Raw genomic sequence first — 144,179 nt, forward strand, 5'->3', positions numbered from 1 at the left:
TCAAGCATTACAGGACAGTGTAATCAATATATACAATATGTTAACACTCACCACACCCCTCCGTCCCTGCATCACAGATTGGTAACGCGCCGCCCGTTACAGCGTCCGCGTACGCTTCCGGGTAGTTACCCGCCCACTTCCGGGTTCATGTGACTCACCAACCAATCGGCGCTCAGGAGCGACGGACCTATCCAGAGCTTAGGAGAGGATGCCAATCTGGCACTGCGCTCGGTCTACGTCACGACGAGCGCCTCTAGCTACATTAGTAACTCCAATCCTGATGCAGAGACTTAATAGAGGTGTGTTCCTGCGAGAAAAGAAGAAAACAAAGATCAAGAATTAAAAGGCTACCTGCACAAACAGATTAAAAACATTTAAAAACATAAAGAAGCATGCTGAATATAAAGCTTTGGAACTCTAATTAATATGCATCTAAAATGCAATGTAATTCATTACGTTCATTAAGTCCTTGCGCATAACATGCATCAGTTAATGAGATTATTTGTTTTCTTCTTTTCTCGCAGGAACACACCTCTATTAAGTCTCTGCATCAGGATTGGAGTTACTAATGTAGCTAGAGACGCTCGTCGCGTGACCTAGACCGAGCGCAGCGCCGGATTGGCTTCCTATCCTAAGCTCTGGATAGGTCCGTCGCTCCTGAGTGCCGATTGGTTGGTGAGTCACATGATCCCAGAAGTGGGCGGGTAACTACCCGGAAGCGGACGCTGTAACGGGCGGTGCGTTATCAATCTGTTATGCAGGGACGGAGGGGTGTGGTGAGTGTTAACATATTGTATATATTGATTACACTGTCCTGTAATGCTTGATACCTTCTTGTGCCTTTGAGAAAGCGGCAGTTGCCGCGAAACGGTACCTTCACCCTCACCTAACTGGTATACCTGTAATGCCTATGTGAATGCAATAAAACTAAATAGCAAGAGCTGGTGCTCCATTTTTTGTTTTTCTACTACTCCGTGGATGATTTTACATAAACGATGTTTAAGTACTGTTTGTTAATTTTTTTTAATGATTTAACCATATCAGGATCCAAAAACATGTCTTTATGTTTTATACTACTATAAAGATTCTAAACGATATTTTGTAACTATTTTTATTATAAAATTGATAAATCTTTAAAAAGTCATTTAGTAAAGATTAAAACCTACTTCGCATATTTCCAAAAATCAAATCATTAAAAATATAAGTACGTTCGTAACAACTGTAGTAAAACATTAGTTAGTATTACTAACATTTTACTACAACTAAACCTAACCCTGCTCTCGCACAGAACCCTGTCTCTACCTATCCCTAACCCTTAGACCCCCTGGTGGTGCCTATCCTAAGACCCCCCCCTCGGTGTGCTTAACCCTAAGACCCCCCTGGTGGTGCCTAACCCTAAATCTCCCCTGGTGGTGCCTAACCCTAAGACCCTTCTGGTGGTGACTAACACTAAGACCCCCCTGCTGGTGCCTAACCATAAATCTCCCCTGGTGGTGCCTAACCCTAAGACCGCCCTAGTGGTTCCTAACCCTAAATCCCCCCTGGTGGTGCCTAACCCTAAATCCCCACTTAGTGATCACTTTATTGTGTGTATAATAATGTTTTAGAAATAGTGACTGTAAAAAATATATTACAATGTACTTACTGATCGCTTTATTATGTGGATAATAATGTTTTACAAAGAGTAAGTGATAACATTTTAAATAATGTTTTAGTTAAATACGATAGATATGTTTAGTATGTTTGTAAACATTATTCGTCAGATTTAGCTATTGCTCGGTTTATCAGATGGATAATAGTGTTTTATAAGTATTAAGTGTGAAAAACGATAAATTATGATTTTATTGTTGCGCAGATTATTTGGTGGATAATAATGTTTTACAGAGTGTTCATTAAAAAAAGTATATTATGCTTTATTTGTTGTCGGCTTTATATGTTGAAAATAATGATTTATGAAAATGTATTATTTAAAAATTACGTTACGATTTAGCTAAAAACTATAAATGAGTATTATTTTATGTGTAAATGTTACTGGTCGCCGGCAAAGTTGGGTAACCTAAATTATCACAGATGAAGTTTAAAAACGTAAATTATCACAGGCGCCCTTTTTTTCCTGTTTGGCACCCATCAAACGATATTTAATATGGGAGTCAATGACGGCGCCATTTTTGTCCACCTGCTTCATGCGCCCAAATTTCCTGTCAACCCCAGGGATAGTGGCCCTCGTTATAGTGCTGTAAATATAGTTCTCCATATTATATTGCTTTTTATATAGCTCTCACCTTTAGAGAGCCTCCATTTTAGTGCTTCTTGTTACAGTGCCCCACATTGTAGTCTTCTTCTGGCAACACTATAATCCTGGGCCAGACCCCTCCCACTGCCTCTTAATTGTTCATTGTTATGGTGATCATGTTAAGGTACATAAACATGCCAGATGAAACTTGGCCGAGACAGCCAATAATGGTGACCTCTGCTAGGAATCAAGCATGTGCAGCCTCCATTGTCCAGTGGTGGGGCCACATTGGGACCAGGAGGGGCATGTTTCTCCCCCCACAATCACTGTGCCCACCCTTGTGCCCTACCTGGTGAATGCAGAGTCGAGAGTGGAGCTTACAGGAGAAGATACTCACCACTTGGGGATGGAAACTTTTTCAGCTGCAGCAACAGCACCCCCTGTCTATGACTCATACAGTGGCATCTCTCATTACCTGATGCCACTGTATGAGTAGAAGACAGGGGACATGGTGGGACACTGCTGAAGAAAGGTTCCGTCGCCGAGTGGTGAACATCTTCTCCTGTACACTTCACTCACAACTTGGTGGTAGAGGGGTTAACTAATTCTGGGGACATATATGGATTATGGAATACCTATATTTGCGGGGGGAGGGCTACCTAATACTGGGGCAAATCAGTCTACCAATACCTGGTGGGGGGCTACCTAATACTGGGGCATATCTGGATAACTATACGGGGGAATGGGGGGGGATTCTTATCTACTTACTACTGGGGGCATATCTGCTACCTATACTGTGGGGAACCTAATACTGGCGATATATCTCCTACCAAAAGGGGGGGAGGGGGTACCAAATACTAGGGGCACATCTGGATACCTATATTGGGGGAAGGAAACATCTGCTACCTGTACTGAGGTGTTGCCTAATGTCGGGGGCACATCTACTACCTATACTGCGGGAGGGGGCACATCTGCTACCTGTAGTGAGAAAGCATATCTGCTACCCATACGGATGGAAGGAGGCATCCTAATACTGGGGTACCTCTGGATAACTAATATTTGGAAACTCCTCTGGATAACTAATGCTAGGGGTGAACATCCAGCTAATACTTGGGAGCTACCTCTGATTAACTAATGCTTGGGGGTATTACTAGCTACCTAGTAAAACTTTTGGCTACTTAATACTGGTTACCTCTGGTTACATAATACTGCAGGGAACCTCTGGCTACCTAATACTATTAAGGGCTTATGTGATTACCTAATATAATTTGGGTTACACATCTGGCTACCTAATACTATCTAGGGTATCACCCCGCTACCTGATACTACTATGTAGTGAGGGAGTCATACATGGTTTCCTAAAGAGGCCCATACACTGGTCGATTTCAGCCATCAATCGATTCTATCAAATTCCTTGATAATTCCTCTGTCCAACTGCCAAAAAATTGTGTAGCGAGCGGGGAAGATGGCCAGCATTGTTGTGTAAATCCCTTTTAGAGAATATCTTTATAAAGAATAAAAGCCTTGCTGAGAATCCCCTATGAAGAGATGGACTAGTCCAAAACCTGTCGTTTCTGTTAGATTTCTACTACCTACTGTAAAGGTGGCCATACACTCGTTAGATTAGCACCAGATAGATCATCAGATAGATTTTTGATCTATCCGATGTGTTTAGGAACATTTTTTACTAGGAACAGATTTCCAATAGATTTCAGTTTGAAATTTATTGAAAATCGATCTGATGGCATTTTTTTGCCATCAGATTTCCATTAGGGCCAATGCAAAATGATAAGCAACGCCCAGCAATGTCGCCCAAGAGATCGGGTCCGATCCCCATCAGACGACATTGATTCAGCATGTGTATGTATGGGTTGTAACAAACGTTATATTGATGTTAAACAGATTAGACAGCCAACCCAAGATGTGAGACTGGGACCACAATGGGCATGATTTACAAAGCTTTCTTACCTGTTTTCCTCCGTTTTCACCTTATCTATGTTACTTCTTTAAGCTCCTAAAGAGGAAATATTTAATATAATTAACCTTCCTGGCCGTATGATTATTTCCAGATTTTAGGGTCTTTTCAGCACAATTCAGACCTTAAAATCAGGAAAAGAAAATCATGCCACCAAAATGCCTGCAGCAACCCCAGCACATGCTCATGTCCCTGGAGTCCAGCACTACATTTTTCCCCTCTGTCCTGCGGGTGGCACTGTTACCCTGTAGTGAGATCACAGACGGCGATCTCACCAGAGTGATTCAGAGCCTCCAAGGACAGGAAAGAGAATGGCTGATTGGTCCATTTTCACGCTGCATATATTTGCATAAAAAATGACATATTGTGGAATAAACTCAGAAACATTTGCATCTCATTGATCATCCCTAGTCCCTACATACAGCATAGTCAATGCTGTAGGAGGGGGCCTTAGCCTGGTATAGTCCATGGACAGTGCTTTTTTATACATGCTTGGGAAAAGGTGCTCAGCATTAATCATTCTGCATCAGCTTGTGGACAATTCATAATCCTGCTACTGCTTTTAGAAATGAATTCCTGTAAAATATCTACTGAAGGCCAGCCTTTTACCTCATGCAGTATTGTCTCACTTGTTTAAGGTTAAAGGACCACTATCACGAAACATTTCATTTCTACCACCCTCACAGTAGTTACAGCAAGCACATATAAGATCCCCTATGTCATTTATTTCAGTTTGTAGTATAGTGCTTTAAACAGTCACATGTCACTGTATTCTACATACATCAGAGCCAGCACTTGCGCTGACAGACTTCTGTAACTAAAATCCCTTCATAGGTGTAGCATTGTCAGGTGATCTGTTATTTACAACATATGGTATAGCCCTTTTTCCCCTTGTCCCCCAACTGCATATCTCCGTGAAAACTCAGGCGCCTAACCGCTATTCCTCCGGCGCTGATAGAAGAGGTCCTTGCACTCTCCCTGTGCCCTGCAGGCATTCGGGGAGGCAGCTTTCTGCTGCGCAATGACAAGCTGGAGCCGCTCTCCTTGTCCATTGAATCGCCGTTGCTCTCAAGGCCAGATTTGTACTTAGGCCTGCTGTCAACAACCCCCCCCCCCCCCCCCCCAACCACCACCACCAAAAAATATTCTGTCCATGCCCTATATGCGCTGCTTCTTTGTCCTATGTCCTTCTTTATCCTCTGTGCGACGGGCTGCAGTCAGAGCCACAATCAGGTGGCAGGGCAGTGCAGTGGAAAGAAGCTTATCCAAAACATAGAACAGGTAAGTAGCAAACATCCTGTCATGACCCACTTTGGATGTTCTGTTGCAATTAGAGTGGACCTGAACTCAGAGCTTCCTCTCTGCTCTAAAAGATATGTAACAACATAACTTTTAAAGAACAACATTTCTTTGTTACAGTTGATACAAATCCTGCAATAAATCTGCAGTGTGTCTACTTCCTGCTTTCATGGAAGCAGACATATTGTTAACATCCTGTGCTTTCAAATGAGCTTAGATGTTGCGGCAGTCAGGTGACACAGTGTAGAGATCAAATTACAACTTGTGATTAGACACAGATGAGGGGGAATTAGACAGGCTCTCTAAATACATACAGGATACATTTCTCTATGTTTTCCTTCTGTCCTGTGCAAGAATTCAGCTCCACTTTAAGCATCTAAATGACATTTACTTATATTTGCTGAAAAATCTATGTATCTCTTTTGAATGCTGATGGTGGTGTGCTCTAACATATTGATAGTATACAGGAACAAAGTCTGAAGAAGGCTTATTAGCAGAAAGCTTACTCTTTTTCTTTTAAGCCAATAAATGGTATCATCCTGATTCAAAACTCTCTGCTTTCGCTGATGGCTTAGATGATACAATGCTCTACTGCTACAGGAAAGTAGAAGGATGCCAAACCATACAGACTAGCATAGAGGTAGTAACAGCTCAGGTGACAGTTTAGCAAAGAAAGGGAAGCAACAACATTTTTATTCCTGTGGTTCTCATAGATGGTAAGAGCTAAAGTACAGAAAATGAGTCAGGAAAGAGTTAAAGAGAGTCTGAAGCGAGAATAAAACTCGCTTCAGCTCTTATATTCAGCAGGGGCATGTGGCACGTGTGCCCCTGCTAAAACACCGCTATCCCGCGGCTGAATGGGGGTCCCTTACCTCCCAAATCCCCTCCGTTCTTTGCGGGGATCTCTTCCTGGTGAGGCAGGGCTAATGGCCGCAGCCCTGCCTTACACGTGTCTGTCAGTGCGTATCTCCGCCTCTCGCCCACCCCTCTCAGTCTACCTTCACTGAGAGGGTTGGGGGAGAGGCGGCGATCAGCACTGATAGACGCGCTGAGAGGCTGGGCTGCGGCCGTTAGCCCTGCCTCGAGCAGCAGCAAAATCTACGACCAAGTTGGTCGTAGATTTTGCAAGGGGGGATTTGGGGGGTAAGGGACCCCCATTCAGCCGCGGGATAGCGGCGTTTTAGCAGGGGCACACATGCCCCTGCTGAATATAAGCTCTGAAGCAAGTTTTATTCATAGTCTCTTTAACTGAAGCAGAGAACTGCTAGCTAGGAAAAAAAAGAGGAAGTCATAAATTAGGGTTAAATAAGAAAGTAATTAACAACTGCTGGGGTCAGTGTCACAGCTGTAAAAGAGGTGAAGAAACTAGCAGAGCTCACTGATGTTTGTGAATGCCTGCATTAAAACTCAGCAGAACTTAGTTCTATCTGCTTTTTAATGTAAACCCCTGGTATTTCTCACATTGACTTGTATGTACATCATACAGAGGAATGGATCATCAGATGACAGCAGATGCTAATTGTCATAACACATCAGGAAGTGAGAGAGTGAGAAGCAGGGATTGATGAACTCTGGAATTCATTTATTAGTGCAGAGCAGGGCGCTGGCTGGCTGCACTGCGGGACCAGAAGAGATTATTTACTTTGACAGATGACCTCTTCTCTCTCCAAGTCCTGCCACCCTTCTTATCTTATCTGATTTTATCACCTTAGGCCATGGCCTTTGTGGCCTTCCCAGAAATCTGGCCCTGGCTGCTCTGCCTGCTTGCAATGACGTGCAAGCGCAGAGCCAGCGCAAGTGCTGGCTCAGACATAAATAGAATACACTGACATCTGAATGTTTAAAGCACTATACTACAAATTGAAATTAATGACATAGGGGAGCTTCGTTATGCTTGGTGTAACTATTGTGGGGGTGGTAAAAAATGTTTTGCGATAGTGGTCCTTTAAAGTGTGAAAGCATTGCTTTAAATGACTAGGATTGTTGTTAGGCTGTGTTTTTAGAATGATGCTGATCTTGTGTTGCTGGATTTTTGTGTGTATTGACAATTCAGTAAAGGACGCTATGGGCTCTTTCACATTAGGCAAGGAACCCGATTCCATGCACACGTTATGACCTACGGCGTGATGTCGGGAAGTTGCGCTGCAACGCTGATCAGAAATGTTAGTTCTAATTCATCCGACGGGAAAACGCTTGTGGTGGACGGTTAAAAGCTCCCAGATGCGTTGCAACATAATGCTCTTGAACACTTTGTCTAATGTGAAAGGTAACATGAAAGTCAATAGACTTTCATGTTATCACGCTTACCGCATCCTAGGAGCGATCCGTCAAAACGCACGGATCAGCTCTTAGTGTGAAAGAGCCCTAAGGAATGGTGTGGATTATCTTCTCCTCTGTTTTTACAGTTTTGGGCCTGTGTCAGCTTAAGATGCTCCATTGCCTGTCTTTTTGCAGCTAGGGGAGCAATATACTCTCTGTTGAATGATACCATTGTATGGTATTTTAGGATCTAGGTCATCTAGTGTTAAAATGACATGATCGAGTGTAATCCTTGCCATGATTTTAATCATGAAAGTAATGCTATTAATTCTGGCCATGTGTATTTCTAGAACAGATAATGGCACCTTTTTTCTGCTGTGTAAGAAGATTATTTTTTTTTTTAATAGAATATTACTGAGATGTGTTTTGTATTCTGTCTATTTTAATTGCTTTTATTAAAGATCAAAAGAATATACTGATTATATATTTTTTTTAAATATATTCAAGCAGAATGTAATGTTTTATTATTTCACAGGAGATTTTAAATGTAAAAAGAAAATCCACGTATCACATATCAATCAATGGGCTCGATTCAGTAAACGGTGCTAACCCAGTTAGCACGCCTAAAGGCTTTGGGCGTGCTAACTAGGGTGCTAAGTAGTTAGCACATACAAACTACTTAGCACCGTAGTTAGCACATGCAAACTTAGAACCGTAGTTAGCACATGCAAACTACTTAGCGCCGTAATTAGCACATGCAAACTACTACTTAGCACCGTGCTAACTAGGGTGCTAAGCTCCATGATTAAATACCCCTAGTCTTGCTAATTATGATCTTGTAAAAGATAGAATATTTGGAAATTTTAATTCAATCTGAGCTCTATATTTTATGTGACGATCATTATATTATTGTTAACAATACCTCTCATCTTCCACAGTGATAATTGATGCTGAAGCTACTGTTGGAAAAGTTAGGAGGCGTACTGCTACACTGCATATTCTGTCATATGTTCCTTTTCTTTGTTGAATAAACACTGATTTTTTTAAAAAAACTAGGGTACTAAGTAGTTTACATGTGCTAATTACGGTGCTAAGTAGTTTACATGTGCTAACTACGGTGCTAAGTAGTTTGCATGTGTTAGCACATGCAAAGTGGCTTTTCACTGGCCTGCTAACACGTAGCACCCTTTTCTGAATCAAGCCCAATGTATGAAAAGATTGGTATTCATTACTAATGACAGCATAATGACAATGAGCCTAGTTTTTTTAAATTGTCAGCATAAGCATAAGGGCTCAAATCCACTAGCAGCCTTTTCTAAGCGCTAGTGATTTGAAAAAACTCTTGCTAATGCAATGCTGTGGAGGATTTTTATAAAATCACATCGCTCAGGTGGGATCACACCCATAGCATTACTTTGCACGCGCTTTTCAAATCACAAAGCACTCAGAAAAGCGCTCCTAGTGGGTTCCAGGGCTAAAACGGTCTGTTCCAGTGCGGACAATATACTGATTGGTAGCTGAAGCAACATACTGCAGCCATTCAAATTTCAAAGGATTTCATTAAAGAGGCCTTTTGAAGCTCAAATCTAGGCACAGATCTGCTGCATATACTATCTAGTTGTCTAGCATGCAGTATCTGGTATTCACTCATTCACTTTTTTTCTTTTTTACATGTAACAATGGAGAAATATTCTAGTTTAATAATCTAGTCTTGTAACCTAACGCTTCTCATCTGACATATTTTAGAAAAATCCCACTCACTGTATCCATGTAAGGTAGGTGGGCCTAATGTGCACCTATCGCTCTGCTTGCTGCTGCTTCAACTATTTAGTGGTTTGACCATAAAAAAAAAATACAATAAGGGTATTTCTAGTTAAAAAAAAACAACAAGGGTCTGTGGATGATTATTTATTGGGACCCACTCAACTTGATCACTTGAATAGGAACTGGATAAAGGGGAAAGAGGCCCCGAGAAGATAAAATGTGTTAAAAACAAATAAAATAAAATAAAGCAAGGTACCTCAATCAAGAATTTTATTGCACTGGCAACACGTTTCATGGATGCATACCCACCTCCTCAGGCCAAATAAGAGTGTCTAATAGTGCTTGTAGCACTATTTGTGGCTTATTTGTGGCTACAAGCACTATTAGATACTGCTATTTAACCTGAGGAGGTGGGTATGCACCCACGAAATGCGTTGCCAGTGCAATACAATTTTATTAATACGTGAATTTGTCTTCAATGAGGTAAGCCACCTCACTTTTTCATTTTATTTGTTTTTAACACATTTTATCTTCTCTGGGCGCCCTTTTCCCCTTTATCCTGTGCCTTCACCCTCCTTTGGAGGGGGATCACCCCTCTTTGACCAATTTAGGTATATCTGCATATTTTATATACTTCTGGTACTGTGACATACTGCACGATTTGGGCTCCTGTTGTCTCTCTGTTTTCTTTTTGCAGTGTGCAGTTTTTATTATCCCTACTTGTTGTCCACTTGAATAGTAAGATTAGGGGTTGGAGTTGTAGTGTAGGGACTTATGTGCTTTCCCTGGAGGGGGAGGATTGGTTTTAGGTTAGTAGTATTGGGTTTCCAAATAATGAACAATTAATTAATAGAGATTATAGGTTTAATAAAAAACATATAATCTTCTTTATAGAATATAACCCTTTAGGATTGTATGGATTATTATAGATGTTAGTAAATATGTTCTGATTTATATAGTATGCATACATGATTTATCATACAATTGTAAGAAATAGTTCTTTTATTCTGTGTAATACTAGAAATTCAGAATCAAAGAAATTCAGATAGGTTCTTTACTTTTAGCTTAGTATACTGGTACTAGATTGCTGATTATTCATTCAGAATGTTTATATGTGAGGATCCGCGTGGCTGCCTGCGCAGACAGGCAGCCTTTTGACCCCTGTTCAGGTCTGCATTCTGCAGGTCTCTGGAAGAGAGACCTTTTGTCAGTTGTGCAGCTTGCTGCTGAGGAATTTGCATACGTTTTTCATGCAGATTGCCTAGCCACATCCTTTGTGGGCTTGCTCTATAAAGAGCTATGTTTCCCACAGTAAGTGGCTGGTCATAAGAGTTAGTCCTGTGGAACACTCGCCTCGAGTGTCAGCCTTGCTATTTGTTTGAAGATTAGCCTAGAGTAATTCCTGGGACTGCACTAGGCAGGTTTCCCTAGTGCAGTTAGGATTGCATATCTGTTTTGTTGGTCTGTTGCGATTGTACTGTCCCAGCGGTGGTCGACAGGAAATCATTCTGTGTGTCTGGGTGCTAACCGGAACAGTGGTTGTTACTGGTAGCCCCTTCTGGAACTGGTAGTTTTCCTGGATCGCACCAGCCTCTTGCGCTAGTGCTGTGGATCCTTCTGGTCTGCTACTCTGTACTTGGATCGCACTAGCATCTTGCGCTAGCGCTGTGGATCCTTCTGATCTGTCTTCCTGGATCGCACTAGCCACTTGCGCTAGTGCTGTGGATCCTTCTGGTCTGCTACTCTGTACTTGGATCGCACTAGCATCTTGCGCTAGCGCTGTGGATCCTTCTGTTCTGTCTTCCTGGATCACACTAGCCACTTTCGCTAGTGCTTTGGATCCTATCTCTCACTTGTTCATGTTTTCGTGTGTTTGTCTTGTCTGCTACGAACGCTTGCTGGAGGCTCGGTGAGGTAACCGTTAAGCAAGCGCTCGCGTCCTCTGTTTCATGTTTGTCTGTCGGTGGTTAGTTAGGCGTGCTTGTCCCTGTTGTGCTTATCACACGGGGTCCGCGCATAAAACGCGTGCACTGTTGCGAATGAGTGCGGTGTTCGCGTTTAGTTAGCGTTTGTTATTTTCCTTATCTCCTCATTGTATGATTTGCAGTGCCTTTGCTACTCTCGTGCTCTGCCTTGCTGTAGCCTTGTGTCACCTCTGGCAATCGCCTCTCCCGCGATTGCGTTCCTACTTCATATCTGCTGTTGTGTATGCACCGTCGCGGGTTGGCGACTAGTTTGGTGCACACACATACAACCTGTCCCTTTGCTCACTCTCTTTCAGGGCTATCTTGCCCTGTGTTTCTTCCCTTCGTGCAATTCCTGTCTGGCGTGTGTGGCAGGGCAGAGGAGCTGTTCCTCTGCACTCCACAGCTCCCCCTGTCGACAGGAATTTCCCTCTACAGGTGCATTGCACCTTTTGCTGGGTTCCCGCAAATTATACGCTTGTAGAGGATTTCCGCAGTGTCAGCGCACGTCTTGTGCGCTGATCACAGAGAGAATTCCACAATCGTTACATTATATAACCTTGGGACCAATATTTGTCCAAATGTTTCTGTGGTCCCAAGTATCTTTGTTTGTGTAAAAGGTTAAGTTGAAGACAGCTTGAAATTTAGAATGTAAACAAATATATATTCCCTGTATGCATTCTGCCCTATTAGGAATGCTATTACATCTAGAATGTCTTAAAGAGACTCTGTAACCTCAAAAACATCCCCTGGGGGGTACTCACCTCGGGTGGGGGAAGCCTCCGGATCCTAATGAGGCTTCCCACGCCGTCCTCTGTCCCACGGGGGTCTCGCTGCAGCCCTCGGAACAGCCGGCAACAGACCCGACTGTAAAATCAATATTTACCTTTGCTAGCTCCAGCGGGGGCGCTGTGGCTGCTTTCCGCTCCGAACTACACGGAAATACCCGATCTCAGACGGGTCCGCTCTACTGCGCAGGCGCCGGAAACTTGCGCCTGCGCAGTAGAGCAGACCCGACGCCGATCGGGTATTTCCGTGTAGTTCGGAGCCGACAGCCGTTAGAGCTTCTGCGCAGGAGCCGGGAAGGTAAATAATGACGTCATCTTGTACGGAGGGCTGCAGCGAGACCCCCGTGGGACAGAGGACGGCGTGGGAAGCCTTATTAGGATCCGGAGGCTTCCCCCACCCGAGGTTAGTACCCCCCAGGGGATCTTTTGATGTTACAGATCCTCTTTAATGTAGAAATAGAATAGACAATTATTTCATATTCTTTTATATAGTTAAAGTGGATCCGAGATAAACTTTTACTCATTGCATAATTGTGTTCATTTCATATAGTTTATAGGGCATTCCTCAAGCCAAATACCTTTTTTGTTTTAATACTTTAATTCCCTATAAACTAAACAAGCCTCGCCCACAGCTTTTTACACGCCTTGGCACTGTAGCAAGGGCTTATGGGAGCTCAGTCTGGGCAGGAGGCGGAGGAGGTTACTAGCCATTGATTTCAGAAGCAGAGGGGAGGAGTGAGGAGGAGAGGGGACTGAATTTACACACAGGCAAGCTGATAGCATCTCCAGGCCTCAGCCTGTGACAATGTGACAAACAGAACATGGCTGCCCTCATTGTATCACAGGAATAAATAATCAAACTTTTGAAGCTGTTTGCAGCTAGATATGCTGTGTAAACTATCTAAACTTTAGATTAGATATATAGACAAGTTACTTGTTGTTGTTAGTTTTTCATCTTCGGATCCGCTTTAAATAGATAATATATGAAATATTCTAAATACCACATATAGAAGGGGAGTCTAAAGCTTTCTACAGAACATAGCTACATGTTTATAAAATTGAATGATTACCCACATTGTTGACCAGCCACAAGGTGACCCAGTTGAATTTGCTAGAAGTTACTAGTTTTGGCCAGTTATGTGTATTTGAAGCCTACTCTGTGTTTTAAGAGATTATACTGCATTGCCTACTCTGAAGGAAATGTCAACATAATGTTTAACACTGGATTAGCAGGTCAATAAAATATTGGATTATTTTTGAATAATATATATTTAATACAATAGCGCCATCTTCTGGAAGATATCACAATATGATATGTAACGCAATAATGCCATCTACAGGTAGTGGAGGACATTGCACATCTCAAAGAAAATTAGTTAATATTACATTGATTTTTAAGGGACCTTAACTTGAAAGAATATACCCATCAACTCCGGTTGGGTAGAGGATAATCCCTGGGGCTGAGTTTTAGATACAGAAGAGGGATAAATTAAGAGTAAACTGGACACTCTGGACACTCTCTCACAATATCAACGACATGACTCCCAGACTCTCACACACATTTTCATACTTAAAAGCCTCTTGCTAAGTGCTCTGCCATACCAGACGTCTTAAGACTCCAGAGGGAGGATCGGGGGTGACACCATAGACCCGACAGGATCCCGTATTCCATACGTTTGGTAAATGTGAATCTCAATTATATTAAAGCCAATTAACTAATATGCTTGGATATTCGTTGATTCCATAAATTGTGTATTCATACCCTAAAACACTAACCTTCCCGGCATTGCAAACAGGGAACACCTGTGTACTTTGGGTTCATTTTTCTATAGATTTATTATTAGTGTATATTATAATGTTCTAGCTATGACTTAATGAGGAAATAAAGTTGAATTAAGTAAATTTCTAAATATAGATCAGGTCAATTTCATATTCCTACTTTGTCTGCAAAACCGAAGTCTGCTTTTATATATTGGAGTTTTTAGACAAGCTAGATCGCTTCCATATTTTCTTTTGTCTTCAAGATTGATTGTGCATTATAATCAAGCCTTGCAGTAAGGTAAAATGTATGATATCTTGTGGTTACATTGCCTGTGTTTTATTGGTCTTAGTCATTAACATCTGTGGTCAGTTTTCCTCTGAAGTTGTATAGTCAGCTTAAACAGAGAAGTATCTTGTAGTTATTACATGATTCAGTAATTTGATTTGTTGTTGTTTTTGATAAATTTGTATATTTAATAAATTAATTATTTTAACAGTTGTCCTGATTTTTCACTCTTTGCACCAATGTATTGAGAAATCTCGCTATTGAATTCAGAGTTGGGAATATGCTATAGTAAGACTCCTCCTCTTTATTTTTTGTAGGAGGTCTTAGCTGTTGATTTTTATACTTTTGATTACAGTTTATGTTACCGTAATCATAATTAGCCCGAGAGTAGGTTGCATCCATAAACTGGACACTGGACATTTGATTAGGAAAATGTGAGGTTGCTCAGTTAGCTAATTGGTTGGAGGCACTTCTTTAGAGTCAGAAACTTTTGCCATTAGCCCCCTTTGCAGCTTATACCTGCTGCACATCCGAAATAAATTGTGAGCATTCTTAAACAATGGCAAATAATCCATAAACTGAGTGCTGCTGCCAGGGGCGGTCCGCCCATGACGCCACGTGAATGGCGTGCATCAGGCGGCAGAAACAGGACAGCGTCATCCTGCCCACCCCCTCCCTCCCCACAGCTGCCACTCATTTTTACCTTCTGAGTCAGCTGCCACCTCCTCTAGTAAAGTCCCTGATCCTCCCCCCGCTAATATACCTCAGATCAGTGGTGACCCGCAGCACCACAGTGATGAGGAAACAGGAGAGCGGCTCTCGTAGCAGCGCATATACAGGAAGTACTTACTTCCTGTATATGCACGGTTACCAGGGGAAGCACTCTTCTGTTTCTTCATCACTGTAGGTAACCACTGATCTAAAGTCTATAAATGAGGGGAGGACTGGGGACTGTCGTAGAGGAGGCCGCTGCCGACTCAGTCACAATCACAAAGTACAAGCGGCGGGGAGGAGGGAGGGGGGAAGCAGGCTGGCTAACTACTGGGGCACTTACCCGGATAACCTATACTGGGGCAACTATACTGGCTACCTATACTGGGGGCAACTATACTGGCTGTTTATACTGGGGACAACTATACTGGCTGCCCATACTGGGGGCAACTATACTGGCTGCCTATACTGTGGCAACAATACTGGCTAACGTATACTGGGGGCAACTATACTGGCTAACCTATACTGGAGGCAACTATACTGGCTCCCCATACTGCGGGCAACAATACTGGCTACCTATACTGGGGTCATTTATTCTGGCTAACCTACATTGGGGGCAACTATACCTGGCTAACCTATATTGAGGGTACCTATACCTAGTTTCCTATACAGGGGGCACCTATACATGGCTGCCTACCTAACTATACTTTGTTCTTTTTTTGGGGGGGGGGGGATCGCACTGCGGATATAGCGTGCGTTGCAAATTGTCAGGTGCTGTCCGATCATTCGAAATGGGGGGGGGGGGGGTTGCCTCAGCCGGAAAAAAGTCTACAAACCGCCCTGGTTGCTGCTGTTATTACAAGGGAAGAGAAACTGGAATCCTGAACATTCTGAACATACTGTGCCTTAAAGGGGTTCTCTGGTATGTTTAGAAAAGCTAAAACTGACACTTACCTGGGGCTTCTATCGGCCCCCTGCAGCTGTAATGTCCCGCGCCATCCTCCTCTGATGCTCCATTCCCCGCTGCCGGTAACCTGCTAATTATTCGTCTAACTGGACAAATAGAACTGTGGCTGCGCGGCCATAGCCGCGCGCATGCTCGCTCCCACGCGCATCATCACAAGCTTACTGCCTATGACAGCCGATGGTGCTGATTGGGGGATCAATATTTGACAAAAAAAACAATTAAATATTTATAATAAAATAAACAAACATCCTAGGAGCGTCCAGTGCCCACCATCAGAAACCTCTGTTGATGGGCAGAAAAGGGAGGGGGGGAGGGATCACTTGTGTGTTGAGTTGACGGCCTTGCAGCGAGGCCTTAAAGCTGCAGTGGCCTAATTAGGAAAAAAATAGCCTGGTCACTAGGGGGGTGTAAGCCCAGGGTCCTCAACAGGTTAAGACACTTCTTTGCATACATGAAAAACTGGTGCCGGGAAATTTGGATGCAGGGTAAAGCCAAAAAATGTCTCACCCTGCTCCTGCAAAAGTTCTGGTGGTGTTAATTACTATTGCCCCTCCAGGCTGCCATAGACACTGGGGAAATGCGTAATTTGGCTTCCAGCTATTGGTGGCGGCCAAATTACTGTGTTTTTACAATAATTTTGGCTCCGTCTTTTGACGGAACCCAAATTTTCTGTCTGAGCGCCATTATAGCTGTAATTAACATTACGGCCTAAGGCAACGCCTGTTGTGCCCAAATTTCCCAAGCCCTTTTTGCATGTCTCTAACAGAACTGTATGTGCATACATACATACATACAACATACATACATGCAACTCCTTGCATACACTTGAAGCACTTCTCCTCCAAGGAATCTTCTAAGGTAATTATCTCAACAGTGAAAATGTTGCCTGATTTTAATGTGCATGTAGATTTGGAAGTTGACCAACCTTCATAAATGCAGACTATGACATACAGTAATACCTCTAAGCTCTAATTTGGAAATGTAAAACATGCCTTGGATCCTGTTTGGAATTAGCCCCCCAAAAAATGCTTGTAGCATAAAAGGTATTGCTAGAAGAGTGCATTTTAAAATATTCCTGTCTACGTATTAACTGTAAATCTCAGGAAGCCAACTTGTTTCACTGCGTTTGGTTCAGGGCCGTTTTTAGCCTTTATGTCTCTCCATAGAAGAAATCCTGTGTCACCCCCCCCCCCCCCCAAAAAAACAACAACAACAAAAAACACGCACACACTAAAGAATATGAACCATGTGGTGTTTAAGGTGGATGCTTAATGCAGGGACTCCCCAAGATACAAACAACCCACTGATTCTGTCGCATTTCGTTGCACACCCCCTTCCTGCTCTCCCCAAGCTTAGTGTGTAAATGCAGAGTATATTGCAGCAGACTCTGTGCTCTCACCTCTTCAGTTGAGTTCAGTGCTGTGCTTCCACCTGTCCGCTCGGCCTAGTGCCCAGCATCTCCTACTACATGTAGCATGATTACACGCAACATGAGATGAGTGAGGTGCCAGCACTAGAGGAAGCAGGAGACAGACAGGAAGGTTACACAGGCACAGCGTTGGAGGTAAGGAACACAGCTTCTGCTATACTCTGCATTTACACACTGGACTTGGGGGATTTCAGGAGGGGAACACGGACAGATAGTGGCACAAGGGGATATATGGAGGCACAGGGGGACAGAGGGAGGCCCAAAGGGGGACAGAAGGAGCCTAGGCACAGTGACACAGAGGAATGCACAGGGTGGCAGAGGTAGCATGAGGGGACAGAAGGAAGCACAAGGAGACAGAAAGAGGCATGGGGACAGAGGGATGCACAGGGGGACAGGAGGAGGCCTGAGGGCTAGAAGGCGTCATACAGGGGGACAGAAGAAGGCTGAGACTGAGTCTGAAAAGGAACAATGGAGGCTGGCAAACTGTTTTGCCTTTTGCCTGGCTTTTCACACTAGTGCAGTGGACAAATCCCCGCCAGCCTAATACGTTATGTTTTATACCACACATATGCTCTCAGGGAGTGTGCATTAAAGATGAGCTGGAAGATGGCAACAGCCAGGACTGGTACGGGACAAGTATGCCTGTAATGATGGGAAAGAGAATTGCACAAAATGGTAAAGTATGGCAATAATGGCATATTACAAGTACTTATTCCACCAGGAAAAGCCTCTGAATGCATTTTAGGGCTTTTTGTAATGCAGAGTGGGATGAACTAGGTATAGTATTCAGCCTTTGTTCACGTTTGAGGCAAAGTATGCATTTGGTGGGTCTTTGGTCATATAGATCAGTTTAAGCTGCCACCTAGCGCATGCTATGATAAAATAATGTAGCCTCAAAGTAACAGCCTCCTCAGCCCTACTACAAGCTAACAGCTAGGTGGTATGTGATACCATTAGCAAAAACAATCTCTTGGCTTGTTTTAAACAAATCTCTTAGCTTATTTATTTCATCCTCCTAGTTACTCCTGTTTTATTGCCCGATGAAGCAGAAAATTGTGGAGTTTTATGATTAAATAACTTTTACTGAATACAGAGTATTTATGCGGAGCAGTGAAAAATGGCGCCCAGCGCCGATAGATAAAAGCGGCGCCCCATTCACTTACATTATCAAACTATATTTATCGTTTTAAATGTTAAAAAATGGCGCTGACCTTGTGAACGATATTTATTGTTTTAAGCCCTGCTTTGCTGCCGTTTGGAAAATGTCTGCCCGCCGACTTTAACGTTTAATAGCAAAGCCCCCTTAAAAGCTAGAAACACCAAGTTTGCAGGTTATGTTAAGAAGAAAATTGGTAACAAAAGGAAACAATTTTTTTTTAAAAAGACCTTATAGTTTTTGAGGAAATTGATTTTAAAGTTCTCTTATGTGGGAAAATTAAACGCCCGCCGACTTTAGCGGTTAATAGCAAAGCCCCATTAAATTCCAGAAACACCAAATTTGCAGGGAATGTTAAGAAGACCTTATACTTTTTGAGAAAATCGATTTTAAAGTTTCAAAGGAAAAAAGATACATTTAAATCCATAAATGACACTTAGGGAAACAATTCCCGCTGAGTGTATATGTATAGTGCGGCTGCGCAATCCGCATAGCCGCGAGTGTGGCTGCACAGCTCTGGGGCCAACCCCCCGATCTGGCTATGCGGACTGCGCAGCCACGGCCAGCTCATGTGGCCATGTTTGTAGAGGCAGGAGAGCCCGACCCGGACTGGGAGCCGGCCCGGGGGGCTATTGAGCGGCGGGGTCCCGGCGGAACGGCACGGAGGGCGCGGATGGCGTCCTCCGTGCCTTAAAATATGATGCAGGTATTTTACATTTTTTAAAATTTGGCCTTGGAAGTCCTTTACCGCCGCTGCCCCCAGTCACTGGGCATGCGCGCGCACCCGCTGCGCGCCTCCCGCTGGCTAACTGCCCAGCCACCCACCTCGCTCCTTGGTCTCTCCAGCAGCCCGTTACTGTGCACATGCGCTGTAAAACAATACCAGGGACACAGGGAAGCTGCAAAACTGTTGGCCGCAGCGACACTTGGACTTTATTGTATAGGATATATATATATATATATAAATATATATATGTATATATGTATAAATATATATACAGTGTATATATATATATATATATATATATATATATATATATATATATATTTCCTGCAGTATTCATGGCAGCATACGAATGGGTAGTCCCGCCCCCAACATACAGGTCTGTTAGCTATAAATTAAAGACTCTCCCCTTCCTCCTCGCTTTTTTATTTCCTGTCCACACTACAGGTCTGTCCCTTTCATGGGAATAATTTTTGCTTTTTTGCCCTTATCTAGCTGCCTTCTTGCAGCAGTCCAGGCAGGTTCAGCCTCTCCTGCTCTGAAGCCCCCCAGAATACCTAATGTAGCGTGCTTGTGGGGGACCCCTGTGCTGGGGGGGTTAGTGTGAGCTCTGTCTCCACATGCAATTATTTGCTTCCAAACATTTGTTTTACCTGGGCTCTGATGGCTGTGCAAGCAGGGAGATGTTTCTCTCTGCACTACGACTTGTAGTGTTGTCTGGATCATGAACAATTCGGATCTTTGATCCGAATCTATTTTGTGAGTCGAATCATCCGAATCATCAAAATGATTGATTCGGATCGAAAAAGGGGCGGGGCCAGGAGCGACACGCCCCCTCTCAGCGGGCAGCGGGGTCCTGGAAGCAGAGCTGAGATGGATCGCTCTGTTGGATGGGAGCCAGCCTTGCAGGGAGACAGGTAGATGGGAGAGAGGGGACATGGGTGCCACTGCCAGATATGTGTAGAGCACACATACTGGCTGTAATGTGCTGCTGATTATAGGCTGTCTGTTCCGTAGTTGTGCACAGTGAACACATTGGAAGCTTTTGGCTCAGCTCAGCTCAGTAACTTTGCAGGCACTGTGATTGCAGCGCAATATGATCCTCCTGCACTCGCTCTAAACAGCTGCACTTATCTTCTGGGAATGCTTTGGGGAATGCTTTCTTTCACTGTGCGACGTTTGCTTCCAAAGTACACAGATGAGCATATAGGTGAAATACATGTAAAGCATATGATTGCAGCATGTGGGTATTGTGTGCAAGCAAACATGTCTGTTATCTGCTCGTCCCTCCTCTGTCCACTCCCTGCCCTCTGTCCATCTTCTTCCCTTCTCTGTGTGTCCACCCCCCTCCCCTTCTCCTGTCCACAGCAGGGAAAGACTTGTCCTGCTATTCATTTCACCCCCGAATGCTTCGGTAGTAAAATGATCCGAGATTCGGATCAAAGATCCGGATCTTTTCAATGATCCGATTCGAATCATCCGGATCATTGAAAAGATCCGAACTTCCTATCTCTAATAACTTGCAGTTTCAGCTTTCTGCCTGAGTTCTACAGGCAGGAAGTGATGCAGGGCTGCCCTCCAGGAAGTGCAACATGATGGAGATTTTCTCTTCCAAGCTGGATTCTAGTTGGGAGGATGTTCTGCTGCTCTGTCGCTTGCTCTCTGCTGCTACTGGAAACAGGTAAAATGACATGCATAATGCTTTGTGGATGTTTAGCTTGTTTTTATGCCTGCTTCCTTTCAGGCATGTTTCTATCATTATTTTGCAATGCTGCTGTCTGTGGAAACTTGCTTATATTGGCTGGAAGGTCAGTTTGTTTTGCAAATGTTGGTTTTGCCTGGAGGTGATTTACTTTTGCCTGCACACATTTATGCTCCATGGTTTCTCTGCAGCTGTTAGTTGCTGAGACATGGAGTCAAGAGCCCTAGAATATAGCCAGCATTTATCGGATGGATAAGGGCATGATTATGTCACACATGTTTAAGTATTTGTTTTTTTTTAAAAGAGTGCATCAATATAGCAAAAGTAATTGCTTTGCTTTGTCTCTGCAGCTCCTCTACTTCTAGAGAGAGCAAAGACCAATCCTAGAATAATGCAGATGATTCATGCTCTTGGTCCAAATCAACCAGCAAGACTAAACATATTAACCCCCCTGACAAAAATACCTGCTGGGCTTGTGGAGACTATGCATTACCTGACAAACTTGTGTGCGCAAATTGCTTATATTCATTACCTATTTATGAAGCGGAGGAATTGCCTGACATTCAGACTATTGTTAAACAAGCTGTTCAGGAATTCCTGAAGGGCCCTTTTCGATTAGCGGCGATTACGATGCTGAATCACAAAATTGCAAACCACTAGTGATTTTTAAATCGCTAGGGTTTGCCTAATAACATAGGAATCGCGGTAGGTAATTTCCACTACCGCAATTCGTTTTTACTTAAACGCAATTGCGCTGCAGAGCGATTTTTGCCGCAATTTTGCTATGCAGTGCATTGCATACCAAAATCGCAATCTCCGGGTAAAGTTTGAAAAGATGAGTGGTCAAGACTGGATAGAAAGCCACAACTTGCAAGTAGATTCTCTAAATTGTACCCTTTGGAAGGAGAACTTCCTGCAAAATTGGAGTCACCACCTACAGTGGATGCATCTATAGTCACATTGGCCAGACATGCAATGCTTCCACTAGAGGATTCTGTATCTTTTAAGGATGCATTAGAAAGAAATATGGATATTGACTTAAAGAGAGCTTAGTCCACTATGGGTTCAGCTTACAAACCTGGCGTTGTGCTAACGTCCGTAGCTAAGGCTCTAGAGTCATGGACAGATAATATTGAGACTAGTCTAAGGGAAGAATACAATAAAGATATTCTCATTGCTGCACTAGAAAAGTTCAGATTGGCAACAGATTTCATAGGTGAACCCGTTATCGATGTGGCGTGGTGAAGCCGTTATCGATGTGGCGTATGTTACACACTGTTACAGGTAAAAGGGGCTATGTGGTTGAGACATTGGTCAGCTGACAATAACTCCAAGGTTACATGGTGCAAGATTCCATTTGATGGGAAACACTTGGCAGGGTGGAAAATCTAGGTTGATCTGTTGAGATTGCTCATCGTTTTGCATTGTCCCTAATGGAAACCTAATGGCAAAAAAAAAAAAAATGCCATCAGATCGATTTTCAATAGATTTCAAACTGAAATCTATTTGAATTCTAATCCTAGTAAAAAATGTTCCTAAACACATCAAATAGATAAGAAATCTATCTGATGGTCGATCTGCTGCTAATCTAACGAGTGTAGGGCCACCTTTATTCGGAGAAGTCATGGATACAGCTATTTCCAGGGTCACTGGTGGTAAAAGTGGTCTGATACCTCAGGAGAGAAGGGGGAAAAGACAACAGGGAACATCAGATAGAAGGTCATTTTCGTTACAGAGGCAGATCAGCAATCAAACGCAAAAGTCTTTCTGAGGACTCGCCAGCCCACACCCCTGCTGTGGGAGCCCGTTTACAGTTGTTCCTGGAGGTGTGGGTGAGGTATATAACAGACAGAAGGGTCTTAGACATGATAAAATGGGGTCACACATGGAGATTCGTGTTCCAGTCTTCGGAAAACGTATTTGTGGCAACGAAGATCCCTCACGACAGAGAAAAGTTACAAATACTAACATCGTACGTACAGGACTTGTTAACCAAGAATGTCAGTGGAAAAATTCAGAGGCATTTACTCCCCGTTCTTCATCACAAAAAATCGGGAGACCTGAGACCAGTCCTGGGTCTGAGATGTCTGAACAAACATATAGAAAATCTCAGTTTCAAAATGGAATCGATGTATACGATGGCAAGGGTGATTCAACCCCAAGATTGGTTAATATCGGTGGACCTTTCCGACTCCTACCGCCACATTCCTATACACAAGCTCTTCAGTAAATAACTCAGATTCGCGATAGGACACAACCATTACGAATTCACAAGCTTACCCTTTGGAAATTCAACGGCCCCATGGACGTTTACAAAGGTTTTGGTAACTATTATCGCATACTTCAGACGTTTAGGATTAAAGGTACACCATTACTTGGATGACATACTACTGATTGCAGACAGTGTAGAAATGCTAAATTTACACAAACAGCAACTGAGCAGAATCTTGGAAGATTTTGGATGGATCGTGAACTGGGAAAAGAGTCAATTACAGCCAACACAGACGCTAGTCTACCTTGGAGCACAGTTTACTACAAAGGAAAATGCAATAATTTCCAGAGTGCTTCACTGCCTTGGAGAACAATATTGGATGGCCAAGGAATATCTAAGGCTAATGGGAACTTTAGCCTCGAACATTCCTATGGTCAGGTGGGCAATGTGGCACTCGAGAATGTTTCAAGTGAGTTCCTGAAGCTATGGAAGAACACTTATTCTCAAGTGATGCAGATAACCACTCAAATGAGCGTTAGCCAGGTGGTTGAAGAAGAGAAAATCTAAGGATGTACCTTCTGCTAACAGTGTCGCAGTCAGCAATATTAGTATCGGATGCCAGCATGACAGGCTGGGGGGCTTGGATGTAAGACAACTATATGTAGGGCTGTTGGAAGTTTCAGGTCAGAAGCTTGACAGCAAAGGTCTTAGAACTGAGAGCGGCATTTCGGGGACTCACACATTTTTTTGAAGGAAATGAGGGGTTTACATGTCATTGTGAGAATGGACAATGCCTCGGCAGTTGCATATATCCAGAACCAGGGGGGAACAAGGAGTATGACCTTGCTGAGAGAGGTGACACTGATTATGCAATGAGCTCAACAAACAGTTTTTAATCTTTAAAAGCAGTTCACATCCCAGAGGTGGGCATAATGGCAAGCCCACAGAATCACAAGTGCCCCAGGTACTTCACGAGATGCAGGACACAGCATGCAGAGCAATGGGATGCTCTGACATGTCGCTGGAACTTTGCTCTGGGCTATGTTTACCCCCCGATACCGTTAATTATAAAGATTCTTTGCAGAATTCAAACAGAGAAAGTCAAGGTAATAGCAATAATACCGGACTGGCCACACAGACCATGATACCACTATTAAACCAATTAAAAATCGAACCTCCTTCACCACTGGCCCAAATTCGGGACAAGTACATCCAGACCCGGGCAGGCTGAGATTGAAACTGTGGATATTGAACGGAGCAAGTTAATTGGCTTAGGTTACTCACAGGCAGTACAAGATACTTTACTTCAGGCCAGGAAACAGACTACAAATGTTACCTATAATAGAGTCTGGAACAAATTTAAACAGTTCATGTCAGAAAAGGGGCTTATCGAATTGGAACCTGGAGCCACTGATATTCTTGAGTTCTTACAAGGAGGCCTGGATCTTAATCTAGGCCTGAATACACTAAAGGTACATATATCGGCAATTTCTGCACTGACTGATATAAGATGGGCCGCACAACCACTAATCATACAATTCTTTAGAGCAGTTAATAAGATAAGACCTCCAAAGAGGAATATTTTTACACAATGGGAACTACCCCTGGTGCTTAAAGCTTTAACAAAAAACAAAAAGAAAAACATTCAAAACTATACATGAATGTATTTTGCTGGATCTCACATACAAAGGGTTAATTTTTGTAGCTGTAGCATTGGCCAGAGGAGTATCCAAAATACAGGCTCTAGGATATAAAAGTCCTTATCTTATACTGTTTAATGATAGTGGTCCTGAGACCGGTTCAACACTTCATTCCAAAGGTGCGAACAAGTTTTCACTTTAATCAGGAGTGGATGCTTCCTTCATTTACCTTGATGAAAGAACAGAATCCTCACACTCTTGATATTCCAACTCTTTTGAGGTTCTATATTTGTAGAACAGAGGAGATAAGGAAATCTGACAGAATTTTCATATGTCCTTCTGGATTAAGGAAAGTGGAAGCTGTCTTTGCGTGGACGATTGCATTGTGGTTCGGAAAGACGATTACCTTAGCATACAAGGCAGAGGGTCAGGAACCACCAAGAGAAATAACCGCGCACTCTACCAGAGCCATTTCATCATCGTGGGCGGCCTTTGCCAAAGTATCCCCAGATGTAATTTGTAAGGCGGCCAATTGGTCTACTGTAAATACGTTCATTCAACATTACAAAGTGGATCCGGCGATCCGAACAACAAGAGACTTTGGAACTGCTTTATTAAGTTCGGTATTGAATTCATAGTTATTGAGTGTAATGTCATATTTTTGTTAATTAAGAGGCAAACTAAGAGTATCTTTAAGTGTCCGAGTGGATACTCAAGCTTTTTTTCTTTGGTCTTTGAGAATTTTCTCTGTGTCAGATAAAGACAAACTTTCTGGTTTTGCACTGCAAATTTGCTCTCCCACCCTTATTATTGGTTATGCTAGTTAACCACTTCACCACTGAGGGGTTTTACCCCCTGAGCACCAGAGCAATTTTCACCTTTAGCGCTCCTTCCATTCATTCGTCTATAACTTTATCATTACTTATCGCAATGAAATGAACTATATCTTGTTTTTTCCGCCACCAATTAGGCTTTCTTTAGGTGGGACATTATGACACACACAAGCAATAGAACACAGCAATACATGCATGCAGCTACATTTAAGAATTTAGCATTCAGTATGGAGGCAGTGTTGGTGGGTTTTCTGGATGTGAGAGGTCCAGAGCCTGGGTGTGAGAGGTCCAGGCCCACCTGCACTCCCCTCCAGGTATCGCGCATTGGCCTTGGGGCCCCGGCCAGTGAGAGAGGTCCGGGGCCCCTGGCCATCGTGCGAACCAATCGTGTGTTTTTAAACGTTTTTTTTCAGCTCTAGGACATGGCAGACAGGTGAGCGGTTAGGGAGGGACCCCTGTGGGAGGAATGCCTGCACGGGGCGGTCCTGCTAGCGACGCAATCTTGCGATTTGCGTCCAACTGAAGCCTCCCACCTGAATGCTAATGGCTGCTAGATGTGGTATGGCAGGTAAAGGGTGTATGACAGTGCATCCTGATTGGCTGACGAGCACCTGCTGACGACTTAAATGTAGCTGCATGCATGTATTGCTGTGTTCTATTGCTTGTGTGTGTCGAATTTAGCATTCAGTATGGAGGCAGTGTTGGTGGGTTTTCTGGATGTGAGAGGTCCAGAGCCTGGGTGTGAGAGGTCCAGGCCCACCTGCACTCCCCTCCAGGTATCGCGCATTGGCCTTGGGGCCCCGGCCAGTGAGAGAGGTCCGGGGCCCCTGGCCATCGTGCGAACCAATCGTGTGTTTTTAAACGTTTTTTTTCAGCTCTAGGACATGGCAGACAGGTGAGCGGTTAGGGAGGGACCCCTGTGGGAGGAATGCCTGCACGGGGCGGTCCTGCTAGCGACGCAATCTTGCGATTTGCGTCCAACTGAAGCCTCCCACCTGAATGCTAATGGCTGCTAGATGTGGTATGGCAGGTAAAGGGTGTATGACAGTGCATCCTGATTGGCTGACGAGCACCTGCTGACGACTTAAATGTAGCTGCATGCATGTATTGCTGTGTTCTATTGCTTGTGTGTGTCGAATTTAGCATTCAGTATGGAGGCAGTGTTGGTGGGTTTTCTGGATGTGAGAGGTCCAGAGCCTGGGTGTGAGAGGTCCAGGCCCACCTGCACTCCCCTCCAGGTATCGCGCATTGGCCTTGGGGCCCCGGCCAGTGAGAGAGGTCCGGGGCCCCTGGCCATCGTGCGAACCAATCGTGTGTTTTTAAACGTTTTTTTTCAGCTCTAGGACATGGCAGACAGGTGAGCGGTTAGGGAGGGACCCCTGTGGGAGGAATGCCTGCACGGGGCGGTCCTGCTAGCGACGCAATCTTGCGATTTGCGTCCAACTGAAGCCTCCCACCTGAATGCTAATGGCTGCTAGATGTGGTATGGCAGGTAAAGGGTGTATGACAGTGCATCCTGATTGGCTGACGAGCACCTGCTGACGACTTAAATGTAGCTGCATGCATGTATTGCTGTGTTCTATTGCTTGTGTGTGTCGAATTTAGCATTCAGTATGGAGGCAGTGTTGGTGGGTTTTCTGGATGTGAGAGGTCCAGAGCCTGGGTGTGAGAGGTCCAGGCCCACCTGCACTCCCCTCCAGGTATCGCGCATTGGCCTTGGGGCCCCGGCCAGTGAGAGAGGTCCGGGGCCCCTGGCCATCGTGCGAACCAATCGGGTGGGACATTATGCCAAGAATTATTTTATTCTAAATGTGTTTTAATGGGAAAATAGGAAAAATGTGGGAAAAAAATTAATTATTTTTCAGTTTTCGGCCATTATAGTTTTTAAATAATGCATGCTACTGTAATTAAAACCCATGAAATGTATTTGCCCTTTTGTCCCGGTTATAAAACCGTCTAAATTATGTCCCTATCACAATGTTTGGCGCCAATATTTTATTTGGAAATAAAGGTGCATTTTTTTCAGTTTTGTGTCCATCCCTAATTACAAGCCCATAGTTTATAAAGTAACAGTGTTATACCCTCTTGACATAAATATTTAAAAAGTTCAGTCCCTAAGGTAACTATTTATGTTTATTTTTTAATTGTAAATTTTTTTAAAAAAATTTTAATTACAAAAAAAAAAAAAAAAATGGGGAGTGTGGGAGGTAATGAGTTAATTTTTAGTGTAAAACTAATTTATTTCGCAGGAAGTAGTAGGAGGCTGTGAGTGTTTTTTTTTTTCACAATGATCGCGCTGCCCATCGGAGAGCAGCGGATCATTGCGGGGCTTAGATCAACGAACGGGAATGGATTTTCCCGTTCATTGATCTGCGGGCGGCGGCATGTTTACTAGCGGCGGGCGGCGTGTTTACGAGCGGGAGCGCGGACAGCGGCGGGAACGCGGAAAGTACGGATTTCTCCGTCCCTGGGGGTTAAAGGATGGAAAAAGGGACGGAGAAATTCGTACGGGCGGGGGTAAAGTGGTTAAATCCCATTCGTATGCTGCCATGAATACTGCAGGAAAACGGAAAATTGTATACTTACCTACCGGTAATTTTCCTTTCCTGCTGTAGTCATGGCAGCATAGGGATTTCCCACCGCTAGAGTGCAAATTCTGAAGAGTGTTGGAAATGTAAAATTTGGAGAACATGCTTATGACTTAAATTGGAGGTTGCATACTGGAGTTTGTATATTGTGTATGTTACAGTTATTGGATTCATTAGGATACTTATACTTCGCTTGACTAGAAACAAAAAGCGAGGAGGAAGGGGAGAGTCTTTAATTTATAGCTAACAGACCTTTATGTTGGGGGCGGGACTACCCATTCGTATGCTGCCATGACTACAGCAGGAAAGGAAAATTACCGGTAGGTAAGTATACAATTTTCCGTTATACAGTATATATATATATATAGACATAATTGAACACAAAATGCAGTTTTAAATTATGGTTTTTATTATTTAGTGAGAAAAAAATCTCCAAATCTACATGGCCCTGTGTGAAAAAGTGATTGCCCCCTTTGTTAAAAAAAATAACTTAACTGTGGTTTATCACACCTGAGTTCAATTTCTGTAGTCACCCCCAGGCCTGATTACTGCCACACCTGTTTCAATCAAGAAATCACTTAAATAGGAGCTATCTGACACAGAGAAGTAGACCAAAAGCACCTCAAAAGCTAGACATCATACCAAGATCCAAAGAAATTCAGAAACAAATGAGAACAAAAGTACTGTAATTGAGATCTATCAGTCTGGTAAAGGTTATAAAGCCATTTCTAAAGCTTTGGGACTCCAGCGAACCACAGTGAGAGCCATTATCTACAAATGACAAAAACATGGAACAGTGATGAACCTTCCCAGGAGTGGCCGGCCGACCAAAATTACCCCAAGAGCGCAGAGAAAACTCATCCAAGAGGCCACAAAAGACCACAGGACAACATCTAAAGATCTGCAGGCCTCACTTGCCTCAATGAAGGTCAGTGTTCACGACTCCACCATAAGAAAGAGACTGGGCAAAAATGGCCTGCACGGCAGATATCCAAGGCGCAAACCACTTTTAAGCAAAAAGAACATTAAGGCTCGTCTCAATTTTGCTAAAAAACATCTCAATGATTGCCAAGGCTTTTGGGAAAATACCTTGTGGACCGACGAGACAAAAGTTGAACTTTTTGGAAGGTGCGTGTCCCGTTACATCTGGCGTAGAAGTAACACAGCATTTCAGCAAAAGAACATCATACCAACAGTAAAATATGGTGGGGGTAGTGTGATGGTCTGGGGTTGTTTTGCTGCTTCAGGACCTGGAAGGCTTGCTGTGATAGATGGAACCATGAATTCTACTGTCTACCAAAAAATCCTGAAGGAGAATGTCCGGCCATCTGTTCGTCAACTCAAGCTGAAGTGATCTTGGGTGCTGCAGCAGGACAATGACCCAAAACACACCAGCAAATCCACCTCTGAATGGCTGAAGAAAAAAAAAATGAAAACTTTGGAGTGGCCTAGTCAAAGTCCTGACCTGAATCCTATTGAGATGTTGTGGCATGACCTTAAAAAATTGGTTCATGCTAGAAAACCCTCAAATAAAGCTGAATTATAACAATTCTGCAAAGATAAGTGGGCCAAAATTCCTCCAGAGTGCTGTAAAAGACTCGTTGCAAGTTATCACAAACGCTTGATTGCAGTTATTGCTGCTAAGGGTAGCCCAACCAGTTATTAGGTTCAGGGGGGCAATTTCTTTTTCACACAGGGCCATGTAGGTTTTCAGTTTTTTTTTTTCCTCACTAAATAATAAAAACCATCATTTAAAACTGCATTTTGTGTTCAATTATGTTATCTTTGACTAATAGTTACTGGTTTTTGATGAGCAGAAACATTTAAGTGTGACAAACATGCAAAAGAATAAGAAATCAGGAAGGGGGCAAATAGTTTTTCACACCACTGTAGATATATATATATATATAGATATAGAGAGATAGAGAGCTATCTATATATATATATATATATATATATATATATATATATATATATATATATATATATATATATATATATATATATATATATATATATATATATATATATATATATATATATATAGATATAGAGAGATAGAGAGCTATATATATATATATATATATATATATATATATATATATATATATATATATGTATGTATGTATGTATGTATGTATGTATATATGTATGTAATTATATACACACTGCATATACCTTTTCTCTCCCATGACACAACCAAAATATTAGTACATGCTCTTATTATATCTCGATTGGACTATTGCAATATATTGCTTGGTGGACTTCCAACTAACCGACTAACACCGCTCAGTTCTGTACTGAACTCTGCTGCTCCTGCTGCTCGACTCATTCATCTCTCCTCTCGCTCTTCCTCTGCTGACCCTCTCTGTCAAGCTCTTCACTGGCTACCAATTAATGAGAGGATTCAGTTCAAACTCTTAACCCTAACCTACAAAGCTCTCCACAATCTCTCTCCCCTGTACATCTCCTCACTAGTCTCCAGATACCAACCCAACCGCAATCTCAGATCTGCACACGAGCTTCTTCTATCCTCTTCTACAATTACCTCCTCACATTCACGTGTACAAGACTTCTCACGTGCCTCACCCCTCCTCCTCTGGAATGCCCTTCCACAACACATCCACCACTCTCCCACCTTTGAAATCTTTAAACGCTCCCTCAAAACCCACCTTTTCCGACAAGCATATTCTCTAGCTTAGGCCATGCACCCACTAAATAACCTAATTACGCACTGCCTGTACATATACTGTATACTTCCCCACCTCTTGTTTCCACCCCATTCCTTTAGATTGTAAGCTCGCAAGGGCAGGGCTCTCACCTTTTTGTGTCATGGACTGATATTAATTTAATTGCTTGCACACTGTTAGACATTTATACATTTTAGTCATCATGTTAAATCAAATTGTAATCAGCAGTGCTGTATCTTGTATCAGTGCTCATATTTGATGTATATCATTTTCTGTATCCTTATGTATCCCTTGTTTGTTTTTTTACATTGTACAGCGCCACGGAATATGTTGGCACTTTATAAATTAATTATATATATATATATATATATATATATATATATATATATATATATATATATATATATATATATATATATATATATATATATATATATACACACTCAACGGGAATTGTTTCCCTAAGTGTAATTTGTGGATTTAAATGTATCTTTTTTCCTTCGGAACTTTAAAATCGATTTTCTTAAAAAGTATAATGTCTTTTTTTTTAAAAAATTTCCCTCTTGTTCCCACTGTTCTTCTTAACATTGCCTGCAAATTTGGTGTTTCTGGCATTTAAGGGGGCATTGCTATTAACCACTAAAGTCGGCGGGCGTTTAATTTTCCCACGGTAAAAAAGAGAACTTTAAAATCGATTTTCTCAAAAACTATAAGGTATTTTTGAAAAAAAAAATGTCCCTCTTGTTCCCACTGTTCTTCTTAACATTGCCTGCAAACTTGGTGTTTGTAGCTTTTAAGGGGGCTTTGCTATTAAATGTTAAACTCGGCGGGCAGAAATTTTCCAAATGGCAGCAAAGCAGGGCTTAAAACAAAAAAGAACGTTCAGGCAGAACAAAAAAAAAAAGCAGGTTTTAAAATGATAAATTATGTTTAAAATGTCTGCGCCGTTAAAACAATAAATATTGTTTTAAACAAATATCGGGCAGAAGGGGGCACCATTATTTAACCAGCGCTATTTTTCACTGGACGCGTATTTATGTCGTTTTGGGGAGATAAGTCCACCACTACCTCCCTTTTTAAACAGTTTTTTAAAATTAGTTTTTAACCTTTTCTGGCTCCTCTGTTTAATATCCTCACACAGTTAGATGGTAAAGTTAGTGTAACACCTCATCAACAAAAAAACACCCCCAACTTGATTCACCCTTAGCAGGCTTTGTCAAGGGTACAATATACACAGTGCATACGTGTCAGAACATAACAAAAAACCACAAAAATAATAACTGTCAGCAAGTATATCCCAAGTAAAACCAAAGCTGGGAGTGTAACCCAATTTTGGTAGTAGGAGGGTGGGCCCGACTCATCAAAGTATAATCCCATTTCTTTTTACTCATCAGGCTGATGTAATCAATCCTCATGGCTTTACTGAGCCTCCTAACTCTGTATTCAGTATTTAAAAGCATGATAGGCTCAGCAAAACACAGGAAAAGCACTCTGTGCTGTATAACCAGGCATTTCCTGTTCTTCTTGGAAGGATGGCATATTACCTTACAAAAGAAGTACTATGCTATGGTAAAAAATATTCATCATCGAACGTTGTACCACAATAATCCACCTGGAGTTGACAATAGTTGAAAATTCTTTGAAATTCACATGGGGACAGTGTAATAAGCATGCAGCTGTGCCAGTACACTCATGTGCAGTCTTCACATAACTAGCTTTATATCATGGCTTCTTTAGGGGCCGATGGGAGATTGGACATACAGGACCAGTATTAAGAGTATCTCACGGCCCCTCTCTTAATAATCTTAAAAGGAAAAACCTCTGAAATACAAACTAATACTACAGACCAAGCCATTAACATAAATGGCTAAAGCCAAAAACTGAACTCCAGAGCAGGGTTAGATCATACCACCACACCATGGAAACACGCAGCATTGTGGACCAACTGGTTATATGATTTTTTGCGCTCAGGAAGTGATGCAGACAGCAGCCATTCTGTCTCTTTTGATTCCTGTTCAGTAATTCCTTGCTCCATCACATTAAAGTGGTCTGAAAGTCAGCATTTCTACTTTGCTCTAAGAGCCCGTTTCCACTATTGCGGTGCGGAATCGCCGCATATCACCGCTGATGAAATCGCATGCGGATGCGATTCTGCATGCGGATTTTGCCGCGATTTCGCATGCGATTTCGCATAGGCAGGGTATATGCGATTTTAATTTTTCTGCCTGTGTCAATTTACATTACTTTCAAAGCGAAATCGCGGGAAAAAACGCATGCAAAAAACGCATGCGATTTTCCTATTAAATACATTGTCTGCGATTCGCCTGCGTTCCACACGCAGGCGAATTCTGCAGGGTCTACCGTGCAGAAAAATCCTGCACAGAAAAACGCAAATGAAAACTGACAAGTCCCATCCAGTTGTATTGCCTATGCGAATCCGCATGCGTTGTCTGCATGCGGATTCGCGCTCGTGGAAACGGGCCCTAAAAGATTCCTCACAGCTTTAAAGCTACTATCCCAGACATTTTTTTACATCACTGAAATAGTTAAACAAAGCACTTTGTCCTGCTATTCAGCTTCAAATCCACATTCAAACTAGAGATAACAGTATCTTTGTTTACATTCCATTGTTAATACATTTGTCTGTAAGAAGTAAAAAACACTTTCTGAGAAGCAAGCTGTCTCTGCTTCAGGCACACACAGAGCACAGAACAACTCAGTGGAAGATTTTAATATATAATAAAAAGCAGTTAGAATAAAATTAAATGACAGTTTTTAGGGCAAGAAGAACTACAACTGGAAACTTGTAATTTGTAGACAGATATTACTTGTGTACAAAAGCAAATATGATAACTGTATGAATAATACAAAGTAGAAAAACACATTTTTTATTGAATGTTATGTCAGAGGTTCAGACCACTTGAAGCACCACTTTCTCCGGGTTTTATTTATTTTAAAAATATTAACTGAATGGCAGTTTCTCAGTCCAACTGCCAAAATAGTGTGCAAGTGAGAATTGAAACCAGATTGGGCATCTTTCGTACAGATCCATTCCTTTGAGTATTTTTTAAAGGAAATACTGAGAATCCCCTTGGACTAGTCGAACACATATTATTATTATTATTATTTAGTATTTATATAGCGCCGACATCTTCCGCAGCGCTTTACAGAGTATATTATTGTCTTGTCACTTAACTGTCCCTCTGAGGGGCTCACAATGTAATCCCTACCATAGTCCTATGTCTATGTATGCATTGTGTAGTGTATATATCTTAGTCTAGGGCTAATTTAGGGGGAAGCCAATTGACTTATCTGTATGTTTTTGGGATGTGGGAGGAAACCGGAATACCCAGAGGAAGCCCACGCAGAGACGGGGAGAGCATACAAACTCCTTGCAGATCTTGACCTGGCTGGGATTTGAACCGGGGACCCAGCGTTGCACAAACTCCTTGCAGATTTTGACCTGGCTAGGATCTGAACCGGGGACCCAGTGTTGCACATATCAGAACTGTCAGGATTGTACTACCTATTGTAAGCGACAGCAACGTAGGAGAAAAGTAATGTATAGTGCATTTTACTCTGGGAGAAATGTATATGTGTATAGATGCATTTTAAATGTTGCAATTGTTTGCGATTATAATCCTTTAATAGAGTCCTCAATGATAAATGAAATGAGCAACCCTCATAACATGAAACCATAAAACCACTTTGTTAAATAGACTTAAATTGCATTCACATACTGTGTAAATTACCCAATTAGTAAATCCAGGTGTATAAGCCTGAGCAAGATCATCCACAAGGCAACCTAGGCAGGTGCCTGGGGCCCAGTATGTGTCAGGGGTCCAAACTGCCACTTCTTCTGACCCTTCTCCAATGTTAGATGACCATATGGAGGAGCCAAAGTTACTACTGTGGCTAGGGCCCATTACATCCTAATCCATATCTGGTGTAGGCATTATGATACTCTTGTCCAGCTTCTTGTCTGGTCCATGTAGCTCTTTGTGCACTGATCTCATGTTGCTTTTCTGGCTCCCCTTCCCTCCCTCAATAGTTAATTTAATAAGCCGTGCGAAGGGTTAATTTAATTGCTTTGGAATTAGAAATAATCAGCGTCCAACACGAGAGATTAAAATATATTTATTGTATAAGCAAATTTAATTTGACTACAATACTGCTTTTGTTCAAAAGTTTCCTTATGATGATTTTTAATGTATTTTACCTTCCAGTGTTGCTGTCTGCTTTTTCCTTCTCTCCGCGCAGAGTCGATTTATACACAGGACAATTCTAGGCAGTTACCTAGGGCCTTGAGAGAGTCTAGGTGCCTAATGGACATTATCCCCCCCCCAGAGGCAGGTGATCATCAGCAGTGGGAAAAAACTGCTATCTTGCCTGGTGCCCCATTTTGTTTTAACCCATTTCTCTTAGAAGACCTGTTGCTGTGCACAATTTTAGGCTGTGCCCGGTTGCTATGGCTTTAAAGGGACACTATTATTATTCTTTATTTATATAGCGCCAACATCTTCCATAGTGCTAACATAGTGCAAAACAGACAATAGTGAGAAGCATAGATATATGAGCAGTTCAACACTGTCAGGACATCTATTTTGACAGGACACTGTCAATCAGGACATCCAGCAACACAAGCACAAATACATAGAAATGTGGCGTAGTTTGAAACATCTTCAATAATGGTATATTTGATAAAATTGACAATAATGTTTATTTGATAAAATACAACACAAACAGGAAATATTAGCGATTGCAAAACAAATCAAAATATAAAAGTAAAAGAACCACCCAGGGAAATACATCATTATTACAAACAGATTTAAGGTGCCCATACACTCGTCAGATTGGCAGCAGATAGATAAGAAATGCATCTGATGATCTATCTGATGCGTTTTTAAAACATTTTTTACCAGGATAGAATTCCAATAGATTTCAGTTTGAAATCTATTGAAATTCGATCTGATGGCATTTTTTTGCCATCAGATTTCCATTAAGGCCAATGCAAACTGATAAGCAATCTCATCAGATCGACCTAAATTTTCCACCCTGCAAGTTCGATGGAAATCCATCGAAATCGATCGAAATCGGCCGTCGATCGGTCGATTGGCCAACCGATTTGCAATCGATTGATCGATCGATCGGGATCGATCGGTCGGCCAGAAAATCGGCTGAGTGTATGGGCTGCTTTATTATCACAAGTATTTTTAAATCCCGTAGTATTCCCCGTCAGGAAATCCTGTTGTGGATGGACTTTGGAAGAATACACAGGGGAAGATAAGTGCAGCAGTTTAGTCACATATAGAAGTGGCACCCTTCTTACTTAAGCAGCCCATACACTCAGCCGATTTTCTGGCCGACCGATCGATCGCGATCGATCGCAAATCGGTTGGCCAATCGACCGATCGACGGCCGATTTCGATCGATTTCGATCGATTTCCATCGAACTTGCAGGGTGGAAAATTTAGGTCGATCTGATGAGATTGCTTATCAGTTTGCATTGGCCTTAATGGAAATCTGATGGCAAAAAAATGCCATCAGATCGAATTTCAACAGATTTCAAACTGAAATCTATTGGAATTCTATCCTGGTAAAAAATGTTCTAAAAACGCATCAGATAGATCATCAGATGCATTTCTTATCTATCTTCTGCCAATCTGACGAGTGTATGGGCACCTTTAGTTATGCTCCTAAGGCATCATATCTGCTATAGGTCCTCACTAGAAAACTCAAAAGCTAGGCAGTGGATGCTCCATTTGTCACATCAAAGTGATAAATAATGCCCATGTGCCACTTGCTGACATGCACAGTATCCATCTTGTTGATATGCTAGACAGAGCTGTCTGCTGCCTGTCTTGTGAGTTGTCTGGTGGAGACCTTCAGCCGCAGGGGCAGTGTAGCTAACTAAGAAGGGTGCTTGCCAGCTTGAGAGTTCGACATAGTGGTTCAGTGTTATGCTGATAGGTACGGCTTGTTTTAACTGCATAACCTACAGAATTCATTAAAATATTGCTAAAATTTTAGTGGTAGGTTTATTTTAGCTATTAGAGACAGAATTCAAGAAAAGAACCCTCAAAAACTCAGTGTCCCAAAGCCAGAGCTTGATGTGCATTGTAATGAGTGAAATAAGAATTTAATCCCTATCAACCAGCAAGATTTCAGGCTCCCAGGTGTGTTCACTGTATGCAGGTAACGAACTGAGATTAATAGCACCCTCTGTAAGGTGTTGGAGATTTGAGTTGCCAAAAATAAGCCTCAAAACCTTACTGACTTGAAAAGGATACATCTGTGATTGCCAACAAGGATTTTGCCATCAAGTACTAAGTCATCTTTTGATAGGGGATCAAATTCTTCTTTTACTCATTACAATGTACATCAAGCTCTGATTTTGGGATATTTTAGGATTGTTTTTGTTCTTATTCTGTCTCTCACAGCTACAATAAACCTACAATTATAGACTGGTCATTTCCTGGTCAAAGGGCAAATAAGCAAAATCAGAATGGGATCAAATATTTATTTCCCTCCCTGTATGTTGTGACTGCTAGGCAAAAGAAAAAAACAAATTTGAGGACTAATAATAGGAAGAGAGGGAAGGAAATTTAGTACATAAAATAAGACCGTTAAAAATAATCAATTTATCATTTGGTTAACGTATGTGAGCATGAGAGTATGATGTTGATCAGGTGACTAGTTGTCTCAGGCTGGAGCCACTCTGTCTTTACGTGAAACAGAACTGCTTGTGTTGGTGGATGCTGTCTCTGATGAAGATACAGATTTCTCAGCCCATGGGTTTCTTCCACAGCACAGGAAAGGGATCACACATTCCTGGAACTACAAAGACATTAATAGTGCGTTAGGATGTTTTGACAGTTGTACAAATTAGCAGTCTTATAAACGAATGCACCAACCTCTCTTGGTAATATAACTCAAGGTTTCAACCTGACCTCTTGGTCCCTGCTAGGGATGCTCATTCAGATTTTGTGGAATTGAAATTACCGAATTTCCAATCAAAAAATCTGAATTTCCGATCGGAACTCGGAAAACGGAACTCGGAAATCGGATTTCTGTAGAAATACTGCATTACCACAACTCGGTAATTTTAGCCCAATCACAGAACTCAGGAGCATTGGACCAGTCGGAGAATGCAGAGTCAACTCGGAAGTATTTGGACTATCAGAGAATGCAAAAAATGACCAAAAAAAACACTACTCGGAAATCCGAACTCGGAAATCGGAAACCGATTGGAAATCAGTGAAATCTGTAATTGGCATAGGCGGAAATTCGGAATTTCTGCAGAATTGGAAATCAACATTTCCGACCATCCCTACTCCCTGCTGTCATTGGCTTGTGTAAACTGGCTATCTAGGTGCATCATACTTACTGAACAATGAATTAGAGATGTACACCATTATACAAGTATAAAGGTATACAGCTGTTAAATGGCACTGTGAGAACAAAAGAATACCTTAAAGAAAAGAAGTACATTCCTGTGAAACATTGGTAATGGTTTTGATGTATTTGATTGTAGATATGCCTTTTTATTATTTTCCCCAGTTGGCATGGCTGGATTTGAGGCAAGGCCACAAAGGCCATGGCCTAGGGCACCAGGAAGCAAGAGGCGGGTGGGTGGCGAGCTGGCACAATTAAACAGTTAAACTGCCAAATATGTAAACTGCAGTGATCACAGCCCCTTGTCCATAGCCATTCTGCTTCCACAGGGGCAAAGTGTGAAAAACAGGACTGGTGGAGCACAGGATGGGGGGAGCACAACACAGGATGGAGGGAGCACGGGACAAGGGGAGCACACAGGTTGGTGGAGCATAGTGTTGGGCGAACACCTGGATGTTCGCCGAACATGGCCGCGATGTTCGGGTGTTCACGCCGAACTCCGAACATAATGGAAGTCAATGGGGACCCGAACTTTCGTGCTTTGTAAAGCCTCCTTACATGCTACATACCCCAAATTTACAGGGTATGTGCACCTTGGGAGTGGGTACAAGAGGAAAAAAAATTAGCAAAAAGAGCTTATAGTTTTTGAGAAAATCGATTTTAAAGTTTCAAAGGGAAAACTGTCTTTAAAATGCGGGAAATGTCTGTTTTCTTTGCACAGGTAGCATGCATTTTGCCGCCATGCAGTCATAAATGTAATAAAGATAAGAGGTTCCATAAACAGGGACCGGCAACGCTAACCCAGCAGCAGCACACGTGATGGAACAGGAGGAGGCGCAGGAGGAGAAGGACACGCTTTGAGACACAACAACCCAGGCCTTGCATGAGGACAAGAAGCGTGCGGATAGCATGCTTTTTGCCGCCATGCAGTCATAAATGTAATAAAGATAAGAGGTTCCTTAAACGGACCGGCAACGCTAACCCAGCAGCAGCACACGTGATGGAACAGGAGGAGGCGCAGGAGGAGAAGGCCACGCTTTGAGACACAACAACCCAGGCCTTGCATGAGGACAAGAAGCGTGCAGATAGCATGCTTTTTGCCGCCATGCAGTCATAAATGTAATAAAGATAAGAGGTTCTATAAACAGGGACCGGCAACGCTAACCCATCACAGATGGTCATTGTTCATGTTACTTGGTTGGGGTCCAGGAGTGTTGCATAGTCGTTTCCAATCCAGGATTGATTCATTTTAATTTGAGTCAGACGGTCTGCATTTTCTGTGGAGAGGCAGATACGCCGATCTGTGACGATGCCTCCGGCAGCACTGAAACAGCGTTCCGACATAACGCTGGCTGCCGGGCAAGCCAGCACCTCTATTGCGTACATTGCCAGTTCGTGCCAGGTGTCTAGCTTCGACACCCAATAGTTGAAGGGTGCAGATGGATTGTTCAACACAGCTACGCCATCTGACATGTAGTCCTTGACCATCTTCTCCAGGCGATCGGTGTTGGAGGTGGATCTGCACGCTTGCTGTTCTGTGTGCTGCTGCATGGGTGTCAGAAAATTTTCCCACTCCAAGGACACTGCCGATACCATTCCCTTTTGGGCACTAGCTGCGGCTTGTGTTGTTTGCTGCCCTCCTGGTCGTCCTGGGTTTGCGGAAGTCAGTCTGTCGGCGTACAACTGGCTAGAGGAGGGGGAGGATGTCAATCTCCTCTCTAAAGTCTCCACAAGGGCCTGCTGGTATTCTTCCATTTTGACCTGTCTGACTCTTTCTTCAAGCAGTTTTGAAACATTGTGTTTGTACCGTGGATCCAGAAGGGTATAAACCCAGTAATTGGTGTTGTCCAGAATGCGCACAATGCGTGGGTCGCGTTCAATGCAGTCTAGCATGAATTGAGCCATGTGTGCCAGAGTCCTGCCAGAATCCTCATCATCCTCTTGTGAGCGTTGTGATAGTTGTTGTGATGCATCATAGTCGTCACCTTCTTCCTGGTCTGCTTCTGCTGACCATTCGCGCTGAATTGTGATAGTCCAACGTGCACCGCTCTGGCCCTCGTCAGTGGTGGCATGAAATTCCTGCTCCAACTCCAGCTGTTCCTCCTCCTCTTCTTCGTCATAGCTGCTGGGGCCAGCGTTTCCTGAGGCAGATGGCCTGATGTTGGTACCATCACGCTGATCGTTTTCTCCTTCAGATTCCCCCAGTTGCATCATGACAGCTGTTTGCTTGATTTTCAACATTGACTTCTTCAGTAAACACAGCAGTGGTATGGTAATGCTGACTGAAGAGTTGTCACTGCTCACAAGCAACGTGGATTGCTCAAAATTTTGGAGGACTTGGCAGAGGTCCAACATGTTGGCCCCATCGGATCCACAGAAGCTTGGCAGCTGTCCGGATGCGCCTCGGTACTGCGCCATCATGTACTGGACCACTGCACTCTTCTGCTCGCAAAAGCGGGCTAGCATGTGCAGCGTAGAATTCCAGCGCGTAGGGACATCACACAGCAAGCGATGGTGGGGGAGATTGAAGCGCTCCTGCATCTTGGCGAGTGCCCCCGAACAGTACTGGAATTTCTACAATGTTGGGCCACTCGTCGCACCTTGAACAGAAGATCGGCCACACCTGGGTATGTCCTCAGGAACCGCTGAACTACTAGGTTCATCACGTGCGCCAGGCAAGGGATGTGTGTCAGCTTAGCCAACCTTAAAGCGCGAATGAGATTACTCCCATTATCACACACAACCATGCCCGGTTTCAGGTCCAGCGGTGCCAGCCACAAATCCGTCTGTTCCTTTATTCCCCTCCAAATTTCCTCCCCTGTGTGCTGCTTATCCCCAAGGCAGATCAGCTTCAGCTTCCACGATCCTACTGCTGCTGGGTTAGCATTTCCGGATGAGGTACAGCTTTGAGATGCGTTGGAGGAGAAGGAGTCAGAGAGGTAGGTGCTGCTGTTGTTATCCAGTGGGAGGGATGGCGGTGCAGCTGTTTGCAGCGTGGGCAACACCCACGTCGTAGCAGGTGAGGAATCGCTGCCAGGCTCCACAAGGTTCACCCAGTGCGCGGTAAGGGAGATGTATCGACCCTGGCCGAACGCACTCGTCCAGGTGTCAGTGGTGAGGTGAACCTTGCAGGCAACGGCATTCTTCAAGCTTCGGGTTATTTTGCTGACCACGTGCTCATGCAACTCAGGCACTGCAGAGCGCGCAAAGTGGTAGCGGCTGGGAACCACGTAATGTGGGATGGCCACTGACATCATGCCCTTGAAGCTGTTTGTCTCCACCACTCGATATGGCAGCATTTCGCAGGCCAGAAGCTTGGCTATGCTGGCTGTTACTGCCACGGCCCGGGGGTCATTTGCTGGCAATTTCCTCTTGCACTCAAGCATCTCCGAGACAGACAACTGAACCGTAGGGCTGCACACTGAACGGCTGTTGGTTGTTGTGTTTGATGACTGGGAGACCTCAAGAGCACTACTCCGGAAAGTGACAGTGTCAGCGTCGTCTGATGTTTGTGAATGTTGTTGTGAACCACGCAATGGCTGGGCTACTGCTGCTGCTGAGGAGGGTCTGGTGGTGAGTCTGGTGACCCCAAGGGAGGCAGTGTTGCTGCTGGTACCCTGTCCTGGCGGCCACAGAGTGGGATGTTTGGATACCATGTGGCGGGTCATGCTGGTGGTGGAGAGGTTGTTAATATGTTTCCCCCTGCTCAGGCGGGTCTTGCACACCTTGCAAATCACCATGGTACCATCCTCACTGCAGTCTTCAAAGAAAGGCCAGACTTTGGAGCACCTGCCTTGCTGGCGATTTCTGTTTGCGCCTCTTTTTTGTCTCACTTGAACTTCCACGCTTGTGGTGCCTGAAATTTCACGCCGCCTACCTTCTGGCACAAGTCGAACTCATGCAGCAGTGGGTTCTTCAACAGACTCATCTGTGCTGCTGCTACGACGGCGATGTTCTCCTTCACATACAAAATCTGGGTCTCTGTCAACATTGTCCATACCCTCCTCCTCCTCTTCCATCTCCTCAAACTCGTCATATGTGATTGTGGGCCGCCGCCGTGGAGTAGAGCTCCCCACAACAACCTCTGCGCAGCACACTCCGTCATCTTCAAGATCTTCTCGGCCGACCTCCTGGAATTGAAACCCCTCCTGCCCAACTTGCTGTGGGATTTGGGTTTCCGAGTCCTCCTCGGACTCGCCTTGCATTTCAGTGCGCGGTGCATTTCCCACAGTCAATAGTTGTGAATCCGGGCACAAAATTTCTGGCAGTTCCATTGACCTTTGAAAGGTGGAAGTTTGTTGGGCTGGGAATAGCTCCTGCGAATACCCCATTGTGTCCTGAGGAAATTCTTCGGACTGGTTATTTGGCAGTTGTGTGCGTGGTGTTGCTGCCGGTTATGTCTGCTTTGTGCCCACTGGCTCCTTGTAACTGGCTGAGGACTCGGACCTCGTGCGTGATGTGCTGGTGCTGCTTAACCCACTGCTGGACGCTTGAGAGGTCATCCAATTAATTATCTGGTCCTGTTCTTTTGGATTTGTGAGGGTTGATTTCCTGGACAACATGGGCGGTATTGAGTGGGTTTTCTTCGGTGCTCCACTGTGGCCTGTACGTGAACCGTCAGGGGGAACACCTCTTCCCTTGCCCCTCCCTCTTTCACAGGATTTCTTCTTCATTTCACTTATCCGTAAAAGTACACGCTGACTGGCAGCAGTACAGTGGCAGTACAGAAATGCTATACAGTGGCGGGTGAGCGGTGTACTACTATTCCCAGCAGCGACACAGAGCACAATGCTATACAGTGGTGGGTGAGCGGTGTACTACTATTCCCAGCAGCGACACAGAGCACAATGCTATACAGTGGTGGGTGAGCGGTGTACTACTATTCCCAGCAGCGACACAGAGCACAATGCTATACAGTGGTGGGTGAGCGGTGTACTACTATTTCCAGCAGCGACACAGAGCACAATGCTATACAGTGGTGGGTGAGCGATGTACTACTGTTCCCAGCAGAGACACAGAGTGGCAGTAAACACAATGCTATATAGTGTGGCTGAGCGGTGTACTACTGTTCCCAGCAGCGACACAGAGCACAATGCTATACAGTGGTGGGTGAGCGGTGTACTACTGTTCCCAGCAGAGACACAGAGTGGCAGTAAACACAATGCTATACAGTGGTGGGTGAGCGATGTACTACTGTTCCCAGCAGCAACACAGAGTGGCAGTAAACACAATGCTATATAGTGTGGCTGAGCGGTGTACTACTATTCCCAGCAGCGACACAGAGCACAATGCTATACAGGGTGAGCGGTGTACTACTGTTCCCAGCAGCGACACAGAGTGGCAGTAAACACAATGCTATATAGTGTGGGTAAGCGGTGTACTACTATTCCCAGCAGCGACACAGAGCACAATGCTATACAGGGTGAGCGGAGTACTACTGTTCCCAGCAGACACACAGAGTGGCAGTAAACACAATGCTATATAGTGTGGCTGAGCGGTGTACTACTATTCCCAGCAGCGACACAATGACCGGGGGACCCTGGCTAGCCTGGCTGGAGAGAGAACTACCCTGCCTGCCTACCCAAAGCTAAACCCACAGACAAATGGCGGAGAAATGACGTGGATCGGGTATTTATTTACCCGAACCACGTGACCCGTTCGGCCAATCAGAGCGCGTTCGTGTCCGAACCACGTGACCCGTTCGGCCAATCACAGCGCTAGCCGAACGTTCGGGTAACGTTCGGCCATGCGCTCTTAGTTTGGCCATATGGCCGAACAGTTTGGCCGAACACCATCAGGTGTTTGGCCGAACACCATCAGGTGTTTGGCCGAACACCATCAGGTGTTCGGTCGAACTCGAACATCACCCGAACAGGGTGATGTTCTGCAGAACTCGAACAGTGGCGAACACTGTTCGCCCAACACTAGTGGGGCACAGGATGGGGCGAGGGGGAAGGGACTGGTGACAGTGGGCCTTGGGCAGTAAAATGTACAAATCCGGCCTGCCAGTTGGTAGCATATTAACTTGTATATTATGCTCTTCTGTCTGTTCATTGTAAAATCTTCTGCAGAACTGATCCTCCTTTTTCCTGTATGCTTATTTTTTGTTTATGTGTATTACACAGCTTACCTGTGACTTTTAAGTGACAGTCAGTCAAGCATTTCTTGGCACTAGTTCTGCTGAACATGCATGCTGCCTCTCTTCTGATTTAGGCCCCGTTCACATCACAAATGCGGATGGCCATGCGTGCGGAACGCGTGCGGACCGCAACGTGTACGAACGCATGCCATCCGCGTTTGTGTGCGTTGCGTGGCTGATCCCATCACTGAAAAGTGAATGGGACAGCCATGCGTTTTTACAAAAAAATGCATGCAGCATGCGTTCCCGGACCGCACAGGTCCGGAACGCATGCAGTGTGAACATCAGACATTGCACTCTATGCAATGTCTGATGTCGTGCGTGTCGGCCACCTGCACGCGTTTCCAAAACGCGGCTGGAAACGCATGCAGTGTGAACGGGGCCTAGATCTCTACAGTAGCTTTTACGGTGTACAAACATCTCTTGTATAAATTTCTTTTCAGCATTTAGTTATCTGGATATGCTTATTATTCTTTCCCGGAGAAAAATCCTATCCACAAACCTTGAGGCGCACACAGAAGCTGCCACATTAATTGTTGTGTTTGTTGTTCACTAAACTTTCTGATTTCTGAGCAAATCTATGAAGCTGGTCAAAGACATGAGACGGCCGTCAGTAGAAGCTGTGCTCTAACCTCCTGTCTGGAGTCCAGTGCTGTGCCTGTGCGACCATCCTGTCTGTTTTCTGTTTCCTCTAGTGCTGGCTCTCCTCATGTAGCATGTAATCATGCCACATGCGGTAGGACATGCTGGATACTAGGGCGAGTGGTGAGCAGACAGGCGGAAGCATAGCACTGGACTCCAGCTGAGAGGTGAGAGCACAGCTTCTGCTGCACTATACTCTGCATTTACACACAAAGAGCTGGTTTCCACTGCTACATGATGCGAATGCGGCTACCTAGCCGCATCACATCACTTCCGCCGCCGGCCGAATCACTTCCGCATCTCCCGATGCGGAAGCCAATGGAGGAGATGGGACGCGGCTGCAGGCAGATGCGGCCGTGCGAGAATCTGCAGCATGCACCGCTTCGCGCAACATGCATGCAGTGGAAACTGTTCCATTGCCGTGCATGTGTTTCAGGACACCTGCGGTGCAATGTGGCTATGTAGCCGCATCACACCGCTCCTAGTGGAAACGGGCCCTAAGCTGGGGAGTGCAGCAAGGGGTGTGCAACAAAAATACTACAGTATTGGCAGGTTGTTTGTATCTCAGGGACTCCCTGTACTATGCATCCACCCTACACGGCACATGGTTTATATTCTCTAGTGTGCGGTGTTGATCCTTTTTTTTTTTTGGGGGGGGGGGGGTGACACAGGACTTCTTGCCTGGAGTGACAAAAAGCCTAGAAATGCCCCTGAGGGCAAGGCGCAGAGTTGTGTAAAACCATGAAATCTGCTGTGGGCAGTCAGAGGATGGCGTGGGAAGCCTCATTAGGATCCGGAGGCTTCCCCCACCCGAGGTGAGTACCCCCCAGGGGATGTTTTTGAGGTTACAGAGTCTCTTTAACAGATGGATCTGTGGTTATGCAGTCATTGGTGTAAAGTGAGTAGAGCAGTGGGGAAAGCACACAGCCCTGGGGTGCATATACTGGGCACATATACCCCTGCATATACTGGGCACATATACCCCTGCATATACTGGGCACATATACCCCTGCCTACATATACTAGGCACATATACCCCTGCCTACATATACTGGGCACATGTACACCTGGCCACATATACTGGGCACATATACCCCTGGCTACATATACTGGGCACATATACCCCTGGCTAAATATACTGGGAACATATACCCCTGCCTACATATACTGGGCACATATACCCCTTACTATGTATACTGGGCATTTTTAGTGAAATGCTGTAAGATTACATGCATTTTGGGGGAAGGGGGGGGGGGGAACACTATGGCAGAGCTCAAACTTCCCTGGCAGACTTTTTACAGCACTACTAAAATCATGTATATTTGGCCCCACACATGACCACACCCACATTCTGGTGCGTGGCCACGCCCATTTTTCGGCGCGGCGCAGGGGATTTTGTCAGTAAAAACAATCTTTTGTCAGTAAATTTTTAGGTATTTGTCAGTAAAAAATAACGTGAAAGGTTGGCAACACTGTAACGCGCTGTTGCCGTGCATTGGCTGGCATGCTTCCAACTCACCACAAAGGGACCCCAATAAGAGTGAAGTCTTCATAGACTCAAGAACTATATTCTTGCACTTTCATTGGCCCAGTAGGCTGACTGTCACAGGCAGCCTACTGGGCCAATCAAAATTCAGGAATATAGTTCTTGAGTCTATATTGCTCGTTAAGTTTAACAAAACGCTTGTTAAACTATCAGAGCCGAGCATAATGTAGCTGCGCACGCTATGACTGCATAGCGTGCACTAGCAATTATTACCCCTTGCTGCTCTCATTAGGCTGCGCTGCTGTAGCAGTGCAGCTTAGTGACTCAACCCCTGTTTCTGTTGTTTTGGACAATATAATTGCAGCGCAAAGTTATTATATTTCAATGGAGCCTTTAACACTGGCAGTTTTGTGGTACAGTACATTGAGTTCTAATGGGACAATGCACTGTCTGCAGTGCATTACCTTGAGGCGTGTTGCAAACATAAACTCTGTGGGCTGTATGCTACACTGTATGTTTTGCATCACAGTGGCAGGCTGCAGTGTGACTTTACATCACCGTTGCATTGTGATCCTATACTTCAGTATGTGCAAAGCGACATATATAATCTGAAAGGAGCCTACAGGTTCTGTTATCTTTAGAGCTGTGAATTCATCGGTCTGTTTACCTAGTAATCTTCCTGAATCATTCACGCTGATCAGTAATCTTTCTGAATTATTTAGTGAATCAGACAGCTGAGATAGAGATTAACCACTTTACCCCCGCGCGTACGTATTTCTCCGCCCCTTTTTCCATCCTTTAACAACCAGGGACGGAGAAATACGTACTTTCCGCGTTCCCGACGCTGCCCGCGCTCCCGCTCGTAAACACGCCGCCCGCCGCTAGTAAACACGCCGCCGCCCGCTCGCCCAGAGATCAATGAACGGGAAAATCCATTCCCGTTCGTTGATCTAAGCCCCGCAATGATCCGCTGCTCTCCTATGGGCAGCGCGATCATTGTGAGAAAAAACTAACGTGTCCAGCCTCCTTATTCTTCCTCCAAGCTTCCGGAAGGAAGCTTGGAGGTCGCATTAAAACAAAAAGTTACTGTGGCCATCTTGTGGCCAAATAGTAAACTACACCCTACACATTTTTCACATACAAATAAATGACTTTTACACATAAAATTAACTCATTACCTCCCACACTCCCCATTTTTTTTTTTTGTAATTAAAAAAAAATTAAAAAATTTACAATTAAAAAAAATACATAAATAGTTACCTTAGGGACTGAACTTTTTAAATATTTATGTCAAGAGGGTATAACACTGTTACTTTATAAACTATGGGCTTGTAATTAGGGATGGACGCAAAAATGAAAAAAATGCACCTTTATTTCCAAATAAAATATTGGCGCCAAACATTGTGATAGGGACATAATTTAAATGGTTTTATAACCGGGACAAAAGGGCAAATACATTTCATGGGTTTTAATTACAGTAGCATGCATTATTTAAAAACTATAATGGCCGAAAACTGAAAAATAATTAATTTTTTTCCCCACATTTTTCCTATTTTCCCATTAAAACACATTTAGAAAAAAATAATTCTTGGCATAATGTCCCACCTAAAGAAATCCTAATTGGTGGCGGAAAAAACAAGATATAGTTCATTTCATTGCGATAAGTAATGATCAAGTTATAGGGTAATGAATGGAAGGAGCGCTGAAAGGTGAAAATTGCTCTGGTGCTCAGGGGGTAAAACCCCTCAGTGGTGAAGTGGTTAACACAAGTACAAGGGCTGCCACTGCCACTGCCACTCACTCAGGAGGGATCAGGATCTATCTGTACAGAGGTAGACACATCATTAGCTTACAGCTGTGTTGCTATGGAGGGGAGGGGAGGGAAGAAGCGTAATGCATGATGGAACAACTTCTGAGGGCAGGGTGAGTGGGGAGAACATTGCTTTCAGCAGTTGGGGTCGTTAAAGATCGGGCATCCTAAAACACTGGTTAGCCGCTGTACTCACACAAGATACTTGATAGATTATCACATGTCCTGAGACAGTCTTTTATAGATGATAACTTTTGAAGGACAAATATGTTGATTTTAAAAGGAATATATTACAAATATTAATACTATTCAGTGACAAATCCAATGAAAGATAAAAAAAAAAACCCCTTTAATCTGTATTCCTACATTCTTTAAGGTCTGGAGTCTTACCTGCCTGTTCATAAATATGTAGATAATTGGATTATAGACTGTGCTTGTTTTGGTCAGGTACATAGGTACAGTGGCTATGATTGGATCAATGTACATGCCAGGATTTGCCACCACCATCATTGCAAAGGCTGCATATGGAAGCCAGCAAATGAGAAATGCCATAATCATCACTAGGACCATGCGAGAGACTTGCTGTTCAGCTTTGCTGGTAGTTCCTCCTTCTGCCACTCCAAGTTTGGCCACCTAAGGATAAACAGAGTTTAAGCAAACACTGTTTTGATATTTTTTTAAATACTGGTAATAACTTTGTGCAACATATAAAATCTTTACCAATGTATACCATTTAGAGTATACTTGGAATTCTAACCTTGTTAGATTTATATCTACTGAGCACTCTCTTCTGTTGGTAAATGGGGTTGGGTGATTGGAGGTAATGGTAGTGGTGGCATGGAGCTTCCATACATACCTTTGCAGATAACTAGATTGGCTTCTTCTTCCTCTACCGCGGTGGCAACGTACTCCCGACATGTCTTCTTGGTTCCGATGATATGATATGAAGTGTGATAGGGATCCAGGAGACCATGTCAGCAATACAGCGCCACCCAGTGGTGGAAGAGGGGTGATGGAGGAATCTCCTCCATCTTTTCCATCACCCCTCTTCCACCACCGTGTGGTGCTGTAATGCTGACAAAGTCTCCTGGATCCCAATCATATCATATCATGTGATTGGGACTCAGAAGACCTCCCGGATGTTCAGAGCCACAGATGGAGGAAGAAGAAGAAGCCATCTGGAACAAGTAAAGATAACTGCTTAGTGCTTACTGCCATGTTCTCATTTTGGCTGCACTAGGTAGGCAGCCAAACAAGATATGCCGACAGAGGCTCCCAGTGCACAAGCAGCTTTCAAATGAAACATTTCATTTGAAGCTGCTAATGGGTTGAACTGTTAATTTTCTATAGTAAAATATCAGTAAATGTTCCCAATATTTTACTATAGCTGAGCCTAACCCTACTGTCACACAGAACCCTCCCCTGACACCTAATCCTAACTGCCCCCCAAAAACACCCTTCCTGATGCCTAAGGCCACTGTGAGGAAACGCGGAAAGGCAGCCGCCTCTGTACAGCGTGAGGCGGCTGTCTCCGGGAAGGGCATGGCGGAACGCGGAGTAACCGCTGCGTCTGACGCGGCGGTTAGCGCGCATGACCCTGCCGCCGATACTTTGTTCCAGTGCGGGGAGGCCGCCGCCAGTGCTGCTGGCGGGGCGACCAACCCCGCGCATGGGGCAGCAGGTGCAGGGCAAGACAGTGTTGGTGTGGCTGGGACCCATAGTCCCTCTAGGTTTAGAATGACGCGCGTGCGCACGGAGAGGCAGAGTTTATATGGCAGCCAGAAAAAGGTCAGCTGACCTGGTCGGTCAGCTGACAACTCTGCTCTTTCTCATTGGTCCAGCACTTAGGGAGGTGCTGGAAAGGATCTGTGTATATATACTGCTGGCTGTTCAGTGGCTGGTTGTCTGGCGTTGTGATCACTATGTGGTAGCACTCAGACCTGAGTCAGATCCTAAAGTGTGCCGGGACCAGCTGGAGCTGTAATCCTACACTTAGCTAGATTCTATTGATAGTCTAAAGTACTAGTTTGATTGTGATTATCTGTTATGACCTGTTTGCCTGTCTGACCATTCTCCTGAACTCTGATCCTGTACCTTGTCTTTCTGATACTCTGTTGCCGAACCCCGGCTCGTCCTTAGACTCTGCACCTGCCTTCTGATTTTGTACCTCGATATATCTGATACCCTGTTGCCGTACCCTGCCTGTACTTTCGACTCCGCTTCTGCCTTCTGAATCTGTACCTTATCTGTCTGTGTGTTTACGACCTGGCTTGTCCGACCTCGAGAACCGACCTTACTGTTAGAGGCGGTTCCCAGTCCTGATAGTGACACTCCCTCTTGAGTGTCACTCTCCTTCTGTCGTTCCTTCTCTCAGCCTGACTTTTCCCTCCGGGAGAGTCCTAAAGGAATTGTGCAGTACTCCTTACTGCTCTGAGGCCCAGTCCTCTCATTATTAATGTTTGCACCAAACGCTCTACTCAGGTGTCCAGAGGTTAGTTTGTATATCGGATTATCGGTGATTCTGCAGATCATCTATAATCTGGTATATATCTGTATTCCCAGTGATACTGCAGATCACCGGTAATCAGATCCTCTCTGTGCTACACCGATCGTTACAGCCTCATTTCCATCTGTGCGCTTCTGTCCGCTTTTCAGCAACATGTATCAATCTGTAACATTGATGTGCTGATAAAAAAGCAGACAGAAGCATACAGAAGCACACTAAGTGGAAACAAGCCCTAACCGACTCCCCAACACCCTTCTGACACCCTAACCGATGCAAAAAATGATAATCTGGTGCTGAATCGTGTGCTGCTGGGCACCCAAACTAACTCTGCTGCTGCAAAAAAAACCCAAACAAACAAAAAAAACCCTGCAAAAAACAATAATTATCGGATGCCTGCCTTCCCTTTTGGAGCTGGCTTGCTGATATTTTCAATGAGAGTCAGTGGCAGCACCCAATTTGTCCAGGAGCCACATAAGCCCAGTTTGTCTGACACCGGAAAACTAAAAAGCTAGGACTTAATACAGAATAGGCTAAAAAAGCATACTACGGGGGCACTGCAAAACATAGTAATGGGATGTGAAGAAGTGAAATGGGTCCTGCAAATCCTAAATGTGTGCTCAGTTCTGAAGATTCAATAGCCTATGCCTATGCTACATATGGTCACTGTGCATTAGTGTGGATAGAGTACAGGTGTGTGGGTGTGTTTGTGTGTATGTATATGTATGTATGTATATATAGGATATATACAGTATTTAGGTTGAAAAAGGCATGTGTTTTATCAAGTTTAACGAGAAGATAAGGTACACTAGCCTGCACCCTTACATATCCCTGTTGTTCCAGAGGATGGGGAAAAACCCTTATAAGGCATAGCCTAATTAGCCCCAAGTCGGAAAAAAAATCCTTTCAGTCTCCAGATGGCAATCAGATAAAATCCCTGGATCGACACCACCCAGAATTACCTCGTTATTATAGCCATGGATGCCACTCAATGCAAGGAAAGCATCCAGGTGGGTAAAGGTATCTCCTTTAAAAATATAGCTACAGAGGTGAAAACCCAGGCATAGGAACGTACCATTTCTAACTGATTTTTGAGCAATTTCTGTACCTATGTCCCCCTTGGCTACCTTGTCTCTCAGAGAGGTCGCTCTCCTGAAAGACAGTAAAGACCAATCATAAAATTCAGGAATTTTAGGTAGGCCCTGTTTTAATATAGGCCAATGTTTATTGATAATATGTCCTACTCTATCTGACAACACATTATAGGTCCTGACACATGCTATTCTGTCTCTAGCGTCCCATCTAAAACTTCTGTTGTGAAACCCAAGTTCCCTCTATTGCAAGTTTTCATTTTGAAACCTTCCTCAAGGCACAATGGTGGATATCATCTAGCCAACAATTTATATTTCATCTTCTCCAATCTAATTACCCTTAAAAATAGAATCACTAACAATCCTTTCATTTCTTTGAAACTGACTGAGTTTCTATCAGTCGGTGTGATATAAAGAGCTGTCTCAAGATGGTCTGAGCACTTAATAACCCAGGTATCCAAAAAAACTCACTCACTCTATTCAAGTCACATTCAATAGACAGTTTGATCTCTGGACACACCCCATGCAGCTCCTCCTCAAAGGCCTCAAGGCTCGAACAGGGACCAGCCCACAAACAAAAAATATTGACAATATGTCTACACCAAAGTAAGGCACGCCCACATACAAAGACACAAATTCCTCCTTGTACACAACCATAAATAAATTAGAATAGGATGGGGCCATGATTGAGCCCATCGCCGCCCCCCTTTGCTACATGTAAAATGTGTCACCGAACAAAAATAATTGCGGATGTGGATGTTGTCAGCTTGACTTTCATTGGCTGACCCCGCATTTCAGGTAGGCTGGAATACGGTGATAAAGATAGCTCCTCCAGTGTATTTTTTTACATGAGAGGCAGCAATTTGAGTGCTGTTTTGCCTTATGGGTACCTGGTACTGCTTCTGGTTTTGAGCCTTTAGGAATTCTACTGCAGGAGTTATCTTCCTCTCAGTCCCTCCACTCATTGTCTATTGGACAAAGGATGCACTTCAGAGTACGAAAGCCTCACAAACTCAATAGAAGGAACGCAGCCAAGGCTGGTTAGGAATATTTATTTTAAACTAACATGCTCTAATTATGTTGCAATTTTTTGCACTTTGAAAATATTGTGGATTTTGCCAGCAGTTTCTGCTGCCCGAACTGAAATGCAAAACACAATCACCAAAATGTTATTGGATTTTGTTGTGCAGAGAAGCCCTTAATGTTGGTGAATATCTTCCACCTCTATGTACAATTTAGAGGCTAAGCTATACAATTGTGTGCTTTCTGTATCCCTTCACTGTTCAGCTGTATATACTATATACTGTCTATTGTACAATGCCACAGAAGATGTTGAGCTATATAAATTATGAAGAATAATACTGATATAATACTTGCTCTACAGTAGAAGATTACCTGACGCAGTGTCCACATGAGATATCCATATGATGCTAGTATGATGATGAATGGAATTGCAAAGCAGAATGAGAAATAGCAGATGATGTAAGACATATTAAAAGGGTCAGCATTGTACCAGTCCGGAGCACAGGAGGTCTCAACCCCTTCCAGTTGATAACTTCCCCAACCGAAAAGAGGTGGAGTGTTCCATATTAGAGACCAGATCCAGGCAACAGCAATGCCAGCAAGAGCTTGTTTCGGACTAAAAGTCACAGTGCCCAAAGGTTTACATACCACAAACACACGGTCCACAGCAATCACGGCAATTGTGCAAAGTGCTGCAATCCCTGCAACAAAACACAGTTTTTATTAATCTGATATCTATTACTAATTCATATGTTAAGCTTCAGAAGATTTCTATTCCTTTACTTTCTAACAACATTGACAATGGGATCTGTGCCCCAGTGTTCTGGAAGATGACTGAATGGTTTCTGATGAGTGTCTTTATTGTAGTTCTTCTGTGATTCTACACTTTTGAGGGCTCCAGTTTGTCCAGTTAAATGCGCTTTCCTGAGTGAGTCATGGGGGATGAGGGTACCTCAAGACCAGATGACAACTCTATTAAAGCTAGAGGGGGGAGGGAGGGGGTTGTTATGACATGCTGTGTTCAGATGTTATGTATGAAGCACTTGTTCATTGGTAAAGCAATTTGTGACAATTGCACAATGTAATGAAAATAGTTGTAGATAACATCAGACTACTGGATTTCAGAGTTGTGCTATCAACAGCAGTACTGTTCCATTTGTTCAATTAGAGTTACACTTCAAGGGAAGTCTTAGTCTGCTTATAATGAACACTTTTGCTGACCATACACTATGCATTTTTTTTGCCCAATTAGGCATTTGATTAGGCAAAAACATCTAATTGGGCAAGATTGTTTTCTGTTTGCACCTCAATGGACCCACAAATGACATTATGTAATCAGGCATGGAGATTGTTGGTGATGTCGATCAGTGGTACAGTTGTATAGTGTATGGCCTGCTTTAGGTCTAGTACACATAGGCTGATATTGATTCAGTAAACGACTCATTCAGATGATCGGCTTGCCCAAGAATCTGAAGTGAATACTGCTCAGGGACAGGGTAAATTAACTATAGCTGGAATACTCAGTCCAGTCTTGTGTGTTTGTACTGCTGGAAGAGGGGGAGGGGCTTTAACATTTACCACTTAGTGTTGGCAGGGTCTATGTCAGAAAAGCAGGCAGCTTGGAACCATAGTGTAAAGCATGATACACACATCAATTTCATTTACCAGTTTTACTACTTCGATGTAGTATGAGGTCTAAGGGCCCTTTTCCACTAGAGCGATTGTGATTGCTGAATCGCAAAATCGCAAATCGCTAGTGATTTTTAAATCGCTAGGGTTGTTACCTTATCATAGAAATCACGAGAAGTATTTTCCACTACAGTGATTCGATTTGGAAATCGCTAATCGCAAATCGCAATCGCTTGCTGGAGCGATTTTTACAATGATAATGCAATGCAAATGAAAATCGCAAATCGCAATCGCATAACAGAATTAATGAAAAATCACAATCGCAATCGCTGGCGTTTGTGATTTGTGATTGCGATTGCTAGTGGAAAAGGGCCCTAACAGATTTTGAATGCTTTGAACAGATTGTGTATGTAAGCTCTCACTACAGGAAAGGCTAATTCTGAAAACATTACACATAATAGTACACCTTTACCCAAGGCCACCATCAGAAATTTTGGGGCCCCTCACGAATCACCAGGCCTGGGCGCACCCACTAGTTGCTGGGCCCACCCACTGGTTGCTGTGCACGCCCACTAGCCACCCCAACCCCGTGTCCGTGTGCAAAGTGCGCTGCGGCGAAAAATGTGCATGGCTCCAACACTGAAGAAAGCAGCATGCACAACGTGATGCGGCAAAAAGTGGGTCTGACCATGGCATGTTGTGGGTGGGGCCAAATCCTAGCAAAATACAGGTAGTCCCCAGTTAACAAATGAGATCGGGACTTGTAGGTCTGTTCTATCCTTAATCCGTTCTCTTTTGTCCCCCTCTTTTCTTCCTGTGCCTCTTTTGTCCAGCCCCAGTATAGGTAGCCAGGTATAGGTGGTGCCCCAGTAAAGAAAGTCCGCTGTAGTGGGCTCACTCATCTGCTCCCCACGTTCAAGCGCTGATGTCACTCTTCTCTCAGGGCTGGAATGCATGGGGCTAGTTAGTGAACCACAGGCTCACAGCCAGCACATGCGGCCCTTCCAGCGTTTTGGGGGGGCTCAGGGCCCCTAGAAGCCCTGGGCCCCTCACTGCAGTGTCAGTTGCCCCCCCCCCCCCACCTGATGGCTTGCCTGCCTTTACCATAGAAGATTTGGCCTCTCCCCCTTCACCACTTCAAGGGAAAAATTGGACTTTACCCCCAGAAAATCCATCCAGTGTTTCCATTCTAATGGCTTAGGATGGGACATCCATGTAATAGATTAACCACTTCACCTCCAAGGGTTTTCCCCTTAAAAAAACAGAGCAATTTTCACCTGTTAGCGCTCTCTCCATTCATTCACCTATAACTTTATTACTACTTATCACAACAAAACAATCTATATCTTGGTTTTTTCCGCCACCAATTAGGCTTTCTTTGGGGGGTACTTTTTGCTAAGAATTTTTTATTCTTAAAGTGTTTTTACAGGAAAAATAAGAAAAAAAATGGAAAAAATTCATTATTTCTCAGTTTTTGGCCATTATAGTCTTAAAATGATACATGCTACCGCAATTAAAACCCACACATTTTATTTGCCCATTTGTCCCGGTTATTGCAGCATTTCAAATTTTCCCTAGTACAATGTATGGCGCCAATATTTTATTTGGAAATAAAGGTTAATTTTGTCAGTTTTGCATCCATCCCTTATTATAAGCCCATGATTTATAAAGTAATAGTAATATACCCTATTTACATACAAATCAAAAAAGTTCAATCCCTGAGGAAACTATTTATGCATTTTTTTCATTTGTAACTTAAAAAAAATAAAAATAATTATTGGTAACTACTGGGCAGTGTGGGAGGTCAGGGGTTAATTTAAAATTAAAAAACAAGGTAAAAATAGGTCCTTTATTGAAAAAAAATGTAGATGTAATTTTACTATTTGGCCACAAGATGTATTACTACGCAAACAGGAAGCACTGCGTGGATGGTCTTTGTGAAAGGCAGTGCCGTCCTATAGACGGCTGCGGTCATTCACCTGGGGACTGTGTTCCCATTCATTGATCTAGCGGCTAATGATCGGCAGTGGTAACAACCGTGACGGGCGCAGGGGGCAAGCGGGAATGCACAGCGGGGAAAGACGTAGTAGCTACGTCCCTGTACATAGTTATGACATTTTGCAGGGATGTAGTTAGTCGTCTCGGGGAGGGGAAGTGGTTAAGAGAGAAGCGTGCATGGTGGGCATTACAAAGAACACAATCAATAAAAAAAGACAGAACAATGATAGGTTGCCACAGTATAGAAAGCCAGGTATAGTTGCCCCAGTATAGGTAGCCATGTATAGGTGCCCCTGTACAGGTATCCAGGTATAAGTGGCCCTATTATAGGTAGCCAGGTACAGTTTCCTCCAGTATAGGTTAGCCAGGTAGGTGCCCCCAGTATAGATAGCCAGGTATAGGAGACACCAGTATAGGTTAGCCAGGTAGGTGCCCCCAGTATAGATAGCCAGGTAGTTTCCCCCAGTATAGGTAACCAGAGTGGTTCCCCTGGTGATGGCACATATACAGGAAATAAGCACTTCCTTTACACTCTCCTCTAGTAGGAGGAGCTGCTCTTCTGACTGTCTGCAGGTCACCGCGAAGGTCTCTGCTACATGCTGCACTGGGCATGCAGTGAAAGGGATTAGCTATCAGGGGACTGTGGTGGTGGAGGAGGTGCGCACCCGACTCCAGGAAATAAAGGAGCAGTGTTCGGGGAGGAAGGAGGGTTAGGCGGAATGCCGTCCACCCCTGGTCATCTCTGTCTAGACTGTGTCTCTCACTGGAAATTGAGCATTAACTCTGTTCCACTCTCTTTAGCCACTTTTCCACTTTTACCCCACTACAGTATATCTACATCCTTTATGACTTCATCTAAGGCGGGAGGATGTAAATATACATTTTTTAGCTGAAACACAGCTGTGTACGATTGGGCTTGCTCCTGTGCGAACCTCTGGCACTATCTGCTGCAGCACTATTGGTGAAAGGGAATATATCTGTTCCCTGAGTCAGTAACATTGATTTTTACCATTAAAATACTTTTTTTCTATTTTTTCCCTCTTTTTCCCATTAAAATGCATAGAAAACAAAATTGTTCTAGGAAAAAAATGACATACAATGAAAGTATAGTTTGTCTTGAAAAAAAAACAACAACATATATATTTCATTTAGGGATTAAGTTACTGCTGATTAAATAGGGTCATACAAATCTGCTCTGGTTCATAAGGGGGAAACAAGGTCTGGATGTGAAGTGGTTAAAGTGTACCTGAGACAATAGGATGAAAGGATTTTACTTACCTGGGGCTTCTTTCAGCCCCATGTAGTCCCTCTGCTCTCTCATCTCACCGCCCTTTTGGTCCCCTCGGTTGTGTCGCTGTCAGCTATGCTGCAGATTACTGCGCATGCCAAGTCCCATTCACACTCCTGGGAGTGTTCTGTAACTGTGCTTGCGCAGAATGTTTTCAGCTACATGAGCACAATCATGTTGTGCAGATGACCAGGATCACACATGTGCAGCGGGCTGCACCCAGGCTGGATTACAGAGAGCAGTGCAATGAAAGGGACCAGACAGTCACCGAGGGAGCAGATGGACTACACAGGGCTGGAGAAAGCTCCGTACTTTTTGGGCCATAAGACGCTCCTGATCATAAGATGCATCTAGATTTAGAGGATAAAAACTAGGGGAAAAAAATATACTAAACCTGGGGTCATATGCAATTTATTTTTTCTCCTAAGTTTTCTCCTAGGAGATAATTTTTCATCTTAGATTTAAAAGAACTTTTTAGCACTTTACAATGGAAAAAGTATCAAAAAGTGGGTGAAAACGTACTGTAAAAATTATTTTGAGTATTTGTTTGCTTGTTGGTGGTTTAAAAGGTATTTTATTTACAAGTTGTGAAAATATCACCCATGAGAAAACTCAGGTGGAAAAGTGAATTGCATATGGGCCCTGGTGCGTCCATGGTGTAAGAGCATCTTGTGGAGTTTTCCCTCCCCAACTGTTATGTTCCCCTTGTACCTCTTGAGTCCCCCTTGTACCTCTTGTGCACCCCTTGTACAGCTTGTGTCCTCTTTGTACTGCTTGTGCCCCCCTTGTACTGCTTGTGTCCGCCTTGTACTGCTGGTGTCCCCCTTGTCCTGCTTTTGTCCCCCTTGTACCACAATTATGAAAGGTCGAAGCCATTTGTATCAGTGTGTGTTCGTAAGTTGGGAACTCCCTGTATTCGGTCCATAAGACATGACTCTCCCCAAATTTGACGTCTTATGGTACGAAAAATACATTAAGTAAAAAATATTTTCTTCCAAATCCTCTCAGGTTTCCTTTAATACTTTTCTAGTAGAAAACAGACACTAGATGAGAATGATCAGTTTGTATTCAGCTTTGATTACACCCTGATCGCAGATAAATTATGTTCAGTTTTCCTGGCAGGTGGCATCTCCTGCAAGTGAAGTGCCTGTTAAAAATCTCCCTTTGAAGAGATGAGACAAATAAAGGCTATCTTTGTAGTTGTTGTGGAGCTCACAGGGCCAGATTTACCACAAGGCACCGTACATAGTGCCTACAGTAGTAAGTACATAGTGCCTACAGGCGCCTGATGATGAAAAGGCGGCTAACTCCCCCCCGAGCATCTCCCTTACTTCTTCCCTATACAGAGTCCTAATGTGCGTGTAAATGAGAGGTTACTCACCCAGCTCTTGGCATTCGACTGACTAGAGCACTCTTCAGTCAGTGGCACCTCTAGCTACTTAATACCGAGGTTTCTCTAGCTTCCTAATACCTGGTGGCACCTCTAGCTTCTTAATACTGATGTTTCTCTAGCTTCCTAATACCTGGGGGCACCTCTAGCTACTTAATACTGAGGTTTCTCTAGCTTCCTAATACCTGGAGGCACCTCTAGCTACTTAATATCAAGGGTACTTCTGGCTACTTAATACTAAAAAGACTTGATATTTATATTTGTAGATTTTATAAGGGCCAGTGAATATAGATTATCCACTAATAATACATTGAACACACTATTTGCAAGCTGTACGCATCCTCTAGAAATGCATATTCCAATTACATATATTTTAATGTTCTTTGTTTACAGTAAGATTACTTTAAGCTGATCTTTTCACATATGGTATTGTCAATCTAGGCCACAATTCTGTTTTAATGTCATGTAGTGTCTGAGAGGATGTGTATGCCTATGAGACATGGAAATGACTGTTCAGGGCCTCTTGTAAGTTTTTATTTTATAGCGTCAGCATTCAAAGCTGACTACTCCCCTGAGTACTGTATCTTCACTATGTGCAGATTAGATCCTGCACTTACACAGCTAAGGCATTGGAAAGACAGAGTGTTAAAATCCAGAGGCATTTCAAATGGAAATGTAATTGCTTTATAAAATGAATTTATAGCTCATAATATGAAAGCTACACACTACAATCATCTCAAGATCAGACTGATTTTCCTAACGGCAGCGTTAAAAATTAAATGTCTTTAAAGGCTGTTTTTCAATAGAAATTGTTTATTATAGTAACTTTATCTCCACTTAACTCTAAGAAAAGTTTGCTTAAATCTGGTGCTGAGTTAATCAGGCTGCCAAAAATGAGAGTTGCACTGGATCTGATTTGTGGGATATCTGATTAGTTTACTGATATAGGTCAGAGACCCCCTGTTCATGTAACCTCAGGTCATCTGTCAGTCTCCAACTTTTATACTGACAGCCACCTAGTCTCTCTGACCTTGACAAATAGAAATGTAAAAATAAGGCCATCAATGCCGTCCTATATATTTTTCCTATATAGGTGTCCTTGAATTTACCAATGTTTTGGGGTTTATAGAGATAATGGAACTGATGACTTAACAACTCAAAAATACAAGATGCTCAGTTGGGTGGATTCAAACTTACTTTAAAGAGAACCCGATGTATGTTTAAATAATGTTTTCTGCATACAGAGGCTGGATCTGCCTATACAGCCCAGCCTCTGTTGCTATCCCAAACCCCACTAGGGTCCCCCTGCACTCTGCAATCCCTCATAAATCACAGCCGTGCTGTGAGGCTGTGTTTACATCTGTAGTGTCAGTCTCAGCTGCTCCCCCGCCTCCTGCATAGCTCCGGTCCCTGCCCCGTCCCTTCCCTCCAATCAGCAGGGAGGGAAGGGATGCAGGCGGGGACTGGAGTTCTGCAGGAGGCGGGGAGAGCAGCAGACTGACACTATAGAGATAAACACAGCCAGCTCTGACAAGCTGTTTGTCAGCAGCGTGGCTGTGATTTATGAGGGATTGCAGAGCGCAGGGGGACCTTAGGGGGGTTTGGGATAGCAACAGAGGCTGGGCTGTATAGGCAGATCCAGCCTCTGTATGCAGATAATATTCTTCAAACCCACCTCGGGTTCTCTTTAAAGTGGTCTGAAAGCCAGAATTTCTACTTTGCTCTAAACAATTCCTCACAGCTTGAAAACTACTATCCCAGAATATTTTATTAGCAGAACCTCACTGAAATGGTTAAACAAAAGCACTTTGTCCTGCTATTCAGCTTCAATCTGCATCCAAACTGTAGATAACAGTATCTTTGTTTACATTGGAATGTTGTTATAATGTGTGTAAACACAGTTTAATAAGTGAAAAGGAGCTCTCTGTGCTTCAGACACACACACACACAGTTCAGAAAAGCTCATTAGAAGATGTTAATGTGTAATAAAAAGCAGTTTGAATAAAATGCAATGCCAGCTTTCAGGGTATGGTAAAGTACACTTTGGAAGCTTGTAATTTGTAAACAGACAATATTACTTATGCACAAAAGCCAATATGATAACTGTATGAGTAATATAAAGTAGGAAAACACATTTTTATTGAATGTTATGTCAGAGTTTCAGACCACTTTAAGACCAACATATTTTTAATTAATTGTACATCAATTTGCAAAAACAACCCATCTGTATAAGATTCTGAGTACTTGCAAACAACTTTTTTTTCGACCATGGTATGGCCTGTTCTGAGTGGAACCAGTTCTGTTAAACCGCTTTATGGTCTTAGCCTCCATCCATACTGCAGCACAGTTTCAGAGTGTTGGCAACCATCTCATAGTCTAGGCCATCTTAAGGTAGAGTGATAATTCTTTTCTTAAGATCCCCGGAGCGTTCTATGCCATGAGGTGCCATGTTGAACTTCTAGTGCCCAGTAAAAGAGAGTTTAAGAGCAATAACACCAAACTTAACACACCTGCTTCCCACTGATATGAGACCTTGTAACACTAAAAAGTAACATGATCCTGGGAGGGTAAATTAGTCAGAATGTTTACATTCTCTTTTGTTGCCAATGGTTTAGATATTAATAGCTGTGTTTTTTGATGGGACAGCAAATTCACAACATTATGCAAGTGTACACTGACTACTTTACATTGTATCAAAGTATCATATATTCAATGTTGTCCCATGACAATATATAATAAAATATTAATAGTGAGATAGTGTGTGTGTTTTTTATATTTATACCATAGTTATGGAGTTATAATTTAAAATAACATAATGAGTCACTGCCATTAGGGCTGATCAGTGAGATGCAAATAATTTATCCTTGCATTCAAATGTATATGTAGCTGGAAATTGAACCAAGCAGGATAACTTCCTGTCCATGTTTATTGGCCCAAGCTCAAGCTGCATAACATTTACATCAAATTTGAATGCAAGGAGAAACTATTTGCATCTCACTCACCATTCCTGTTGAAACAAACAGCACTAGACTTTGGACACTAGTGGTAGGCAGAAATTACGCCTATGCTTAATAACGCATCAAAATTCACAATTATGCATCACAATCGTAATGTGAAATTTGAGAATTACGCGTAAAAACATTTGCATCACTAACCGCAATTATGCATAATAGCTTAATTTACGTGTAATTTTGTTTGCAAACGGTTTTACGCATACAAACAGATTTTTCGAATTGAATATTTAAATTGCCGAACGCGTGCAATATACTGGTTGATGAATGCATTTTTTTCTTTTTTTGCATACAAACTCAATTTTTGCTTGGAATATTTAATGAATAGCTGCACGTGTGCAGTAGCTGGAAATGCATATTTTTTTTTTATGCATATGATTGCGTTTTTTGCATTGAATATTTTTTTTCTATAACTCTTTTATTATCCGCAAGAGAATGTCATGAACAGTGTAAGATACTGTAATGATCGCTGCTGCAGCAGCTATTGCTGGAAGTAGTGCTGCAGCTCAGTCAGTTCTGATCTATTTCCATGCAAGCTGCATAGCTTTGTCTGTCTTTCCCTGCTGTCGGCTTGTGACTGATTATCATTCACCTGTGTGGGAATCTGAATGTCTGCTCCCATTGGATGACCTCAGTATAAAGATCTGCTTCCTGCAGGGTTTCCTTGGGTTTTCATAGCTTCAGCCTAAGCCTGCCTTGCTGTCGCTTTAGCCCCCGATCGTGTTTCTTGTTATAAAGATACTTTGCTGGTCTTTGCATCATATATTGGTTCATTGCCAATATATATGCATACCAGCACGTTTATTATTTTCCTTGTATTTGTGTTACGTTGATACATCAGTGTCGCTGATGTATACGTACACGAACTGTTTATATCCTGTGTGCAGTTAGTCAGCTTTCCAGCACGTTTTGGTAGGTTGCGCGTACCGTGACCACCCGTGCTGAGGTAGTTACCCTGCTCCTGGTTCTGTCTGTGGATTGCGTTCATCTCTGCGAAGAGATAACGAATCCTTCTGAATCCTGTTCTGTTACCGTTTGTGGATTGCGTTCATCTCTGCGAAGAGATAGCGAATCCTTCTGAGTCCTGTTCCCTGTGTTACTCCATTCCTAGTCAGCGTTCCTGCTTATGTCATATATCGGTTCATTGCCGATATATACATATGTTAGTCAGACGTTACAAATAGTTTCATTGATAGCTGTAATTGTAATACGCTACGAAAACATACTTATTGTATATTTATCTGTGTTACGTTCATCTATCTTAATCCTGCTATTTTCTGACTATCCTGTCCTGTCTTTGTGAGGCACGCCATCGCCGCATCGCATTGGCTGCCTCATTCCAGTCTGTCTGGTTTTGGACGCTTGCTGTCGCTAAGTAGCCGCTAGCTAGCAAGCGTTCATTCTGTCTACCTGTCCTGATCTCCTCAGTTCTGGTTTGTGCGCTCAGCGCTACTTTGCGCTGAGACGTTATAACGAAAGCATTGTTTGTGGCTGTCAGATCTGCACCGGCTCTGTGCGCCACAATCTCCTATTGGAGTCAGTCCTCCCCTCCACTATACTAGGGATAGCCTGTTTCCTTGTGCTAGTGTGTGTACCTCCTCCACGCCAGCTCATGCGTTGCATGCTGACTGTGGAGAATACACCACCAAGCCTTACAGATACATTACTGAATCAACACATAGACAATCTTACTCGAAAGAGGTACATAATAAAAACATCCGTTAACATCATCCGTGTCTATGTGTGAATTATTACACCATAATAAATAAAAATGAATGCACTGTATAAGAATAAACAACATTATGCATCTCTTCTTAGTAAAATGTCCATTACATGAAATGCTGAAGGGAACAAAATTATCAGATAAATACCTATGGAAATCAAGGCACCCATCAATAGACAAAATTTTCCAGAACTTCACATAACAACCAAACCGACTGCTTGACACGTGTTTCACGATCAAAGATCGCTTCCTCAGAGGCATACAGTATACATGTATATCTGTTAAAAAAACCACACATAATAAACAATTTTATATTACATACCATTCTAGGTATATGCACCTCGCGGGATACAGGATAAGAAAAAAAGTAAACAGTCTTACCACATGTGAGTCCAAATAGAGACCACAGACCGCAATCTTCAAAAATTATGGTTTCCATAAATATCGTTATAGAGAAAATGCCAGTATAAATGCCCAACCTAATATACCCGTGTGTAAATCTAAAAGCCCTAATGTGCCAGTAGATATAATCCTACACCACTATATAGCCCCAAGATTCACATCACCTCTTATGTATATCACCGTGCAGACGAGCAGATGATCGTGCCCATGATAGTAATAGGTACATGATCACTAGTGCATATATATATTTTTAACCCTATGTATATCAACATATATTGTGCATATGCACCAATGCACAAATTGCATACTGCAATAGTACATAGTGTGGAATGGGATGGTTTTCTATTCCTTCATTTGCCTATCAATCCTTCACCTTTGGTGAGTTTCAGAGTGGGTCTTATTATTATCTACTCATATTTGCTATATTTGGGACGGTAATATGGGGATTTTACATTTTCTAGGTGTCTTCTTTTATTCGCCCAGTAGATGGCATTGGACTGGACTATGCACTGATCGTACATACTGTAGTGCTTATAGCGCATGCGCGGAGGTGTCCTCTGATGCGCATATTTGTGGATGCGCACATTCTGATCACGCTCTGTGTCATTACGCTTGGGACCCACGGGACCTGGAGGTTGCATTCTGGGAGCGCGGGCGCTTCACACTTCCGTGTACTCCGCGCATACACATAGCGTGCGTGTCACCGCGGCGTGCTGGCGGTGGGACTTCCGCCTTTCTCTCTGCATGCCACACTTAGCTCACTTCCATTGGTGGATGGAGGGTTTATATGACCCAGCATACCTTCCGTTTTTACACTTCCGCCTTTGGCGCTGACAGTGGTATTTCTGGACTGTGTCCACTTGGTGTGGTTCTTCATATCTTTACAGGTATTTATTGATGTATAGATGAGATATATAGCTGGGCACCGTCTTCTATATACACTGTCTGGTGGGGACTTTACTTGTTTAGCTTTATTTAGCTGTATATATTATAGTCACTGCTGGACTCTTTTTGGTTACATATGGACATGCCTGTATGCATCGGAGCATGTCTATGGGGATATCTAGATGCATTAACTCTATATATAGATATATATGTTCTCTCTTTTCACCCATTTTTTAATCTTTTCTAAACCCTTGTATACATGATACTCTATGGATTAATCTATGTACTATTGCAGTATGCAATTTGTGCATTGGTGCATATGCACAATATATGTTGATATACATAGGGTTAAAAATAGATATATGCACTAGTGATTAGTGTTGGGCGAACAGTGTTCGCCACTGTTCGGGTTCTGCAGAACATCACCCTGTTCGGGTGATGTTCGGGTTCGGCCGAACACCTGATGGTGTTCGGCCAAACTGTTCGGCCATATGGCCGAACTAAGAGCGCATGGCCGAACGTTACCCGAACGTTCGGCTAGCACTGTGATTGGCCGAACGGGTCACGTGTAGTGTTGGGCGAACATCTAGATGTTCGGGTTCGGGCCGAACATGGCCGAACTCCGAACATAATGGAAGTCAATGGGGACCCGAACTTTTGTGCTTTGTAAAGCCTCCTTATATGCTACATACCCCAAATTTACAGGGTATGTGCACCTTGGGAGTGGGTACAAGAGGAAAAAAAATTTAGCAAAAAGAGCTTATAGTTTTTGAGAAAATCGATTTTAAAGTTTCAAAGGGAAAACTGTCTTTTAAATGCGGGAAATGTCTGTTTTCTTTGCACAGGTAACATGCTTTTTGTCGGCATGCAGTCATAAATGTAATACATATAAGAGGTTCCAGGAAAAGGGACCGGTAACGCTAACCCAGCAGCAGCACACGTGATGGAACAGGAGGAGGGTGGCGCAGGAGGAGAAGGCCACGCTTTGAGACACAACAACCCAGGCCTTGCATGAGGACAAGAAGCGTGCGGATAGCAATTTGCATTTTGTCGCCATGCAGTCATAAATGTAATACAGATGAGAGGTTCAATAAACAGGGACCGGAAACGCTAACCCATCACAGATGTTCATTGTTCATGTTACTTGGTTGGGGTCCGGGAGTGTTGCGTAGTCGTTTCCAATCCAGGATTGATTCATTTTAATTTGAGTCAGACGGTCTGCATTTTCTGTGGAGAGGCGGATACGCCGCCGATCTGTGACGATGCCTCCGGCAGCACTGAAACAGCGTTCCGACATAACGCTGGCTGCCGGGCAAGCCAGCACCTCTATTGCGTACATTGCCAGTTTGTGCCAGGTGTCTAGCTTCGATACCCAATAGTTGAAGGGTGCAGATGGATTGTTCAACACAGCTACGCCATCTGACATGTAGTCCTTGACCATCTTCTCCAGGCGATCGGTGTTGGAGGTGGATCTGCACGCTTGCTGTTCTGTGTGCTGCTGCATGGGTGTCAGAAAATTTTCCCACTCCAAGGACACTGCCGATACCATTCCCTTTTGGGCACTAGCTGCGGCTTGTGTTGTTTGCTGCCCTCCTGGTCGTCCTGGGTTTGCGGAAGTCAGTCTGTCGGCGTACAACTGGCTAGAGGAGGGGGAGGATGTCAATCTCCTCTCTAAAGTCTCCACAAGGGCCTGCTGGTATTCTTCCATTGTGACCTGTCTGGCTCTTTCTTCAAGCAGTTTTGGAACATTGTGTTTGTACCGTGGATCCAGAAGGGTATAAACCCAGTAATTGGTGTTGTCCAGAATGCGCACAATGCGTGGGTCGCGTTCAATGCAGTCCTAGGCCGAAGAGGTCATAGCCTAGGGTCACAAAACCTGTTTATTTGGGCAATTTCAATGGTGGCGAGTCTGACATACATAAATCGCAGCAATGGCCGTTAGCAACGTCTGAATCTCACGAAATGTCTCATGCAGGTAGAAGACATATTGTTAGACTTGGGCTCCAAAGATGGGTTCCCTACATCTCTGCAAACCAGAGTTACAGGGCTCCAAATTTGGTAAAATCACCCATAGGCTTTCATTGGGCCTCCTATTTACAGTTCCAAAATCTCACATCTTTTCAAAGGGCAATTACTCAGCAGTGGCAAATTTTCTAGCATTGTAGGGACCCTTAGGGGGAACATGACTGGTGAGTTTCGGGCCCCTAGGCCAAAGAGGTCATAGCCTAGGGTCACAAAAACCTGTTTATTTGGGCTATTTCAATGGTAGTGATGGTGACGTACATAAATCGCAGCAATGGCCGTTAGCAAAGTCTGAATCTCACGAAATGTCTCATGCAGGTAGAAGACATATTGTTAGACTTGGATTCCAAAGATGGGGTCCCTACATCTCTGCAAACCAGAGTTACAGGGGTCCAAAATTGGTAAAATCCCCCATAGGATTTCATTGCCTCCCTATTTCACTTTCCAAAATCTCACATCTTTTCAAAGGGCAATGGCTCAGCAGTACCAAATTTTCTAGCATTGTAGGGACCCTTAGGGGGAACATGACTGGTGAGTTTCGGGCCCCTAGGCCGAAGAGGTCATAGCCTAGGGTCACAAAAACCTGTTTATTTGGGCTATTTCAATGGTAGTGATGGTGGCGTACATAAATCTCAGCCATGGCCGTTAGCAACGTCTGAATCTCACGAAATGTCTCATGCAGGTAGAAGACATATTGTTAGACTTGGATTCCAAAGATGGGGTCCCTACATCTCTGCAAACCAGAGTTACAGGGGTCCAAAATTGGTAAAATCCCCCATAGGATTTCATTGCCTCCCTATTTCACTTTCCAAAATCTCACATCTTTTCAAAGGGCAATGGCTCAGCAGTACCAAATTTTCTAGCATTGTAGGGACCCTTAGGGGGAACATGACTGGTGAGTTTCGGGCCCCTAGGCCGAAGAGGTCGTAGCCTAGGGTCACAAAAACCTGTTTATTTGGGCTATTTCAATGGTAGTGATGGTGGCGTACATAAATCTCAGCAATGGCCGTTAGCAAAGTCTGAATCTCACGAAATGTCTCATGCAGGTAGAAGACATATTGTTAGACTTGGATTCCAAAGATGGGGTCCCTACATCTCTGCAAACCAGAGTTACAGGGGTCCAACATTGGTAAAATCCCCCATAGGATTTCATTGCCTCCCTATTTCACTTTCCAAAATCTCACATCTTTTCAAAGGGCAATGGCTCAGCAGTACCAAATTTTCTAGCATTGTAGGGACCCTTAGGGGGATCATGACTGGTGAGTTTTGCCACTGCTGAGCCATTGCCCTTTGAAATGGTGTGAGATTTTGGAACGGTAAATAGGAGACCCCATCTTTGGAATCCAAGTCTAACAATATGTCTTCTACCTGCATGAGACATTTCGTGAGATTCAGACGTTGCTAACGGCCATGGCTGAGATTTATGTACGCCACCATCACTACCATTGAAATAGCCCAAATAAACAGGTTTTTGTGACCCTAGGCTATGACCTCTTCGGCCTAGGGGCCCGAACTCACCAGTCATGTTCCCCCTAAGGGTCCCTACAATGCTAGAAAATTTGGTACTGCTGAGCCATTGCCCTTTGAAAAGATGTGAGATTTTGGAAAGTGAAATAGGGAGGCAATGAAATCCTATGGGGGATTTTACCAATTTTGGACCCCTGTAACTCTGGTTTGCAGAGATGTAGGGACCCCATCTTTGGAATCCAAGTCTAACAATATGTCTTCTACCTGCATGAGACATTTCGTGAGATTCAGACTTTGCTAACGGCCATTGCTGAGATTTATGTACGCCACCATCACTACCATTGAAATAGCCCAAATAAACAGGTTTTTGTGACCCTAGGCTATGACCTCTTCGGCCGAGGGGCCCGAAACTCACCAGTCATGTTCCCCCTAAGGGTCCCTACAATGCTAGAAAATTTGGTACTGCTGAGCCATTGCCCTTTGAAAAGATGTGAGATTTTGGAAAGTGAAATAGGGAGGCAATGAAATCCTATGGGGGATTTTACCAATTTTGGACCCCTGTAACTCTGGTTTGCAGAGATGTAGGGACCCCATCTTTGGAATCCAAGTCTAACAATATGTCTTCTACCTGCATGAGACATTTCGTGAGATTCAGACGTTGCTAACGGCCATGGCTGAGATTTATGTACGCCACCATCACTACCATTGAAATAGCCCAAATAAACAGGTTTTTGTGACCCTAGGCTATGACCTCTTCGGCCTAGGGGCCCGAAACTCACCAGTCATGTTCCCCCTAAGGGTCCCTACAATGCTAGAAAATTTGGTACTGCTGAGCCATTGCCCTTTGAAAAGATGTGAGATTTTGGAAAGTGAAATAGGGAGGCAATGAAATCCTATGGGGGATTTTACCAATTTTGGACCCCTGTAACTCTGGTTTGCAGAGATGTAGGGACCCCATCTTTGGAATCCAAGTCTAACAATATGTCTTCTACCTGCATGAGACATTTCGTGAGATTCAGACTTTGCTAACGGCCATTGCTGCGATTTATGTACGTCACCATCACTACCATTGAAATAGCCCAAATAAACAGGTTTTTGTGACCCTAGGCTATGACCTCTTTGGCCTAGGGGCCCGAAACTCACCAGTCATGTTCCCCCTAAGGGTCCCTACAATGCTAGAAAATTTGGTACTGCTGAGCCATTGCCCTTTGAAAAGATGTGAGATTTTGGAAAGTGAAATAGGGAGGCAATGAAATCCTATGGGGGATTTTACCAATTTTGGATCCCTGTAACTCTGGTTTGCAGAGATGTAGGGACCCCATCTTTGGAATCCAAGTCTAACAATATGTCTTCTACCTGCATGAGACATTTCGTGAGATTCAGACTTTGCTAACGGCCATTGCTGCGATTTATGTACGTCACCATCACTACCATTGAAATAGCCCAAATAAACAGGTTTTTGTGACCCTAGGCTATGACCTCTTTGGCCTAGGGGCCCGAAACTCACCAGTCATGTTCCCCCTAAGGGTCCCTACAATGCTAGAAAATTTGCCACTGCTGAGTAATTGCCCTTTGAAAAGATGTGAGATTTTGGAACTGTAAATATCAGGCCCAATGAAAGCCTATGGGTGATTTTACCAAATTTGGAGCCCTGTAACTCTGGTTTGCAGAGATGTAGGGAACCCATCTTTGGAGCCCAAGTCTAACAATATGTCTTCTACCTGCATGAGACATTTCGTGAGATTCAGACGTTGCTAACGGCCATTGCTGCGATTTATGTACGTCAGACTCGCCACCATTGAAATTGCCCAAATAAACAGGTTTTGTGACCCTAGGCTATGACCTCTTCGGCCTAGGACTGCATTGAACGCGACCCACGCATTGTGCGCATTCTGGACAACACCAATTACTGGGTTTATACCCTTCTGGATCCACGGTACAAACACAATGTTCCAAAACTGCTTGAAGAAAGAGCCAGACAGGTCAAAATGGAAGAATACCAGCAGGCCCTTGTGGAGACTTTAGAGAGGAGATTGACATTCTCCCCCTCCTCTAGCCAGTTGTACGCCGACAGACTGACTTCCGCAAACCCAGGACGACCAGGAGGGCAGCAAACAACACAAGCCGCAGCTAGTGCCCAAAAGGGAATGGTATCGGCAGTGTCCTTGGAGTGGGAAAATTTTCTGACACCCATGCAGCAGCACACAGAACAGCAAGCGTGCAGATCCACCTCCAACACCGATCGCCTGGAGAAGATGGTCAAGGACTACATGTCAGATGGCGTAGCTGTGTTGAACAATCCATCTGCACCCTTCAACTATTGGGTATCGAAGCTAGACACCTGGCACAAACTGGCAATGTACGCAATAGAGGTGCTGGCTTGCCCGGCAGCCAGCGTTATGTCGGAACGCTGTTTCAGTGCTGCCGGAGGCATCGTCACAGATCGGCGGCGTATCCGCCTCTCCACAGAAAATGCAGACCGTCTGACTCAAATTAAAATGAATCAATCCTGGATTGGAAACGACTACGCAACACTCCCGGACCCCAACCAAGTAACATGAACAATGAACATCTGTGATGGGTTAGCGTTTCCGGTCCCTGTTTATTGAACCTCTCATCTGTATTACATTTATGACTGCATGGCGACAAAATGCAAATTGCTATCCGCACGCTTCTTGTCCTCATGCAAGGCCTGGGTTGTTGTGTCTCAAAGCGTTGCCTTCTCCTCCTGCGCCACCCTCCTCCTGTTCCATCACGTGTGCTGCTGCTGGGTTAGCGTTACCGGTCCCTTTTCCTGGAACCTCTTATATGTATTACATTTATGACTGCATGCCGACAAAAAGCATGTTACCTGTGCAAAGAAAACAGACATTTCCCGCATTTAAAAGACAGTTTTCCCTTTGAAACTTTAAAATCGATTTTCTCAAAAACTATAAGCTCTTTTTGCTAATTTTTTTTTCCTCTTGTACCCACTCCCAAGGTGCACATACCCTGTAAATTTGGGGTATGTAGCATGTAAGGAGGCTTTACAAAGCACAAAAGTTCGGGTCCCCATTGACTTCCATTATGTTCGGAGTTCGGGTCGAACACCCGAACATCGCGGCCATGTTCGGCCTGTTCGGCCCGAACCCGAACATCTAGATGTTCGCCCAACACTACTAGTGATCATGTACCTATTACTATCATGGGCACGATCATCTGCTCGTCTGCACGGTGATATACATAAGAGGTGATGTGAATCTTGGGGCTATATAGTGGTGTAGGATTATATCTACTGGCTCATTAGGGCTTTTAGATTTACACACGGGTATATTAGGTTGGGCATTTATACTGGCATTTTCTCTATACCGATATTTATGGAAACCATAATTTTTGCAGATTGCGGTCTGTGGTCTCTATTTGGACTCACATGTGGTAGGACTGTTTACTTTTTTTCTTATCCTGTATCCCGCGAGGTGCATATACCTAGAATGGTATGTAATATAAAATTGTTTATTATGTGTGGTTTTTTTAACAGATATACATGTATACTGTATGCCTCTGAGGAAGCGATCTTTGATCGTGAAACACGTGTCAGGCAGTCGGTTTGGTTGTTATGTGAAGTTCTGGAAAATTTTGTCTACTTGTGTGTCCGCAACTATGAAGACTTTTTGATATGAAGAAATAAAAAAGACTAAGATTTGTTCATTTAAAGCCCCATTTTTGCTGTGTTTGTTTAAATTGGTATTTGACCAGGGGTGGAACTGTACTGTGGAGTTTTATCTGTAACGTGTTATATACCCATCAATAGAGATGGGCCGAACCTCCGATTTTCGGTGCGCGAACACCGTTTGCGAACTTTTGCGGAAGGTTCGGTTCGCGTGAACTTTCGCGGAAGGTACGGTTCGCGTGAACTTTCGCGAACCGCAATAGATTTTAATGGGGAGGCGAACTTCAAAATTTTTTAAAATTTCTGCTGACTGGAAAAATGATAGATAAGATGTTTCATGGGGTCTAATACCTGGAGGAAGACATGGTTGATTAAAATACACATCAAAAGTCCTAGAAAAAAATCTGTATTTAATACAAAGCAGTTTTTTAAGGTCATTGAATTCAATTGCAGGCCTACACTGCTTTATGACATCAGGAATCTCCCTCTCTCCTTTCTTTCTTTCCCTCTCTCACCCTTTCCTCCCTCTCTCCCTCCTCGCGGAGGGAGGAGGGTCTCATCTTCCAGGGAATTGTAGTATTTCAAAAGCCAGCTTACATACCCGTGGCTGGGAATTGAACCCAGGTCTCAGTGTGCAGTAGGTAACTCATTTAACCACTATACCACCAACCACACTACATGCTGAAGCCAGCCTAGCATGTACCATTATGAACAATCCAAGAGAAAAATTAGCTTGCTTAATCCACGGAATTGTACTATATCAAAAGCCAGCTTACATACCGTGGCCGTAGGAGATTTCAATCCTGGGAATGGCTTCCCTAACAAATATACCCATGGATCTAGCGGAATATGTTTCCTTATAGTCTTATAAATTAAAGCCTGTATTGAATTCCACAGGGTATGCACCTGTGTGCATTGCCAAAAAATGTGATCAATAGTACCTACTAACCCACACTGCCTCCAGCAGGAAGCTGAGGTATTTTGATATATTTTATTGGGCCTATCTGGTGTCAAATACCACTGAAATAGTATTCTGTTAATGTTAAATGAGTGCATATCGAAGATTTGTGTGCATTTAGCCATATCTCTTCCCAATCAGTTAATTCTTGGGTGGATCCTAATGTTGTTTCCCAGAATAGCATGTACAGTGGTGTGAAAAACTATTTGCCCCTTCCTGATTTCTTATTCTTTTGCATGTATGTCACACTTAAATGTTTCTGCTCATCAAAAACTGTTAACTATTAGTCAAAGATAACATAATTGAACACAAAATGCAGTTTTAAATGATGGTTTTTATTATTTAGTGAGAAAAAAAAAACTCCAAATCTACATGGCCCTGTGTGAAAAAGTGATTTATAACACCTGAGTTCAATTTCTGTAGTCACCCACAGGCCTGATTACTGCCACACCTGTTTCAATCAAGAAATCACTTAAATAGGAGCTATCTGACACAGAGAAGTAGACCAAAAGCACCTCAAAAGCTAGATATCATGCCAAGATCCAAAGAAATTCAGGAACAAATGAGAACAAAAGTACTGTAATTGAGATCTATCAGTCTGGTAAAGGTTATAAAGCCATTTCTAAAGCTTTGGGACTCCAGCGAACCACAGTGAGAGTCAATATCCACAAATGGCAAAAACATGGAACAGTGATGAACCTTCCCAGGAGTGGCCGGCCGACCAAAATTACCCCAAGAGCGCAGAGAAAACTCATCCGAGAGGCCACAAAAGACCCCAGGACAACATCTAAAGAACTGCAGGCCTCACTTGCCTCAATTAAGGTCAGTGTTCGCAACTCCACCATAAGAAAGAGACTGGGCAAAAACGGCCTGCATGGCAGATATCCAAGGCGCAAACCACTTTTAAGGAAAAAGAACATTAAAGCTCGTCTCAATTTTGCTAAAAAACATCTCAATGATTGCCAAGACTTTTGGGAAAATACCTTGTTGACCGACGAGACAAAAGTTGAACTTTTTGGAAGGTGCGTGTCCCGTTACATCTGGCGTAGAAGTAACACAGCAAAAGAACATCATACCAACAGTAAAATTAGGTTGTTGGTAGTGTGATGGTCTGGGGTTGTTTTGCTGCTTCAGGACCTGGAAGGCTTGCTGTGATAGATGGAACCATGAATTCTACTGTCTACCAAAAAATGCTGAAGGAGAATGTCCGGCCATCTGTTCGTCAACTCAAGCTGAAGCGATCTTGGGTGCTGCAGCAGGACAATGACCCAAAAGACACCAGCAAATCCACCTCTGAATGGCTGAAGAAAAACAAAATGAAGACTTTGGAGTGCCTAGTCAAAGTCCTGACCTGAATCCTATTGAGATGTTGTGGCATGACCTTAAAAAGGCGGTTCATGCTAGAAAACCCTCAAATAAAGCTGAGTTACAACAATTCTGCAAAGATGAGTGAGCCAAAATTCAGCCAGAGCGCTGTAAAAGACTCGTAGCAAGTTATTGCAAACGCTTGATTGCAGTTATTGCTGCTAAGGGTGGCCCAACCAGTTATTAGGTTCAGGGGGCAATTTCTTTTTCACACATGGCCATGTAGGTTTTGAGTTTTTTTTTCTCACTAAATAATAAAAACCATCATTTAAAACTGCATTTTGTGTTCAATTATGTTACCTTTGACTAAAAGTTAACAGTTTTTGATGAGCAGAAACATTTAAGTGTGACATACATGCAAAAGAATAAGAAATCAGGAAGGGGGCAAATAGTTTTTCACACCACTGTATTTATGTTTGTTAAAGAAGTGAGCCTCTGTAATAGAAAGGATTGAGTATAATTTAGAGATCAATCCTGGTTCTCTGTCTGAGTCAAGTAGGATATTTTCACAATATGTTCTCGGAGATAGGGTGTGAGGATCCGCGTGGCTGCCTGCGCAGGCAGGCAGCCTTTTCATCACTGTTCAGGTTTTCATTCTGCAGGTCTCTGGAAGAGAGACCTTTTGTCAGTTGTGCAGCTTGCTGCTGAGGAATTTGCATATGTTTGTCATGCAGATTGGCTAGCCACATCCCCTGTGGGCTTGCTTTATAAAGAGCTATGTTTCCCACAGTAAGTCGCTGGTCATAAGGATTCTTCCTGTGAAACACTCTGGAGAGTGTCAGCCTTGCTCATTGTTTGAATAGTAGCTTAGAGTAATTGCTAGGACTGTACTCGGCAGGTTCCCTAGTGCAGTTAGGATTGCATATCTGTTTTGTTTGTCTGTTGCGATTGTCCTGTCCCTGCGGTGGTCGACAGGAGGTCGTGCTGATCTTTGTTCTTGGAGTATAGCTGGAGCAGCGGTTGCTACCAGCTATCTCCTCTATCTGTCTTGCCTGGATCGCACTCGCCTAGTGCTAGTGCTGTGGATCCGTCTGATCTCCATCTCTCTGTCTCCCTGGATCGCACTGGCCTCTTTTCGCTAGTGCTGTGGATCCTATCTCTCGCTTGTCCCTGTTTTCGTGTGTCTATCTTGTCAGCTACGAATGCTTGCTGGAGGCTCGGTGAGGTAACTGTTAAGCAAGCGCTCGCGTCCTCTGTTTCATGTTTGTCTGTCAGTGGTAAGTTAGGCGTGCTTGTCTCTATTGTGCTTATCACGTGGAGACCGCGCATAAACGCGTGGACTGTTGCGAATGAGTGCGGTGTTCCCGTTCAGTTAGCGTTTGTTATTTTCCTTATCTCCTCATTGTATGATTTGCTGTGCCTTTGCTACTCTCGTGCTCCGCCTTGCTGTAGCCTTGTGTCACGTCTGGTGATCGCACCTCTCGCGATCATGTTCCTACTTCATATCTGCTGTGGTGTGTGCACCGTCGCGGGTTGGCGACTGGTTTGGTGCACACACATACAATCTGTCTCTGTGCTCATTCTCAATCGCCTCTCTTGCGATTGCGTTTCTGCCCTTTGTGCAATTCCTGTCTGGCATGTGTGGCAGGGCAGAGGAGCTGTTTCTCTGCACTCCACAGCTCCACCGGCCGACAGGAATTTCTCTCTATAGGTGCATTGCACCTTCTGCTGGGTTCCCGCAAATATTACGCTTGTGGAGGATTTTGCAGTGTCAGTGCACATCCTGTGCGCTGATCACGGAGAGAATTCCACAATCGTTACAGTATGACCAGCCCAACCAAAATTCCCAGTGTAGAGGGAATTTCCGATTTGCATGATTTTGTCGAGTATGGCTCCTGTACCTTTAAGAGATTTAAAAATCTTGAACCTGAAGCAGCGGATGAATTTTTGTCTGAGTGCACTAAACTTTTAATGAATCCTGAATTCCAATGCACCCCAGTATCTACCAGGGCCCCCAGATGGCCTACCTTCTGTTTGGGGGCGAAATGTTAAAGTGGGCTTATGATGTGTTAGATCATACCACCCTGAGTCAAAGACCCCTGGAATTTTTGGCCTTTACAATTCATAATTGGCTGAGACTACCTCAGTTACCATATCCCCTTAACGAGTTGTTGTCGGCAACTCAATCAGCTGTTCCATCTACTCAGTGTAAAATCGCTCAGCCTGCAAAGATTTGCATTAACAGCTCATCCTCTTCCAAACAGCAGCCATACAAAGCCTCTAAGTCTAAACGTAAAAAATCTAGGAAGGCTTCCCAGCGGAAAGATCCGTTGCCCATGGCAACCACAACTAGAAAGGTTATTTCTGTCAAGTCTGAAATGTGCAAAACCACTCAGTATGATAATGATGTTTACCATGATGTTGATTTGTCTCTGGATTTTTGCCTCAATCCAAAGCTTGTGTGGATCCTACTATAGGTAGGATCGCCCACTATATTAAAGCAGTTAAAAAATCTGTCCTTGTTCCTGAACTCCACCCATATGGAGATTATCTGGATACTGGCCTGTTTGAACCTCCATTTGCCTCATGGGACATTGGGGCCTTGGTGGAGGAATTTGATTTTGATTGGAAAGCCTTTTGCGATTTTTACATCGCAAAAAGCGAAGATGTCTTGAATGATTGTCTCGATTCTATGTACCTTTTGATTGATTCCAATGAATGTGATGAGGCTGATGTGGATCTGATGATTTATGTATGGCAGACGATTTTGGATGAGTTACACACACACCAACCAATTGATTCCAATAAAGAGACATCGTTGTCGGATGATTGTTCCTGCCTTTCTGGGGTAAAGCATGTGAGTCGTGAAATTGTGCGATCTGAAGTGAGTGTGTGTGCCACTGTGGTTGATTCCTGTGCGAATCCTGGAGGATTCTCTCCTGACTGCGTACGGTTTGAATCTGTGCGATCTGATGCCTGTTTCCCTGATGTTGTCGCTATTTCTACTGCAGATGCGTCTTTGTCTCACCCTGTTCACACCTGTAAGGGCCCGTTGCCTGGTGACAGTTGCTCCAGTGTTTCTATCCTGAACGCCTTACAGTCTGCCCCGCAGATGGCGGAGGTTTGCGCTATGGAAGCGTCAGTTTCACAACCTGAAGCGAATTTTTAATTCGCAGGTTTTGCGTTCTGACTCCTCGGATTTGACATTGTTAGTCGAATCTAAGAGTGAGACAGCGCTTCGGTTTTGCGAATCTGACTCTGAAACATCTTTGCTGGGTCCAGAGAAAGTTTCTCTGAGCCTGCCCTGTACCATGAATAACAATATGATGACCAATCACACTGACATTTGTGAGTCCCTTTCTTGTTCTGAGGAAAATGCTGATTCTGCACCCTGTACTCTGGATGAGTTAATATGGCCTTGTTTAGAGTCCCCTGCAGTGTCCCTAGAGGCTCGTCTAGGTATTGCTACTATACTCACCTGTTTTTCTGCAGTTTTGGAGTTGCAAGCTAGTTTGACTGCTACACAGAATTCTGGGTGCAGTGAGATCAAAGTTAGGGAGTCAGTGTGTGTTCCAGTAAATATTCCTGTACATTCCGCTCATGATTATGAAATTCAGTCTCAGTTTATGGTGGAACTTTCCCTGGGACATCTGCCCTGTCCACAAAATAAAGTTCCAGTTTTGCCCTGTAACATGGATAGTTCAGAATCCTTCTTAGAAAACTTGAAAAATGATGATCCTGAGGTCTTGTCTGATGTCCTGGAGACCTCCGAGTTCCTCCCAAAGGGTCCAGAACTTGTAGGAGATGTCTCCTGCCCCCCAAGTCCTTCTGAGGTGCTGCCTACTTCAGTAGGCATTGCTGTTGTGCTGACTACCTTTGCAGCTCTGGTGGAGCTTCACTCATATGTAGTCAATGATGATATTTTTGTCACAGAGATTTCTAGGTTTGAGTCCAAGCCTTCTTTTGAAAGTCCTGTGCTTGAGACCACTGCTCATGATGATTCTCTGCCCGGTGCTGGTTTTGGTCCTGTCGTGCCGGGCTCTGAGGTTGGCAGTTCCCCGACATGTTCTGAGGTTTCTCCTATGCTGGTGTACCCCAATGTGCTCTGTGACCCAGAAAGCCCAAGTGTGCCTCGGTTACCAGCATGCTCAGATGCTTCCTCGGTGGAGACATGCTCTGATATGGCCTGCCTGCTTACATGCCCAGAAGTGGTCCCTGAATATCTTGATGGGTGTCCTTGTAATTCTGAATCCGGAATTGTCATTGGTTCCATGGGGGTTCTTGATAATTCTCCATGTGAGTCTGGTGATTGTTCTGCCCTCTTGGGATCTCTGTGGAGGTTTGAAGGGTTCTGGGAGATTCTGGGAGAAAGTTTGCTTGGTACCCTGGATAAGATCAACAGTGGCTTTTGTGTTGTAAGGGACACTTCGAACAGGTATTGTGGCAGGTTTGGTATTTTCGGACGCTCCTTGGAAGGTGGTGGGTATTGTCTGGAGGGTGTCGATGGCTTCTTCTCTGGTGTTCACAGTCCTGATGGGTGTTATACTGAGACTGGTAGTACTGATGGGCATGTTTCGGTGGCGTTTGCTTCCGATGAGGTCGGTTTCGGCTGGACTGACTCTGGAATTGGGCCTTGTCGGGCTGTCCTGACCTTCATGAGTCTTCAGTTAGAGTCTTTTGCAAATATCAGGTTAGAGGGTCGTCTGGAATCCGACCTTAGAGGGGGGGGGGGGGGTACTGTGAGAATCCGCATGGCTGCCTGCGCAGGCAGGCAGCCTTTTGATCACTGTTCAGGTTTTCATTCTGCAGGTCTCTGGAAGAGAGACCTTTTGTCAGTTGTGCAGCTTGCTGCTGAGGAATTTGCATATGTTTGTCATGCAGATTGCCTAGCCACATCCCCTGTGGGCTTGCTTTATAAAGAGCTATGTTTCTCACAGTAAGTCGCTGGTCATAAGGATTCTTCCTGTGAAACACTCTGGAGCAGTGGTGCTCACCGCCAGGTCGTGATCACGCTTACGCGTGGATTCACGACCATTTTGACGCATTCCGCCTCTGACACGAAAATCCATGAATAGATTTTCAACCACGAAAATCTACTTCGGCTTCGCGTGAATGCGGACAGAAATCCGCATTCACGCTCGTGAAACCCGGTGCTGAAGTCGTGGTTTGCGGAAATGCGTCAAACTATGCGGAAGTGACACATTGCAGGCCAATCAGAGTGCCCCAGCCAGGCCCTAGCAACCAATCACAGGAGGGGAGCTATGCCCTCCCCTCCTGAATATAAAGCTGCGGCCATGATGGAAAAGCTCTGTCCTTGCTAGACTGTGGTGCTGAGAGGATTATCTCCAGGCCATTGTTGTTTGAGCAAGTGCATTTATTGTGTTAAAAACAAAGCGTTTTTTTTGCTAACACTGCTCTTATACTGTACACAGTTAGCTAGTCAGTGAGTGATTGCTGTAGTTAGTTGTAGTCAGTGTAGTGTAGTGGGAGTGTGGGAGTCTAGTGATTATTTAACTGTGTGTAGTGCTGTGCAGGCAGGTTCAGTGCTGCAGTGTAGTGGGAGTGGGGATTATCTGTGTGTAGAGTGCAGGCAGGCAGGTTAGTGCAGCTGCAGTGTTCACTTGTATATTCCAGTGACAGTTATACACTTGTACTATTTGCAGGCAGCCAGTCACACTGCGGCGCCGCCACTCTCTGCCAGCGCTGTTCATTCATTCTGTCAGTGACCTTGTGCCGTGCCCAGTGCCCACTGCTCGCTCGCTCGCTGGCATATGAGCATCTCATTACACAGTGTGACATCCTTGTGTGCCCACTGCATCCTTCAGTGACCTAGTTGTATATCCAGTGCCCACTGCTGTGCTCACTGCATCCTTCAGTGACCTTGTACTGTGGCCACTGCATCCTTCAGTGACCTAGTTGTATATCCAGTGGCCACTGCTGTGCCCACTGCATCCTTCAGTGACCTTGTACTGTGCACACTGCATCCTTCAGTGACCTTGTACTGTGCCCACTGCATCCTTCAGTGACCTTGTACTGTGGCCACTGCATCCTTCAGTGACCTAGTTGTATATCCAGTGCCCACTGCTGTGCCCACTGCATCCTTCAGTGACCTTGTACTGTGCCCACTGCATCCTTCAGTGACCTTGTACTGTGGCCACTGCATCCTTCAGTGACCTAGTTGTATATCCAGTGCCCACTGCTGTGCCCACTGCATCCTTCAGTGACCTTGTACTGTGGCCACTGCATCCTTCAGTGACCTAGTTGTATATCCAGTGCCCACTGCTGTGCCCACTGCATCCTTCAGTGACCTTGTACTGTGCCCACTGCATCCTTCAGTGACCTTGTACTGTGGCCACTGCATCCTTCAGTGACCTAGTTGTATATCCAGTGCCCACTGCTGTGCCCACTGCATCCTTCAGTGACCTTGTACTGTGCCCACTGCATCCTTCAGTGACCTTGTACTGTGCCCACTGCATCCAGTGATTCATTACTAGCAACATGCCTGGCGGGGTTTCGCGGGGTGAGAGGAAAGGGAGTTCAATTGCCTCAGCCACTTCTGGGACTGCTCCACGTCCAGGGAGAGGACGCCCAGCTGTACGTGGTCGTGATGCAGCAGAAAAGGGGGCAGCAAAGCCTGGGCCGAGTCAGCAGACGCCATTGTCCAAATATTTTAAAGTTTCTGGTCCCCGTGTGGTGGTTGAGCAAATGGAACCTGATGTACTCATGGACATCATGACTTCCTCCCAGACCTCTACTGTGAGCACCACTCCAAGCAGTAGCAGCAGCAGCAGCCAACATCCCACGCTTGTTGTGACATCCACCCCAGCACCCACTGGTCAGCAGCCCTCCCAGGATGACAGCGTTCTGTCCCTCAGTCCGGCATCTGGGAACCTGCTGATGCAAGAAGCTCAGGACTTACTGGGGACTGATGTGGCAGAGATTGAGATCGGGCCACAATCACAAGCGTTGTTGAGTTCTGGTGATGAAGAAGAGGGGTCTGTGTCTGGGGATGTAGGGACAGAAGAGGAGGCGGGGGAGTCAGAGGAAGAGCTGGATTATGATGATGCTGCTGATGATGACGACGTTGTGGACCCTAACTATGTGCAGCCTACTGAGTCCGTGGAAGAATGGTCAGAGCAGGATGACGAGTCACCTCGGCCTAGGCAAGGATATCACCATATGTCAGGCAGGGGCATCGGCAGCAGTGGGCGTGGAGGAAGTAGACAGGACACTGCTTCAGCCAGCACCACCACCATGCAACCCCCGGCAACTACTACCACACATTGCTCCGCTGCACCGTCTGCTAGTGGGGGCCGCAGTAAATTAAAGTCACCAGTGTGGGATTGCTTTGAGGAATGTACTGATGACAAAAGGTATGCGGTGTGCAGGTTATGCAGCAAAAGATTGAGCCGTGGGAAAAGTCTGAGCAAGATGGGTACCTCATCCCTCCAGGGCCACCTGAGAAGCCGCCACTGCCGCGAGTATGCGGACTTTAAGAGGAAGCAGGCACTGCTGGCAGGGGTTCCTGAGAGCAGAAGGCCCACCAGCGCAGCAGTATCCTCCCTCCCTCAGGGTCGTGAATCCCCCACAGCAGCAGTAGTAGCACGCAAGCGCTCTTCCACCTCGGCTGCTCAGGACACAGACATTGAGGCTGGCAGCCAGTGTTCGTCTCTCTCCTCTGTCTCCCCTGCATCCCAGCGTCGTCAGACCCTGCTGAGCGACACCTTTCAGGGTCTGACCAAGCCTCTGCCTCCAAGCCACAGGCGGATCCGCAAACTAAATGGCTTGCTGGCCCGGGCCATGGCATCACAGCTGCTTCCCTACTCCCTGGTGCAGGAGGGGAGCGCCATGCGGACGCTGCTCCAATTTGGCATCCCCGAGTGGCAAGTCCCCAGTCGCCACTATTTCAGCAGGAGCGCGATCCCAGCACTCCACAAGTTTGCGGTGGAAAACGTGGCCCGTTCCCTGGACTACTCTGTGGGCAAGCGGGTCCACGTGACCATGGACTCGTGGAGTAGCAGATTTGGGACAGGTCGCTACCTGTCCTTTACGGCCCACTGGGTGACACTGATGGAAGGGAGGGAGGACAAGAGCGCATCAGCCCAGCTAGTGGTGCCACCACGCGGGATCAGGGGGGATGCAGAAGGGTCCTGTCACGACACTCCCTCAGAACCCGGAAAGCAAGCCCGCCTCGGCAGCAGCAGCGCCAAGCCTCGGCACTGCCAAGCCCTTTTAAAATTGGTGACCCTGGGGAAGGAGAGGCTTACGGCCAACAACGTCCTGGCCGCCCTCAGGAAGCAGGAGCGGAGGTGGCTGACCCCCAGAGGCCTGGAAGTGGGGTATGTGGCAGCCGATAACGGGGCCAACCTGGTGGCAGCAGTGCAGCAGGGAAACCTCCAGCACATCCCCTGCTTGGCCCATGTGCTCAATCTTGTGGTGCAGCGCTTCTTGCGCACCTACCAGGGGATGAGCGAGCTGCTGCAGGATGCCCGGGCGGTGGTACGCTTTTTCCGCCTGTCAGCCACTGCCTCTGCACTCTTGTCCACCTTACAGCAGCAGTATAGAAGGCCACAACACCGGCTGATCATCGACATGCCAGTTCGCTGGAATTCGACTCTGGCCATGTTGGAGCGGCTGTGTCAGCACAGGCTGGCTCTTAGGGCCTACATGCTAGACCCAAGTGTCCCCAGCAACCAGCAAGTCCCCATGATTACTGCCACTCAGTGGACACTGATGCAGCAAGTATGCCTGGTGCTGAGTCCCTTCCTGGAGGCAACCAAGATGGTCAGTGAGGAGCGGGCCTCTGTGTGCCAGTGGGTGCCCTTGGTTTGTCTACTGGAGCAGGCAATGGACAATTTAATTGAGCGTGGGGATGAAGCCCTGAGGCAGTTGGAAGAACAGGAGCAGATGGCAGCACAGTCCAGCTCAGAGGAGGGCTCACAGCAGGTAGTGGAAGAGTTGGAGGTCCCTAACCTGAATGAGGAGGAGGAGGAGGAGCAGAGTGCAGCAGGCGTTGTACGTGGATGGCGGTTTGAGGAGGACAACGACATGGCACAGGAAGAGGACAGGCATGCATTATGGGACAATGGCGAGGACGAGGAAGATCTTGCTGGCAGGGCCCACTTGTTTCCCATGGCTGTGCACATGTTGTGCTGCCTTCGCAGGGACCCCCGGGTGATCCAGATGCGTTCAAGGGAGGACATCTGGATTACCTTGATGCTTGATCCCCGTCTGAAGGGGAAGCTGGGAGACTTAATGACGCCATCCACCACCGAGCAATGCACAAGGGAGTTGAAGGAGGCCCTTGTGCGCAGACTACTGGAAGCATTCCCCCAGCCTTCCACCCCCACTGTAACTGCTCTGCCAAGCCAGCAAGAGGTGCCTACCATTGCCACTAGCAGCACAACAACAACCACCAGCAGCAGCAGCAGCAACTGGCGCCCCGGAGACCTGAAGAGCCTAAGCAAGAGCCTGTATGCAGTGCAGCAGCCCAGAACAGAGGTGCCCGCCACAGCATCCACCACCAACCAGCACAAGCAACGACTGACCACCATGGTGTCTGACTATATGGGGTCATCCAGCGGGCTCAATGACACCGACAGCCCCGTGGACCCCTTGGAGTACTGGGTCAAGAGACTGGACATCTGGAGCGAGCTTTCCCAGTACGCCCTGGAACTCCTATCCTGCCCTCCTTCCAGTGTCCTCTCAGAGAGATGCTTTAGTGCGGCCGGTGGCGTGGTCACAGAGAAGCGCTCTCGGCTCTCCCACGCCTCTGTGGACAAACTCACCTTCCTGAAAATCAACCAGGCTTGGGTGGAAGGTGAGTTCCTGGCCCCTATTGTCGGACACAGGGGGACATGAAGTGGCTGCTGCATGTGCTGTTGTTAACTATGCCTGCCTTTATAAAGACAGTTACTACCTGCCTAGTGCCTACCTTGGTTAATTTTTTGGTGTTATGGTACTACTACCAGTAAGTTGCCATGGTCCTCCTTCTGAGCTGCTGAACTGACCGCCCGCTTTGTCCTCCTGACTCAGTCGCTACTACACTCTGCGTTCACACTGCCCGGGTCACCGGGTGCATTTAATTTTTTGGCCAGCACTATGACGCTGTGCTACTACTACTGTGCTGCTGCTGCTGAACTGACCGCCCGCTTTGTCCTCCTGACTCAGTCGCTACTACACTCTGCGTTCACACTGCCCGGGTCACCGGGTGCATTTAATTTTTTGGCCAGCACTATGACGCTGTGCTACTACTACTGTGCTGCTGCTGCTGAACTGACCGCCCGCTTTGTCCTCCTGACTCAGTCGCTACTACACTCTGCGTTCACACTGCCCGGGTCACCGGGTGCATTTAATTTTTTGGCCAGCACTATGACGCTGTGCTACTACTACTGTGCTGCTGCTGCTGAACTGACCGCCCGCTTTGTCCTCCTGACTCAGTCGCTACTACACTCTGCGTTCACACTGCCCGGGTCACCGGGTGCATTTAATTTTTTGGCCAGCACTATGACGCTGTGCTACTACTACTGTGCTGCTGCTGCTGAACTGACCGCCCGCTTTGTCCTCCTGACTCAGTCGCTACTACACTCTGCGTTCACACTGCCCGGGTCACCGGGTGCATTTAATTTTTTGGCCAGCACTATGACGCTGTGCTACTACTGCTGTGCTGCTGCTGCTGAACTGACCGCCCGCTTTGTCCTCCTGACTCAGTCGCTACTACACTCTGCGTTCACACTGCCCGGGTCACCGGCTGCATTTAATTTTTTGGCCAGCACTATGACGCTGTGCTGCTACTACTACCACCAGTATGTTGCCGTGGTCCTTCTGTGCTGCTGAACTGACCGCCCGCATAGTCCTTCTCCTGACTCAGTCGCTACCACCACTGCACTCTGCGTTCACACTGCCCGTGTCCACTGACAACTCTGCTGCGATGTCATTGCTAATTGCTGCAAAAAAAACAAAACAAAAAAAATTACAAAAACCTCTCTGGAGCCTTTTTGCCGTCAGCCACTCATCCTCCTCCAGCGGTACCTTCGCCGCCAAGTACCATTGGAACTCGCCTTCACCTCTTTGACTGCTTAACGCGTATATCCATTTTTAAAACCACTTATTACCAATTAATAGCCCCATTTAAAGTGTTGATTTCACTTTAAAATTCATTTTCTCTAGAAAAAAAAAAAAATTGGAATTTTTTATGTTGAAGTTATGTTGCCCCTTATCACCTCGATAATCCATGCTATTTGGGGGACTGTAGCATGTATGGGGGCTTTGTTATTAACGTTAAAAGAAAATCCGCCTCCGGGCGTGAATCCACGCGTGATTACGCCATTCACGGAAAAAAATCCGCGTGGTTGCGTGGACGCGACCGCAAATCCGCATGCGGCGGGGCCGAATGCGGATTTTTTTTTTCAACCACGCGGATTTCCGAATTCGTGGATGAGGCACATCCGAGCATCACTACTCTGGAGAGTGTCAGCCTTGCTCATTGTTTGAATAGTAGCTTAGAGTAATTGCTGGGACTGTACTCGGCAGGTTCCCTAGTGCAGTTAGGATTGCATATCTGTTTTGTTTGTCTGTTGCGATTGTCCTGTCCCTGCGGTGGTCGACAGGAGGTCGTGCTGATCTTTGTTCTTGGAGTATAGCTGCAGCAGCGGTTGCTACCAGCTATCTCTTCTATCTGTCTTGCCTGGATCGCACTCGCCTAGCGCTAGTGCTGTGGATCCGTCTGATCTCCATCTCTCTGTCTCCCTGGATCGCACTGGCCTCTTTTCGCTAGTGCTGTGGATCCTATCTCTCGCTTGTCCCTGTTTTCGTGCGTCTGTCTTGTCAGCTACGAATGCTTGCTGGAGGCTCGGTGAGGTAACCGTTAGGCAAGCGCTCGCGTCCTCTGTTTCATGTTTGTCTGTCAGTGGTTAGTTAGGCGTGCTTGTCTCTATTGTGCTTATCACGTGGAGACCGCGCATAAACGCGTGGACTGTTGCGAATGAGTGCGGTGTTCCCGTTCAGTTAGCGTTTGTTATTTTCCTTATCTCCTCATTGTATGATTTGCTGTGCCTTTGCTACTCTCGTGCTCCGCCTTGCTGTAGCCTTGTGTCACGTCTGGCGATCGCACCTCTCACGATCGCGTTCCTACTTCATATCTGCTGTGGTGTGTGCACCGTCGCGGGTTGGCGACTGGTTGGTGCACACACATACAATCTGTCTCTGTGCTCATTCTCAATCGCCTCTCTTGCGATTGCGTTTCTGCCCTTTGTGCAATTCCTGTCTGGCGTGTGTGGCAGGGCAGAGGAGCTGTTCCTCTGCACTCCACAGCTCCACCGGCCGACAGGAATTTCTCATTGCACCTTCTGCTGGGTTCCCGCAAATATTACGCTTGTGGAGGATTTCCGCAGTGTCAGCGCACATCCTGTGCGCTGATCACGGAGAGAATTCCACAATCGTTACATAGGGAAGCGGATCCATGGTTCTTATTGACATATGAGCGAATTTGTAGGAACTCAAAAGTTTTTCGCTGTGGTATTTGAAATTTTTCCTGAATTTGTGAGAATGTCAGCATTCTGGAACAGGAGCTATCATATACGTCCCGAAGTTTACAAGGTTCTGTAGTCGAGGGCAGGTCTTCAAACTTAGTCAAAGAGTTCTGGGGGAGAAATGGGTTTCCTTTCAAATACAGTTGGTTGCAAAAGTATTCGGCCCCCTTGAAGTTTTACACATTTTGTCACATTACTGCCACAAACATGCATCAATTTTATTGGAATTCCACGTGAAAGACCAGTACAAAGTGGTGTACATGTGAGAAGTGGAATGAAAATCATACATGATTCCAAACATTTTTTACAAATAAATAACTGCAAAGTGGGGTGTGCGTAATTATTCGGCCCCCTGAGTCAATACTTTGTAGAACCAACTTTTGCTGCAATTACAGCTGCCAGCCTTTTAGGGTATATGTGAGGAAACGCGGAAAAGCCGCCGCGTGTACTCAGAATGGGGCGGCTGATTCCGCGTCCAACGCGGCGGTTTGCACGCATAGGCCTACATCCAGTAACATGGCCGAACGCGGAGGAACCGCCGCATGCCTTGATAGCGGTGCGGCGGTTTCCGCGTCCAGCACGGAGGGTGATTTGCAACACATGTCTGGTGTGGCTGGAACTGATAGTCCACACAGGTTCAGAAGGACGCGCGCAGAGAGGCAGAACTTTTATGACAGCCAGAAGGGAGTCAGCTGACCAAGCCGGTCAGCTGACGATTCAACCAGTTCCCATTGGTCCAGCACTTAGGGGAGGCGCTGAAGAGCGCCTTGCTATATATACTGGGTGCTGGTCATTCTCTGGTTGTCTGCCGTTGCGATCACTACGTGGAAGCACTCAGACCTTTTGTCGGATTATCTGTTATATCTCTGTTATATCTCTGTTATACTTCAGACTAGTTCCAGGGTGTTGATGATCAAGGAGCTCACACCCAGATTAGGGACTTGTGTTACCAACCTGTTATACTTCAGACTAGTTCCAGGGTGTTGATGATCAAGGACCTCACACCCAGATTAGAGACTTGTGTTATCAAATCTGTTATACTTCAGACTAGTTCCAGGGTGTTGACGATGACGGACCTCACACCCAGATTAGGGACTTGTATTATCATTCTGTTATTCTTCAGACTAGTTCCAGGGTGTTGATGATCACGGAGCTCATACTGAGACTAGGCATTGTATATTATCTGTTATGACCTTCTGCTTTCCTGACCATCCCTCTGCTTTCTGATTCGGTACCACGCATATCTGATATCACGTTGCCAAACCCTGCCTGTCTTGGATATCGAATCAGCCTTCTGTCTTTGTACCTTATCTGTCTGTCTGTTGCCGACCTGGCTAGTCCGACCTCGAGAACTATCTCCTCTGTTTAGAGATAGTTCACAGATCTGTCAGTGACACTCCACCATTGGTGTCACTCACACTCTGGTCCTTCCCACTCTCAGCCTGTCTCCTCCCCTTGCGGAGCTTCAGGCCTTGGAAGGAGCCTGTTCATTGGACAGTATCCCATACTGCTTTGTACCCCCTTTAGGGGGGCCCTCCTCAAAGTGTTACTGTTGCACCAAACACTCATATTACTCAGGTGTCCAGAGGTTAGAGATATATCTGATTATCGGTGATACTGCAGATCATCAATAATTGGGTATATATCTGTATTCTCGGTAATACTGCAGATCACCGGTAATCAGATCCTCTCTGTGTTACACCGATCGTTACAGAACGGCAGAGCTAAACACAAATGGACGCACTCACCAGCCGTCTTGGCACACTTACCACTTCAGTGGATAACATCAACCAAGTGCTGGGTAGCCACCGGACATTAATAGACGCCTTATCTGGATCGGTACAAACCCTCCAGACGGCTGTGGATGAAGTGCGATCTCCTCCTAGCACAGACATACGTATGCCTGTACCCGAAAGATTTTCTGGTCACAGATCTGACTTCCGAAATTTTAGAAGTAGAGTGTTATCATACTTTGAGTTAAGACCTAAGTCTTCAGGCACTATGGTCCAAAGGGTTACATTTATCAAAACATTATTATCTGGCGATTCCCAGACCTGGGCATACGGTCTCCCCATCGGTCACCCAGCCCTGGCCTCTGTAGAAGAATTTTTTAAAGCTATGGCTGTAATTTACGACGACCCAGACATTGCCTTGACTTCTGAGCGGAAGCTCAAACTTTTGCGTCAAGGCAAGGGTCTGGTTGAAGATTATGCTGCTGAATTTAGGAGATGGTCGGTATCGGTCAGGTGGGATACTTTTGCCCTTTTAGATTGTTTTTTATAAGGGTTGTCAGATGAGGTCTCTGATCTTATGTTAAGTCAGCCTGAACCCAAATCTATCGATGAGGCCATTTCATCAGCCATTAGAATAGATCGTCGGCTGCGCTATCAGAGGCAGACCCAGGGTAAATACCACGTGAGAATGGTGTCCCATGCTGTGCTCCCAATAACTCCTACTCCCCCCGCATCCCCTCCCCTTGAGCCAATGCAGATTGGTCGGTCCAAATTGTCTCAGGTGGATCGGAAACGCAGAATATCAGAGCAGCTCTGTCTGTATTGTGCAGAAAGGGGTCATAGAGTGCAGAACTGCCCTAAGAAATCGGGAAACGCTACTGCCTAGGTGTAGTTGGGGGTAATACCCTAGGCGTACAATTTTTACCCCTAGATGAGAAACGTTTGCTTCTTCCTTGTACTATTTCATGGGAAGATAAGTCTGAAGTCACTGAAGCCTTCATTGACTCAGGCTCAGCGGCTAATTTTATGGATTACGAATTTGCTAAGAAATTGGGTATTCCACTCATACCGGTTAAACCACCGATTCAAGTTACTGCAGTGGATGACTCCCCACTGCAGGGTAACAGTCCACTGTCGTAGACTCCAGAGGTGGGAGTCGCTATTGGGGTGTTACATAGAGAAGATTTGTATTTTTTGTGTTACACATGAAAACCTCCACGATCATTCTGGCCATGCCTTGGTTACAACTCCACTCCCCTCAGATAAATTGGGCCACTGGTCAGCTAACGAGCTGGTCGTCCCATTGCTTTCATAACTGTTTGGCGAAGGTAACCTTGGGCCAGATTCACGTGGAGGGAGTACCAGTTCAGTATTCAGAGTTCTCAGACGTGTTTTGTCCTAGATCAGCCGATAAACTTCCTCCACATCGCCCTTTTGATTGTCCCATCGATCTCCGGTCTGGTTGTATGCCCCCTAGAGGTCACCTCTACAATTTTATCTGGGCCGGAAAAATTGGCCATGCAGGAGTATATCCGCGAGAACTTAGCTAAGGGGTTCATTCGCCTTCCCGGTCACCTGCAGGAGCAGGTTTCTTTTTTGTGAAGAAAAAAGATGGAGGCCTTCGACCGTGCATTGATTATTGGGGTCTGAATAAAATCACAGTAAAAAATCGCTATCCATTACCTTTGATAGACGATTTGTTTACTCAGGTCACCAATGCTAAGATTTTCTCAAAATTGGATTTGCGGGGTGCATACAACCTGGTACGGATCAGAGAGGGCGATGAGTGGAAGACGGCCTTTAACACACCCGATGGGCATTACGAGTACCTGGTGATGCCCTTCGTGTTGTGTAACGCCCCGGCCGTCTTTCAGGAACTCATCAATGAGGTGTTCAGGGAGGTTTTAGGTAAATTTGTCCTGGTATATCTAGATGATATACTAATCTTCTCAGCTAACCTCACAGAGCACAGGGCCCATGTCAGATTTGTGTTGCACAAGCTAAGACAAAACATGCTGTATGCTAAATTGGAGAAATGCATTTTTGAGGTAACATCTGTCGCCTTTCTGGGGTATATCATTTCCACCTCGGGCCTTTCTATGGACCCTGCCAAAGTCTCTGCTGTCCTGGAGTGGCCTCAGCCAGTAGGATTGAAGGCCCTCCAGAGGTTCTTAGGGTTCGCAAATTACTATAGAAGGTTCATAAAGGGGTACTCCAAGTCATTGCACCCCTCACCAGTCTCACTAAGAAAGGGGCAGATACCAATCACTGGTCCCCCGAAGCTTTGGCTGCTTTCTCCACTCTGAAAGAGCTGTTTTGTTCTGCACCCATCTTGAGACACGTTGTAACATCCTATCCCTTTATTGTAGAGGTAAATGCCTCAGAGGTTGGGGTAGGGGCTGTGCTGTCTCAACGATCTGGGTTGCAGGGAAGATTACACCCGTGTGCCTATTTTTCTCGTAGGTTTTCACCAGCGGAGAAAAACTACGATACAGGCAACAGGGAGCTCCTAGCCATTAAATTGGCCTTTGAAGAATGGCGTCATTGGCTAGAAGGAGCAGAACATACGATTACAGTTTACACTGATCACAAAAATTTGGAATACATTGAGGGGGCTAAGAGATTAGGTCCCCGTCAGGCTCGATGGTCACTGTTTTTCTCGAGATTCAGATTTGTAATTACGTATACTCCGGGTAGTAAAAACATTAAAGCAGATGCTTTATCCAGATGCTTTGAGCCAGAGACAGCACAGCCCTCAGACCCAGAGACTATTATCCCACAGAAAGTGGTATTGGCAGCCACAGAGACCTGGAAGAACTGGATGGAGACTTTAAGTCCCTTCCAGCAGGATGTTCCTGAGGGAAAGCCTGAAGGGGTCATGTTTGTACCATTGCCGTTTCGTCTCCAGATATTGCAGATGTTCCACTCCCACAAAAATGCTGGACATCCTGGGGCCTCCAGAACACAGGACCTTGTTGCTAGGTGTGCTTGGTGGCCTTCATTGGCAACTGACTGCAAGGAATATGTGAGAGAATGTGCAGTGTGTGTGAAAAGCAAACCCTCCCGTCTGGCACCTGTGGGAACATTGCAGCCTTTGCCCACCCCGAGTAAACCATGGACCCACTTATCCATGGATTTTGTGGGTGAGCTCCCGAGGTCTGAAGGCATGTCAGTCATTTGGGTGGTAGTCGACAGATTTAGCAAAATGGCCCATTTCGTGCCCTTGAAAGGAATCCCCTCGGCTCTGGAGTTAGCCGATCTTTTTATCCTGCACATTTTCCGGCTACACGGCATCCCAGAAAATGTAGTGTCCGATCGGGGAGTCCAATTTGTTTCAAACATTTTGGAGGGCATTTTGTCATCAATTGGGCATGGAACTGTCATTTTCATCGGGCTACCACCCACAGACGAATGGTCAGACCGAGAGAATTAATCAGTCACTGGAACAATTTCTCAGGTGTTATGTTGCGGATGCGCAAAATGATTGGGTCAAGTTCTTGCCATTTACAGAGTTTGCACACAATAATTTAAAGAGCTCTTCCTCTGGATTCTCTCCATTTCAGGTGGTAACTGGAAAGTTGCCTAAGTTCTCCCCACTGCCAGTAGCTTCCACTCCGTTTCCAGCTTTGGAGGCTTGGCAAAAGTCATTTAAGAATATTTGGGGGAACGTGAAAAAGAATCTTGAGAAGGCCTTTCAGAGTCAGAAAGGTCAAGCTGACAAGAAACGTTCCATAGAGTGGAAGTTTCAGCCAGGAGACTTGGTCTGGGTGTCCACCCGTCATTTGAATTTAAAACAGCCTTCGCCCAAGTTAGGACCCAGATTTGTGGGCCCCTTCCCAGTAACCAGGAAAATCAACAATGTTACTTATGCCATTGATCTTCCTGCCAGCATGCGTGGTGTAAGATCATTCCATGTATCCCTGCTTAAGCCAGCAGTGCATGTAGGTTCCACTCCTCCTCCCCCTGTGATGGTGGATGACCAACCTGAGTATGAAGTGGAAAAGATTTTAGATTCACGCATTGTACAGAACTCAGTACAGTATTTGGTTCACTGGAAGGGTTATGGTATTGAGGAAAGAACATGGGTACCTGATTGCCGCATGCATGTGGATGAATTAAAGAAGGAATTTCACGCCCTACATCCTGAGAAACCGGGTAGGAGCTGACCGGAGTCCACTCCTCGGGGGGGGTACTGTGAGGAAACGTGGAAAAGCCTCCGCGTGTACTCAGAACGGGGCGGCTGATTCCGCGTCCAACGCGGCGGTTTGCACGCATAGGCCTACATCCAGTAACATGGCCGAACGCAGAGGAACCGCCGCATGGTTTCCGCGTCCAGCACGGAGGGTGATTTGCAACACATGTCTGGTGTGGCTGGGACTGATAGTCCACACAGGTTCAGAAGGACGCGCGCGCGTGCAGAGAGGCAGAACTTTTATGACAGCCAGAAGGGAGTCAGCTGACCAAGCCGGTCAGCTGACGATTCAACCAGTTCCCATTGGTCCAGCACTGAGGGGAGGCGCTGGAGAGCGCCTTGCTATATATACTGGGTGCTGGTCATTCTCTGGTTGTCTGCCGTTGCGATCACTACGTGGAAGCACTCAGACCTTTTGTCAGATTATCTGTTATATCTCTGTTATATCTCTGTTATACTTCAGACTAGTTCCAGGGTGTTGATGATCAAGGACCTCACACCCAGATTAGAGACTTGTGTTATCAAATCTGTTATACTTCAGACTAGTTCCAGGGTGTTTAAAAACAATGGTGCACAAGCCAGCCTGGGGCCCCGGGAACTCTCACTGCCCGGGGCCCCAGAACCAGCATGTAACACCATATGTGAGCGCAGTCAAGCCCTGGAGCTGCCACCCCCAAGAGCCTGTCCCCAACTGCTCTGAAACTTACCAAACACACAAAGAGGGAAATACTAGGTGTAACGTGTGTGTGCACTTCTTATTGGTTTATAAGCAGCCTGCAGGCTTTATAAAGCAGCAGAGGACTGTTTGGGAGTGAGTATTTACCTCTTTGTGTGTTTGGTTAGTTCCAGGGTGTTGACGATCACGGACCTCACACCCAGATTAGGGACTTGTATTATCATTCTGTTATTCTTCAGACTAGTTCCAGGGTGTTGATGATCACGGAGCTCACACTGAGACTAGGCATTGTATATTATCTGTTATGACCTTCTGCTTTCCTGACCATCCCTCTGCTTTCTGATTCGGTACCACGCATATCTAATATCACGTTGCCAAACCCTGCCTGTCTTGGATATCGAATCAGCCTTCTGTCTTTGTACCTTATCTGTCTGTCTGTTGCCGACCTGGCTAGTCTGACCTCGAGAACTATCTCCTCTGTTTAGAGATAGTTCACAGATCTGTCAGTGACACTCCACCATTGGAGTCACTCACACTCTGGTCCTTCCCACTCTCAGCCTGTCTCCTCCCCTTGGGGAGCTTCAGGCCTTGGAAGGAGCCTGTTCATTGGGCAGTATCCCATAATGCTTTGTACCCCCTTTAGGGGGGCCCTCCTCAAAGTGTTACTGTTGCACCAAACACTCATATTACTCAGGTGTCCAGAGGTTAGAGATATATCTGATTATCGGTGATACTGCAGATCTTCAATAATCGGGTATATATCTGTATTCTCGGTGATACTGCAGATCACCGGTAATCAGATCCTCTCTGTGTTACACCGATCGTTACAGTATATCTCTACCAGCTTTGCACATCTACAGACTGAAAACCTTGCCCATTCTTCTTTGCAAAACAGCTCCAGCTCAGTCAGATTAGATGGACAGCGTTTGTGAACAACAGTTTTCAGATCTTGCCACCGATTCTTGATTGGATTTAGATCTGGACTTTGACTGGGCCATTCTAACTCATAGATATGTTTCGTTTTAAACCATTCCTTTGTTGCCCTGGCTTTATGTTTAGGGTCATTGTCCTGCTGGAAAGTGAACCTCCGCCCCAGTCTCAAGTCTTTTGCAGTCTCCAAGAGGTTTTCTTCCAAGTTTGCCCTGTATTTGGCTCCATCCATCTTCCCATCAACTCTGACCTGCTTCCCTGTCCCTGCTGAAGAGTTGCACCCCCGAGCATGATGCTGCCACCACCATATTTGACAGTGGGGATGATGTGTTCAGAGTGATGTGCAGTGTTAGTTTTCCGCCACACATAGCGTTTTGCATTTTGGCCAAAAAGTTCCATTTTGGTCTCATCTGACCAGAGCACCTTCTTCCACATGGTTGCTGTGTCCCCCACATGGCTTGTGGCAAACTGCAAATGGGACTTCTTATGCTTTCTGTTAACAATGCCTTTCTTCTTGCCACTCTTCCATAAAGGCCAACTTTGTACAGTGCATGACTAATAGTTGTCCTATGGACAGAGTCTCCCACCTGAGCTGTAGATCTCTGCAGCTCGTCCAGAGTCACCATGAGCCTCTTGACTGCATTTCTGATCCGTGCTCTCCTTGTTCGGCCTGTGAGTTTAGGTGGATGGCCTTGTCTTGGTACACAGTTGGTGTACAGTTGTGCCATACTCCTTCCATTTCTGAATGATTGCTTGAACAGTGCTCCGTGGGATGTTCAAGGCTTTGGGAATCTTTTTGTAGCCTAAGCCTGCTTTAAATTTCTCAATAACTTGATCCCTGACCTGTCTTGTGTGTTCTTTGGACTTCACGGTGTTGTTGCTCCCAATATTCTCTAAGACAACCTCTGAGGCCCTCACAGAGCAGCTGTATTTGTACTGACATTAGATTTCACACAGGTGCACTCTATTTAGTCATTAGCACTCATCAGGCTATGTCTATAGGCAACTGACTGCACTCAGATCAAAGGGGACCGAATAATTATGCACACACCACTTTGCAGTTATTTATTTGTAAGAAATGTTTGGAATCATGTATGATTTTCGTTCCACTTCTCACGTGTACACCACTTTGTGTTGGTCTTTCATTTACTGTCATATTACTGTGGCAGTAATATGACAAAATGTGGAAAACTTCAAGGGGGCTGAATACTTTTGCAACCCACTGTATATTAACTGAGACAGGAAACAGGATAGCTTATATTGTTTAGAAGCTTTCAGCCAGAGTTGCCATGTGAATTTAACTGCATTAAGAACTAGTTTAAATTTATCTGGTGGGGGTATCTAGCATTCCCGGAAGTGCGCCTATTGCATATGGAGCAATCGAGGCCTGTTCCAATTCTGCCCATTTAGTATGTAAAGGAGAAGTTACCCATTCGGCAATTTAACGAATATGAGATGCCAAGTAGTACGAGCATAATTGGGGAACTGACAGCCCTCCTCTAGATTTGTCTGATAATAATACCTTGTTTGAGACCCTTGGCCGCCCTCTAGCCCAAATGAATCAGAGTACATCTTTCTGTAACCTATGGAAAACTCCAAAGGGAATAACAACTGGCAAAGTTTCACACAGATACAAAAGCCTGGGAAGCAGATTCATTTTTATACTATAAATTCTGCCAATCCAAGAGATATTATGTTGATTCCATGTGTCTAAATCTCTACATAATTGGACAAATATAGGAGTAAAGTTTTAAGCCATATAACTTTTTGTAAGAAGTTCCAATCTGAATACCCAAATATTTGATGCTATCTAGTTTCCATCAAGGAAACCCATCTCTGAGAAATATTAAGGGGGAGGGCCTGTGTCTTGTCTGGATTAATCTTGAAACCTGAGAAAAACTCAAAATCTTGTATCAGCTTAAGTAAATTAGGGAGAGAAATAATTGGAGAGGATAATGACAAGAGCACATCATCGGCGAATAGAGACAGTTTGAATTCTTTCCCACCTATGTTTACCCCTGAAATATCATTAGATTCTCTAATCGCTATAGCCAGTGGTTCTATACATTTGAACAGAGGAACACATACTTTAGCCTGTCCACAAATAACCTCAATATCCATTCTCGCCCCAACCTTATTTCCATCCATCCCGCTTACAAACACATGCTCCCCCTACCCTGCGGTCTCTGGAATGTCAGATCCGTCCACGACCTCTTCCTCTCCAAATCCTTCACCATCCTCGCACTCACTGAGACATGGCTCACCCCCTCTGACTCTGCCGCAGAGGCTGCACTCTCCTACGGGGGGCTTCACCTCAGTCACACCCCCAGACCAGTCAACAGGCCAGGGGGAGGGGTGGGTCTGCTCCTCTCCCCATCCTGCACATTTCATGTCTTCACTCCACCTCCCTCCCTACAATTCACATCATTTGAGGCCCACACTATCCGCCTCTACAATCCCCTCCCAGCCATTGTTGCAGTCTTATAACGCCCTCCGGGCTCCACACGACAATTTCTCGACAACCTTGCCTCCTGGCTCCCACACATCCTCTCCTCTGACCTCCCCACCATCATCCTCGGGGATTTCAATATTCCCATCGATGAACCCAAGAACTCTGTTGTAACCCGGCTACTCACCATAGCCAACTCACATGGCCTAGTACAACACACCAACACACACAACACACCAACAGTACAACTACACTCACACTGCAGGTCACACTCTCGACCTTATATTCACTAAATCCACCACCATTGCAGACCTCGACATCACACCATTTCCACCCTCAGACCATTACCTTCTCATCTTCAACCTCCTCACGGAAGGCACCTCCAAACTACCCGCCCACCCACCTGGTCGATGGCAGCGAGACCTACGCAAGCTAAACCCTGGCATCCTTGCTGACTCCCTCCATGCCCTCTCCTCCACTCTCCCCACCCTAACCTGTCCTAATCTTGTACAGCTCAGTATCGCCAAACTCTCTCATCAGCCCTAGAGAAAGCTGCTCCACCAATATTCCGCCGCAACCGACCCCCTAACCCCAGGCCCTGGCGCACTACCCATACTTGCAAAAAAAACCAGGATTTCCTACAGTACAAGACTAACCTGCTGCAGTTCCACACTGCCCTTGCTCATGCGAAGCAGGAATACTTTACCAAGCTCATCGGAGCACACGCTTCCAATCCCTGGCGTCTTTTTGGCACCTTCAACTCCCTGCTTAAACCTCCCCCTCCGTTTCCTCCCTCTCTGCCACAGATTTAGCCACCCACTTCGCCAACAAAATAGTCTTCATCCGTCAGGAAATATCCAATTTTCAATCTTCACCTCCCACCCGTTCACAACCAACTCCTCCTCCACCCTATCCTCCCCTCACCTCCTTCACTCCTACTACCATTGAGGAAGTCAACCACCTACTGCAGACTTCCCATACCACTACCTCCCCCCTTGACCCCATCCCTTCTGATCTATTGCAGCGTCACTTCACGGATTTGGCCCCAGTCCTCACTACCCTGTTTAACCTCTATCTATCCACAGGTGCCTTCCCCTCAGACTTCAAGCAGGCCACAGTACTGCCCCTGCTCAAGAAACCCTCCCTCGACCCCTCGCTACCCTCCAACTACCGCCCTATCTCCCTCCTCCCCTTTGCCTCAAAACTCCTTGAGCATCTGGTTCACAAACGCCTGACCCAGTACCTCAATGCCAACTCACTGCTAGACCCACTGCAATCTGGATTTCGGCCTGCCCACTCAACCGAAACGGCTCTTACCAAAGTGGTCAATGACCTTGCCTTAACTAAAGTAGAGTAGTTTGATACAGTAGATCATCCCCTACTCCTCCAGTCCCTCCAGTCCATGGGCATTCACAATCTCGCCCTGACCTGGCTTTCATCCTACCTCTCCAATCGCTCCTTCACGACCTCCTTCTTCAATGAGTCCTCGTCCACCCCTAACCACCTCTCAGTGGGAGTCCCCCAGGGCTCGGTCCTTGGCCCCCTACTGTTCTCCCTATACACATCCTCCATTGGCAAGGTTATCTCCTCCATGGGTTTTAACTATCATCTGTATGCAGATGACACCCAAATCTACCTCCACACCCCTGACATATCCACCACTACCATGGACAAGGTCTCCTCCTGCCTATCTGCCATCTCCTCCTGGATGTCCACTAGGTTCCTGAAACTAAATCTAGACAAAACGGAATTTATGATCTTTCCACCCCGGTCATCCCTGGACCTCCCAGATGTGCACGTCATTGTTAATCACACTATCATTCGCCCTACCTCTCAAGCCCGTTGTCTGGGTGTCACCCTGGACTCCGCACTCTCCTTCACTCCCCACATCCAAAACCTCACAAAGTCCTGCAACTTCCACCTTCGTAACCTCTGTAAGATTTGCCCTTTCCTGACCTCTGCCACCACCAAACTCCTCATCCTTGCCCTCATAATTTCCCGCCTCGACTACTGCAATGCCCTTCTGTCTGGCCTCACTATGACCCGAATTGCCCCACTGCAGTCCATCATGAATGCGGCAGCCAGAATTATCCACTCCTCCCATCGCTCCACCAGGGCGGCTCCCCTCCGTGAATCCCTCCACTGGCTTCCTATCCAGTCCAGAATCAGATTCAAGATATTGTGTCTGACCTACAAATCTGTCCACAAAACCTGTCCAACCTACATTTCTGATCTTACACAGAGATAAACACCAAGCCGCTCACTCCGTTCCTCCAATGAACTTCGCCTGACCGTCCCCCGCATCACCCAGTCCCATGCACGCCTCCAGGACTTCTCAAGAGCCGCTCCAACACTATGGAACTCCCTACCTCCACCCATTAGGGCAGCCCCCTCCTTCAACACCTTCAAGAAGGCCCTCAAAACTCACCTTTTCACTCTGGCCTACCACCCCTCACAATTGCTCTAAGCCCATGGCTGAACTCTGGTCCCCTACCTCTCGTGTCCCTACCTCTCCCTTTAGATTGTAAGCCTTTGGGCAGGGTCCGTCTCCTTTTGTGTCCTACCTGATTATGCACCGCTATTACTGTAAACCCATGCTATGCATTTGAGTGAACCTAACTTGCCTAATCTCCATTCTCCATCCAGTGACTGACTAAGCATTTCCTTGTACTCATACTGTGCTGTGTGATCTGGTTTTCTTGTATTCCTGTATTGTTGGCTGTATGTTGCTGTAAGTCACCCCTAAATTTTGTCTGTAACCTAAATTAATGTCCAGCGCTGTGTAATATGTTGGCGCTTTATAAATACAATAAATAATAATAATAATAATAATAAAATGGCAGCAAGGATGAGATCCAAGAAGCCAAAATGATGAAGTACCTCAAATAGATACGGCCAAGCCACCCTATTGAAGGCCTTCTCTGCATCCAAACTCAGAAGCAGAGAAGGCCTTCGAGACTCACCAAATCAACAATATCAATCGCTCAACGCGTATTATCGCCCGCTTGTCGTTTAGTTATAAAACCTACTTGGTCTCCATCGATAATTGTAGGCAAAAGTGGCGTCAGCTTGTTCGCCAGTACTTTGGTGTAAATCTTTAAGTCTGAATCTATTAGCGATATAACACGGTAGCTACTTACATCTTGTGGGTCCTTTCCATCTTTGGGGATCATAATAATATTAGAAACTTTCATAGTAGGGGGAATTACTTAACCTTTGAAAAAAGCATTAAACATATTGCACATGTGAGGGATTAGAGTATGTCTAAATTTCTTATAGTAGGCATAGGAAAATCCGTCAGGGCCTGGCGCCTTCTTAGAAGGTAAAGCTTTGATGACCTCTCGGATCTCACCCTCTTGGATCAGTGTGTTTAACTCATCCAATTGACTAGAAGTAAGTTTAGGAATATTTAACCCATATAAAAATTCTCTCATCTTAAGAGACAAAGATTCCTGATTCCCAGGGGGGTTTAAGATAAGGAGCTAGTAAAAAAGGGCGCACAGGGATAGTGGACAAAAAGGGCGCCGCCATAGACTGCAATGCAAAATATCGGCTATTCGGCGCCCGACAGGAAAAAAGGGCGCTCGAGAAATAGCGGTTACAGGGATCGTGTTAACAAAAGTTTTCGTTTACAAAATAAGGTTTATAACAAATATTGTTTACAAGTTCGTTTTAAGTTTGTGTTATACTTATTTTTTCGTTTTTAAATTTCGCTTATATCAGTTTTTACTTATTTTTTAGTTTTAAAATTTCACTTACAAAAGTATAAGAACTACATTTTTGTTTACACTTCTTTGATCATTTAAAATTTTGTTTTCAGATGTATAATGCTTAAATAACGTTTTCAACCTTATTGTATTAGAAATACATCGCTTTTGGCATTAACTTTGTTTTTACACTTATAATGCGTTGATTATAGTTACTAAAATATCGCTTTTAATATTACTGTTATTTTAAGATTTCTAATGTGTACATGAATGTAAGGCTATCTATTGTATTGTATATATTTATATATACTTTTCTCTATTTATAATATTAATGTATACGTGATTTTAAGGCTATTTTAAGGCTATTTATTCTATTACAAATATATAAATTATTTTATTCATGTTATTTGTAGAGAAGTATTTTAAGGATTAAATATATTATTGTTTATATGTGTTTAGGGTATTTGTGCAGTGGGGATGGTTAGGTTTAGGCATTACCAGGGGGGTCTAGGGGTTAGGGATAGGTACAGGGAGGGTTAGGTATAGTTACAGTATAATATACGCAACCAGGGGGGGGGTTAGGGTTAGGCACCACTAGGGGGGAGCTTAGGTTTAGGCACCCCCAGGGGGGTCTTAGGGTTAGGCACCCCCAGGGGGGTCTTAGGGTTAGGCACCACCAGGGGGGTCTTAGGGTTAGGCACCACCAAGGGGGTCTTAGGTTTAGGCACCACCAGGGGGGGTCTTAGGGTTAGGCACCACCAGGGGGGTCTTAGGGTTAGGCACCCCCATGGGGGTCTTAGGGTTAGGCACCACCAGGGGGGGTCTTAGGGTTAGGCACCACCAGGGGGGTCTAGGGGTTAGGGATAGGTACAGGAAGGGCTCTGTGTGAGAGTAAGGTTAAGTATAGTTACAGCACAATATATGTAATATATACAATTTATTAAATTATGTATATTTAAACAAAGAGGGGTTCTAGGGGTTAGGGATAGGGATAGGGAGAGATCTGTGTGAGCCTACAGTTAGGTATAATTACAGTAAAATATCTGTAAAACCTACCATTGCATTGCTATGCTTAATACAAGTGTAAATATCGTTTTTGTTATAGACGCAATTTGACGTTTCTTTTCAGAATTCGTTTGTTGTTATAGATGGTATTTTGCCATTTCATTTGCGTTTATTTAACCTATTTAGCACTAAATTTTCGTTTACAACCTCTTAAACAAAAAATATGGTTTTGCATTAAAACTTACAATGTCGGCTATACCCCGCACCCTTTTTTCCAGGCGCCCTTTTTTGATACACGCTTAAGATTATACAGGTCTGAGTAATAAGCCTCAAAAGTTGATGCTATATGGGATGGATCTGCTGAGGTAATTCCATTTTTGTTGGTCACTGCATATATCTCTCTTTTCTTTTTAAGCTCTCTTAATCTTTGTGCTAGTAGAGTGTGGGGTTTATTTCCCCTGTCATAGAATAGTTGCTTAATCAAGAGCAGTGCCCTCTCCGCTCTCCTAAACTGTAGATTGTACACTTTTGATTTGGCTTCTTGTCAATAGCGAAAGTTAACCTTAGAGGGAAAAAGCTTGTACTTAGCTTCAGCATCTCTTAAGGACCACAATTTCCAGTCTAGAAGAGCTTTATCGTTTCTTTTTTTCTGAACTGCTTCCCTAATAAGGGCCCCCCGTATAACAGCCTTATGAACCTCCCATAAAACAGAAGGATTTTTAACTGAATTATGGTTGAAAGCAAAGTATTGCTCTAATTCTTGCTTGATAATATTGTGTACCAAACAAAAACGAGGTACGGGATATCACCCTAATTGGCTTGGTCTCACCCAGAGTATATGCATAGTAGTAGAAACAAGGTTAGGGGAGCTCTAAGCTGGTGAAAAAAGTATAATTTATTGCAATATCAAAATTCAATAGGCAACATGACAAACACTGACATACAAACATGTACCCTCCCAATAAAAACACTGAAGGAGATGGCAGGCATCTGGGATACTGGCAAGTGAAATGGAGTGCACTCCTGTATAGTCACTATGCATGCAAATAGGATTTTTCTTCAGGCCCAGGCAAAGCAACCAAATCCAAGCAAACAACAGCGGAAGAATATCGACTGAAAGATGTCAGCCCGTATATGTAAACAGCATTAGCACGCCTCTGCAATAAAGCTTACGCTCTCATTACAGACACAGATTGTGTCTAACCTCAACCCCAAGCACATTGCTTCCAATTTTTGATTGGCACTCACGTGACCTATTCGGATGGTAAGTGATGGCTCATGGCAGGTGTCCCCCGCTTTAGATGGGCCCGACAAGGCTCTGCTTGGCTTCCGAGTGGCATAAGAACTGTGTGCAGGGGGAGGAAGAGAAGCGGAGGCTCGGGCAGGGATCCCAGGACGAACTTCCGTGTTGCGCAGCGTCTCACGTGACGCGTTTCATCACGACCCACGTGATTTCATCAGACGTGACGTAGTGAGGGTAGCGTAGGTTCTTATAAGCAAGGAAACGCCCACCTCTCAGGCTGATCTCAATAGCATAAAACACCATTAAAAAGTCAGTGTCCATCTTGTGGCCAAAGTTCAATACTACAGGGACCACATTAGATTGCCCTAGAGGAATGATTTTAAAATTCAAATCTTTGTTAAGTCCCTTCGGATGCAGGCTCTCACACTTATAAATCCACATGGACTCTTTTCTTAAAAGTTGTTTATCATAGTCCCCTCGACGTGGGCTAATATTCAGTTTATAGATGCCCATAAATCTCAAGCCAGAAACATCAGAATTGTGGACAGATTTGAAATGTAAAGCCAGAGGATTTAACCTTTTTTTGTCTATAGTGGTACTCCTAATATTGTTTATATGCTCACCTATGCGTACATTTAAGGGTCTATAAGTTTTCCCAATATATACAAGATCACAAGGACATCTGATCTGATACACTACCCGGGTAGTAGTACAGGTAATATGATCATTAATAAAAAACGATTTTGATCTGTCATGATTAAAAAATTGGTTACCTTTTTGTGCGTATCTGCACACATCACAATCCAAACATTTTTGCATACCTTTTTTAATCGTATGCCCATGATGGCTGCTCCACCCAAACTCACTTCTGACCAAAAGGTCATTTAAATTGGTGCCTCTTTTTGCGGCCATATGCGGGTACTCCCCCACTATCTTGGCCATAATAGGATCCCTACGTAGCAAATGCCAATGCCTTTGCAGGATCTGTTTTATTTCCATAAAGTGAGCATTGTATGGGGTCACCATCCGTGGGACATCATCACAATTTTTGTCTTTTTTAGTTTTACCTATTAAAAGGTCCTTTCTGTTTCTCGCTAATGCTCTTTTGTATGCAGTAATGATAATTCTATTGGGGTACCCCCTTGCCCGCAGTCTAGACCTCAAATCTCCCGCCTCTCTATTAAAGTCAGTAATGTTGCTGCAGTTCCTGCGTAATCGCAGGAACTGCCCAGTGGGAACAGCCCATTTTTGTGCTGGGAGATGAGAGCTTTCTGCGGACAAGAGGGTATTCCCAGCTGTGGGTTTTCTATATGTGCTGGTAACCAACCCAGTACCCTCCTTTTTAATGGTCAGGTCCAAGAAGGAGATTTCTTTTTGATCACACGTATATGTAAGGAAAATATTTCCATTATTGGTATTCAATTCGGCAACAAAGGACTTAAGTTCCTGGTTGGTCCCTTTCCACAAAACAAGAATGTCATCCACATAACGAATCCAGAGGGCGACGTGCTCCGCATACCCACAAGTGCACCTCACCACCTCCTGCTCCCAGTACCCAAGGTGAAGGCACGCGTAGGATGGGGAGCACGCCGCCCCCATGGTCACACCCCTTTTCTGTCTATAGATGGAACCACCGAACTCAAAAAAATTATTATTTAGAATCAATTTCATGGCGTCCAAAACAAAATCGACATGACTCACGTGGTCCTTATAGTGACAGTTCAAATAATATTCAAAGGCTTCCAGCCCTTTTGCATTGGGGATAGAAGTGAAAAGGGACTCAACATCGAGTCCCACCAACAGCCAGTCCTCCTCGACATACACCCCCTCAATGCCAGCCAGCACATCTCCCGTATCCATGACAAAAGAAGGTAAATTGGTGACAATATTTTTAACTTTTAGATCTACATACGTTGCCAACTTTTCCAAAGGGCCATTATTAGCCGAAACTATCGGGCGACCTGGGGGACTAGTTAAACTTTTATGTGTCTTTGGCAAAAAATAAAAAGTGGGGATAGTATATTCAGAAACCAACAAAAACTTCAGCTCCTTTTCAGTCAGAACCCCCTCCAGGAAACCCCACTGCATTTTTAAATTAATTTTCTCAATCAATTCCTTGAAAGGGCTAGTATTTACTCTCTCATAGGTGGATTTGTCATTTAATAATCGTCTAGCTTCTTTTTCATAGCTGTCCCTGGTCATCAGCACAACATTCCCCCCCTTGTCACTCTTTTTAATAACGATTTCTTGGTTTGACTGCAGTGATTTCAGGGCCTCTCTCTCCATTTTGGAGAGATTATCCCTACCTTTCTTCTCCCAGTCAATTCCTTTTAGATCCTCAGCTACTAAATCCATGAACATGGATGCATGTCTATTTGAGCCAAGGGGGGGCATGAAGTTCGATTTAGGGAACAGCTTTACATGTAAATCACTTGGATTAGACATAAGATCAACCTCCCCAAAGAGGAGGTCAAGATCGTAGTCATCCACATCTGCAGGGGAAGGGGGAATCCCACGAGCCAAGGACATGCTGGGGGCATCAGAGGAGTACATGCGCTTTAAGAGGACCCTGCGTAAAAAAAGCTGAACGTCCTTAAAGGCCTCGAATTCACATCCACTCTGTTTTGGACAAAAACTAAGCCCTCTCTTAAGCAGAGATATTTGGGTATCAGAAAGGACTTTATCGGTTAAGTTAACTACATCCAAAGACTCACCAGGGGGTCCTTCATCTACACCTACCGGGACATCCCCTTGTTCTGCCTCTGTCTCGTCTGCATACCTATATCCTCTTCCTCTTCCTCTTCTTCCTCTCCTCCTTTTCCTTTTCCTAAAAAACGGGGGTCATTACGTCTATCCTTATTCTTTTGACTGTTATTCCTTCGCTTTCTATTATTTCTTTTCCCTTTACCCCTGGGGTTACCTGAGCCCGAACCCTCCTCACGTCCTGAGGTGTCAGCCCCTGATTCCTCTGAGTTACTGCCCCAGCCGACTCTTCTGCCCTGTCCACGCCTGCTTCCATACTTTCTACCACTTAGGTTGAAAATATCTCCATTTTTATAATCCTCTACATCTCGTGCAAATTTCGTATCTTTTATCTCTCTTATTCTTGCCTGTTCTTTTTCCATATCCTTTTTCAATCTCTCGTTTAACTCATCAAATGATTCTTTATCTTTATATTCATTCAATTTTAAGGCACTGATCTCTAAATCCTTCTCAACATCTGTAAATTGTATTTTCTCCTCTTTTACAAAAATTTTCATAACTTTCAATCCATGTTGTTTACACTCTTTCTCCCACTCTGGGAGCATGCGTAGAGTTTGCAGATGTTCGGCTGGGGCCACTCTTTCTCTAATTCCCCTAGGGATAATATTCTTTTCAATGTATCTATCCATGCTTATGATCTCCAATTTTTTCTTAATGAACTTGATGGAAATACGTTTATGTTGGCGAAATAAACGTACCAACAATAATTTATCCTCACTTGCTACTTCATCTTCTATTCCCTCAAAGGCATCATCTGTGTCCTCTGATGTATCAAACTTAGGTATGTACGCCATATTGCTAGCCAAAAACAATTGAACAACAATCAGCAATAATAATAATCACCAGGGATATCAAACCGTAACAAAGGAAAATTAGCAAACAAAAACGAGGTACGGGATATCACCCTAATTGGCTTGGTCTCACCCAGAGTATATGCATAGTAGTAGAAACAAGGTTAGGGGAGCTCTAAGCTGGTGAAAAAAGTATAATTTATTGCAATATCAAAATTCAACGTGGGCTAATATTCAGTCCCAGATGCCTGCCATCTCCTTCAGTGTTTTTATTGGGAGGGTACATGTTTGTATGTCAGTGTTTGTCATGTTGCCTATTGAATTTTGATATTGCAATAAATTATACTTTTTTCACCAGCTTAGAGCTCCCCTAACCTTGTTTCTACTAATATTGTGTACCACCTCATCTCTAAGCAAAGATTCATTCAAATGCCAATGAAAAGGGCCTCTAGGTTTTGTATGGCAATTTAAATTCAATGTAATCGGAGCATGGTCAGACCATGTGATTTCATGGATCTCAGTTTGAGTAATCTTCTGTATGAGTATTTTAGATGCAAAAAAGTAATCTAAGCTGCTAAAGCATTCGTGAGGGTTGCAATAAAATGTATATTGCCTAGAGATGGGGTGGGCCATTCTCCAAAAATCTACAAGATGGTGACCTCTCACCCATTTGCGGAAGTCTCTACATAAAGATTCTATCCTATGTTGAGATGATGTTGATCTGGATACAGATCTGTCTAATGAGGCTGAAAACGTCAAATTAAAATCTCCCCCTAGGAGCCAGCAATCAGTTAGGAATGTCATCAATTGTCTCTGTACTCTATTCAAAAATGAATCTGTTGTGTATCGGGAACATAAATGTTGCCTAGAACCACATCCATGTGGCCCAACTGATCATATAGTAATATATAATGGCCTTGAAGATCAATATCTGAGCTAATGACTGTTAAAGGGAAGGTTCAGGGAGGGTGGTCTCCGGTGGCCGACCCGACCTGGCCAGGCCGGCGTGCTGACGTCATCGGACGTCCGCCGGGCTGTGCTGCGCAGGCGCAGTAGAGCCCGGAGGACGTCCAATGACGTCAGCGCGCCGGCATGGGACGCAGAAGTTCCGGGCCTTGGAGCGCAGAAGAGCCCGACCTGGCAGCCGGCCTGGCCAGGTCGGGTCGGCCCCCGGAGACCACCGGGAGCCTGCGGAGTGGCGGCGAGGGCACCTCCTGCCTGCCACGGGCTGGAGGAAGCTCCAGATAAGTGGAAATTGATTTTTATTTTTTACCCACCCTCCCTGAACCTTCCCTTTAAAAGAACATCTTGTTTGATCAAAATTGCCACTCCCCCTTTTTTGTTTTACCACAAGCATAGAATACTGTTGGAAAATTCTTTAACCTCAGCTTAGGATGGGATTCATTTTTGAAGTCGGTCTCCTGATTCCTGAAGCAATATGATATCAGGCCTCTGTCTTTGCACCTCTTTAGTGAGCAGTTGGCGTTTTTAAAGGAGAATTCAAACCTTTGACATTTAAAGATATAATCTTTACCATTTTGAATTTCCAAGATCTAAGAGCTCTTCAGAGTAAAGGTAGTAAAGTAGACAGACAGAGGTCCTCCTTACATAGTACACATAATACTTCTTCAGTACTTTAAATATCTGAGATGCAATGGACCGTATCAAATCAGTAAAACATGAACGGTCAAACTTATAACTGAAATAAACCAAAACAGTATAACACATGATAAGCGCAGTGCCCCAAAAGCAGCACGGTTCTACCATGCCTTCACTGTCCGACCGAGAGGGATGTCTCAGAAGGCTAGGCAGTGTTGAGGGAAGAATATTAGCACCGGGAAATGCGGCCTCCATCTGTAGCATAGAATAGGAACTCTCATACATGTTGTATGTCTTTCAAATAAAGAAGGTGATTCCTGTAATACTAAAACCTTTATATGTTTGATCCATCGTCCAGTTCGGGAACCTCATTCATCAGAATCGGAGAAGATGGCGGTGAACCCGAGCATCTCGATTCTTGTTTGCTTGATCTCTGGATAGTCCAGTCCAGTGAAAGCCTTTGACTTTCATGGTTATCTGTATCTCGATCAGCAGGAGGCGATTTCTTAGTGGAGCTGCGCCTCATGGATGGTAAGTCTAGGCCCAGGCGTTTTGCATTGAATATTTAACTAATAGCTGTGCATGCCCAGAACACTGGCAAATAGATGTAAAAAATATTTACGCACTGAACGTGAATTATGCATTGCATAATTATGATTCACAAACGTAGTATGCTGTGCGTAACGTAATTGCATTTACACAATGCCTAATTGCAAAACATTACGCAAAATTTTGCATAATCGTAATTGACCTATTACGAGCACCACTATTGCACACTTCTGATGTCAGTGGCTAGGTAGAAGCTGAAGTGAAAGCTGGCATTATAAAGGGGACCTTATCTGTGGTTACCAAACTGACTGTAGCCCACTGCAGAATATGATACAGAAGTCTTGTTGTAAAATCCACCTCTTAACTGCACAAAATATTTAACAGCACTGCATGTGTGCGCTTTATTTTATGAAATGGTGCTGTAAGTATTGTCTGTAGGATAATTGTCTGTGTGATCACTGTTATGCCTAAGACACTTATTGTTCGCTAGCAATCCTTTCAGCTACTTGGCAATAAGTTCAGCCTCTTCAGTTAATACCAGTACATAGAAGAAGTGCAAATAAGCTTCAGTATCATGTCCCAGTAAAGCCAAGAAGTCCTGCAACAATAATTTGCTAGTATTTTGCTAATATTCATGCAGAAACATACTGTATATAAACAGATGTATACAATATGGCAAAGGCTATACTGTGTTCTCCCATTCCTGAGAATACATGACAGGTACCAAATCTAATGTGTGCCTGATGAACACAGTGTTTGTTTTTTTTTTACACACAATGACCCATTGCCAAGACAAATCCTACTAAACAGATGTAATAACTAGTTTAAAGCAGTGTAAAACTCTGACATAATATTCAATAAAAATATCTTTTCCTACTTTTTATATCCAATACAGTTATCATGTTTGCTTTTGTGCAAAACTATTATTATTAATTTAGAAATTACCAGTTCCCAAAGTACAATTTGTTGCTCTGAGAGCTGACATTGTATTTTCTTCATAACTGGTGTATTTATATTGTAATGTACCCAGAAATACTTTCTGAGTATCTGTCTGTGTTCTGGAGTGTCTGAATTGCCAGAGAATGTTTACATTTCTCACTTGATACAATTAAGTAAACACAAGATAATGTTATCTCCAGTTTGGATGCGTCCAGCTTTCCCTGCAGGGAGCTTGTAAGTCCTTTAACTAGTTGAATGCTGTTCTAGTAAAAAAAAAAATATGGTGGTAGTTCATAATATGCTGTAAATAATCTTTTAGAGCAAAGAAGAAATGCCGGGTTTCATACCACTTTAAGGGCCCAATCCAATTAACTTTTTCTCCTCCGATTTCTCTTAGGAGATCATTTTTTTGATCCTCTGCTTAAAATAACTTTTATACTCTGGAGCTGAAAAAGTACCAAAAAGTAAATGAAAAACTATTGTCGAAATGATCCTGAATATTTTATTGCTTTATTGTTTTATTTATAGAGTAAAAATACCACCTAGGAGAAAACTTGGGAAAAAAGTTAATTGGATCAGGCACTAAGTTTGTCAACAAACTTTCATTACTGACTTTTTTTAAATCAAAAAACATAAAAATAACTTACCAAAAAAAGCTACAGCAAAGCCTTCTATGACACATCCTATTCTTCCGAGGTTGAAGTAACCAACAGCATTGGTCTCAACAGTCAGCATGCTTCCAAGTATGGTGACCCCTAGATCAGCGATTGCTAGATTGACTAGTGAGTAGTTGATGGGATGTCTCAGCTGCCGATATTTAATCGTCACCATGATAACTGTAAAATTGAGGATGAGGGATGCTGTGCAGAATATGGCCATGATAATGGCTAATATGGTATAACCTATTCTTGGCATAAGTACCTTCTCTGGTTTCACTGCCCCAGTGCTAAGATTCATTACTAGATCTGGCATGTGTCCTTGTGCCATGTTTCTTTGATCAAGCTCTGCTTCTGTTGACTCTATTCACAAATGTCCTGAAGACCTACTGTTTCCTCCGATGAACAGACTCAGCTGATATTATCCTTAAATCATATCACACAGATTGCAGGACACCTAATTCCTAGGATCCGGATTTATTTCACATAATTCCTTTTCCTCATTACAATTTTAATTAACATTGTACTTTCAAGATTGCACCTTGCTGTATGAATGAATGAATGACTTCCTTCTGCCCTAATAGGATCAACTGTGTATAGTAACACAAGTGTCTGTCTAATGAGGAAAATATGATAGTTTATATGCATCTGGAATGTTGTTGGTCAGAGTTTTGTGGAAGAATAAATTCCTTTGGTCAGTAATGTATTGCAATTTTTTTTCATTCTCTTATGAGCTATCGGAGCTTGGTTCAAGACCACACAGTAATAAAACTACTTAGTGCAACATGCAAATAAAAAAATCTTATTCTTGTAACAGGAAGCTAAGAATCTGGGCCAAGGCTTCATATGAATTAATAATTATTATAGGTTTAGCTAGTGCCAGCATATTCTGTAGATCTTTACACTTACAATAGCACAGTCAAAGTATACAGAAAATTGCATGATACAAGCAAGGACAATACACAATCAGACAGGATGTAGAAAACTGAAGGGCAAAACAATAAAAAGCAAAATTGTGACACATTCAAGCACACCTGAAGTGAGAGGTATATAAAGTCTGACATATTTATTTCATTTTATACAATGCAAATTACCTAGCAATACTGTTAATTTCTTCCCTCCAATACCTTTAACCATAGACCCTAAACAAGCATGCTGATCAGATGTTTCTGATTGATGTCTAACTAGATTGGCCACATGCTTGTTTCAGTTGTGATTCAGATGCAACTGATGCCAGAAAGATCAACAAGATGCCAGACAACCGGTATTATTTAAAAGGAAATAAAAATGGCAGCATCCATACCCAGGGCCGGATTACCGACCAGGCACCAAAAGCAGTCGCTTGGGGCCCCATTCAGAGTCAAAGGGGCCCCATCAGCACATAAACCAGCTCTCGCAATCCTGTCAGCGGTGGCTGGATGGTATAATGGTTAAAGGGACTCTGAGCAGTGCAGTAACTATGGAAAGATGCATATCATTTTAAAGCTCTCTTTCTCCTCTTTCCAATGATATATAAACGGCCGCCCTATGCGTTTTAGTTTTTGCTATTTTCGCGATCGAAATTGCGGCCCCAGGACGGCTTTTCTCCAAAGTCGGCAGCTCGATTCAGCACAATGCAATAAAATATAAGTAACCCATGGGGATATAATTACAAACATGCTGGTAGGTGTGAGGATGTAATTAATTAGTTGTGGGTATGCTTAAAGGCATACCCACAGGCACTGCTCGGAGTCCTTTTAAGGGCTCTGCCTGTGACACAGGAGACCAGGGTTGGAATCTCGGCTCTGCCTGTTCAGTAAGCCAGCACCTATTCAGTAGGAGACCTTAGGCAAGTCTCTCTAACAGTGCTACTGCCTATAGGGCGCGTCCTAGTGGCTGCAGCTCTGACGCTTTGAGTTCGCCAGGAGAAAAGCGCGATATAAATGTTATTTGTCTTGTCTTGTCAAATGATGCCGTGAGCTGCTGATTGTCTTCAGAGCCAGGCTCTCCTCCTAGGTCCCCCTCCTGCTACTGTGCGCTCTGCCACTGCCCACTCCGCCCTCCCTTCCCACAGAGAACCACAGCTGCAGCAAGAATGATAGCAGCAGATGGCAAACGCTCACTCACCTATCCATGATCCAAGCGATAGAGATTCCGTCATCTGAAACCCATCTGTCTCTTCTACAGTGCAGCCGCTCGCTCTAAACTTCCTGATTCTCAGATCAGACAGGAAATAGGAAGTAGTAATAGTAGTAGTAACAGAGCGGCAGCACTTTAGAGGAGACAGATGGGCTCCGGATGACGGGACCTCTATTGCTTGGATCGCAATAGGTTAATGTGAGTCATCTGGTGCTGTCATTCACCCCCGCTGCGGCTGCCTTCCCTGCTGGACTATCGTATTCACTGGGATGGAGGCTGCATGGTGGCTGTCTAGTTTGGGAGGAAATCGGTTGTTCGGTGGTGGGGGTGGTTATGTAATTCTGTCTGGGGAATGGCTTCCAGTTTGGCGGTGTCCAGAGCTTTCTGCTATTGCCAGGGTGGAGATGCAGGGGGAAATTGCTGCTGCTGTGATATCTGGCACCCTCTTCACAGGGGTGCCCCAGCCCCTGAGTGCAAATGTCCCAGCCATTCATCTCTCACTCTGCATTTTGCCACTGCTATTCCCTGCAATGTGCACCCACAGAGGAAAGCGGGCTGTTGCCCATAGCAACCAGTAGCTCGGCTGCCCCGGTGTGTGCGGCATGTTGCTGTGCAGTTGCATCTTCTGATTCTATTACGACATGATGGGGGGGCCCAAATCAGTTACTTTGCTTAGGGCCCCATTTAGCCTTAATCCGGCTCTGTCCATACCCCTCTCACGTCAGGTATCCTTTCAGAAGGGTGAACTTTCTTTAAGAGCTTAGTCTAAAGAAATAATGGGGTGCCTCCGATTTTGTTATTGCCTGAAGAGGTGAGTTTAAGTTTGTGTTTGGAGATGTAGAGGAAAATAAGTACAAAATTGAATTTTGATTTTTGAAGGGAAATCCAGTGGGTAGGAGAAGCTCAAGGAAAGTCTTGAAAGCAGGCATGGGAAGAGGCGTTTAGGATCGATAAGAAAATAAGTTAATTTCCAGAGAGGAGGTTAAGTTTTGATTGGAACCCACATCAATGTATAAAGCAGCTGCATTGAAGAAAGCTTTACAGGTTATAGCCACAAACAGCATTAGAGGATCAGGAGGAAAGGTAGATGATTTGTGCAGCAGCATCTAGGGTCAAATGGAGAGGCCAGTCATATTTTCGTCCATCATTGGACATAGTATGAATTTTTTTTAGCCTTTTCTTCTCTTGCTAGTTCATTAGCTAAATGTTGTTGTAAAACAGTTTGCAAGTGTCCTCCTACCATTTGTAAGATTGATTGTTTCCTCTTTTAGTGAGGTCACGGTGCAGGATTATGTATAAGATTGCATGGTGACTTCATAAAAAATGACACCCTTGTGGTCTCCTCTCATCTCTCACAAGTAGTGGCAGTGTGGGGACACCACACTTATAACATCATCCTCTGGCTTCTGCACCAATGCAGAGGAAGAAGAGATCACATAATGAAAGTAGCTTTAGCCACTGAATCCCTAGATCTCTAGCACAAAGGAGAACCTGCTAAGACTCAATGGCAGGGGTATGAGTAAGGAGCCATTTTGTATTTGTGTCACCATGGACACAGGTAATGCAACCTAATGATTATGTCTTTTTTGATAATATGCAGTCAATTCGGGTCTGCAGAGAACAAAAATATGTTGATCTCAGTAAAGAAGAATATTAAACTTTTTATGAATATGATCCAATATGAGACATCCATTAAAGTAAAATCATTCCGAGATCCTAGATTCTGTGTCAAATTAAATTGTAAAAACCAGGTGATAATGGTGGCCATATATATGGCATTTTTTAAGTTTCCAATTTGATTATTTGTCTTCAAATTTGAATGGTCTGGTGAGGAGCTGGGAAAATCTACATGTGCCATGCAGCAGTAATAATTTCTTATTATTTGCAGTGAAAGTCTGCAGCACTTTTTCAAAGCATATAGTGAGTAGTGACAAGACAATATACTCTGCATAGTGACAAGACAATATACTCTATACAGTGCTGTGTAATATGTCGGCGCTATATAAATACTTAAACAAATAAATAAATAAAGACATAACTATTATTATTATTGTGTACTATTTATATAGCTCTGACATTTTCTGCAGTGGTTTACATAGTCATGATGTCACTATCTGTCCCTCATAGGAGCTCACAATGTAATCCATATCATAGTCTGATATTGCCTTATGCTTTTGGAGGTATGGGGTCAAACCAATACAGTGCTGCTTTCAGTAGCTTGCTTGCTCTAAAAACACCAGCAAAGCAACTACCAGGTGATCTGCATAGCCCAGTATACACAAAGCAGCCCCTACCTTGTCTGTGATATGTCCTTTTTACATTGAAAGTTCAAGTGAGGACGGATGTGGTCTGTCTCTATATAGCAGGTCGGGACTATCTATTCGCTACCACAATGGAGACAAAGAATGCGTTAAAAATGGTCAAGACTGCATGGATCTTATGGATAACATTGGATCCGTCGACATGTCTGAATATCCATTGATCTCCATTGTGGAACAATGGTACAATTTTGTGTCTAGTGTGAACCTAGCCTAACACCAACTTTTTGGAGGGGACCATTTAACCTATCAGTAGGTTTTTGGGATGTGGAAAGACACCCAGATTGGATGCAGAATGGATGCAGAAAAACTGACTCCAATGAAAGCCTATGAGCCTGTTTCCACTAAACGCGATTTTTCTGATGCAGATTTTCCCATAGGCATTCATTGGAGTCAGTTTTTCTGCATCCATTCTGCATCCAATCTGCATGTAGTGGAAACAGACCCTAAGAGTCCACTATACTACTGTGCTGCCCAATACAACTACAAATGTAACCTTATTCCAGGGTGACCGGAAAAATGCTTATATAATATCAGAGTTAATTTGGGTTAACTGTATTATATTGGATTCAGCACAGCTACAGGGAGGTGACAGGATCTTATGGTAAACAACAGGTGGTTCATGGATTACCAGATGCATGGGGACTGCAAATGTGATGAAAAGCCTTTGAAGAAGATATACTGTATATATAGGATTATATATTTATACTTTACATTATTAATGTATATCAGGTCATTCATGTCATTGTTTCCACATTAAGAAATTAAGTTAAGCTTGATGGTCATTTATATTGCTTATGGCTGCACAGTGGATCAGTGGTCAGCAATGCTGCTTAACTAGGCAGCAGGGCATAAACATTTTAGAGACCTATACTAGAAGTACGAAATTGGCACAACTTTTACCCTTCTCCATCATTTGTTGTCAAGCCGATCCTTTGTTTTTTATTGACCTGGAACAAAATGGACAGGGCACTAAATTGCTCCAGTTTAAATCATAAAATGAGGTAACAAGTTAAAGATGAACTATCAAAGATACTGTCCTTCTGTAAACCCATTATACCTATAGAGCTTTTAGCCAGCAACAATAGAAAGCTTTTCAGAGATCTGTGATAACAGCCTGTAAGAAAAAAAGCTTTGTTTATAAGCTTTTGTAACTGTTTGTGTCGGCATCAGGGCTAGAGCTGTACCACGTAGAAAGGTTCCACTTCTCTTTCACTATTCACAAAGGAATGATTTACTGTTTTTTTCTCCCATGCTTACACACACACATTGCTTTTTTACAGATCATTTAAGTACAGCTGAGGGATTTTTTTTAGATACAGAGAAGGACCTGTACCTGTACTTTTTCCTTACTTGGATGTTTCCCCACCCCCATTCAGACTGAGCTCTTCCTGGCTGTAAACTCTGTTTTCACGGAATGAAGCAGAGAGAGAGAGAGAGAGACACAGGAACACACAGAGCTGCAGCTGATGATTTATGTACACACTATTTGAAACTATATTACTGCTTTCTATCATTCTGAACACATTTTACTTACATGATTGCAGCCAGTGAAGATTGTTTCTGTATGCTGGATGTTCTGGACACAGTCCTCCATAGTAATGCCCACAGTGAAAACTGTTCTCTGTAAATGTCATATTTTCTTATATTCAATCGTATTGCTATTGCTAGTAATTACTGGAAATATATGTGGTACCGTATTTTTCGGACCATAAGACACACTTTTTCTCCCCCAAAAGTGGGGAGATAAAGTCCCTGCGTCTTATGGTCCGAATGTAGCCTGCAAACATGGTAAAATAAAATATGTTTCTTACTAGATCTGGTCTGCGCGGTCTCTCTGTTCTCCGCTGCAGCCACTGTTACATTCCTTGCATTCCTAGCTGAGCTCAGCCCGGCTCTAGCAGCAGTAACCTCCCCCCTGCGCCTGTCTGTCTCTGCCGCCAATCAACTTGTCTTGTTTCCCCCTGCAGGCATGTCTCTGTGCCCGTGAAATCACTGTTTACACAAAACAAGCCGTGGTGCAATGTGGCAATCTTACCAGCTCCTCTGTGTGCGGCCGCCGCCTGTGTCCCCTTGATGAAATGTCCGCTCAGCCCATTTTGTTCCATGTGGCAATCGCCCGTTCCTCGGTGTGCCTCTGCCGCCAAACATCAACAAGTGGCTGTGTCTCCCCTCAGGCAGCCCAGCTGTGATCACATGCGGCAATCCTTCCCTTCCTTCCATGGTCTGCATCAGCCGCGGCCACTTTCATCCGCGTTCCCGCCGCCACGTGTACGCCCAGCATGTTCGGACTTCCGTGCTTCGCGCTGAAAATGGATCTTCTGATTGGCGGCAAGAAGTTCAGAAGATCCATGCCCTCCGCGCTGAAACTCCGCCCTCCGCTGGATGCCCTGCTAGTGTGATGGGCAGATGTACTGTAGGTCTCCGCCCACTAGTACACTCCTCGCTGAATCTCCGCCCTCCGCTAGATGCCCTGCTAGCGTGATGGGCGGATGTAGGTCTCCGCCCACTAATACACTCCTCGCCAAAACTCCGCCCTCCTCTAGATGCCCTGCTAGCGTGATGGGCAGATGTAGATCTCCGCCCACCTCTACGTCACTCAGCACTAGTGTACGTGCACGGGCGGCGGCAGCAGCTTTTATCAGAGGTATAGTATGCTGCTGTAATGAGCCCGATTAACATACCAATTACAGTAATACATGATACATGTAAGAAGTGCTATCCATACACTGTCACGCAGCCTCTTCTATTACCATGTTCTGTCACGCAGCCTCTTTTATTACTATGTTAAAAGCACTCAGGGGGCAAGGACAGTGCCCCAAACACAGTGCCCTTACATCACGTACAGACTTTTTGCTACCCAGCAACAACATGTACTGTGACACAGTGTAAAACACTCTCCAGCCTCTTCTCTCACCAGGCTAAAAACTGTCAGCAAAGTTTAGTGTTACCATTATGATGCATGTATAGTCTCTGTGCATGATTTATGGGTATCCACGCATCATAGTGGTAACACTGAACTTTGCTGACAGTTTTTAGCCTGGTGAGAGAAGAGGCTGAAGAGTGTTTTTCACTGTGTGACAGTACATGTTATTGATAGATAGCAGAATGTCTCTACATGATGTAAGGGCACTGTCCTTGCCCCCTGAGTGCTTGCCCCCCAATATATCGGTAACATGGTGTGTACCGGTAGTGTGAATACACTAGTTTCCACGCAACTGTTTCCTGATGGGGGGGGGGTAATAATGAGAGCACCAGATGAAATTTGTGTGTGAGTGGGGTGTATGAGAACACCAGATGACAAATAGGGGATCACGTAACGGAATATGGGTGGGGATGAGAGCACCTGATGGAATATGGGGGATATGAGAGCACCTGATGAACTATGGGGGGCTATGAGAGCACCTGATGGAATATGGGGGCATATGAGAGCACCTGATGGAATATGGGTGGGGATGAGAGCACCTGATGGAATATGGGGGCATATGAGAGCACCTGATGGAATATGGGTGGGGATGAGAGCACCTGATGGAATATGGGGACATATGAGAGCACCTGATGGAATATGGGTGGGGATGAGAGCACCTGATGGAATATGAGGACATATGAGAGCACCTGATGGAATATGGAGGGCTATGAGAGCACCTGATGGAATATGGGGGGCTATGAGAACACCTGATAGAATATGGGGGCATATGAGAGCACCTGTTGGAATATGGGGGGTTATGAGAGCACCTGATGGAATATGGGGGCATATGAGAGCACCTGATGGAATATGGGGGCATATGAGCGCACCTGATGGAATATGGGGGCATATGAGAGCACCTGATGGAATATGGGGGCATATGAGAGCACCTGATGGAATATGGGTGGGGATGAGAGCACCTGATGGAATATGGGGACATATGAGAGCACCTGATGGAATATGGGGGCATATGAGAGCACCTGATGGAATATGGGTGGGGATGAGAGCACCTGATGGAATATGGGGACATATGAGAGCACCTGATGGAATATGGGGGATATGAAAGCACCCGATGGAATATGGGGGGGGGGGGGGGTTATGAGAGCACCTGATGGAATATGGGGGGTTATGAGAGCACCTGATGGAATATATGGGGGGGTTATGAGAGCACCTGATGGAATATGGGGGGTTATGAGAGCACCTGATGGAATATGGGGGCATATGAGAGCACCTGATGGAATATGGGGACATATGAGAGCACCTGATGGAATATGGGGGGTTATGAGAGCACCTGATGGAATATGGGGGATATGAGAGCTTTTCTTTTCTTGTTTTTTTTACTGACTTTCTTTTGACTACTGTAAATTTTTGCATTGTTGACATACAAAATCTGTTCTTGACAGTAATTAAGGTTGTTAATGCTGCTGTTGACTGTTGTTAACTTTTCATTGCTGACATAAATTATTTCAGTACACTTTTTGGCTCAAAATCTTTTTTTTCTCAATTTTCCTCCTCAAAAAGTCTTATGGTCAGGTGCGTCTTATGGTCCGAAAAATACGGTATTTAGACTTGTAGTTAACTTTGATAGTTGTCCTTTAACTTGCTCCCAGTCCCCCTCTGTTGACAGAGTAAGTTCTACATGAAATATTCAGAGGTAATACTTTATGTTTACCTGATAAATGTAACCAGGTTCACAGCTGCTGGAAATTGCGCTTACCTTAGCAATTGAATGAACAACAGCTCGCTAAGATAAGCACAATCTGCAGATAATTAGCTGTGGACCTGGTTAACAATTTGAGTGAGAGTACCTTAAAAATCACAAGTTTATTACACTGATTAAAAATATGTTTTTGTTCAGAGCATAAAAAAAATAATACAACTAACAGCATGGAGGCTTAGTGGATACCACTATCAGCACAGAGTTTGTATGTTCTCCCTGTGTCTGTGTGGGTTTCCTCCGGGAACTGTAATTTCCTCCCACATCCCAAAACCATACAGTTAAGTTAATTGGCTTCCCCCTAAAATTGGTCCTTGACTACCATACATACACTACACGTTACATATATAGACATATGACTATGGTAGGGATTTGATTGTGAGCCTCCTGAGAGACAGTTAAAGAGACTCTGTAACAAAATTTTGAGCCTTATTTCTTCTATCCTATAAGTTCCTACACCTGTTCTAATGTGCTCTGTCTAACTGCAGCCTTTCCTAGTTGCACAGTGGCTGTATTATCTCTGTTATGATCTAATCTTCTCCTGTCTGTCGGCTCTGTCGGCTGAGGCAGTCAGGCAGGAATGTGATGTGCTGCTTGTGATTGGATAGAAGCTATACACACCCTCACCAGGCCCCCCGCACACTCTGTATGGCCCTGAGCTACTCTCAGCCTATCACTTGCTATGTCTTTTGTTTGTAAACACTGCATAAAAATGGCAATTACAAGCCAGGATTGCAGCAGGGAGTGGCAGAAACAGCACAGAGGGGCCCAGGAGAACATAATAATAGAATGGTATGCTTTTTATTGTAAGAATTTTAGAGTACAGATTCTCTTTAAGTGACAAGACAATAAACTCTGTAGAGCGCTGCTGAAGAAGTCAGCGTAATAATAATAATAATAATTATAATGGTACATTCCCTTTAAATAAAGGCTGGTGTGAGTGGTATATAAAGTCTACCATTGTTATTAACTGCCTCTTGCCTGCCTGTTAATTCATTCTCTAATACATTTTGGATCATTGGAGTTGATTCATTAAGCCGCGCAAGCTGGTATGCTAAAGGAGTGCAGCTTAATGGGAGAAGTACGAGTTATGCGCACGTTATGCATGGTAGTGCAGCGTAGAGTGCACAGCTATAGTGGGATGCGAAAGTTTGGGCAACGTTGTTAATCGTCATGATTTTCAAGTATAAATCTTTGGTTGTTACGATAAAAAATGTCAGTTAAATACATCAAATAGGAGACAGATACAGTGATATTTGAGAAGTGAAATGAATGAAGTTTATTGCATTTACAGAAAGTGTGCAATAATTGTTCAAATAAAATTAGGCAGGTGCATAAATTTGGGCACTGTTGTAATTTTATTGATTCCAAAACCTTTAGAACTAATTATTGGAACTCAACTTGGCTTGATAAGCTCAGTGACCCCTGACCTACATACACCGGTGAATCCAATTATAAGAAAGCGTATTTAAGGGGGTCAGTTGTAAGTTTCCCTCCTCTTTTAAATTTCTCTGAAAAGTAGCAACATGGGGGTCTCAAAATAACTCTCAAATGACCTGAAGACAAAGATTGCTCACCATCATGGTTTAGGGGAAGGGTACAGAAAGCTGTCTCAGAGATTTCAGCTGTCTGTTTCCACAGTTAGGAACATATTGAGGAAATGGAAGGCCACAGGCTCAATTTAAGTTAAGGCTCGAAGTGGCAGACCAAGAAAAATCTCGGATAAACAGAAGCGATGAATGGTGAGAACAGTCAGTCAACCCACAGACCAGCACCAAAGACCTACAACATCATCTTGCTGCAGATGGAGCCACTGTGCATCGTTCAACCATTCGGCGCCTACTTTACACAAGGAGATGCTGTATGCAGAGGAAGCCTTTTCTCCGACCAAGAGCACAAACAGAGCTGCTTGAAGTATGCTAAAGCACATTTGGACAAGCCAGCATCATTTTGGAATAAGGTGCTTTGGCCTGCTGAAACGCAAATTGAGTTATTTGGGCATAACAAGGGGTGTTATGCATGGAGGAAAAACCACACAGCATTTCAAGAAAAACACCTGCTACCTACAGTAAAATATGATGCTGGTTCCATCATGCTGTAGGACTGTGTGGCCAGTGCAGGGACTGGAAATCTTGTCAAAGTTGAGGGACGCAATGGATTCCACTCGGTATCAGCAGAGTCTGGAGAACAATGTCCAGGAATCAGTGAAAGCTGAAGCTGCGCCGGGGCTGGATCTTTCAAGAAGACAACAACCCTAAACACTGCTCAAAATTCATTAAGGAATTCATGCAGAGGAACAAGTACAACGTTTTGGAATGGCCATCTCAGTCCCCAGACCTGGTGTTTGGAGCTCAGGTGCCTTACCTGTGTTGGTGGTATAATGGTTAGGATAGCAGCCTACCACGCGGTAGGCCTGGGTTCGATTCCTTCCAATGTATGTGAGTTGGCTTTTGAAATCCTACAAATCCCTAAGCAAGCTAATTTTTCTCTTGGATATATCATAATGGTACATGCTAGGCTGGCTTCAGCATGTAGCATTGTAGTGTGTTGTGTTGGTGGTATAATGGTTAGGCTAGCAGCCTACCACGCGGTAGGCCTGGGTTCGATTCTTGGCCAATGTATGTGAGTTGGCTTTTGAAATCCTACAAATCCCTAATCAAGCTCATTTTTCTCTTGGATATATTATAATGGTACATGCTAGGCTGGCTTCAGCATGTAGTGTTGGTGGTGGTATAGTGATGAAGACAGCTGCCTACCAAGCACTAGACCTGGGTTCGATTCCCGGCCAAGGTATGTAAGCTGGCTTTTGAAATCCTACAATTCCCTGGAAGACAAGACCCTCCTCCTCCTCCTCCTCTGGAGGAGGAGGGAGGATTACACTTCCTGATGTTGTAAAGCAGTGTAGGCCTGCAATTACACATTCAATGAGATTTCTGCCCTTAAAACACTGCTTTGTGTCAAATCCAGATTTCTTTCTGGGACTTTTGATGTCTATTCCACTCAACCATGTCTCCCTCCAGATATTAGACCACTTGAAACATCTTTTCCATCATTTTTCTAGCCAGCATAATTTTTTCTAAATTTTCAAGTTCGCCTCTCCATTGAAGTCTATTGCGGTTCGCAAAAGTTCGAGCGAACCGAACTTTTGCGGGAGGTTCGCGAACCGGGTTCGCGAACCTAAAATCGGAGGTTTGGGCCATTTCTAGTAATATTTACTAATCTTTTACTACAGTTGTTTTTAATTGTTACAAACAATATTTTCAGATTTTATTACATGAAGAAACGATAAATGAAGGTTATACACAATATTATTCAATTATGATCATACATATATTATCGTTTTTTAACAAACTTAATTATAAGTTTCACTTTCAAAACAGGGAAGATTATCATTTTCACAATTTGCGATTTAATACATATTATTAAAGGTTTTCTATTTGTAAAACATTATTGTAAACAAAATACAACACAATATTTTTTTAGAAACTGTAACGATCTTAAACGTTACCTCTGTGGTGGAAAGCAGCGCAGCTGCTTTCACACCTGATGTCACCTTTCTGGCCAAGCCATGCCGGGTGTCGCTTCCCGACTCAGCTGGGACAGGGATCTCTGTTGCAGCAGCTTGGGTCCACACGCCTGCACATGGAGCAAAAGGACCTTTACATGGAGCTAAAGGACCTTTATGGGCAGAGGAGACAGATCAGCTGACTTTGTGGTCAGCTGACTTCCACCTGTCAATCTTCCTTGCAGGTTGGTTCAGCCCCTCGGGCGGGGCTGCTTGAATCTGCTGTCAGTATTTAAACCTGGAGTTGTTACTCTGTCTTCGTCTGTCGTCGTGTACACTTGTGTGTCAGTACTCAGACCATAGTCAGATCCCAAAGTGTGCTAGAACCGGCCGGAGCCGGGGATCCACACTTAGCTAGATTCTGTTGATAGTTTAAAGTACTAGTTTGATTGTGATTATCTGTTATGACCTGTTTTCCTGTCTGACCATTCTTCTGAAACTCTGATCTTGTACCTTGCTATTCTGATACTCTGTTGCCGAACCCTGGCTCACCTCTAGACTCCGCATCTGCCTCCTGATTCTGTACCTCAATATTTCTGATACCCTGTTGCCGAACCCTGCCTGTACTTTAGACTCCGCCTCTGCCTTCTGAATCTGTACTTTATCTGTCCGTGTGTTTACGACCTGGCTTGCCCGACCGCGAGAACTGACCTTACTGTTAGAGGCAGTTCCCAGATCCGTTAGTGACACTACCTTTGGTGTCACTCACGCTCTGTCCTTCCTGCGCTCAGCCTGACTCCTCCCTCGGGGAAGTCTAGGCCTTCGGAAGGAATTAGTACTTGCGCAGTACTCCTTGCTGCCCTGTACCTGCTCTTGAGGTGCAGCCCTCAAAACATTACAGTTGCACCAAACACTTGTTACTCAGGTGTCCAGAGGTTAGCTTATATATCTGATTATCGGTGATACTGCAGATCACCAATAATCGGGTATATTCTGCATTCCCGGTGATACTGCAGTTCACCGGTAATCAGACCCTCTCTGTGTTACACCGATCATTACAGAACGCCAGACCTGTTAGTGACACTCTCTCTCTGGTGTCACTCACGTTCTGTCCTTCCCTCTCCCTGTCTGACCCCTCCCCGTGGAGAGTCCAGACTACGGAAGGAACTTGTTGCTAGACTGCAGTAAGGTCTGAATCACCTGCTCCACAGATGACCATTAGAGTCGTGTTATTTGTATCTCTGAGACTGCAGTAAGGTCTGAATCACCTGCTCCACAGGTGACCGTTAGAACTGTATTTATCTGTCTGTACCTTCCAGCCCCACTAGGGGGCCTTGTGTCTAGTCTGTTCTGTTGGTGTCCTGAGTGTTCCTTACCAACTCCTGTGGTAAGGTCCTGTAAAACCACTAGAGTTACGGTGGCACTAGACACACACTTACACTCTGCTCTCGTTCTTGCTATACTGGTATTATTGGTGATTCTGCGGATCACACATAATCGAGTATTGCGTCTGTAATTTTGGTGGTTCCTGAGGTCATCTGAGTAGTGGCATTAATCGTCACAGAAACGCTATTTTCACTTATCGTTTACACCCCGCGCCCTTTTTTCCCAGACGCCCTTTTTGCATGTACACGCAAGAAGGGGATGGGGAACAGCTTGTTAATGATTATTAACATTCAAAGTATTTATAGAAGTGATCATTACAAGCACAGGACCAATAAAGAGCTAATACTTTGGTTGAGGGAGGGCCCTACGGGGCCCCTCTGGCCCAAGGGCCCCTGTGCGGTCGAGACCTCTGCAACCCTTATTGCTATGCCACGGGCTCTGATCCACTGTTCTATCAATACTTAGTATGATGTGATTTGACTCATGTGAATGTTGAAAACTATTGGTGTTCTGGATCACACAAGTTCTTCACTGTTCTTCAACGTTCAACCTTAGTATATCTTCTTCAACCTTAGTAACAGCTCCATTCTTGTGAATTGGGAGTATTGATCACTACTGAAGCTGCTGCGGAGAACTTCCAACCCATAATGCCCAGAATGACCTCTGATATGAGGTCAGCCGGCTAGTAGGATGGAGTATGCTGTGCACTTTTGGGAACCAGTGTTCTTGTCTCGTGCTGGACATTAATGGGATGAAAATTTGATGTTTGTGAACCCATGCCATGATAAATTCCATCCCTAAAATGTATTGCAACCAGTAATTAATCCTGTAAGGATTCCATAGTACTGTCCTTCATAACCTATCTCTATCTAACATATGTTCCTACATTAAGTGTCAGATTATAATACTGTTCCATAACTATCTGAATTTTACAGCTACTTTATTTTATCTTCTAGTCCAACATATCTTTTTTTGCATTGTTTCCTTCTACATTTTAGGAAGTCTTATCTATTCACTAGACTCAGACTCAGAAGCTGCTTATTCATCTGATTTCAGAGTTTATACCAGCACTGCATCATTTTGTCAGAATCATTAATGTTCTCATAAACACATTATAAATAGAGAGCAATAACAATTATAGCGAGTCTTTGTGATTAATGTTGTTTTCACGTTAAGTGTAATGAAAATAGTATAAGCTGATTACAGACCATAAACTGTAAAGAAGAGGGACATAGATGTGAGGGGGAAAACAGCAGAAACCAGAAGACAGAAGTGTATAACTGCTGTGATAAATGTAAATAACTGTTAGCTTGCAAGGTACCTGCTGAAAGTTTTATTCACTTTAAGTTTTGTTAGAAGAGAACTCCTACCTAGTGCAGTACTGCAGTTCTGTGTGGGTGAGGGTGAGTGTACAAGTTATACTTAAATATATACCGTAAACAGAAAACATAAATAGTTGTAAATATATTATACTGATTAAGACTAGTATTTTATAAAAATGACACTGGCACAAATATTGGCGTACGTACAAAAAGGGCGCCTGGACAAAAAGGGCGCGGGGTGTAAACTCTAAATAATAATTAATCATTAATAGGGTTTATAAATATAGTGTGCTATATTTCGTTTACAAATAATGTTTAACAAAATTATAAATCATTAAATAATGTTTATTAAATCGGAAATTGTGAAAACGTTAATCTTCCCTGTTTCAAAAGTTAAACTTATAATTACGTTTATAAAAAAACCAATAATATATGTTTAATTGTTATAATTGTATATTATTGTGAATAACCGTCATTTATGGTTTGTTCTTATAATAAAATCTGAAAATATTGTTTATAAAGATGATATAAATATAACTACGTTCGTAATAAGTGTTGTAATACATTAGTAATTATTACTAAAATTATACTAAAACTATACCTAAGCCTACTCTTACATAGAACCCTACCTGTACCTATCCCTAACCCCTAGACTCCCCTGTTGGTGCCTAAACCTAAGACCCCCCTATTGGTGCCTAAACCTAAGACCCCCCTGTTGGTGCCTAAACCTAAGACCCCCCTGTTGGTGCCTAAACCTAAGACCCCCCTGTTGGTGCCTAAACCTAAGACCCCCCCCTGTTGGTGCCTAAGTAACCCTCCCTGTACCTACCCCTAACCCCTAGACCCCCCTCTTGGTGCCTAAACCTAAGACCCCCCTGTTGGTGCCTAAACCTAAGACCCCCCTGTTGGTGCCTAAGTAACCCTCCCTGTACCTACCCCTAACCCCTAGACCCCCCTCTTGGTGCCTAAACCTAAGACCCCCCTGTTGGCGCCTAAACCTAAGACCCCCCCCTGTTGGTGCCTAAGTAACCCTCCCTGTACCTACCCCTAACCCCTAGACCCCCCTCTTGGTGCCTAAACCTAAGACCCCCCTGTTGGTGCCTAAACCTTAGACCCCCCTGTTAATGCCTAAACCTAAGACCCCCCTGTTGGTGCCTAAACCTAAGACCCCCCTGTTGGTGCCTAAACCTAAGACCCCCCCTGTTGTTGCCTAAGTACCCCTCCCTGTACCTACCCCTAACCCCTAGACCCCCCTATTGGTGCCTAAACCTAAGACCCCCCTGTTGGTGCCTAAACCTAAGACCCCCCTTTATTATGTGGATAATAATGTTTTACTAATTGTGGATTCAAAAAATATTTTGCAATTTATGTTACGTACTGATCGCTTTATTTTGTGAATAATAATGTTTTACAAACAGTAAGGGATAAAACTTTAAATAATGTTTTAATTATTTAAATAAGATAAATATGTTTAGTATTTTCATAAACGTTATTCGGCACGGGTGCATTTTATAAACGTAAATCACCACAAGTTCAGTTATAAATCATTAAACATCGCCGGGCGCCGTTTGTAAACTTTATTTAGCTCCTGGCGCCGTTTATAAACTTTATTTAGCTCCGGCGCCCTTTTTTCCTACTCGGCGCCCATTAAACTCTATTTATTATGGGAGTGAATGGCGGCGCCCTTTTTGTCCACTAGCGGCATGCGCCCTTTTTTCCCAGCTCCCAAATATTGTGCTGTAGGTCGAAAGGGCAACACTCTGTTTTTGGTGTCCCCAGACCATTAGACATGCCAATTTTGTCCATGTTGACTCCAAGTATTGTGATGTAAATTAAAGCTAATTTCCTGTGAAGAAAAAAAGTGTAACTGTGAGAGATCGCGGAAAAGCCGCCGCGTGTGCTACTGAGGAGGCGGCTGATTCCGCGTCCAGCGCAGCGGTTTGCACGCGGAGGCGTGTGTCTGGTGGCAGGGCGGAACGCGGAAAAGCAGCCGCATGCAACAACAGTCAGGCGGCTGGTTCCGCGTCCAGCGTGGCGGTTTGCACGTGGCAGCGTGTGTCTGGTGTGGCTGGGTCTGTTAGTGCACACAGGCTTAGGAATACACGCGCGCGCGCTGAGAGGCAGAATTCTTATACTAGGCAGGGAGTTTCAGCTGACCACGCCGATCAGCTGACTCCTGAGCAGGATACTATTGGTTGAGCAATTAGGGGTGGTGCTGGAGAGCACTACTCCATATATAGTTTTTGCTGGCCAGTTGCAAGTTGTCTGCCGTTGCGATCACTATGTGGAAGCACTCAGACCTCAGTCAGATCCTACAGTGTGTTTGAACCAGGTGGACCTGGGAATTCACACTTAGCCAGATTACTTGAACTGTTATTCTGTTTATACTTCAGACTAGTTCCAGGGTGTAGAGACCAAGGACCTCACACCCAGATTAGGAAACTGTTTTACCATCTGTGTTATTCTTCAGACTAGTTCCAGGGTGTAGAGACCAAGGACCTCACACCCAGATTAGGGAACTGTATTACATCTGTGTTATTCTTCAGACTAGTTCCAGGGTGCTGAGACCACGGACCTTGCACCCAGACTAGGCATTGTTTGATATCTGTTATGACTTATTGCTTTTCTGACTACTCCTCTGTCTTCTGATTCGGTACCTCGCATATCTGATATTCCGTTGCCAGACCCTGCTTTGCCTTGGATACCGAATCAGCCTTCTGTCTTTGTACTTATCTGTCAGTGTGTTGCTGACCTGGCGAGCCCGACCTCGAGAGCTATCTCTCCTATTAAGAGATAGTCTCCAGACCAGATAGTGACATCCACCTTCTGGTGTCACTCACTCTCTGGCCTTCCCTATCTTCAGCCTGACTCCACCCCTTGAGGAGTCTCAGGCTGCAGGAAGGTTACTGTCTATTATCACCTGCTCAGCATGTGCATTACTCAAAGTACTACTGTTGCACCAAACACTCACATACTAAAAGGTGTCCAGAGGTTAGCAATATATCTGTATTATCGGTGATTCTGCAGATCATCAATAATCAGGTATATATCTGCATTCTTGGTGATACTGCAGATCACCAATAATCAGATTCTCTCTGCGTGCTGACACCGATCGTTAAAGTAACATTTTTGAATAGCCGGGTAAGGGGTTCTCTTTGTGGTTTTATTCTTGTTTATGTCTCTATCGGCAAGCATTTTCCTCTCTTCCTGTTCTGACAGGGTATGGCTTGTTACATTGACGACGTGCTCCTGGTCTGGACTGGCACTAGAGAAGAACTTGACCTGTTTCTCATCAGACTTAATGACAATGATAAAAACATCAAACTGACATATACTGTCAGTGAACAGCCCCTGACCTTTTTAGACTTGAAATTAGAGGTGCAAAACGATAGCCTAGTGAGTTCTACCTATCAAAAACCGACGGCAGGCAATAGCCTATTGCATGCAACCAGCCACCATCCCCCATCACGAATTAAAGGCATACCCTATGGTCAGTTCATACGCCTCCGCCGGAATTGCTCCACAGATGAGCTGTTTCGGAGTGAGGTGCGTGAAATGTATAACAGATTTCGTGAGAAGGGTTACTCTTATCGTATACTTAGGAGAGCACTCAAAAAGGCTTGGAATGTCAGTAGGAGTTCCTTGTTATTTAAATCCAATGAAAGAAATCGGGAGGACGACGGGGACCAACATGTCAGGATAGTGTCAAAATATGGATCCCATTGGGAAAAATTATGCCAAATCCTGACAAAAAATTGGGGGATCCTTACTTCTTCTCCAGAGATAGCACAGATTGTAGGCCCAAGACCACTGTTAACGGCAAGACGCAGGGTCAGACTGAAACACTAAGGGCCCACCAGGAAAGCTTTAGCCTGGGGCCCGCTGCCCCCCCGACCGATCCCTCCCCCCCATTTTGGGGTCACATATGCGTGTGCTCTAGAAATTTTGCACTATATATATATATATATATATATATATATATATATATATATATATATATATACATAATTTTGTAGGACATTAGATTGTGGTAGAGAATAGATTGTGAGCACTTCTGAGGACAGTCCCCAACAGGTAGATGTCCACATGCGGCGCGCCCAGTGTGCTGCAGCAAAAATAAATGGGTGTCACCACACACTGGAGCATGGACATGGTCATGATGGGTCATGGGCAGACTTAAAGATACACAAAATAACAAAAAATACACAAAATAAGTAGCGGTGTTATTCACAGAGAGTGGGTCTGACCACATACATTTTAGATAAAATAATCAAGTAGTTACATGCCTCATGATAATTCATCAAGTAGTCAAATGCCGCAAAATAAAAATATTAAGTAGTCCAGTGCTGTCCAACTTCGTGGGCATGGAGGGCCATTTTTTTTTCCAGACCAGATGGTGGAGGGCCGACCCCCCCAAAGGAAAAAAAAATCTAGCAGCAGTTTCCCCACAAAATGCAACCAGATTGTCGGCAGATTTCCCCACAAAATGCAACCAGATTGTCGACAGATTTCCCCCCAAAATGCAACCAGATTGTCGGCAGATTTCCCCACAAAATGAAAACAGATTGTGGGCAGATTTCCCCCAAAATGCAACCAGATTGTCGGCAGATTTTCCCTCAAAATGGAACCAGATTGTCGGCAGATTTCCCCTCAAAATGCAACCAGATTGTCGGCAAATGTCCCCACAAAATGCAACCAGATTGTCGGCAGATTTCCCCTTAAAATGCAACCAGATTGTTGGCAGATTTCCCCTCAAAATTAAACCAGATTGTCGGCATATTCCACCTCAAAATGCAACCAGATTGTTGGCAGATTTCCCCACAAAATGCAACGAGATTGTCAGCAAATTTTCCCTCAAAATGCAACCAGATTGTCGGCAGATTTCCCCTCAAAATGCAACCAGATTGTCGGCATAGTTCCCTTCAAAATGCAACCAGATTGTTGGCAGATTTCCCCTCAAAATGCAAACAGATTGTCAACAGATTTCCCCACAAAATGCAACCAGTTTGTCAGCAGATTTCCCCTCAAAATGCAACCAGATTGTCGGCAGATTTCCCCTCAAAATGCAACCAGATTGTCGGCAGATTTCCCCTCAAAATGCAACCAGATTGTCGGCAAATTTTCCCTCAAAATTCAACCAGATTGTCGGCAGATTTCCCCTCAAAATTAAACCAGATTGTCGGCAGATTTCCCCTCAAAATGCAACCAGATTGTTGGCAGATTTCCCCACAAAATGCAACGAGATTGTCGGCAGATTTCCCCACAAAATGCAACGAGATTGTCAGCAGATTTCCCCTCAAAATGCAACCAGATTAACGCCAGATTTCCCCTCAAAATGCAACCAGATTGTTGGCAGATTTCCCCTCAAAATGCAACCAGATTGTCGGCAGATTTTTCCTCAAAATGCAACCAGATTGTCAGCGGATTTCCCCTCAAAATGCAACCAGACTGTCGGCAGATTTCCCCACAAAATGCAACCAGATTGTCAGCAGATTTCCCCACAAAATGCAACCAAATTGTTGGCAGATTTCCCCTTAAAATGCAACCAGATTGTTGGCAGATTTCCCCTCAAAATGCAACCAGATTGTCGGCAGATTTCCCCAGAAAATGCAACCAGATTGTCAGCAGATTTTCCCTCAAAATGCACCCAGATTGTCAGCAGATTTCCCCTCAAAATGCAACCAGATTGTCGGCAGATTTACCCTCAAAATGCAACCAGATTGTCTGCAAATTTTCCCTCAAAATGCAACCAGATTGTCGGCAGATTTCCCCTCAAAATGCAACCAGATTGTTGGCAGATTTCCCCTCAAAATTAAACCAGATTGTCGGCAGATTTCCCCTCAAAATGCAACCAGATTGTTGGCAGATTTCCCCACAAAATGCAACGAGATTGTCGGCAGATTTCCCCTCAAAATGCAACCAGATTGTCGGCAGATTTCCCCTCAAAATGCAACCAGATTGTCGGCAGATTTCCCCTCAAAATGCAACCAGATTGTCCGCAGATTTCCCCACAAAATGCAACCAGATTGTCCGCAGATTTTCCCTCAAAATGCAACCAGATTGTCGGCAGATTTCCCCTCAAAATGCAACCAGATTGTCGGCAGATTTCCTCACAAAATGCAACGAGATTGTCAGCAGATTTCCCCTCAAAATGCAACCAGATTGTTGGCAGATTTCCCCTCAAAATGCAACCAGATTGTCGGCAGATTTCCCCTCAAAATGCAACCAGATTGTCGGCAGATTTCCCCACAAAATGCAACCAGATTGTCGGCAAATTTTCCCTCAAAATGCAACCAGATTGTCGGCAGATTTCCCCTCAAAATGCAACCAGATTGTCGGCATATTTCCCCTCAAAATACTAAAAAAAAGCAGTCTCCCCCCCTCCCTCACTCACCTGGGGGCCCCCCCTTCGCCGCTCCCCACTCCAGGCTAGAATGTGCAGCGGGCGGCAGCGAGTGGGCAAAAACTGTCTACTTACTATTTCCTGCATCCCGCTCTGCCTGCCGCTGCTCTGGTCTGGTCTTCTCTGCTGTCCAATCACGCTCTCACAGGAAGCACAGTGAGAGCGTGATTGGACAGTACAGCAGAGAAGACCAGACCAGAGCAGTGGCACGCAGAGCGGGAACCAGGAAGTAGTAAGTTGATCGGTTCCCCGCTCGCTGCCACTCTGGTCTGCCACCCGATGCACATTGTAGCTTGGAGGGGGAAGCGTGAAAGGGGGGGCCCCAGGTGAGGGAGAGGGGGGGGAGACTGTCCCCCCTCCCCGCTGCTCTGTGCCCGCCGCTGCTCCTCCTTCCTGTGCTGTGCCCCCTCCTGCAGTGCTCGAGGCCCCCAGGGGCCACAAAAAGGGAGGCCTACCAGGCGAAATCCCGAGCTCCCGCTGGCCCTGTCCTAGTCAGGGAAGATGTGCTCAAAATTTTAAGGACAAACTTGTACACAGCGAGTATATAAGGGACTACTCGACATGGTTGAATAAAATGATCCCCAATGGGACTTACAGATGTGGGAAATGTAAGCTATGCCCATTTACTAGTAGGCAAGATAAGACATTTTCAAATAGCTGTGAGGCAAAAATATTTGAAATAAGATCTCACATAAATTGCCTAGCCAAGAGGGTGATATATATGATAGAATGTCCTTGTAAACTTAAATACATAGGGAAAACTAAAAGGATGATGAAAGAAAGAGTCTTGTAACATCTACGTCTCATAGAAGATGGAGATGAGGAAAAAAGTTACCTAGCAGTACATTATGCTGAGGTACATGGGGGTAGTCTTGAAGGCACTAAAGTGAGAGGTCAGGCTAAATATCTCTGCTAGGAGAGGCGACTACGATGACTTGCTTTATTGCAAGGAGGCCATGTGGATATACAAGCTTGATTCGCTGTATCCACATGGCCTCAACAGAGAATTAGACTTGAGAGCCTTTTTACGCATGGAGGCATATAACTGACATATAGTGGTCCCCATGGTCCTCCTCAAGTGAGAGTGCTGACAAATGAGATGAATGTAAAAGCTGTGAATGACCTAGGACAGGCTTTCTAGCTAGCTGAACATATTCCTGTCTGTTTTCCAACTAAGAAAGATTTTGCTAGTTTACGCATATTGCCTGCATGGAAATAAGATCTCTAGTTGGAGACGGCAAGCTGAAGTGCTATTGCATATCTATAGGCTAACCTTATTGTTAAAATCTGTCCTATGGACTAAAACGCTTTACTGACATCTTGTGGCAGCTTCTCATATCATATATCTTTCAAATTATAATGCACAATGAAACTGTTCTTGGAACTGAAGCGCTCTACAGAGGAAAACGTTGTACTGACATCTGGTGGAAGCCTCAGAAACTACTCAGCTTCCTGACCATAGCGCATAATGGAGAGTGATTTTTTGGACCTATCAGGAGGGAGATGGGAGGCGACTGAACTGCGCTAAAAACAGAGCACTGAGAGGAGTGATTTACACCCTGAGGAAATGCCCAAAGGGGTGTGAAATGCGTAGGTGGGCGGAGCTACATCATGCCTGGCCAGGTCCTGCACTCAGGCTGTTATGATCACTTCTGCAGCATGTACTGCTGGCTGCAGTTGTACTGTAGACAAGCAGTTTTTGATTTCTTTACATGCATTTGCTCGCATAGTTTTGCTTGCACTCACACTAAGTGTTGATTTCATCTGCAGTCGCTCTGCAGTTCATGACAGTTTGGGATGCTCTTGTAAAGTCAAACATTGTCTGTTGCAGTGGAGCTGCAATCCCTTTCATGCAGGTTGCATAGCTTTATCTGCCTTTCCCTGCTGCCAGCTTGTGACTGATTATCATTCACCTGTGATGGAATCTGCATGTCTGCTCCCATTGGATGACCTCAGTATAAAGAGCTGCTTCCTGCAGTCCTCCACGGGCTATCATAGTTTCAGTCTCTGCCTGTTACTCCGGGCCCCTGTTCCTGTTCCTAGTTCTCGTGTTATCCCGTGTGGACTGCACTGACTCCTGCGCAGGAGTCAGTGAGTCCTTCTAGTCCTGTTCTTGTTTATCAGTAATTGTTACTTTGCTAGTCTTGCATCATATATTGGTTCATCGCCAATATATACGCATGCTAGCGTGTTTGTTATTTTCCTTGTCTTCGCGTCACGTTAATACATCAGTGTCCCTGATATATACATACTCGAACTGTTTATATCCTGTGTTTAGTCAGTCAGTTCCAGCACGTTTTGGTAGGTTGCGCTTATCGTGGTCACCCGTGCTTAGCTAGCTCAGTCCTGTTCCTGTTACCTTGCATGGATTGCTTTCACTTCTGCGTAGAAGTAGCGAATCCTTCCTAGTCCTGTTCCCTATATTGCTCCAGTTCCTAGCCAGTGTTTCTTGCTTATGTTATATATCGGTTCATCGCCGATATATACATATGTTAGTCAGTCGTTTGTAGTTTCATTGATAGCTGTAATTGTAATACACTAGGAATATCATATCTATTGTATATTTGTATGTATTGCATTTGCCTGCCTTTGATTCTGCTGTTTCCTGACTATTCTGTCCTGTCCTTGTGAGGTACGCCATCGCTGCGTTCACGATTGGCTACCTCGTTTCAGTCTGTCCTGTTTATGGGCGCTTACTGAGTCACTGACTAGTTTAGCAAGCGTTCATTCTGTCTACCTATCCTGATCTTTCTGAGTTCGGGTTTATGCGCTGAGCCACTATTGTTTAGTATTGTTTGTGGTTGCTCGGATCTACGCCTGCTCTGTGCGCCATATCTCCTGCTGGAGTCAGTCCTCTCCTCCAACAAGAGACAACAAATAAAACCCTTTCTAAATAGTGTGGAATGGTACAATCCTTGTCAAGTTCTTATTGCTGCCTCATATCATATGCCCAGGGCCTTTAGAAATCATATAAAAGACAATGGGCTTGATTCACTTAGACTAATAGCATGCCTTATCAAAGTTAGCACGCCTTATCAGAGTAGCATAGCGAGCGCTACAAACCTGCAGGGGCTCAGGGCAGGACGAGTGGAGCTCTCGTCATTGCCAATTAGCAGGCAAAAGTTCGCTATGCTATTCCGATAAGGTGTGTTAACTTTGATAAGGCATGTTAATTTTGATAAGGCGTGCTATTTGTCTTAGTGAATCAAGCCCATTATGTTCACTGCAGATTCCAGATTCAGGAAATGAGTGAAAATTTCTTCAATACAGAAATAGCAAAGAAAAAAAAAAGGGCCCTTACCCATATAACGTGATTTCTGTCACATTTCGGGGCCAGAATGTGACGCACTGTCTGATGTCCCCATCCATTTGTTGCGATTCACTGCGGAATGATAAAGCATGGTTTCTGGCAGAAATATGCAAGGGGATTGTGATTTCCATCCATTGTAATGAATGGAATTGCAATCTCATCTCCAAACATTACATTGAAATAGAAGTGCTGCTCGTTATGTCTACACTTCTGTTTCCCAATGCGCTTAAGTAGGGAAGAGGCCAAAAACATTATCTACTATCTATTTTTTTTTCCCCTGGTGCTGGGCTATACATTTTTCAGTTTCAATTTTTTTTATTGAATTTTTAAGCAATACCATACAGATGAAACTTGAAAAATTAGAATATTGTGCAAAAGTACATTTATTTGAGTACTTCAACTTAAAAGGGGAAACTAATATATAAAATAGGTGTTTTGGATTATTTATCTCATTAGAGTCTGACAGTTTGTACCGTGTTAGCCATCAGTAAAAGCAAGACGTTTTGAAACAGGAGGATACCATTTATTGGCTAACTTAGAGATAAATAAAAAGTAAACTTTCAGCTAATAAGCCTTCATCAGACTACATATACGCAGGAACCAAGTCTGATGAAGGCTTATTAGCCGAAAACTTACTTTTTATTTGTCTCTAAGTTAGCCAATAAATAGTAACATCCTGATTCAAAACTACTTACTTGGAGCCTAGAATATTTTTACTATATTCTAATGGTCTGACATTTTTATTTTGGGGTTTTTATAATCTGTAAGCCATAATTAAAAGCCACTTGTATGACCATGAAATATGCTGGTAAGATCTTCTGGCAATTATAATTGGGGAACAGGCAGCCCCCAGTCATTTAGGTATTGCCCTGCCATCAGGTTGGCCAGGTATTGGTCCCCCATCAATGTCCTGATGCAATCCTCAGCAGCCCATATAGGGCATTTTCTGTTTCAGTGTTTTTTGTGGACTTTAACATAACACGAATGAGCTTGGTATACGTGAGCTATACATTTTTACATAGAGTGGGCAGTTATTGTGTTTCCATTGCTGACCTAGTTAAGAATCAATTGGTTGCTGGCATCCATACCTAATATATTTTATTTACTTCACTTCCCTATAATTAGAGTCCATTTATAATGTAAGCTAAAGGGTGAGCATGCTGAATATGTGCAGCATTCAATTAATTACAGTATGTATAATATTCATGATGGATTTAATTTGTATTTATTATGTACAAAAAATACCAATTGCGCAAGTGGTATAAAATGCAGTAGCCTGATGACTACATCAATGACATTGTGGAGCAAGTGATAAACTGCTAGATTTTCACTCAAGATGATAACAAATGATTGCCTGTCCTTGGAACCAAAATCTCATGTGTACGTAGCTTTATCCAATGGCTAGCAGTGCAAGGCTCCAGAAATAGTATTTTTCCTCAAGAATCTTTGAACTTATTTCAGTGTTGTGTAGATAAAAAAATGAAGTGGATCCCAGCCTGTGTAGCCCAGAGGAAATCCAGTGGAAAATCCGATATGCTGCCATCTGTATATACACTGTAAAACAGGCTGAGAAGGAAATTTATTTTAGTGAAGGAGTTAAAATAAAATAATAATGTAAAAGCTACAGTAAACAATAGCAACCAATATAAATTCTTAGTGATGTCAAATTAGTGAACTATAAATTGTAATTAGTTATTATAGGTGATAGTTCACAGCCCATTTTTAAATCCTGCTTGATTGTGGCAAAAGTCCTGTGTCTCAGTGCTCCAGTTTTTATGTATTCTTCATATTCAAGCTGGAATTTTCCTACTCTATAATAAACGAAGACAAACCCTTTTTCTCGCGACCTTCATAATTTTCTGACCTGCAGCTACAAGCACAAGACGACTGAGGCGTCCTGAAGCCACTCATTAATATTGACTGTACAATTTCTCCATGTCAGCTAGCTTTGTACTTTCATGTGCTTGCTGAGAGGAAAAGGTGTTTGATGTTGCTCTACTTATAAGGCATCAAAGCTTTCACAGTCATTGTATTTCATTGCTTTCCTGCAAAGCACCTGCATAGAGCTGTTGTATGGAAATGATAGATGGGCTTTATACTAGTAGTAGTTTGTCTCCTGAACATGGATGTAAACTGGAACTTGTAGGAAAAATAATCTTTAAAATGGACTTGTTACTTGAATCTTTAACCCATCAGTGCAAACTATTACAGCAGCAACAACTTGGAACTTAATGTTGGGCAGCATGGTGGCATAATGGTTAGTAATCTTGCCTTGCAGCACTGGGTCCCCAGTTTGAATCCCAGACAGGGCACTATCTCGATTTTCCGATCGTTTTTCCGATCGATTTCCATTCACTTCTGTGAGAAATCAATCCAAAATCAGATTGCACATGTCGGAAATTATCTGTTGAACCATCTATCTGCCAAAAAATCTTATGGTGTATTCCCAGCATAATCTCTATCAATCAGGCATGGTTGGAAGAGCCCATTTCCGATTCCGCGGTAATTCCGCATACCGTCCTAACGATATTCCGCTACTGCTGCATTCCGCCGGGTACATTTTCCGTAATTTTTAAATGGATTTCCGTAAATTTCGGAGGAATTACTCAGTCGCTTATTTGAAACATTTTTGAAACATTTGAAACGTTTTTGTATCTGAAAATTAAGATGATCATCAATACTGTTGATAATAGTCTATTGTTAATAAAGTTGATTTGTACTTTTTAAATTTGGCGAAAAAAAGTACTTTCGTTTTTTGCGGAAACCCGTTTCTTTTGTAATGCGGAGTGATTGGGTGGCGCCCAGGCGGAAGTTTGCAGATGTCACTTCCAGCCAGGAGTCCCTAAGTGCATGTGGACGGCGATAGTGAAGAGGGTTACCAGGACAGAAGGAGTGACGTCAGCATCAGCAAGCATTTGCAAGTGATTTCACCAGCTGATCATGATTGGTCAACTCATTCCGCATCTCCTGATTGGTCAAAAAATTCCGATTCCAAATTCACGGTTTTCAGCATATTCCGAGTACCGTTTTGTAATTGCCGCATTCCGCGGTACAATGCGGAACACCCAATTCCGGCGGAATTTCGGAAAATTAGCTTCCGCGGAATTCGGAAGCTCATGCCTGCTATCAACCTAAAATGGTAAAACAACACTGTTGCCATCACCAAGAAAGCCCAGCAGAGGATGTATCACCTACAAAAGTTTGGCCTATCATAGAGAGCATATGCTTTTTTTTTTAACTGCAATCATTGAATCTGCCTTTACATCTTCAATAAGGCTATGTTGACATTATAAACCGCGATCGCAAGCACTGAGTGCTTTTGTGCGTGTTTTTTAGGCGCTTCCTGGCATTTTCTGAGCATTGAGCGATTTTTTGTAAGCGTTTTTATAGGCGCTTTTTTGCGATTAGCGATTTTGGTGTGTTTTAGGCCTGATTTGAAGAGGCCATGACCTAATTAAGACAAATTAGTTTAATTGTTTAATGAGTCTACTGCCCAGGATATATAAGGGGAGTGGTACATGCAATGCTTTGTGGGTTTGTAGAGAGAAGATAACAATGGATCCAGAGTTGGTGGTCATGTTTGCTGCATGTGCTTTCATGAGGGGGAGGTCCAGACCTTGTCTACCTTGTCTATACTGGGTGCATCCCCTGAATGAGAGCGGAGATTGGAAGGGCCAATTCCAGTTGATTTACAGGCTCCTCCTGATAAATTCTTTGCTTACACCAGGATGTCTATATCCAAGTAAGTGTAAATTATTTCAAGAAATTGTGTGTAAAATACCATGTTTAAGTTTCAAGTTGACCCTTTTTTAAAGTATACATATATAGAGAGGTCTTTGGATAGTCCAATTTGAACATATATTACACCAAAGACCTTTGCAACAGCAATAAGAAATACATTTGTGTCCACTGTACCCAGAGGAAAAAGTATATGTAAGGAGATGTTTTCCGATTTTTCAACAATGCAAACTCATGTAAATTGTATAATTAGTGAGGTAAAAAAGTAAAGAGACTTTTTGGAGCCCGTTTTTTTAATGTTTGTGGCTTTTTTCTTATGCCAGTAACTCCATAACCAGTGCTGCTCGGATACCCCTTTTCAAAATCCGGATCCGATTCGGATCCGGATACCCCGCTATCCGATCCGGGTCGGATATCCGAATTCAAAATTTTCCGATCCGAATCCGATTCGGATATCCGACCCTAGTATCCGATCGGATTCGGATATCCGTGTTTAATCCCGGAAGTGGCCTTTAAATTGCTTTAAAAAGGTTTTTTAGGGTATATGAGGCATGTAGCATCATAATTTTGAAAATGGAAACACTGATGATGTGGGGAGTGGACTTAAAATCCCCCCCCCCCTAAAAAAATGGCTGTCAATCAACATCAGAGTGGTATCAGGAAGCAGTCGTACTGACGCAGTTGGGGCCTCCCCACAACTCGGACAGCAGACACCTCCAAAAAAAATTACACAGCTATTGTGTTTAGATAGTTGACCATGGCACTGTTGTAGGTACCACGGCACAGTAAAAAATTAGGAGAGGTTCCAGGAAGCGGTCGGTCGTACTGCCGCAGTTGGGGCCCCACAACTCGGACAGCACAGACACCTCCAAAAAAATTACACAGCTATTGTGTTTACATAGTTGACCATGGCACTGTTGTAGGTACCACGGCACAGTAAAAAATTAGGAGAGGTTCCAGGAAGCGGTCGGTCGTACTGCCGCAGTTGGGGCCCCACAACTCGGACAGCACAGACACCTCCAAAAAAATTACACAGCTATTGTGTTTACATAGTTGACCATGGCACTGTTGTAGGTACCACGGCACAGTAAAAAATTAGGAGAGGTTCCAGGAAGCGGTCGGTCGTACTGCCGCAGTTGGGGCCCCACAACTCGGACAGCACAGACACCGCCAAAAAAATTACACAGCTATTGTGTTTACATAGTTGACCATGGCACTGTTGTAGGTACCACGGCACAGTAAAAAATTAGGAGAGGTTCCAGGAAGCGGTCGGTCGTACTGCCGCAGTTGGGGCCCCACAACTCGGACAGCACAGACACCTCCAAAAAAATTACACAGCTATTGTGTTTACATAGTTGACCATGGCACTGTTGTAGGTACCACGGCACAGTAAAAAATTAGGAGAGGTTCCAGGAAGCGGTCGGTCGTACTGCCACAGTTGGGGCCCCACAACTCGGACAGCACAGACACCTCCAAAAAAATTACACAGCTATTGTGTTTACATAGTTGACCATGGCACTGTTGTAGGTACCACGGCACAGTAAAAAATTAGGAGAGGTTCCAGGAAGCGGTCGGTCGTACTGCCGCAGTTGGGGCCCCACAACTCGGACAGCACAGACACCGCCAAAAAAATTACACAGCTATTGTGTTTACATAGTTGACCATGGCACTGTTGTAGGTACCACGGCACAGTAAAAAATTAGGAGAGGTTCCAGGAAGCGGTCGGTCGTACTGCCGCAGTTGGGGCCCCACAACTCGGACAGCACAGACACCTCCAAAAAAATTACACAGCTATTGTGTTTACATAGTTGACCATGGCACTGTTGTAGGTACCACGGCACAGTAAAAAATTAGGAGAGGTTCCAGGAAGCGGTCGGTCGTACTGCCACAGTTGGGGCCCCACAACTCGGACAGCACAGACACCTCCAAAAAAATTACACAGCTATTGTGTTTACATAGTTGACCATGGCACTGTTGTAGGTACCACGGCACAGTAAAAAATTAGGAGAGGTTCCAGGAAGCGGTCGTACTGACGCAGTTGGGGCCTCCCCACAACTCGCACAGCACAGACACCTCCAAAAAAATTACACAGCTATTGTGTTTACATAGTTGACCATGGCAGGTACCACGGCACAGTTCAAAAAATAAGAACCTGGCTTCATGAAGATGGAGTCAGGAGGTTGTGGTGGTAAAGGGTGGTTAAGCAGCAAGCAGGCATAGTGATAACCACTCAGCCACTTCATTTCCCCCTCTTGCCAACAACAGGGGCCAGGAACTCACCAATTGCCCAAGCCTCGTTCATCTTTAAAAAAGTCAGTCTGTCCACAGACTGGCCTGACAGACGAGCGCTTCTCAGTGACCACGCCACCGGCCGCACTGAAGCACCTTTCCGACATAACGCTGGAAGGCGGGCAGGACAGCACTTCCAGGGCGTATTGCGCCAGCTCGCCCCAGATATCCAGGTGCTTCACCCAGTACTCCAAGGGGTCCACAGGGGTGTCGGTGTCAAGCCCGCTATAGGACCCCATATAGTCGGCCACCATCCGGGTCAGGTGCTGGTTCTGGCTTTGAGAGCCGGATGCTGCTGCAGGCACCTCCTCTGTAGGCAGCGGTACTGGTGTGGCATAGAGCGCCTTTGTCAGAGACAGCAGGTTTGTTGGGCGCCTGCTGATGCTGGATGCAGGCACCTGCTGCTGTGCTGGCTGGACTGAGACAGCAGGGGGGGTGGGAGTCCGGTGGAAGGCTTCCTCCAAGCGCCGAACCAGAATCCGCTGCAAGTCCCTGATTCGGCGCACAGGGTCTCCTCCTACAGGCAGGAACTGAGCCAGCTTCCCCTTCAGCCGTGGGTCCAGCATCAGGGTGATCCAGATGTCCTCCCGAGCACTCATCTCCTTCACCCTTGGGTCTTTGCGCAGGCACTGCAGCATGTGCACTGCCATGGGGAAGAGGGCTGCCATCTCTGCTGACCTATCATCTTCTGCACCGCTGACAGTGCTGTCGTCCTCCTCTGATTCCGGAGCCTCATCTTGCTCTCTCCACCCCCGCACTACTGCAGCTGCACTCCGCTGTGCCCCCTCCTCTTCAAGGTCAGGGACCTCCAACTCCTCCAAGTCCTCCTCCAACTCCTCCGAATCCTCCTCCTGCTGCACAGAGGTGGACTGTGAAGTGTGCTGCTGCTGCTCCTGCTGCTTGATCAAGGCTTCCTCTCCCACTTCCAGCAGAGCATCGAGGGCCTTGTCCAGCATGCACACAATGGTCAACCACTCACACAGCGACGCATGGTCCCGGCTGACCATGTTGGTGGCCTCCAGGAAGGGTGCCAGCACAAAGCACACCAGCTGCATTTTTCCCCACTCAGCAGGGCGGATGATGTCTGGGAGGTGGGTGGTGCCGGTCCCCAACAAGTTGGCATCCATGGTGGCTCTGGCCAGGTACAGGTTGACAGCCCGCCTCTGTTCAACCAGACGTTCCAACATCGCCAGGGTGGAATTCCAGCGTGTTGGAACGTCTATAATGAGGCGGTGCTGTGGGAGGTTCAGCTCCATCTGCACGGCTGTAAGGGTCGCTGTGGCACCACCCGAGCGGCGAAAATGACCCACCGTTTTCCTTGCCGCTCCCAAAAGAGTGTCCATCCCCTGGTAGGTGTGCAGGAATTTCTGCACCACTAGGTTCAGGACGTGGGCCAGACAGGGGATGTGGGTGAGGTTTCCCCGCTGGATGGCGGCAACCAAGTTTGCACCATTGTCGGCCACCACCTCTCCGACTCTGAGGCCTCTGGGGGTCAGCCAACTCCTCTCTTGCTCTCGGAGCTTGGCCAAGACGTGGTCTGCCGTCAGCTTGTTCTTGCCCACCGTGACCATCTGCAGCAGCGCTTGGCAGTGGTGGGCCTTCACGCTGCTGCTGAGGCGGGGTTGTTTGGCGGCGGATGGAACCGGATCAGAGCTGGAAGCTGCTGCACTTCCCCTGACCCTGCTGCGGGGTGGCACCACCCACCGTGGTGATGATGCTGCTGTCTCCTCTTCACCCCCTTCCACCAAACTGACCCAGTGCGCGGTGAAGGACAAATAGCGGCCTGTCCCGAACCGGCTGCTCCATGAGTCCATTGTCACATGGACGCGCGCACCAAGCGCATGATCCAGCCCACGCTCCACGTTGGCCTTTACAAAGCAGTGCAGTGCTGGGATGGCCTTGCGTGCGAAGTAGTGCCGGCTGGGGATTGGCCAATCCGGCGCTGCGCACTGCAGGAGCGCACGCATCCGGCTCCCCTCCTGCACAAACGAGTACGGGAGGAGCTGGGAGGACATGGCCCGTGTAAGCAAGCCGTTCAGCTGGCGTATGCAACGGCTGCCGGGAGGCTGAGCCCTGACCACAAAAGAGTCACTCAGCAGGGTCTGGTGGTGGGGGCGTTTTAGGCTTGCACGGGAAGCTGAGGAGGGAACAGAGGAGACCACTGAGGAGGACTGGCTGCCTGATTAGGCCTCAGTGTCAGCAGGAGTGGCAAAGCTGGTTATAGTGCTCTGACCTCTGCAAGGGCCAGCGCCAGCTTCCTTCAGCAGCTTGAATTCCTGATGCTCAGGTTTGTGCTTATTGCCCAGATGGTTGATGAAGCTGGAGGTGCCATAACTGGAGGGGTGAGACCCTCTGCTCAGCTTCACATGGCATAATTTGCATGTTACAAATTTGCTATCCAGTGAGGGCAGATGGAAAAACTGCCATATTGGGGATTGGAGTTTTCCCTTACGTGGCTCAGAACGGGATGCTGCTGTGGATTTTCTCCCGGTGGTGGTTGGGGCCTGGGGTTGAGTGGTGCGGCTGGTGGTAGTCGTGCCACTGACAGA

At 44.6% G+C, this 144,179-nt stretch overlaps 1 protein-coding gene across 1 annotated transcript; it reads right to left on the bottom strand.

The window, feature by feature from the left end:
* Window positions 1–37,517: 37,517 nt before the first annotated feature.
* On the bottom strand, window positions 37,518–110,890 carry LOC137533580 (parapinopsin-like). Its single transcript, XM_068254938.1, has 4 exons — window positions 110,551–110,890; window positions 53,443–53,771; window positions 48,844–49,086; window positions 37,518–37,818 (listed from the first exon to the last, which is right to left on the bottom strand). The coding sequence occupies exons 1-4, from the start codon at window positions 110,888–110,890 to the stop codon at window positions 37,684–37,686; spliced, it is 1,047 nt and encodes a 348-aa protein (XP_068111039.1). The 3' UTR covers window positions 37,518–37,683.
* Between the last annotated feature and the right edge of the window lie 33,289 nt (window positions 110,891–144,179).

This window comes from Hyperolius riggenbachi, chromosome 9 (assembly GCF_040937935.1).
Source record: "Hyperolius riggenbachi isolate aHypRig1 chromosome 9, aHypRig1.pri, whole genome shotgun sequence".
Taxonomy (NCBI): Eukaryota; Metazoa; Chordata; class Amphibia; order Anura; family Hyperoliidae; genus Hyperolius; species Hyperolius riggenbachi.

What these genes read in the sequence shown, in the direction of transcription:
- LOC137533580 (XM_068254938.1), bottom strand. Translation starts at nt 110,890, where the DNA reads ATGGCACAAGGACACATGCCAGATCTAGTAATGAATCTTAGCACTGGG. An exon ending in CTTTGCTGTAGCTTTTTTTG is followed by an intron (nt 53,772 to 110,550) that starts GTAAGTTATTTT and finishes GTTTTGTTGCAG; the next exon opens with GGATTGCAGCACTTTGCACA. An exon ending in TCATGTGGACACTGCGTCAG is followed by an intron (nt 49,087 to 53,442) that starts GTAATCTTCTAC and finishes GTTTATCCTTAG; the next exon opens with GTGGCCAAACTTGGAGTGGC.